The 142160-nt window shown below is 44.3% G+C and overlaps 8 protein-coding genes, 1 long non-coding RNA gene and 1 other non-coding gene across 37 annotated transcripts; 5 read left to right on the plus strand and 5 right to left on the minus strand.

The window, feature by feature from the left end:
- Positions 1-11278: 11278 nt before the first annotated feature.
- LOC112901461 lies at positions 11279-14033 on the plus strand. Of its 2 annotated transcripts, XR_003230304.1 has the most exons (5): positions 11279-11439; positions 12296-12367; positions 12771-12833; positions 13041-13082; positions 13898-14033. It is a non-coding gene; the product is annotated as an uncharacterized LOC112901461 (long non-coding RNA). The 2 variants fall into 2 exon arrangements; XR_003230305.1 differs by lacking the exon at positions 13898-14033 and having other exon boundaries at positions 13041-13128.
- A 19143-nt stretch (positions 14034-33176) lies between these two features.
- Positions 33177-34153, plus strand: LOC112901458. The gene has a single exon (XM_025970384.1). It carries the CDS (start codon positions 33344-33346, stop codon positions 33920-33922), a length of 579 nt encoding a protein of 192 aa, XP_025826169.1. The 5' UTR covers positions 33177-33343; the 3' UTR covers positions 33923-34153.
- Positions 34154-36922: 2769 nt separating this feature from the next.
- Positions 36923-37084, minus strand: LOC112901780. Its single transcript, XR_003230362.1, has one exon. It is a non-coding gene; the product is annotated as a U1 spliceosomal RNA (small nuclear RNA).
- Positions 37085-43834: 6750 nt separating this feature from the next.
- LOC112899428 lies at positions 43835-71656 on the plus strand. Of its 13 annotated transcripts, none has more exons than XM_025967894.1 (19): positions 43835-44015; positions 44534-45134; positions 47464-47618; positions 47730-47988; positions 48147-48206; positions 48303-48372; positions 48473-48596; positions 49696-49896; positions 62092-62163; positions 62298-62423; positions 64402-64893; positions 65017-65081; positions 65186-65240; positions 66111-66169; positions 66382-66742; positions 66903-67043; positions 67162-67316; positions 70262-70333; positions 71340-71656. In XM_025967894.1, the coding sequence occupies exons 2-19, from the start codon at positions 44609-44611 to the stop codon at positions 71614-71616; spliced, it is 3270 nt and encodes a 1089-aa protein (XP_025823679.1). In that variant the 5' UTR covers positions 43835-44015; positions 44534-44608; the 3' UTR covers positions 71617-71656. The 13 variants fall into 13 exon arrangements, with proteins under 13 accessions (XP_025823679.1, XP_025823683.1, XP_025823681.1 ...); XM_025967898.1 differs by having other exon boundaries at positions 43837-44015; positions 44515-44675; positions 44924-45134; positions 48147-48372; positions 71340-71655; XM_025967896.1 differs by having other exon boundaries at positions 43837-44015; positions 44534-44675; positions 44924-45134; positions 48147-48372; positions 71340-71655.
- A 4619-nt stretch (positions 71657-76275) lies between these two features.
- Positions 76276-79693, minus strand: LOC112900422 (70 kDa peptidyl-prolyl isomerase-like). Its single transcript, XM_025969273.1, has 12 exons — positions 79326-79693; positions 78982-79068; positions 78626-78886; positions 78457-78531; positions 78290-78370; positions 77978-78172; positions 77624-77889; positions 77412-77537; positions 77171-77317; positions 76958-77085; positions 76740-76860; positions 76276-76643 (listed from the first exon to the last, which is right to left on the minus strand). Exons 1-12 carry the CDS (start codon positions 79567-79569, stop codon positions 76590-76592), a joined length of 1785 nt encoding a protein of 594 aa, XP_025825058.1. The 5' UTR covers positions 79570-79693; the 3' UTR covers positions 76276-76589.
- Positions 79694-79719: 26 nt separating this feature from the next.
- On the minus strand, positions 79720-84086 carry LOC112900419 (pentatricopeptide repeat-containing protein At2g13600-like). 12 transcript variants are annotated; one of them, XM_025969272.1, is made up of 4 exons: positions 82052-84086; positions 81661-81789; positions 81249-81314; positions 79720-79854 (listed from the first exon to the last, which is right to left on the minus strand). In XM_025969272.1, the coding sequence occupies exons 1-2, from the start codon at positions 84041-84043 to the stop codon at positions 81769-81771; spliced, it is 2013 nt and encodes a 670-aa protein (XP_025825057.1). In that variant the 5' UTR covers positions 84044-84086; the 3' UTR covers positions 79720-79854; positions 81249-81314; positions 81661-81768. The 12 variants fall into 12 exon arrangements, with proteins under 12 accessions (XP_025825057.1, XP_025825056.1, XP_025825055.1 ...); XM_025969271.1 differs by having other exon boundaries at positions 81249-81318; XM_025969270.1 differs by lacking the exon at positions 79720-79854 and adding an exon at positions 80278-80822.
- Positions 84087-108495: 24409 nt separating this feature from the next.
- On the minus strand, positions 108496-110727 carry LOC112900934 (chloroplast envelope quinone oxidoreductase homolog). 3 transcript variants are annotated; one of them, XM_025969704.1, is made up of 4 exons: positions 110485-110727; positions 109824-109962; positions 109467-109558; positions 108496-109358 (listed from the first exon to the last, which is right to left on the minus strand). In XM_025969704.1, exons 1-4 carry the CDS (start codon positions 110590-110592, stop codon positions 108675-108677), a joined length of 1023 nt encoding a protein of 340 aa, XP_025825489.1. In that variant the 5' UTR covers positions 110593-110727; the 3' UTR covers positions 108496-108674. The 3 variants fall into 3 exon arrangements, with proteins under 3 accessions (XP_025825489.1, XP_025825490.1, XP_025825491.1); XM_025969705.1 differs by having other exon boundaries at positions 110515-110724; XM_025969706.1 differs by having other exon boundaries at positions 109824-109955; positions 110515-110666.
- A 1882-nt stretch (positions 110728-112609) lies between these two features.
- On the plus strand, positions 112610-116727 carry LOC112899695 (anti-sigma-I factor RsgI6-like). 2 transcript variants are annotated; one of them, XM_025968266.1, is made up of 6 exons: positions 112610-112819; positions 112904-112947; positions 113052-113202; positions 115048-115223; positions 115344-115445; positions 115556-116727. In XM_025968266.1, the coding sequence occupies exons 1-6, from the start codon at positions 112711-112713 to the stop codon at positions 116693-116695; spliced, it is 1722 nt and encodes a 573-aa protein (XP_025824051.1). In that variant the 5' UTR covers positions 112610-112710; the 3' UTR covers positions 116696-116727. The 2 variants fall into 2 exon arrangements, with proteins under 2 accessions (XP_025824051.1, XP_025824052.1); XM_025968267.1 differs by having other exon boundaries at positions 112913-112947.
- On the minus strand, positions 116704-129488 carry LOC112899694 (phospholipid-transporting ATPase 2-like). The gene is made up of 25 exons (XM_025968265.1): positions 129255-129488; positions 128418-128632; positions 127670-127883; positions 126820-126936; positions 126423-126515; positions 126176-126350; positions 125885-126051; positions 125583-125687; positions 124456-124553; positions 124219-124361; positions 123548-123644; positions 123357-123466; positions 123113-123277; positions 122001-122155; positions 121803-121883; positions 121572-121692; positions 120886-120989; positions 120405-120536; positions 119904-120057; positions 119385-119502; positions 119089-119262; positions 118124-118175; positions 117537-117664; positions 117304-117454; positions 116704-117175 (listed from the first exon to the last, which is right to left on the minus strand). The coding sequence occupies exons 2-25, from the start codon at positions 128537-128539 to the stop codon at positions 116933-116935; spliced, it is 3219 nt and encodes a 1072-aa protein (XP_025824050.1). The 5' UTR covers positions 128540-128632; positions 129255-129488; the 3' UTR covers positions 116704-116932.
- Positions 129489-134196: 4708 nt separating this feature from the next.
- Positions 134197-134517, plus strand: LOC112900623. Its single transcript, XM_025969465.1, has one exon. The coding sequence runs from the start codon at positions 134197-134199 to the stop codon at positions 134515-134517; it is 321 nt and encodes a 106-aa protein (XP_025825250.1).
- The last annotated feature ends 7643 nt before the right edge of the window (positions 134518-142160 follow it).

Genomic DNA, 142160 nt, shown 5'->3' on the forward strand with positions numbered 1-142160 from the left:
TGCGAGTGGATGATGTGGTATGATCGAGATCTGTCAAGAATGTTTTTCCTAGGCGGATAACCCTCCCTTTTATCGTCCGAAGGGTGGTCTCCATTATAGGGGAACTAAAGGTAGAAAGAGTGAGGTAGAAAGAGAGAGTGTTCTTTGCTTCACCGGTCGGAGTCACCAGCTTTGTCATTCGGGGCCTTTTAATGACCATCGTCCAAGTCTTGCATCATGGGGTGGCCGTCTTATCTTATCCCTATGCGTCATGCCCCGTCGGTCGGGGGCGAGTGTACGATGATAAGTATGGTACGATAGTCACGCTCCATCCCTGGCACTACGCCCCGTCACTCCATTGTGATGGAGGCGTGTCCGCCGCTTCGTGATGACGTTGCGTCCTATCCCTTCGCGAGGACGGGCACGTGGAATAGTGTCCCCCCACTGCGGCAACTGAGGGGACTGTAACCCCCGTGGAGGAGTGGTTGGCCTGTACGGTAGTTGACTCTGGTGCGTCCGTGTGCGAGGTCCGGGCGGCCCCCGACCTCATCAGTCAGGGAAAGTGACACGTGCGTCGCGGAGTTTGGTTGGCGTCTTTGGTCAGGACCATAGTATGGACCTAGGCCTTGATTGTCCCCTCAGTCGGGGACGCGGCCCGAGGCTCCAGCCGACCGGTCCCGACCGGTTCGGACTGTGGGCCCGGATGGCCTGGAGAATGTCACGGCCCACGAGGGCGCCCGTTTGATGCACGCGTGGTCTCAGGCCATCTAGAGTTCCAGTAGGAAGTGGGCCCGCTGGGGACCCCGGGTCTCTGGACCCATCAAGTACCTTGGTCTTCGGGTTTACATAGGGAACTCCAGCACTCCAGCTTTCTCGTACTTGAAGGATAAGGTGTGAAAGAGGATTCAGGGGTGGAAGGAGAAGCTGTTGTCCAAGGCCGGGAAGGAGGTTCTCATCAAAGCAGTTGCCCAAGCTATACCATCATATGCTATGTCATGTTTCGATATTACAAAGACTCTGTGTGATCAGATTGGTTCGATGGTCTGCCGTTACTGGTGGTCGCATCAGGACAAGGAAAACAAAATGCACTGGTTGTCATGGGAACGTTTGTGCAAGCGTAAGAGGAAGGGAGGAGTTGGGTACAGAGATTTGCATCTATTCAACCTGGCCATGCTGGCCAGGCAGGGGTGGCATCTCATAATTGATCCAACCTCGCTATGTGCCCAGGTTTTAAGGGCAAAATACTATCAGAATGGTGATCCTTTGACAGCTGTAGAAAAACCCGGCATTTCTTACATGGAGGAGTATTGTATGTGGATTGCAAGCACTGAAAAAGGACTGATTTGTAGAGTTGGAGATGGCTCAAAGATAAATATTTGGGGTGATGCTTGGATACCAAATGGCGTCTTGTGTCGACCAGTTACGCCCAGGGGAAGGACAGTATACAATAAGGTGTCTGATCTCATTGATCCATATTTGGGCTCGTGGGACAAGGAAATTATCAGGGAGATCTTTTGGAAGAGGATGTTAAACATATTCTGGCCATCCCCATCAAGCATGGAAGGGAGGATACACTGGCTTCGCACTTTGATGACAAAGGTCTCCTCTGTAAAATCGGCCTATCACGTTGTAGAGGATACAAAAGAAAGAGAACGGACGAGGCATGTGGGCAACTCGAGCTCCATGCTTGAGGGAGATTGTGGTGTACGCTGGCAAAAGTTGTGGAAGTTAACTTGCCCGCCAAAGGTGAAGCTGTTTTGGTGGAGATTGGGGCATGATAGTTTACCACTGCGCATGAACATTATGAGAAGAGGTATGGAAATAGATACCAAATGTCCAGTCTGCTGGCGTTTGGATGAGGATGGTGGTCACTGCTTTTTGAAGTGCAAGGTGGTTAAGAAGTTTTGGAGTCATATGAATTTAGAGGACACACGCATTCAGCTACTGTCCCTGAATAACGCAGAGGAAGTGGTCAATCACATTCTTTCTATGAATGAGTCAGATAAGCTCTCTGTCATTGGCCTATTGTGGGCCTGGTGGAATGCATGGAATTAGTGCAACGCAGGAGAACAAATCAAAACAATGGAAGCTATCAGTTTTTGCGCCCATGAGGTGGTTTCTGAATGTGGTGGAGCACGCCCCAAACCAATTCAGTCGCCTGTTTCTGGGAGGAAATCCTGGCAGCCTCCACCAGTTGATGTACTCAAGCTTAATTTTGATGGCACGTTTAGAGCTACTGAGAAGGATGGAGCATGGGGTTTCATCATCAGAGACAGTGATGGACAGGCGGTCTTGGCAGGATCGGGTCGTCCGCCTTCAGTTTCTGATGCTTTGTCGGCGGAAGGGGAAGCATGTTTGGCCATCCTAGAGGCATTTGGATGATGTGTGGCCGCTGGGCTTGGAGGGAGGGGGCGCCGCCGATCAAGGACAGTGTAGGACAACTAGTGACCAGTGCTGTAGGTAAGAGTGGCCAGTGCTGGAGGTAAGGGCGGGAGGGTTTGGAAGGACAGGGTGGAAGCATGTAAAAAACATGGTCCCATTAAGCTATTATTTTGATTTTGGTGATTGTGTGACAACATAGTCAGTGGGACTAACGAGTTTGTGAGCTCAAATTTGTAGGATTTCTAGGTCTTATAGATGGAGTCCAATCCATATACAAGATGGTCCAAATCGCTAACAAGATACCCAAATTACAGTGAAAATGCATATCCGAATGAGAAGAACAAGAAGAGCTTCACTATCAAGAGTTCTCTCATCTACACCAAACCCAAAAAGAGCAAGAGCACCACCTATGTCATCAAGAAGAAGAGCAATGACAAGGTGGTTGCCCACAAGGTTGGGAAGAAGGATTGGAGTTGGAACCGCTCCATTTGGATGCCCAAGGAAGTTATCACCAACATTAAGGGGCGTCAAATGGTGTGGGTTCCAAAGGATACTTGAAGCCCGAAGATCGGCTTCTAGGGATTTAGAGGCTTGGCTTACAAGATGATGAGAAGAATCAAGCAAAGAAGTCAAGCTCACAAGATTGTACATTCGTTGCCCAAGTTCCTCATAAGGTAATGGTAGCTAGTTTCAATTCAAGCATCATGTAGCTCCATTGCCTTTGCTAGATTGTATGCATGCGTTGCATTTTCTAGTGTTATCTAGATATGGTAGGTTGCTTGTGTCTTGCTTTAACCCATGAGCAACCTACATGGTTTGATAAGTATGTAAAAAAACTACACGGTGTTCACCTTCATGGTACATGGACTTCATAAGGTATGTGTTTCAATTTTGTACCATGAACACAAGCTATAGGGTAAGCTTCCTATTGTTATAAAAAACAATGTGCATACATTTAATTGGTGATTCAAACACTAAATGCACACATTTAGGGGGAGCTCATCATATGGTTTGTGATTTTGGAGACTAACAAGTTCCAAGCTTATCCTTTGTAGTCTCTCGACGGCGTGTTTCCGATGCAATCATACTATGAGAATGTTGTTCACTCTCAATGTGAATTAACAGCTCTATAGGCATGATAAGAGTAATATTTGTGCTTTCATGCATATGGAGTAATGCCCTATCGAATTTAAATCTTCATATCTAAGTTTATAGGCTATGTGCTCATACATTTGCTCACCTTGGTGTACCAAGTGCCTCTCAAGCAACTTCTTTCAAGTGGTACAATCAAGATAACAAATCCCCTAGAGGTATGCAAGGTTCAAACTCTTTCCATTGGTATCATTTTCAATTCTTTGATCTTTTAGAGCTACCTCCATGCATGATATGATCTAAGCTTTCTTGTTTCAAATATCTAGTTGTGCACTTGATTTTTCACATTATCATTTCATGCACACATTTGTGGAAAGCTTAGCTCATGTTATGCTAGTTTCATGATTTTGTGATCCATTCTAGTGAGCATCAAAATGGTATCTTCATTGATATCATCTTATATGGATCATGTTTCATGAAGCTAACTCCCTAGGCTACTATATTTTCCCTTTGAGCTATATTATTTTACTAGATCTTTTTAGGTGATTTGATTCCAAAGGAGTTGAAGTGTGGAATCAAAGCAATGATGGGCGAATATGGGGGAGAAATAGTGGTCAAGCAAGGTTTGGGGTACAAGAAATCTAACAAATAAACCCAATACCCAATTCAATAATTTGGGAGAAACTAAGGGGGAAACCATGAACTTAGGGGGAGGCCAAGTTCAAGATTGGATGGCGTTAAGCATCCAAACAAGTGTAAGTGGTTTAATTTTTCAATTCTTGCATATTTGAGGTGTTCAAGTGACCGTAGCGATGATTTGGATAAGGTGCAACACGAAATAGGCGACCGGTTAAACCGATGTCCTAGAAAATGAACCAACCGGTGCATTGGGGTGGTGCTACCGTAATCAAGTCATTAGCACCGGTTGAACCAACACTGTAAGAAGGGAGGCGTCGGTGCAATGAGGAGAAGGCATGGCGATCAAGTGGAAAAGTGCTAGAGGCACTGGTTGAACTGACGCTCTTGAATCAAGTGTCGGTGCATTGGTAGTTTATTGATGCAGAAGCATTTGGAGTTGCATAAGCCTGAAGGTTTTCAGCACCAGTTGAACCGATGGTGCATCGGTGCAATGATGCAAGCAAAAGCAGGCGTGGCAGACAGGAGTGCAACATCCAGTATGCAAGTTCAGAGTGACCGGTTCAACCGACGGCTGTGACCGGTTTAACAAACGCTTTATGCTTTTCTGGCAGACAGGAAAGCAAGCAACGGCTATGAGCTGCCCTCTAGCCTATATAAGGCCTCACCCTAGCTTATTTGAGGTTGCTTGAGTTCATGAGAAGCTACCCACACTATGAAGAAGTTCTCCAAGCCACCCAAAAGCTCATTGATCATATCCTTAGGTTTAGCACAAGCTTTAAGAGTGTTAGTGCTAGGATTAGCTCTAGAGAGAATTAAAGAGCAAGGCGTTGCTATCTTATGTGCTGGTTCTTGAGTGAACCACAAGTTGTATCTCGGAGTGCCAGCCCTTTGGAGTCTTGGTGACTCACCGGCAAGTCATCGACCTTCTATCTTGGTTTGGAGCGGCGATGACGGCTTTGTGCGGGGGACGTGGAGACCCCCTTCCTTCATGGAGAGCTCCTTAGTGGAGACAGCATCGAGGTGACCGGGGACTTGACCAGAGCCTTGGTGGCGAGTCTAAGAAAAGTCTCGGAAGAGACTCGGTGACCGAAAAGCAATACTCTTAGTAAGTGCTTCAACAACGTGGACTAGAGGTGGCCTTGTGCCTACCGATACCATGGGATAAATCTTCATATCAAGAGTTTGCTTCCTCTCATCCCTTACTTTTAACCTTCCGCATTTCTTATGACAATCTTTTAGGTCTTTACTTTTTTAGTGTAGTATCTTGCTAGGATTGGCTATAGGTTGCAAAACTTTCTGGGATAAGGTTTTCACACTAGTTGAACCCTAGTTACACATCTAGATAATATATTTTAGCTTATATTTTATGCTAACTAGTTTGAGCCATAGGTTAAGGTTTTAAATTAGTTTAATTCACCCCCTCCCTCTGTTAGGTTACGAGTACCGATTCCTTTCAAAGTGCTACGGGCGGTTGGTAGATGACGTGATGGCGGCCATCAAAGCTGGAGAAAGGGTGGGGTTTGAACGAGCAGGAAGAAGAATAGGGGAGAAGAAAGAGATAAGAAAGGGATGGGAATGTAGATCCCGTTTGTTTGATAGCGTAGAGTACTCTATATGACTTATGGCAATATGCAATGACATCAGTAATTTAACAGTGCTATTGCAAGAATTTGGGATGTACAAAATTTTTAGTCAAATACTGTATACTATTTGACTTGTAGGACACGTGATACGTTGAGCTCTTTTATTTATTCATTCATTCACCCCTCAAAAAGAAAATTGTTCATTCATTCTTTGAAAAAGCAAGGTGAAGTTTCTGGCTGCATGCTTCAAACAAAAGAATCAAATTGAAACCGAGTAGCAGCTCGATTGGTTAGGTTCTTTACAAATGAAATATATTAATCTGTTTCTACAAATTATAAAAAAATAGATAGAGTATTCTACATGATTTGTAGCACATGAAACAACATTAGTAATTCAATATTGCTACTCCAGAGATTTTGGGGTGAAACGTGTTATTCAAATAGTACTTTATACAGTTTGACTTGTATTCTTGTAGCATTACGTGATAAATCATTCTCTTTTTTTTTCTTATTCGTTCGCTGAAAAAGGTTACGTGGTAGACTAGCTGATCGCTGTGCCACATCACACAATGCAAGAACCGGACTTTGTGAAGTTTCCCGCCGCATGCATGATGCGTGCTTCAAATGTCGGAACAAGCTAGGTGTCTGTCCGTTAAAAGACTTTGAATTTTTTTTCTTTTGCGCTTTCGGTCAAACAAGAGAATACACGAGTAGTATCTTTTATTTCCAACAACTTGATTGATGCACGTGGAGTGACAAGATGTTTCGACAATGCATGCTTGCCTTGTTGGGCACGGGCAGATTTTCTTCCTCTGACCTGCGCTTGCATGTACACGGTGGCCGGCCGGCGGCGGCGACTTGTGAAGCTGAAACACGAATCTCTGTGAGTCGGCCGGCCGGAAACTGAAACTCTTGGTCGCCATGGCGCCAGGCGGAGGGAGGGAGCAGGAAGCCAGGAACCCCGGCAGGGAGACCACAAGTGCGGCCGGTCACAGCGACCGGTGGTGGTCATGCTCGGTGGCAAACGGGGTTTCACACCAGCTCTCTCGCCGTCAAATTTGATCAAAAGAAAAAGCAGATGACAACAATTAAGGATGGAAAGAGTAATGAACTAGACATAGATCAGCTGATAATTAAGGATGCAAAGAGTAATGAACTAGACATAGATCAGCTGATAAGGTTTCTTACGTCGAAATCTGCTTATCCGAGTTTAAGTTCTCGACTCAGCAGAGACGCTATTCTTTCAGTGGTAGATGTAGAGCCTGTCGATAGAGAAGTGTCTGTGATGATTTCATCAATCTCGAAGATCTTCTGACTCGTTATCTCGAAAATAGTTATAAAGGTGAAGTTAAGTGCGTGCATTTATAGAGATGAGTAGTGTTTCAAAAAAATTTTGCAAAGAGCAACGAGGAGGATGGCGTACTGACAGGACTACGAGTAGGACACATGTGGCTAAGGACTAAAACGACTTTTCCCAATTGCACTTAACAGCCCCGTCAGTAGAATCAACTTTTGCTCCCGTCTTTCGGCAGGCTGCCGAAAGGAGAGATGGACCAACGAAACTGTATTAGAATTTTGAAACCGATTCTGTTTCCAAACAATTGAACGAAATAATTGCACATTTCCCGGACAAACATGAACTACATGCTATGGTAATTACAATAACTTCATTTCGTTTCCAGCCCTTAAACTACTTAAATCTAACTTGCACTAGATTGAAATGAAAGTGCAAGCTTCAATTAAATTAAAGGCTTCTAAGCTCAACGACTACTTGCAGCAGTGGGAGGGCGGGCCGGGCCCAGATTTGGCGGCACGGAATATCTCCAACACCGCACCGAGCCCGTCGTCCAGCCAGCCGGCGGACCCGTCGTCCCCCGCCAGCGGCCTCGCCGCCGCGGCAAGCACGCTCAGGATTTGCAGAAGGAACAGGACCAGCAGCGCCGACATCGCCATCCTCGCCGACGTCGCCGTGAGAGCTATAGCCGCTGCCAGAATTTCAGGCGACGCAAACTCGCAAAGGGAGAAACAAGAGTGCTATCCTGCTTTCGAGCCTGAGGTCCAGTTCGAACTTGTGTTTTTTTGCATGGTGGTCGTGCTTATATAGAGGCATTGGGTGGTCGCCGGTCAGCCGGACGTTCAGATGTACGTCTCTGATGCAGTCCAATGCTTCATCAAATTAAAGTCTTGCGTTTTTCCTGCTGCTTGTTCTACACTGAGATTTCCTGTGCGTTGTGAAGAATTCAAACGTACGTGAGGACTTGAGAAAAGCAAGGAAATCGTGCGAGACTCGCTCATGTTCTTGACATTCCGGTTTACGCCGCTGCGAACAAGCTCAGATCGATAGACTTTGCTTCGGTTTTGCGTGTACGTGTTGCAGCTGGACTCGCAGGCTCGCAGCGGCAGGCAGCTCGACCGTCAGTCGCCGGAGGAAGAGTCCCAGAAACTTGCACGAGCCACCAAGTGCGCAGTCAACACTATATATATATACTATGTGTCTGCGTGTTCAGCGTGCTTTGGCTTTGGAAAGTTTTTTTTTCCTTTTTCCTGGTCAAACAAGAGAACAACAATGCCCGATCAAAGCTTCTCTTCAACAATGCCCGATCTGTGTGGCAGCTCCGAACCAGTACCATGTTTGTTTCTGCTAGAGATTAATGCACAAATCAGCACATGATCAGCACCAGGGAAAACTTTTTCGCCGAAATTTTGGCAAAATTTCCAATATATTGTGTTTATCGTTGTGGAGCGATAAATCTTTTTTTACCGAAATTTTGTATAATGAATCAACTAATATGTTAAACTTGTGATACATTGACATACTTCTTTATTGTTATACACAAAATTGGGATGTATGGTGTTTTACAGATTGTTTCTAGCAAAATTATAAAAAATATTTTTTAGAATTTTTTATCCGATGTTCCTGATATTTCGCATTTATCAATATGGTCCGATAAATTTTATTTACAGAAATTGTAAACCCTGATTAGCACATGTTTTGTTGTTGAGCGATTCTTCTGCCACTGCCCGGCAAATAATGGAACAGGATGAACAAACAAGAGACCAACCAACGCACTTGGGAAGCTTTCGACAGGCTACTTCAACTGTAAGAGCAAAGATTCTATTACAGCACATGTCGATCGGTCATTGTTTGATTTCTAGTGCGCTTTAGGTCAAATAAAATACATGATATTTTCTCACGATAAAGGGAATAATGTGACTCTCTTTTTTCGACAAGATGAAGTGGGGAGATCTTATTTCTTTTTAAGAAAAAGTGGGGAGAGCTTGGTTTCTCCAACAGGATTCGTCAATGAACTTCAAGCCAGTGTACTAATGCTTCCTGTTATTTACCAAAACATCACCAATCCAACCTCAGCTTCAGCTCCACGAATACCTAGCTTCACAATTTATTTTTTTGAAAAACAGTACAAATATAGACGCTCATGGGTCGTTTTTCTAGCTGTGTTAGTTAATTCTAGAATAAATTAAGAAAAATACGAGTACTTGTGCCAAGTTATATGTGCAAGTTCCAACACAAGAAATCTTACTGCATAAGCTAGGTACGTTCTTGAAACTGTGGTTTTTCTAGGGGTGAATTTAAGCTGTCATTTTTGTTAGGGAGAAGCTTTGATCGGGTATTGTTGTCATGCATGAATGACGTTGCATTCCACAAAGATCAGCATTAAGCTTTCCATTCATCAACCGCCTACTTCAAACTGCAAGAACAAAGATTCCATTGAAGATCGTCCCCAACAATCATTGTTTAACAAGCACTGACGCTATGATCTTCCCTCAGCTTGTTCACTCGCTAATCTTGAGTCTTCGTGTGATTGTGGTTTAAAATTGTAAATATGCATGGGATGTGTATGTATGAGGTCCCATTAATTACTAGCATTGGCTAAATTTTTCAGGTGCCTCCGCCTACCTGTAATTTGAGCTGAAGCTGCCACTATATATATATATATATATATATATATATATATATATATATATATATATATATTCCACAGGGTCCTAAATGAAAAAAAAAACATGGGGAGACCAAAAGTTTAGTCTACGCGAAACATAGCTGCACCTGCACGGATTTTGGAATAGGCGAAACAGAACCACTAATAACATTTTAAATTCCCCTTTTAATGGTTGTTTACTTGTTTTACAGTGTATGTTTATATCATTTTAAATGGAAATCAGCCATTGAAAAAATTCATGTAATATATAGCCAAAACACTGCACATGTTTTTTTTAAAAAAAGAAATATCTCCTGTCTCAACAACTGCAGACAGCCAACTAAACACGTTTCATCTCTACTAAAAAAACTAATTAGGGGATAATTTTTTTTTTTTTGCGACCCTCGCACCTGCCCGTCGTCGTTCTGCCACGGATCAGCGTGAGCCGTTCGATACTGCCGCCACACCCCTTTCCTTCTTCGTTTCCTCGTCAGCGCCCCCGCATTCTCCTCCACGCAGGCACGCACACAGCCCCACCGCTCGGCAGCCGCCTCCACGACGCCGTCCTCGCCGCGCCCAGATCGCCATCTCGCCGCCTCGGGTCGAAGCCGCTGTCCCCGCCATGTCCAGATCGCCGCTGCGCCGCCGTCCCCGCTGCGTCCAGATCAGCGCGCGAGCCACGCCGCCTCCACGCCCGCTGCCGTCCCAGCAGCGTCCGGATCGCCAGTGGCCCGCCTCGGGTTGAGGCCGCCACCCTACCCGCGTCCGGAGCGACGCGCGGCCCTCCTCGGGTCGACGTCGCATGCCGCGCCGTGCCGCTCGCCGTGCAAGATGTCCAATCTCTCTCCGCTCCCGGCCGGCTGCCCAACGACGCCGCCCCTCGAACCCGGAATCGCCAACCTCAAGTTGCACGGATCGAAGGGCCGCCACTCGCCACGGTTCTCTGCGCAATCGCTGCCCACGGCCGTCACCGTTCCGTGCCCCGGTGACATCGTTTTCAACTTCCCGCAGGGCCACATCGAGCAGGTACTACTAAAAATTGGACTACCATCGCACGACTACCATTGTTAGTACGAGATGGTAATTTTTGTGCCATCGATGCTGCCCTCCCCTCTCACGGACTCGCCTCCGTCCGCGCCCATCACCCGCCGCCGCTTCCTCCGCCATCATTGCGCTTTGTTGGCGGCCCATCATCCTCCGGCCACCTCCGCCCCCGCGCTCCAAGCGGCGCCAGCACGCTGCATCGCCCGCGACTCAGCTCCTTCCACTCCGCCGACGGGCTCCCTCTCGCTTCCCAAACATGGCTCTCGGCAGCAGGGTGTGCCGCGGGGACGGAGCGTGGCCCTGGATGGTGAGCCCAGCAGCGGGCTGCGGCTCCCGCGGGGTGAGTCCGATGGCGCGGTGCAACTCACTTGCTGGTGAGTATGTCATCCGTTACTGCCGCTGCGATATCTCGGGGCACGCACGAACGGTTGCATCCCGGCACATTGCAGATCATGCCCGTCTCCTATGACCACAGGTCTTCAAGGTCAGTGTGTTACCGAGCTTCTTGATTATTGTTGTGGCCTGTGCGCAGCACCTATTTGATGGAATGCATGGTTGGTATGATTGTCATGTTATTTACTCATTTTTCTTCTTCTTGTGTGCATGCCGTGGGTACTCCAATTAATAAAATGGGGGCATGCACAAAGCCATTCAGGACAAGATGGGAGTAGAGCTACATGGGGGCAACAGCAATGCCAGCAATTAGAGGGAAAGGGGTGGATTGAGCCATTGAGGGTTCAGCTATTACATCTTGCCATCGATTTGGCTACCTTTCTAAGGTAGAGTACTTCTTTTTCTGAATAGCTAACCCCTTTCTTTTTGGTGGAGATGAACTGTGTCATGCAGAGTGTGTTCATGAGACAAGTGTGATACAAACTTGGCCATCTGGTGTCAATGTAATATCAAATATGAGGGCTGCATAGAAATATCATGATCCATGCATGGATATGCTCTGACCCATTGATACAATGTGAAGTAGTGTTACAAAATTACTAAATCAAGTATGACCAATGCTTGAGTAAAAGAGCCTCATTCTGAGTAATGAATATTAACCACTGCAAGGCAACATTTCAGATTGTACATGGACAATCTTATTCAGGTCCTGATGTACTGAAACAAGAAATTTTCGAGTAAGCTTTCATGCATTCAATTGATAGCTTTCATAATCTGTCAGGAATAATGCTTCCTGACAATTTTAAAGCTCTTTGTTTGGTACAGAAACCTAAAATTCCGAGAAAATGAAGGTGCTATTTGCTTACATCAACCCCAAACTCTAATTCTTCTTAGCATAGGTAACACCATTTTTCTAGCAGTATGTTTGTGGTCGTGCATAATTGAGTTAGATATGAAGTGATAACCTACATATTTTCTTTTCAAAGGTAGCTGAAGTTTTTCTTTCTTTTAGTGCTATGTGATGCCAAATTTTTGGTGTTACAAGGGAAAATATTATTTTAAAATGTGAAACCACAGGGAATTATCTAATTCTCAGCTCTGTTGTGTAGGTGTGGAGGGTGTTGTTTTTGTACTCGGGTTGGGTCTTCCTAGACTCGTGTACACTTTTTACCTACCTTAAATGAAATGACACGCAGCTCTTCCACGTAGTTCGAGAAAAAATTCTAAGCTTATTATTTGCAGGCCCTATATGTTTTGAATCTTCTAAAGTGTATCAGATTTCACCGAGATTCGCTGCCATCCTGCCATGTATAGGTATCACCTAATATTGTTCTATTTCATATTTGTCAAATGGCTATAGCCTATAAGTTGTAGGAATATTAATTTTCATCATAGTCATAGTTTGAGATCCTTTCCTATTTCTGAAGAATGCAATTATAGGTTCATCTCCTCTTAATTTACTAAATCTGGCAGTAATATTATTATAATTGAAGTTGGGACCCTCAAAATATTTTCATCATTTTTTCTTGAAGAGCTTTACATTATACATGTGTTGTGCTCATGTTGCTAGCTTAAAAGTTAGAGCCAACCAGCATCTTTTCTCAAGAAAATTTAGATTTTGTCAATTCAACATGAATTGTGGTATAGATGCTTTTGATGCTGTAGTTTTTAGCTAAGAAAAATGAGTGGATTCAGTTATTTTTGTGGTGGTGTACAGACTTTGTGGAGCTCTAGCCGTGGAGGCAGTCAATGGTAACGAGGATGTACCGTAGGACTTAGGGTATGTGTTTCTAGAAGATTTTACACCTGAATAGAATATTTTAAATCCTGCATCGGTGTATCCATCAAAGTAATCAGTGTCCATCTGACCTATTAGAGAATGCTTGTAGACAAACTGTTTTTTTCTACTTGATTCATCTGCAATTTATTAATTTCTTTCATTTGCCAACTCTTGCTCACTTGAATAACATGGATCAACTTAATGCAGATCTATCCAGAGGCATTTGGAGATGTCTCATGTAGAATTGAGGTAGTGAGACGTTGCTTGGATAAATGGTGTCTACATTTTGTTTGCTTTCAGGTTCAGAGTTCTGATTCTTGTACCCCTCTGGTAGACCAGTGAATATGTTCTTCTATGGTTGCCAATATATATTTAGCATTGTTCTCAAAATATATATTCAATGTTTTAAAAATACTGCCGATTCAGCAATGCTTTGGGGTAGTAGTATAATGATGAATCATAAATGATGTTCTTGTGACTTGCAGATTATGCCTCATCATTGGCAAGGATATAAAATAAAATTATCGTACATTTGTTTGTATATTTAGCTGTACTTGGTGACGATGGTTTATCTACAGGTTATCTTAACAATAGTTATCTTGACTTCCTTTAAATAAGTGTATATGAAAAATAATTAATTTAGACATGCGCCATCCATTGCTGTCCCTGTTGCCCTGACATCAAAGTAAAACCAACTGTGGATTTCACACCCATGGAGTTAGCTCGCAATTAGAGAATTTAACTTTTAGGCACTTATAGCATAAAAATGAATTCATAGTTGCCAAGTTTGAACTCCCATATTGAAAATTTAAACCCACAATTTTAACTTGGAACTCAAACTCTTCTCCAGAGACACTTAACACTATGTCATTTGAACATAGTGAACTTTTCACCTTGAACCAATATGTACAGAAGGTTGGGTTTATGACCTTTACAATCGTGAAAAATAATCCAGTGTATGTATGGGCAAAACAGAAAAAGAAAACCCAAAGGTGCATATAATATATATATATATGTATATTCAGGCTTTCTATATATGCTTAACGTACGGTTTGTTGCAGCAGTGCGAGGGCGGGTTGGGCCCTGATTTGGCTGCGCCGAGTATCTGCGTCACCATCCCGATCCCGTCCTCCAGCAAGCCGTGCATCATCCCTTCCCCCGCCAGCGGCCTCGCCGCGGCGGCGAGGGCACTCATCAAGACCTGCACCACGAGGAGGAGCAGCAGCGCCGCCCTCACCATCCTCGCCGTCGTCATCGCCTCGCCTGCTTGCCGATGTACTACTGTACTTGAGACAAAAATTTTAAGAGAGGGTGAAGCAGCTAGCTTCGGGTTTCAGTCGGCTTGTCTCTCTTCATTATATTCGTGTATCTTGTGCATGGTGAGCTCGCGCGTTGCGTTTATATAGCAGTCCAGTTGTTTGTTCGCACTGCACTGCACGTACGATTTTCTGTCAGTTGATATGGCTAGCTTGAAAGTCCTGCGTTTTTCCTTGTGCGAGTTTTACACTACTAGTTCAGGTGTGTTGTGAAGGCCGGGTTATTCAAACGCCGATCGAGTACGCCACAGCTAGACGAGACCCGTTCAATAATTTCTTGACACCTCGGTTTAGACCACCGTGATTTGAGTCTTGATCGATCCACAGGGCTTAAATTTGTTGGATCGATGGACTATGCGGTTGCAGCACAGGCAGCCAGCTTCATTCTGAGTCGCCGGAGGAGGAAGAATCCAAGAACTTGCAGAACCTAGCATCATAGCCAACTGCAGCTAGCGGCCAGCTTCTGAATCCGCTGCGGATGTGGAATTCGTAAACATTTTTTAGGTCAAAATTAAACGGATGTTCTCTTGTGCGACATTGTTTTTCAAGAGATAGCCAGCCAGCCTCTGAACCAGCACCAATTAAGTATGCCGCGCGAATTCAAGCATATTAATTCTACAAGGAGATCTTCTACCAGTTTTCGTTTCCAACAAGAAAGTAGTGACGAACGAGATCTTAATAAGCATTAGTTTTCAGTTCCTAGCTAGTCATTCACCAGCAGTACCAGGGGCATACTATAATCATAGGCACAAGAAGAACGATGGTTCTGGCTCGCTGCTCGATCCATCGTTTGTATCGACAGCTACCAATGGCGGCGCCGGCGGTTGGTGGACGAATGCACGGCCGGTCCGGTCGCACGGCGTGAAAGTCCCGAGCTCTTCTTGCCTGCTTGCTCTGACAGCGGCTTCTCCTTCCTGTTCTCTCAAGGATTCGAAAACGTGGCAGCGAGGGAGGCAGACTCGTTCAGTTTCTTGACATGCATGCAGTTTGAGGGTCCAAGCTTTGTGCGAATTTTGGTCAGCCCACGCGGGGTTTAAAACACGGGATCCCCGTCGGATTATATTCTTGAGGATCGGCCGGGGGAAGGAATAATTTTGCTGTGTGACTCGTGGCAGCGAGGAAAACTATTAAAAGAACAAAGAACCCTCCCCTCGCACGGTCGAAAAACATGAAATTTGACTAGAAACTCCAAATTTCTTCAAATTTGAACAAAGTCTCCCCACACCTAATGTTCGTGTACCTGATATGTCTATATTTTTAACAGGGTTAGAGGTGTGGGGAGCAAAAAGACCAAAATTCAATAAATTATGGCTGAAATTTTTTAACCATTTTTTTATTCACCCTAACACTTGAATTATTATTTAAGCCATGTATCCAAAAAAAATATTTTGGTTCAAATATAACCTAACCCATAGTTAAACTTAATGCAATTGATCTAAAATTAGCATGGATTCTTAGAAGCACAAAATTAATGTGGGTTTTCCTCACAAGTGGCGTACGCGATTCTACAGCTTACTGGTCTTATTAGCATGAAATTTGGATGAGGAGACACCGGAAAATACCGTTTCCATGGCAGGTCTGCTACGTACAATTACAAATGCAACCTGAATTGAATAAGATAGACAGCTCCTGTGCAGAAGGCATTTCAAAGCATGCAATTATTAGCCTAAATATTCATTTGGTTTTAGTGTACAGATTGGTGGTGGAGGATGGACATTTTCACATGGTCAAACCTATTGACTGCACATAGACGTAGTCATGTTACGCTTCGTTTTTTTTCCTTTTACTTTTCTTTTTGAAAAAAAAAGTCCATTGAAAAATTAGCAGTGGAAAATCTTGCACCGTGGTTACACGTTCAGTTTATTTTCTTAGTATTTGACCATTCCAGTCTTCTTCCATGACACTACTACTTTTCCTTCTGGTCATAACTATTACAAAAAAACAATTATGCAATGACGTCTCGTCTATTGAAACATTATTCAAAAGTCTATAGAAACAAACATCAAAATGTGAAAAAGAAAATACCAAAAATATAAGTCGTCATGTGGTTCACGGCAAACCATTCCTGAACTTTTGAGGATGTGCATTTAGATTCACAACTCCAAAAGTGTATCCGTAGGTTCTTAAATTTTCTAAGTCGTTCACCGTAGATCCATACCAGTCTAGTGTACGCCACTTGCGCTCGCATGGCATGCTGACTGTTCCTGGTACATGAGCAGAGCGAACCCACGGAGTCGTACACTGAAATTTCGTGAGAACCCCCTCGTGGGAGACCAGAAGCGCAGTCAACGCGAACACGGATACATCGTCGAGTCGCTCCGTGTCTCGTCGCTATGGAACGGATCTGTGTGACGTGGACAGCACTACTCTGTACTACCATCACTATTGTACACTACGATCCATCGTTTGTGTCGACAGCCACCGTACCCTTATGGCGGCGCCGGCGCCATTGCTTGTCAGCTCGACTCGTTCAACTTCTTGACACTGCCAATGTAGTCCGCCCATGCGGGGTTCAGACTGCCCGATCTGCGAACACTTCGGCGTGGTTTCGGTTCGTAAAACTAGCAGCGAACACAGGCATAGCTCCTGATGAGTCGCCGGAGGAGGAGGAGGAGGAAGAGCCGTACGCCGTCGAGGAACCTGCCACAAGCGTAGCCCAATGGTAGGTTATACGCGGCTGCAGAGTTCTGGCTTTGGGAGTTTCACGAGCCAGCCTTCAGGTCAAATCAGAGGTTCTCCGGCGGGGTAGTTTTCTCTCTCTCGAGTTTTTTTGAGCAGACCGCAATATTTCTCTGTTCGGTTGCTGGAGAAATGAATTCGATTGGTTCAGAGCCTCCTCTGCTCTGCCTCTGCCTCTGCCTCTTCTCGCGCAGTGCCCATCTCCATCCCATGGCCCTTTATTTAACATGGCGCCAGACCCCGCTGAATATCCATTAGTTTTTTTTGCGAAAGGCTGAATATCCGTTAGGGCTGTCTATAGCGCATCCCAAGTTTTCTTTTAAAGGATGCTAGCATTTGGATTGAATGAACTATAAAATGATTCATAGTGCTCGTCCGTAGCAGTCGAGCAATTCAGGAAGGGTTGTTTAGTTTCTGATTTAGAAAAAAAACAGACCCCTAGCCTGATTGAAATGATCAAAGTTCAGCGAATATTTCCAAAAATTGTAATGTAATTTGATTAAAAGTTTACAAATTTCTTCAAATTTGATCAAAGTTTGTGAAATCTAATCCAGTGTACCTGATACTTCTGTGAATTCTGGTCAAAACTTTGAATCCTGAATTCGTTTCTTTTTAAGTGACTGTAACACCTGAATTTGTAAAAGAAACAAATTCTTCCATAGAAAAAGTGTTTGTACTTTAAATATAACCTAAACTCCAATATAAACTTAATATAGTTGATCTAAAATTTGCATGGACTATCTTTTTTTCAGAGGATAGTTTGCATGGATAGTCTTATATAATTGATTCAACATATGTTTTTTAGAGCATAATTTGTAGGTAATAAACAATTGAGGCGGTAATTTCTGGAGGCTCAACAGCTTACACAGGTCTTAGTTAGCATAAAATGGGTAAATCGAAATTAAGGCAAGGAAGGACTGAACATTTCCTAGTGGGGTATAGCCATATAGAAATACTATGTCCATTAATGGTTTGCTTTGTGCAAATGTGTTTATAGGTTCTGTGCATCCTAACTAAGCAGAGGCCGGAGATGATCTTAGTACGAATGTAATGCATTGATGTATCTTCGTAAGATTAATAGAATTCCCCTTATCAAAAAAAGACAAATAGCTCCTCTACCAGCAGAAGGCAATAAAGCAGCCAATTGCCCTATACACAAATAGCTCCCTTTGCACCAGGTCAAACCTACTGACTGCACATAAACATATGTTCCAATATTTGTATTGACTAGGTTGCTACAGGTTCACATCATTAAATAGGCACCGTACTATCATGGAGTACATTATATTGATGAATCCTAAAACTAAGCTAAAAAAGAAGATAGTATGGCATAATCAACAAAATGAAAAAGAAATGGCATTTTTATCGAACTCTGCAATGTCTACATTCAGGAGTCAAGTTTCAAGCATGCAACTGCAGCACAAGGTAAAGAACAGAGTTCCTAAAAGCGACAGAGAGACACTGTTAGGAACGATTAGCATATCCAATGATTGTGGAATTTATACCAGAAATAGTGCAAGAATAGTTAGCACATGAACAAAAATGATCAGAAGGAACGAGTAAAAGATGCTCAACCTGAATGGCTATTCACATAAACTGAATGGATGATGTTGACGCGAAATCCGGTCAACACACCGAATGTGCTAGAACGTACAGGTCGTGAATGGACCGAATCACCGTGGGGCTGCACCGACCGGTCAGAACAGTTCAGCAACCCGGTCAGACTGGATTCCTAGGGTTTGGCATAGATCGATCGTTCGAGGTGGATAACTACCACACTTACATGATGGATGATAGCTAGGTTTACGAGCAAACCAGCAAAGGGATAACCAACGCACTTACTTGACGAAGAACGACTAGTTTACGAGCAAACTAGCAAAGGTTGTCGATGCTCACGCCCGGGAGGGACCCTATCAGGGTGTGGGCGTCGCCGAACGTGCCCTTGGTCGACCAGCAAGCCTAGGACGCCATCAATGATCGTGGAGAACACAAATGAACAGCAAGGGGAGGTTGGAAGAGAGATTTAGGGTTTAGAAGATAAAAATTAAAGATATTATTGTTTGATTTGATTGGATTGATCGGCCATGGCCCTTCATAAATATAGGGTGGGGAGGTCTTGCCCCAGTAGGAGCCGAAGCTTATACAAATCCTGTGTCAAAATACAACTCCTAACTCGGATTTGGTCGACAAAACCGGTCTGACCGCCCCTCTAAACCGGTCTGACCCAGGTGCAGGTCTTCCTGGAGCTATAACTTCTTCATCCAAACACCAAATTGGACGTTATATATATGCATTTTTATAATCTCGACGAGATCTACGCAATGGTGCAGTCCAATTGACAATTTGACAATGTTATTCAGACCGGTCTGACCAAACGGTCTAACCAGTTTGCCCAGACTGTCCAGCAAACCTGAATTGTGCCAATTTTGGTTGTCAACGGATATAGAAATAAAACTATCTCATGTACATGGAAGATGGAACGCCACAGAGTTCTTAATACATTCCTCATCCACGGATTCATAAGCCTAACTATATTCCCTGCATCTTTCTTTATTCTGGGACCAGTTTTCTATCAAACCTTCTTGATAACAAATGTAAGACAACCCTAGAGTATATTAATATTTAATCATAACAATTAATAGTAGATATTCAGATTTACAAAAATATAGTAATAGTGCAATCCAACATATCAAATAACAAAGCTTCCTTGAACTCTTTTTTCCATTTTGTTAGTATAGTATGTACTTGTCCACATCATACTTGTCAAACATCATAAAAGTAATTCTGGATGGATGCAAACAATTACAAAAGCCTCAGATTGAAGGCAAGCTGAATGTTCATAGCAGGATAATGTAATGCATGTTCCCTGCTAAAAGGCTGACATGTGGAGCCACAGACTAAAAGAGGACACATCATTTACCTTTAGATGGTCGGTATTTTTTTTTATATGGGAGCGTGATGACGCACCATGTTCTGCAGAAATTGCAGCAACATCCTCTATATTTCAGGCCACTGAAAGTTGGTTTGAAAGTCTGAACTCTGAAACAACTGCACTTTATAGTTAATATGAAATGGGTTCCCTCCTGATTGGTAAACTCACTGCTTGTGGCCATAATTAGCATGGTGAAAAATTTGTTCCTCTTTCAGACACAATTTTATTTGTATCAGGGTTGGGATTACTGATACATAAAATTGAGAAATTGTGCATTGTATAGTGCAATCTGTGCATGGTTTACCAATTCTTTAAAGCTTAAGTCGAGAAGCTAAGGGCGCACCTAATGGTTGAATGTTGATGCTAGCATTTTGATGGCTCGCTCACAGAGATGGACTTGAGCACCCAACCGTTTTCCAGTGCCATAAGAAAAATTCAAAGATCTTGCGAAACATAACCTGGGCATAAACCATTTGCAGCCATTTATACATGAACTTTCTTTTGTCTGTTAAGCTTCCTGCTTCTTTTGCCTCCTGTCAGTTGATGAACATGAGATTAGTATCCTAATTCCCCCAAAAGATTCTTGAGCTTTCATAGAAAATGATAGAAATTAGCAGTCAGCTTTAAATTTAGTGATTCTTCTCTGAAATCAAAATGAAACTCTCTCTGTGTGGAACCTTGAATTTAACTGTTACCAGTTAAGTATCATATTCAAGATGATCACAAGAATCAAGATACAAATCAAAATGGATTGCTATTTATTTCTATGAAGAAGTTTTATACAAAATAATATGCTGGCATTTAACACTAAAATAGTGAGCCATTAACATTGCAGGAAACATGCATAAGAACTCAAGAAGGGTAAAAATACACAAATGCCACAGCTGCATTTAGTAACAATATAATATTACCAATACATTTTCTCTGACTCACCATCTGTTGCATCATGGTGCTCTTGTTCAGATTTCTTGCAGAGAAATCATTATCATTGAATATCAAGGGCGGGATGTGATTATTTGTCATTTTTCTTTGCTGTCCATTTGCATAAGCAGAGCCACCATACCATGGAAAGTGCGCTCCTGTGCGGTCATACCCATATGTTGTGTCTAGGTAAACCAGAAGGAACTCCACCTAGCAAAAGTGCTAACTAACCACAAATATCAGAATTCTTGAGTAAAGATGTAAGGCAAATCTGGCGTCATTGAATAACTTCTTTATCCCCAAAACAGACAATTATTTCAAGAACTAAGCTAATATGCAGAAGTACGTACTGTATGACACAATCATAATGTTTGGCCTGCAAAATAATGGCTTATAAGATCTAGACTCCATAGAAAGTATTATATGCCACAGATCTAGAATGCAAAATATATCAACAGAACATTGACTCCAACCATGATAATATGTAGCATACAATGTTGCAATCATAACTATTGAATCATAACTATTGGTGTTTTGATCACCGGCTAGTAATCTGCGCTGCGCTTCTCGATGGCTTGATGGCTAACAATCGAAGACAAGGATTTAGACTGGTTCAGGCAAAAGCTCTACGTCCAGTATGGGATGGCTCACTTTGTGTTCCTCACGTTCGAATGCTGGGTGCTTACAACAGGGCGCTTGCAAGCAGTGTGTATGTGCTGTATGATCATGTAATCCTTCCTAGAGAAGGTTTAGCTCCGTCTTATATATGTGGCAGGCTGGGCTACATTGCGTGCGAGAGGGGGTGCTCTTTCCCCCGAGGTCGGCTGCCCTACACATGTCCTACCAAGGCCTGCGTCTGTTCGTGCTCCGCCTCCTGCCGAAGTCAAGTCCCGTTCGTCTGGTCCGCGGCGCTGCCTGACACGTCCTTGGTCACGTTCTCCATCCCCCTATCAGGGGATGGCGTCGTTCTCCTCATGCCCCATCCGTAGGCGGCGCCCCTACCCTGACTGTCGGGCAGGACCATCCTAGCAAAATTGGGGACCCTGTGCCAATCTCTAAAATGAGGCCATGTGCTATTGTTTAACGTGAGTAGCACTAAGTAGCACTTCAATAGCTTCAACTACAAAAGCTCATCTATGCAACATTTATAAGAATTGTTGATAAAACTCTATATGTGTAATAGTTGCATTGGGAAAGCAATCGTATCGCTTTAAAAATTTACAAGGCCCATATTTTCTTTTCCAATGAAATCTCTCAAAGAATTCTCATCTCCATATCTAGTTTTTTAGCATCAATGTTAGATCTTCGATCTCTTTTAAGGGCAGCCTCGAGATTATCACAAAACTATGAAGAGAACAAAGTTAAGAGAAACAAATCCCTAAGTTGTCTAATTCATCTTAATTTTTAAGGAGTTGGAAGTCAAATTGAAGAAAATTGAAGGAAAGATCAAAAGGATTAAAGTAAACTACCTGTATAGATGTAGTGATGTACCTTGCATTGGGCGTGCAGCGTGTCGACTGCGTGTGCACAGCGGCTGGCGACCGGCGCCCCAGCAGACACCAATAAGCATGCACGTCGCGCAGTCTTGGTGCCGGCAATCAGTGATTAACGCACGGCTTGAAGGCAACCTCAGTGAGATGCCGATCGTGAGACAAATAAGCACCATGAAAATATAAGGAAAAAAACATCGATAGAAATTGTGTCGTCTTGGATTCTCTCCTTGTTGTACTAGTGAATGTAGATCATGAGATAGCGATTCAATTGGTTGAAGTGCCCGAAGTTGGGGGCCCTGTGCGGTCGCACGGCCCACACTCCCCTAGGGACAGGCCTGCTGTCGGTGGAGGGATATGCGCATGTCTTACCATATCTTGGGGAGTTAATGCCTCGTCGCGCCTTCCCCAGGAAGCCATGCGCTCGGGCTCCCTGCCGAGGCCGGTCTGTCCTCCCAGGCCCCGCTTCGGCGCGAGGGGTCGGGAGGGCTCCACGTGGGCCGTGCTCAACTGCTCCCGAGCTTGGGTGCCGCTTTGCGCTGCTGGACCTGCTCCAGATGCATTCAATGCTTTACCGGGCTAGACCACCTGACGTCGTCTGGCTAACCCTTGCTTAGGCCCTTGAGGGACTTTGGAGCACCTGTTACTTGTGACCCCATCAATAACTATCTTATCCATCACCAAAACCAATTCGTAACAATATGCAAAAGACCATTCTCTAATGTTTCTGGTAGTTGATAAAAAAATGGCATATTTAGAGTTTTCATTACTGGACACCACAAAACAATGACCAGGAATTTTCTTTCAGTGTCCTTGAGAAACTCTTGTACATAAGCTTACCTCAAATATATTGATTCACGCATGTCACTTTCATTTTTATCACAGCCTCCAGCAAAGTTTGGATCTTATACTATTCTTTAAAAATAGCAGAAAATGCAATATGTCAAAACTGAATATCGTGGAATGCACTGATCTCTCACATCCGCAAACAGTTTCGATTGTGATAGAAATAAAGCAGAAGATTCAGCGTAGACATACAACCTGCCTGAAGAAAACAGCATGCCAAAAATTAATCTCAAATCATAAAATTGACAGTAGCTACCTGCCTACCTCACGCTAGGAATAAAATTCGAGATGAGCGGGTTGCGAGGACGGAATCTTGTTTGTACATTGAGCAGGTGTCGGGGATGGACAGGTTCTGCTGGAGATGGAGGATGCTGCAGGCACCAGAGCTCCGTGTACAGCGGATCCACTGCAAGAACACAGCCACCCACCAGCACGAGAGCATGTGAAGCCGAGCCTGAGATGACCCACGGGAGAGAGAGAACCCCAGCGGCCCGCGTACCTGAGTTAGACGGGGCCTGGAGCGGCGGCGGCGGCATCGATGGGAGGCCGGCTGAGGTAGAGTGGCTGCCTCCAACGCGACCTGAGCCCGACAACTACGGCGGCCAGGCAATGCAGCGGCAGCTCGTCCACGCCGCCGCGCAGGGCGGTGGGTGAGCCGCCAGTGGCCGACCGACGCTGGGATCAGTGCACTGGCTGTCGTCGCTCCGCGTGCTATCGATGGGAGGGCGGCCGGTGTCGATCCCGTCCACCGCGAAGAGAGGAGATGCGCGGTTGAGGAGAATGGGGGAGGGGGGGCGTGGAGAACTGGAGATCGTGGGGAGCGGAACCGGGCGGCGTGGAGTTGCGGAGGGCGCGGGATCTCATTCGTTGGATTGCTATCGGGCGGCACCTGGTGTCGCACGGCAAAATGACGATGGTTGACGGGTTTGGTGACGCAATAAAAATTTATATCCTAATTGTTTTAGCAGTAGAGATACTGTAAGAGCTATTTACATTGTAGTGCGTGACTTCTTATTTTACATGTTGTTACAAAACAGCATGAAAAGAATTAACAGTGGGAAATCTAGCGCCCTATTTGATCCACATTATTTTTCCCCTGTATAACTACTGCTCCACCTATGACTAGTGCTCTTAAAGTTAATTGATTTTTTTAAAAAAAATAGGGTTATAAACCTCAACCATATGAGATGGCTTAAATCTGTGCATATAGGGATTCAAACTGTGGCTACTAGCTCCACTCTGTAATGAGTTAGCCAACGAGACTAGAGTCCGCTTGCCTTAATTGATTTTTTTATCTAATAACATCTCATCTTTCGAAACATGATTCAGAAAAAGGACTAGGTAAACAAACATCGGAAACGTGAAAAGGGCCGTCGTCGTCATCCACTGCAAACCATCTTGGAATCAAGTGTGCTAAATTCAACCATGTTTACGTGTTGGAAATTACGGAAATCTCCCCAGACGGTGTTCTCGTTGTTAGAAGAAATTAATGAAATGTTACATTCCACATCGGAGCAGGATCATGTACACGATATGATAGTTACAACCTGATGTTCCCAGGAACAAGAAGACCAAAACGGCTGATCCCCCCTAGTGCAGAGGAGGAAGTAAAGGGCAAAAATGAGGGGAAAAAGAGAGAGAGAGAGAGAGAGCTCCTGTGAGTGAGCGCCGATGCATGGCTACACGACGGCTATCCGTTGATGGTCCGTGCCCATGCATGCAAGTTTGCTTGCTTCAATCAAAGGAAGAACCGATTGGTCAGGAGTGCAGAGGCTGGCTTTGCTTCGATCAGAACGGATCAGCAGCAGTGCGTGCGTGGGTTGGGCCCCGACTTGGCGGCGCGCAGCAGCTCCGTGACCATCCCGATGCCGCTCTCCAGCCAGACGCCGGCCGCCGTCGTCCCGGCGGCGGCCCGCCCCTCCAGCGGCCGCGCCGCCGCCGCCGCTAGGACGTGCACCAGGAGCACAAGCAGCAGCACCGTCCTCGCCGCCATCATCGCCATCGCGTCCTCTTGTGGTTGACAAAATGAAGCAGGCTCGATGCCGGAGTCGGAGGTCGGGCAAGGCAGGCAGGCAGGCAATGCAGAGCTCAGAGTGCAGAGGTAGCTTTGCTTCGTCTGAGCTTCGTGTTTGATGATGATGCGTAGCTCGAGAGAGCGATGAGCTCGGTTATATAGATAGCGCGCGGCAATGGCGGCGTCGGATTCAGACAGGCGTAGTACGGCTTGGTGGTGAGTCAGCACAGTACGGTCTGAAAGTCTCGCGCGTGTTCTTCCTTGCAAATTGCAATGGCTGTGTTACTAGTAATATACGCTTGCGGCTGGTTTCTGAATTCTGATCCGGTCTGCACTCCCGGCCGCGGGGGATTCAAATTCAAAGGCGACCGAGCGAGGACGGAGAAGGAAAGCCCGTGCGCGCTCGTCGCCCGCCCTCGGTCGCTCAGTCTCCCACGCGGCCGGGGTGGTTCCGGTCTGAACCGCCCGATCGGCGGCCGCATGGCGTTGGTTGCTGCCGAGTCCTCCGACCTTGAACCATTCGCAAACGCAGCCGGAGGGGTCCGGGAACGTGCTTTGGCGCGACGAAAAGCGGGCGCCTTTTGAATATTTGAATGCTTATTACGGCCTCCTCGGCCGGTCAATTCAAACGAAAGGAATTGGAACGTGCAGCGTGCCAATGCGAGTGTTCGTTCATACTGTGTGTGCGCCCCTGTCCATGGTTGGTGACGCAAACAGGGACGAGACCGCACGTCGTCGACCACTGCTGCTGCTGCTGCTGCTAGTACCCGGTCAAGAAACACTTCTTGTGCTAGTACTATAGCTAGTATGATTTGACCAGGCGATTATTCTCATCTAAGTTCAGACCAATACTGGCTGCCCTGGATCCCAAACCCTCAGTTTGGACCAGACTTTTCACATTCAAATATTTGTTATCTCAAGTTTTGATTTTCGTACCGTAGTCCTCCCTAATGCTTTGCCATGAAGCAGCACGCATGCGCATGCGAAAGATTTGACTTGTGCGAGTTGTTGGACGGAGGGAGAGAGAGAGAGAGAGAGAGAGAGAGAGAGCCATGATGATCGTGGCTGTCGGTTTTCAAAAAAAAAAAAGAAAAAAAAGGGGGGTCGGAAGGTCAAAGGTGCTGACCATTCAGACATGCAGTTTTAAGAGTAGGCTGCTGGTGCAGCAAGGTCACAGGGTCAAGGGGTTGGAACCTGTCCGGCGAAAAGTACGAGGTGGGGGACTCGGAGAACAGCGACCGGTTCTGCACGCCAGCCGGGGAGCGCTACACGTATGTGCATATGCAGCATCCGTCGAAACCCCCCCTCCCCCTCCGGCACCTACCCCTCACCTATATAAGCACTGCCCCGGCATGCAGCAACTCATTCCCTTCCAACATTAACAACAAGGAGAACAAGAACAAGGAGAGCTCGGGAACAAGCCTCAAGAACGAACTCTTGCCTCCGTCGAGCTCGGACCTCAAGTCTGATCTTCTCCATTCGTTGGGCAACAAAGAGACCTCTCCTGTGTCTCCCCCTTGTGCGCAACAACAACGACGGTGATGAGGACGGCGAGGCTGGCGCTGCTCCTGGTGCTGCTGATCCAGATCGTGAACATGGTGGCCGTGTCGGCGAGGCCGTTCAGGGGGGAAGGGTGGCTGGACGGCGGCATCCAGATGGTGGTCGACATGCTCGGGGACAACAAATCGAGGTCCAATCCCCCCTCCCACTGCTGCAACTAGAATTAGTGGCAGCAGTGCATGACAAGGACACGGGGCACCTATTTCGTTCTGCAGCCGAGACTAATTCAGCATAGGTTGCGGATCATCAAGGTGTATGTAGAATAGTTCTTTTCATCCTGTATGTAGATTGTAGTTTCTCCTCCCTATCTTAGAAGCATAGATAGATGGAGAGGGCCATTCTTTTGTTCAATGTCAAGAAGCCAGGCAGAAGAAGAAGAAGATGTGCAATTGTGATGCCGGGGCATGCAAAAAGGTCATGCCCTGTGGTTCAATTCATTCAATTTTTTGAAACAACAGTACGAGCTGCCTCTGTCGTTTACGGGTTTTTGTACAAACTCGTGCAGTCCCTTTTTTCACTTTGTCGTTTGAACATGGTTGTGTCATTCAGAACTCGGTGTTATTCCCAGTTTGTGTGAAAATGTCCGGGTGCAGTCCTCACTGCTCACAGAAACAGAGCAGCCGCGGATCCTTTCCATTGCTCTGAAAAAGACAGAGTAGGTTCCCATGAGCTCTCTGCCCCAGGAACAGAGGAAGATGTTCTCAGTCCCATCAGAAAAAAAAAACAGAGCACAACAACCTTTTCAGAGACAGAGCACACACACTGCTCTCCGTAAAGCGCGAAAAAGAACACGCTAACAAAGAACAAGATGACAATGGGACTCTTTACAGGGAACAAAATCTTTGACCCTGCGGTCTGGTGGCCTCGCCAAACACTCAAACCTGCTGACCAAGTGGACCCCTTGAAGCCGTCGTGTCTGAAAAAACGGTGGCCGGTAGGTGTAGCAGGCTGTAAAGAGGAGGCCGCCGACCCTGAAATCCCTCGACGCTTCTACACGGCCGGTCGGACCAGCCGGCCCAGCGGCGGCTGCGTTTGGTGGCGAGGCGACGCACGCGACAGGGCGAACCGACGTGCGGGGCGGCACACGACGCGCTTGTTGGATTGCCCGGCCGATCCTTCACACGAGTCAGGCCACTGCTTTGCTTGGATAGTTGGATTCTTGGAAAAAAGGGCTGGACCGGCAGGAAAAAAGAGGGATAGGTGTGGGGATCGGACGAGCGTGACGGGGACATTGAATTTTGTACCGTCATTATGTAATGTAAGGTTATGTTCTATACTCGTACACCGGCAAAAAGAAAAAAAAATATTCCAGCGTTATCTGCAAACTGGCTTATGTAACGCTGCAATGCGAGTAATTTAGATATTCTGATGTATCTACGTACAGTGTACATCTAGGTGCATAATAAAATATATATATATAGAAAAGTTAAAATAAATTGTAACTTGAGGTGAAAATAATAGTTATTATCCTAAACAATTAGGATAATACCTAATAACTGATTTTAGGAGATTCTTTTTTGAAATCTAGTTACTCACACACGCGTGCACGCAGCTAACCTCTATGAGCACTTCCAACCAACTACACACGCCTCGTTACTGATAAGCACTTTGCACCGTTCAAAATATGATGCCGTTCAAAATAAAATTTGAGAAACATACCAACAGGGCTAGCCTGACACGTATGTTTTAAGTAGTTTGTTTACTAGAATATAAGATGTTTATCTATTTGTAAGTGAAATTTCCCTCCTTTTTGGAACCCTGACTTAGCCCACCGTTGTCTTGGTCAAAGTATTACAACTGGTCAACTACCGGAGGCGGGCACGACTACTGCTGCTTCTTTTTCAACGTTTTGACCTTGACATGAAGGCCTAGCTAGTACAGGCCCATTAAGCTCATTAGTTATGCATTAATTAACTTGAACACTGTGGCCCAATACATATGTGGGCCTAATGAGTATAGCACTCAAGAAGGGTCTCTAGCATTTTCACGTAACATACAACCTTTCTTACAAGAAAAAAGGAAGAAGCAAACATACAACTAAAGTTAACTGTTTGTCCGTTTCATTTTTCCTCTTGAAAGTAAGAATTTTGGTGTTAGCCAAAGAGGAGGAGTAATCAACCAAGTGTTTTAGCGGGTGCGCTTAAAATACGCTAGCAATGAACGGTTGTGAATTTGTTTCGTTTTATCATAGTTTGGAATAAAATGTGGGAGACCCTTTTCTTTAAGAAAATCAACCAAGTGTTTGGGTTGATGAACCTCCAAGTTATATTTTATCATTCATAGTGGATAATAAGCTTGCCATGATGGCTTGTAAAAATGAGAGCACTCAAGAAAGGTTTATGTAATCATTCAGTTTGTTTGGTCGAGAAATGACACCAGTATTTGTTGGGGCTGTTGGAATATTTGGGTCAGGCCATTTATTTGAATTAGTTAAGAATTAAAAGACCCACAAGTTAATGCTGGAGAGTTATGAGGTGATTGAGGAGAGTAATGGCTGGTTTGTACTTGGTGATTAAAAATAGAGAATTGATGACCGGTTAATAGTGCGAATTGGTATCCATTGTGATGACCAGGTTTATTTCTCCTCTCTCACCAATCACGTATATAAGGAGACAACCTCCTCTCATTCTAAGACTATAGAAACATCCGACGGTACTCCTGTTCAGGAGACCTCTCTCTTTCTTCCTCTGTTTTCTATTGCTAGCATCCCCATCGCCAGCGCTGCGTGCACAATTTTGACGTGAGCAGGCCTCCAAAAATCTGCACGCTGAAAGGTTCTGCACAGAATAGCGGGCAATTAGATTTTTCAGATTTTTGGGAAGCGTCTTCACACGACCGCTAACCTGCTTCTTGAACAACTACTTCCTGGTGGCTGTCGACTTCTTCGTTCTCAAGCTGTACGACTACTTCGTCAACGTCCCCGACTACTTCGTCTACATCTAGTGGCATGAACGACTAGTTCCTGGTGGCCCTAGCTATATTCCGCAAGTAAATATTAAAATCGTCTCGACTGCTTCCTGACGGCCATCAGCACTGCAACGACTTAGTTCGGCTATATCAAACAACCTGCACCGATACAATATCCCATCCTAGAAACGGTGCAACCAGTCCCGTCTTTAGGTACATTCTAAACCATTTCTAGTTTATTCCTTTATTTGTGTTAGTTAGTGGAATTAACATGAACATGTGACGCCCTGAAAATTCGCCAAATTAAATCGCGTGCTAGGATGTTTTGGTTTAAAACCGCTCGCCGTTGAAACCCTAGCTTGACCCCTGTCCCGCACCGCTCGGCGGTCCGACGACCGCGCGTGACCGCTTTCCGCATTCAGCGCCGACGCAACCCCTTTCTCCTCGCGCAGCGCGAATAACGCGCGCGCGTGGCCGACCGGCCGCGGTCGCCGCCGCGACCGGCGCCGACACGCCCCCCCCTCCTCTCTCTCTCTCTCTTTCTCCTTTCTTTTTTTTCTCTCTCCCATTTCTTTTCTTTTCTTTCCCTTCTTTCTTCTCCCTTCTTCCCTTTTTCCTCCTTTCTTCTTTCTTCCCCCTCCTTCCTTCTCTCTTTTCTCCCTTTTCCCTGCCGCGCGCCCGAGCGCTGGCCGGCCGCGCGCCTGCTCTGCCTGGCCGCGCCGCGACGCACACGCACGCGCAACGCGTGGCCGTGCGCCGCGCCATGCCGGCCGTCGCCCGTGCCTCCGCTCTGGCCCGCGCCACGCCGCGCCGTACGCGCACGCGCGAGCCCGGACGCCGCGCCGCCCGCCGCTGCCGCGTTCCACCTCGCCGCTCGCGCGTCGCCCTGTGTCCGCACAGCGTCCCCCACGTGCTCGCCGAGCCGTCGCTTCGCCCCGGCTTCGTCGCCCGCGCCGCGACACAGGAGCCATTAAGGCGCTCCGCGCCGCTCGCCGGCCTCCTCACCGGCCACCACCGCCCACCGCCTTTAGCCGCCTATAAATAGGCCCCGCGCAGCCCGCTGCCCCCCCCCCCACAACTCCCACCGCCGCCCCTGCCCTCTCTTCTAGCTTGCAGCGCCGCCGCCGCCCGTGACACCACCGCCGCCCGCCGCCCGCCGTGGGCACGCCTCCCCGCTCCACCTCAGCCCAAGGTGAGGCCGGGGATCGAGTCCCCTCCTCTCCCTCTCCCTTTTCCCCCCAAACCCTGAGCCGCCGCCGAGCCTGGCCGTCGGAATCGGCCAGCGCAGAGGCTCCTTCCCCCTCCCTCTGTTTCCCGTGAAGGGGGAGGAAGAAAGGGCTTTTTGCCCAGAGCCCCCTCCCCTTCCCTGTATTAACCAAAACCCCCCCTTTCCATGAACACCCCTCTATTCACTCCCTTTTTACAAAAAAGGCCTCGCTCTTTCTATTAATTTAAATTGAACCCTCTAATACATAAATCTAGATACACTCGACACCCTTTAGCATGCCCTGAGTATTCCTAGAAATTGCAAATAGGTCCTTGCTCTTTCTAGATAGTTACGAATAAGCCCTGGACCCCTGTTTAGTCCCTGAAACCCCCTTCGCCTCGTCATTTTATGCGCCAAACGACCTCTGATCGACCTAAAACTTTACCACGCTCTTTCTAGTATAGTTCTAGCCATGCCATTAAGAAACCACCCAGAAATATTAACCCTATCTCCGTAACTAAATTAATTCCGATACAAGCTCAACGATAAAAGATTTTCGTTCTTTCGATTGATTGCGTGCTTGTTTGTTTGCGCCATAGGACCCGGAGTGAACAAGGAAGGTCCCGATTGTGACCAAGCGAACGAGCACCAGTTCTGCAACCCCGAACCCGAGGGACAGTGCTTCGATCAGGACCTCCCGCAGGGATTTGATGATGGCAAGTTCAATTCCACCCTTTGATGCATGTTTCCATCCTAGTTTTTATAAACACAACCCAGTGGCCTGTTTATAAAATTGCATGGTTTTGCATGCTGAAAAATATGGTAGGATAGCCACCCATATTTGAGATAACCATACCTTGACCACCTGATTTTATAAAGAAAACGCGTGTGTGTGGGAAGGGATAAAATGTGGTTTCAAAAGATGAGTCAGACGGGATGGATGGCATTTCTGTGTGAATTGCCGTTGGTGTGCTCGTACTTGTGTGGTAGGGCAAGGAAGGGAGATGTCCATCTTGTCACCCCTAAGGACCGAGTTAATGTGTCATCTCACCTAGCTTCTGACGTGCAAACCACTTGACCGTTGTATGGGCAACGGCTTAGCATAAATCCCACTAGCTAGACTGATAACCATCAGGAGAGCTGAGAGCAACGGGTTATCAAGGAGAAGGGATAAACTCTGTGTGACTTATGCCCCGGTTAAACCTCGGAGATAGGTCGAATGACCCCTTGATGGATTCCGTGGTGGTTAGTCAGGTCTAGCTAAGGTGGGTAATGGCTTTGTTGGGATCTGCACCGACACTAAGGTGATCGTGCTGTGGTACCCCACCTGTGGGTAAAGTTGCACACCTCTGCAGAGTTAAAATCTATTCGAATAGCCGTGCCCACGGTATTGGGCAAGTTATGGTGTGGTCACATAACTAGTGTTTTCTCTCTGGGAATGGTTGGGCTAGTGTGAGTTGTTTGGAAAAGTGTTCGGCAGTTGTGCCGTGTGCTACGGCGGACGGGGAGTCCGGTAGCAGTTTAAAACTTGGATCCGTGTGGATCAATACCGTGTGTTCCTTGGTATTAGAAAATTCATTTTGAAAATGCTTTTAAAATAAACCCCCGCATATAACCGAGTTTTCCGCAAATGAACCATAACCTTATCCTTGGCTTGTCCTGTGCATTAAATCCTGATATACCCCTTCCGTGGGTGTGATTGGACTTGCTGAGTACGTTTGTACTCACCCCATTCTTACTTTTACAGTGGAAGACCCAGACTACGTCCCCGAAGACATCGAGTAGGGTTTCGTCCTGCACCCAGTCTTGCCTGTGGTTAAGGCCACCGTTGGAGCTCCGCATGGCGCCAGACTCTGATGATTCCCTTTTCGTAGCTAGTGTAGTGGTGTGGGTTTTAGTTGTAATCCTCGCGATAGTGGCGCTTCACTGCCCATTACCGCGCAGAGTTGTACGGTGATATACCATCTGATGTAATAAAAGTGTTATCAGCCTCCTGTGACTGATAAAGCAACACTTTTAAGTCTTTCCTGATGGGGGGACGCTTCAGAACACAAACATATGCTATGTTTCACTCACTAAGGTTATGAAAATATTGTTGAATCTTATTCTTTTAGTTTTCGAATTAAAATGTGCCCGAAATTGGCTAATTATCTAAAAGGGGCTTCTTGTGTGCAAGCCGCAAGGCGATCCAGTGGCGCACATGCGACGTCCACGCCGCGCCGCAGAGTCTCCCGACGTACGGCTCGCCGGCCGGGTCCGTTCCCCGGGCGAGGGCGCGCACGTGCAGGGCTCGTTCGCGTGCACGCCTCGCGGTCTCCCACGTCCGCCGCGCATGTGGCCCGTGCCCGTGCCTCCCTCCCCGGCCATCTGCGCGCACCTGCGCCTCAGATAAAACAAAGCCCTCGAGATCCCCACCACGCTCTCCTCATATACCCCTCACCTAGCTCACTGGCTCACTCCGGCGACTCGAGCTCACTGATCACTGCCTTTGCTTAGCAAGTGAGCACACAGCTTTGCATGTGCGGTGGCACGCAGTAGCACGCGCTACCTCAGCTCCCCGAGAGAGGAACAGTGAGAGAGATCAGGAGCAGAGAGGTCGCCGCTGCCGCCGTCGTTGATCGAGGAGAGAGACTCGGCAATGGCATCATTCGACGCCATGGAGGGGGAGAGCTCGCCGTCGCGGTCCAGCTCCAGCAGCGGGTGCCAGTCCGGCTGGACGCTATACCTCGAGCATTCTAACGGGGCGCGCTGCGACCCCGCCGCCCAGCAGAGGTGGATGGTGCTGCAGGCGGAGCACGCCGACGAGGAGGAGGACTCCATGGCCTCCGACGCGTCCTCCGGCCCGCGGCCGCGTCCGCGCGAGCCGGAAGCGGACGCGGCGCGGCAGGATTTCGAGCTTCGACACGGGTTCGTCGTCGTCGACCAGCGCAGCTACTACCACTACCCCACCACCAGTTGCGCTGGCCACCGCGGCAGCGGGAGCGGCTCCGGTCGTAGTTTGGGCTCCTCCACGTGTTCCCGGAGCTCGCAGGGTGGGGCCAAGGGCGGCGTCGCGAGGAGGGCTGCCGCCGTCGTCTTCCAAGGCGGCGACGCCACGGCCACGCGCCAGTACCGCGAGGTCATCGTCATCGACGACGACGACGACGACGAGCTCGACGACACCGCGAGCTCGTCGGCCGTCTTCAGCTGCCCCATGGCCATGGTGCATGCACGTTGATTTCGATCTCCACAACGGAGTAGAACGAGAGTTCTGACAGTGCTAGTAGGCCAGGCCATGTACAACAACGCAGTAGAAACGCCAGTTGTGTTTCTGTAGCAAGCTAGTTTTTGTTCCTTTCAGGCGTGTTCAGTGTGTGCGTACAAGAACTCTTTGGTACTCTGAAGTCTGAACTCCGAACATGTAGGGCACAAATCAGTTTCACCAGGAAACGACATTTTTTTTTCTCTGCTGACCATCAGGATTTCGCATAGTGTTTTCGATGCAAAAGTTGTGACTTCATATTTCTGAATCCGGTTTCACTTGTGCAGCTAAAATAGCAGATTTCACGACAGAAATCCGCACTCGCTCGTGCATCGATGTATCGCGACAGATTCCATGCCATGCATATATGCCACTGTGGCGCCCTTGTTCTGTAGTCAGGTGGGGTTGTCTTTTCTTTTTCTCTAGTTCCCCTTGTAAGTTCAGTACTCAGACAGTCAGACTAAACTGATAAACAAATGTATCTGATGTATAAAAAAACACAGACAAATAAAGAAACTATACTATGTTGCAACAAATTAAAGTTTGATCGATGATACTTTTTTGTCAGGAATTTCGAAGCAAATTGGCATCTTCTCATCAGATTTTGATCTGGATTGGAATGGGTGGTGTGCCGCTTTCTACTAAAAGAGTCGAAAACAAATCAATGAAAAAAAATACAGCATTGGAATTTAAGTTCCACGCTCCTACAGTAGAAATAACATAACTCACTGCATTCTTAAAGGATTCTGAAAATGCATAGAAATGGGTGTACAGATGGAGAGGAAGCTAGTACACGTGCAGTGAGATCTTTTTTTTTTGGATAACCTATGATTTTTGGGTATGATTACACCTAATCTTCATAAAGTGTAGCATATGGAAGTTTCGTCAGAAAATGTCAATGCCTTAACTCTTAGTCCAATAAATTCTTTGTGCAGATTAATTTTCCTTCAATGTGGAATTCTATAAAACTAAATAATTTTCATATTTTTCTCAAAGACACATACACACACATTTTTATAAAGGGCCTAAATAATGAGGTAGCGTATAATGATATTAACAAAAGGCCTACTTACTTCTGGTGTGAGCCCTCACGTACGTACGTTAGTGTATGCGGAGCGAGATTGTTGGTATCAATCCATGTTAGAATATCTTATAAATCATTTTTATGAAGAATATATTATGAATTCTGTAAGCTGTTATTTTAGATAAAATTTATTATATTAGTCTAAATCATTACCATAACATATTTGCACTGGTTGTTTAATTGAAATAACTTTATGTTTTACAGAAGGGAAAAGCCCAATTTACAACCTTAAATTATCACAAAAGTCCGATTTTCAATCTTCAACTATAAAATCAAATAACAGAGGCCATCCAACTATTGAAACCGAGAAAATTTAGCCCTTTCGGTGGTTTGAAAGTTAGTTTTTTATATTTTATGAAAATTAAAAATATTCAATTTAAACTAAATAATTTATTTTAAAACAAAAATATGAAATATTTATCAAAATTTTTCTAAAATGTAACCTATCTATTGGCATTTTACCTATCATTTATTTGGGTTCAATTTTTTTTATATTCATAGTATTTGGTTGCTTGTAGTTATACCTATTATTTTGAATAAATAAGATTCAAATAGAGAAATAATAGATAGATTATATTTTTATAAAAATTTTAGTACTAGTTTCATATTTTTCTAATTTAAAATGAGTTAGTTTTGATTTTTTAATATAATTAGAATTTTTTAACTTTTTTTAAAATACAAACCACCTTCAAAACCACCTAAAACGTTAAATTTATCCAGTTTTGATAGTTGGATTTTCTCATTATCCAATTATTAAATAAGCGAGTTTCAGGAAAGCGAAGCAAACAGGTGGTATAGCCATGGGATGATTACAGAGGCGGACGTGTAGAGAATATAATGGCAAGAATACTAGTATACCAGCAGAATCCTTATACCGGCATAGGGATTCGCGCTACGCACTAGCTAGGGGGCATTAGGCTTAGGCATGCTCTGGTCACGCCTAACCACGCTGACAAAGGACGTACGACGCGCCACGCGAGCACACACACAGCTAGCGAAACGATGCTTCCTCGCTCGCTCTCCCGGCCTTCCTCGTGCAGAGCAGCTAAGTTTGACCCGGTCGCGCGCGCGCCCTCGCTGGCGCCATGTGCGCGCCCACGCCGCGGACATCGGCAATGGCGACGGCGAGGCACGCCGCCACGGCCGCGCACGCACGCACGGGCACGCCTGGCGCGCACATGGCGCGACACGCGACGCCCGCCCGCCGGCCGGGGGGCTCACGTGGTGCGGCAGCACGCACGATCGGGGCCGCGGCGCGGGTCACATGCCGTGCCCGCGGCACGACCGACGAGCGCCCCGCCCGACGCGCGAGCACGCTGCGGCGGATCGAGGAGCACGTCGGCGCGGGCGCGCGAGCTGGCCGGCCTGCGCCTCATTCCCCGGGCCGGGCTCCTGCCGGCCGGTCGCCGGTGCACGTGCGCGCACGCGTGCGTCGCCGCCATCGACGCCTTTATCCGGCTGCGCTGCGCCTGCCAGTGCCAGGTAACGCGGCGTGCGCCTGAGTTCAGATAGGCACGAATCCAAGGGCGGGCACAGCAGTGCAGCACAAGGAGAACGCAATGCAAGCGGCCGCGGGGGTCTCGTGCGGCGCGGCGGAGGCACGCAGCTCGCGGCTGTCCATCGCTGTTTGCCCTATTGGGGGGACTTGTCGGACAGGAACAGCAAGTGGGCCGACTGATTTGTGAGCAGCAACGCTGAGTGCCAGATTGGGCCACCAAAACACAAACAATGTGAGTCGGCCCAGTTTAGTTGGTACTAATGATAATATAAAACATAATCAAACTCAGGGAAAAGAAGATATAGATTTCAATTATTAATCACCTATAACCCCTAAAATTATTAAATCCAACCCCAAACATATAATATATATAAGAACTTTAATTAAATTTTTGGTAGAGGCTGTGCAAACGCGTACCCCTCTTCTATAAATTATGACATCCACTCTCCTGCTTGAAAAGAATGTAAGCCAGTGCTCCTCCCAAGTGCAATAATGGAGGCCACTGACCTAGGCCATGGCTCTTCTTGATCAGCCATAGATCCGTCCAGGTAAGTATGTTAGCAAGGTGCCCCTCCCTCTTGCTTTATTCTTCCGGCACCTCTTACCCCCTACTTCGGCTGCTGGTGCGGTACTATTATTGTCCTGGCTAAACATCTGGTTATCACGCCATCACAATCGCTTGCTGGATTCGTATTGGACTCTTTTTCTCTAAATGGCCCGCCTACACAGCCCACCTTTGTACTTCGTCCAGGACCAACGGAGAAGTGTCACGGACAACCAGATTACTAGAGCAGGGCTACGCATGGTGGTGTCAGTGAGCAGGGCACTGGCTCAAGGTAGGAGGGTTATGCTGGCTGGGCTTTCAGAAGATGTATAGCTACATATAGGGCTGCGCCAAATGCTCGAAGCTCGTTAGCTCACTCGGCTCAAAGGCGGCTCGGCTCGGCTCGTTGCAGTTTACTAACAAGCCGAGCTGAAGAATTTGCTCGTTAGTATAACGGCCAGCTCGAGCTGGCTCGCGAGCTCAGCAAGCTGCCCAAACTAGGAGGCCACCGGTCCAATAGGCCCATCAGACTGTTGGAGCTCCTGAACCCTAGAGGCCCCCTCCCACCGATTCCTGTCGCCCTCCCTCGAGGCCTCGAGTCGTGTTGCCTCGCTGCCTCTAGTTTGCATCGCGCCATCGCCCCTCCCTCTCTTGATTCCCGTCACCCCTCCCCCTCCTTCGGCTGGGCACCTGTGGTGCCAATGCCAGGGGCGGTCGCCGCCCCCCTGCAGTAGCAGCGCCTCTCCCTTCGAGCAAGAATGGTGCATGGCCACGGCGGGAGCCACCGCTAGGAGTCGCCATGGAGGACGAGGTGCGCGAGGAAGCTTCGCCGAGTATTGAATCAAGAAGCAGGCGCACTCGCAAGGCAGTGGCAAAGAGGACCATGCTATCCTCATCGGCGGAGCCGAGCAGTGCTCGAGCATCACGTGATTCATCCCCTTGTGTGGCTTCCATGTCTATGCACAAGGACAAGGTATGTATTCAAAAATCTTTTTTCTTTCCTTGATCTGTAGGCTATGTTAGAATTTTCTTGGTTAGAATTTTGCTCAAGTTCATCTGTAGTTACTCACGTAGGCATTATAAGTTTCATTTTTTGAACGTTGTAGGCATTGGAGGAAGTGGCCAAGGAGGAGGATGAAGAAGACAACAACTTTGACCATGATGACGAATTATCAGTAAGCCTACCTACGAGTGTTGAGGTTGATGATGATGAAGTAGTTGAGGTGTCAGCTGATGGGATTTCTAAGCCTCGGAAGGGAAAGAGAGGACACAAAAAGGCTTAAGGCTGGTGCTGGTGTTTCATTGTCGCCTTCCAAATGCAAGGTAGCAGGAGGAAAGAGAGCAGGATGTTGGAAGCACTTCAAGGTGATCAATGTTCCATCTGATAAGGAGCGAGGGGTCATAGTGACTAAGGCTAAGTGCAGATTTTGTACCATGAGCTACACATATCATCTAGGGGGATCAACTACACAGATGAATCGTCACTTGAAGAAGTGCACCAAATATCTGAACAAATTGGCAAGGGTAAAAAGACAAGGTACAGCATAAATGGTCACACTCGGCTTTTAATTGCTAGGATGATAATTGTCCCTGAGTATTCATTTAGGATGGTAGAGCATAAATGGTTTAATGTGTTGATGAGGTGGATGAATATCAATTATGAATGGATTGGTAGGAAGACTATAAAAAATGAATGCATGAAAATTTTTGAATCCGAGAAAGACCAACTCAAGAAGAGTCTTAAAGAGGCTGATTCGATAGGTCTAACTATTGATTTGCCGCACATTACATTGATGCTAATTGGGATTTACAATGCCGTGTCCTAACTTTTGTTGAGTTGGATCCTCCCCACTCGGGTCTTGTGATAGTAAATGCTGTTTTTGATTGCTCGGTTGAATGGAATATTGAAGATAAGATTATTTCAATAACTCTTGATAATGCTTCGAACAATGATGGTGCTATTACAAATCCAAAAACCAAACTTCTTGCTAGACAAAACACAAAGTTTGATCCAAGATATTTTCATGTTCGCTGTGCTGTCCACATAGTCAATCTGGTCGTTAATGATGGTCTGCAGCCAATAGACACATTGATAGGTAGTGTTAGAAATACAGTGAAGTATTTCAAGAAATCCCCAACTCGTATGTACAAGTTTGTTGAAGTTTGCAACAATTATTCTATAAAAATTGGAAAAGGGCTATCTCTTGATGTTAAAACAAGGTGGAGCTCAACATATAGAATGCTAGAATCTTGCACGGAGTATAAAGAAGCATTTGGTTACCATGCTGAATTAGACCAAAAGTATCAGTGGAAACCTACAAAATGAGAATAGGAGTTGTTTGAAAAACTTAGACCAATATTAGGACAAATGGCTGGAGCAACCACTGCATTTTCTAGGACGGCATACCCCACTGTTAATGTTTTCTATCCTTATATAGTCAATATTAAGATTGTTTTGAGAGAGGCACAAAAGTCTAAAGATCTCTATTTGATGAGTATGGCTGATGCAATGTTGGACAAATTTGACAAATATTGGGAGGTGAAGAACAATTTAATGGTCATTGCAACAATACTTGATCCTAGATTCAAGATGAGATACATTACATGGTGTTTTGGAGAGATTTATCCGTCCTATGCGTGGAATCAGGTTCTCACTGGTGAAAATTAAACAAGTCAGTTGGTGGGGTAGGTGTATAAAAGAGCTTGATGACATCAATGCAGAATTAGAAGAACTGTACGAAGTATAGCAAGCTGGTTGACAATAGCAAGGGCAGTGCTCAATCTTCCTCTAGTTCAAGGGATACATGTACCTTATTGGCTTCAGTTGTTCCAAGTAGATTTCAGTCCTTTTTGCAGTCTAACTCTACAGAAGTATCGAAGTCTGAGTTACTCATCTATCTAGAAGAAGCTAATGTGAGTATAGATGATAAGATTTTTAACTTGCTAAATTATTCGAAGGTGAATTCTAATGCTCATAGATTCCTTGTATTGGCTGCTATGGCAAAGAGTTTCCTTGCTGTCCCAGCTAGTAGTGTTTCTTCAGAGTCAACTTTTAGTTCTGGAGGTCATATTCTTAATGACTATAGGAGCTCCTTGCTGTCCACAGTTCAAGCTTTAGTTTGTGCATCTAGCTGGATAAGAGCCTCTCAAAATGACAATAATACTCCTATTCTTGTGGTATGTAATGGTTCTCCAATTTGTACCCTTTTTCAGTGCATCTTTTTTTATTAAGTTAGTGTGTATGATCTAATTTATTTGGACTGTTTCTTTTTTCTGGAGCAAGATGACGATGATGACGTTGAATCTGTGGACTTTCCAAATTGGGTCTTTCCAAACTGTATTGTGACAAGCAACTAGTAAGTATCATATTCAAATTGCATTGTTGCTGCATTTCACTAAATTGCATTGCTGCTACTTTTTTTGACGACGTTGAATCTGTGGACTTTCCAAATTGTCTTTCCAAACTGTGTTGTGGCAAGCAACTAGTAAGTATCATATTCAAATTGCATTGCTGCTGCATTTCACTAAATTGCATTGCTGCTACTAACCATTTTGTGTTGCTGAATTTTATTTGCCACCAACAAGGTCCCTGTGAAGACAAGGTGGCCAGTGAGGACAAATCCAGTACAATGGAGGCAAGAAGTATAAGTCATGTTTCTTTTATTTGTTAGCATGTAATATGATTTTTCCTTTGCTTGTCCATTATATGGAATTTGATATTTTGTGGTGTGCGAGAGAGAGACTCAATATTTTGAATGGAACATGGACATCGATGATGGATTATCATATATTCATGTACGGAACCTTAAGTATTATGTGGTTGTTCAGATGTTGCATGTGTTTTTTTTATTTAAGCAGACCTGATATGTATATTTTCATTTGATTACCTTCGATATATTGCAATTTGATCATATTTCATGTTCTAGCTCGCGAGCTGACCGAGCTCTAGCTCACGAGTTGGAACAAGCCGAGTGAGCCAGGTGAAAGGATCGATGGACCAAGAGGGGGAGTGAATTGGGCCTTTTTCAATTTCTAAAACAAGGTAAAGCAACCTTAACCTATGCAAAGTTAGAAAGGCACCAATTCACCAATCGGGTGACTAAACTACCTACACAAACTAGGATAGATAAAAAGAGGTAAAGCCAAGCAAGGTAGAGCTAACTAGTGATCCCTAAATCAAGCACATGAATAAATTGCATGAAAGATAATGCTTGAATAAGTAAAAAGGGACAAGGGACAACCGGATTTTTTCCCGTGGTATCGATGTGTTGGCACACACCCCTAATCCACGTTGTGACACTCACAAAGAGTATTGTCACCTCCCAAGTCACCAAGACGAGGGCGCTCACTAAGAGTCTCCGTTCACCGTCCCGGTGTGGTGGAGATCAAGCCACGTACAATTTTCTTCTCCGAGCTCCCACAATTCTTGGCAAGCACCGCGAGAATCACCTCGATCACCAAGATCGCCTAGGTGATGCCAATCACCAAGAGTAACAAGCTAAGGCCTTTCACTTGAGCAAGAACCGATCACCAAGAACGGATGCACACAAGCTTCTCTCTACTCAAGTCCTTAATCTTGCTTCTTGAATGATTGAATGAACAAGTGTGTGAAATGATGAAGCTCAAGGTGGCTCTTGGCTATGGTATGAGTGTTTGGAAGTTTTCTGGTGTCAAGAGTAGTAGAATGACCCATTGGAGGGGTATATATAGGCAGTTCACACGAATAGAGCCGTTGGAGAAAAAGCTGCCAGAAAACTGCGTAGCGCCGGTTAATCCGACGTCCCTCCAATAGTCATCGTCGGTTTAACCGGTGAATGTAAACTACCCCTTCTGAAAACTAGCCGTTACATCTTGGGCAGATTAACCGTCGTAGCATCGGTTTAACCGGTGAGTGTAGTTGTCCACTGATCAACTGAAAAACCAAGTCTCTGGACAACTGCACCGACGTTAAATTCAAATATCGTCGGTTGAACCGGTGTATAGACTTGTCCAGACACTGCTGACCTCGTTTAACCGACGTATAGAAAAGTTGAGGTGTCGGTTAAACCGGTGTTAAGGATTTTCCTGATTTTGCCTTTTCTGACTTGAGTCTTAAATGAAATCCAATTATTCTTGAGATATGAGTTGAGAATCACTTATTTGAGCTTCTAAAAACCTGAGTGACCATTGTGTGCATCCATTTTCAAATGACCAAGTCCATGCTCAAGTTACTAAGCCTAAACCCCTCTTAATAGTGCGATCACTACAAAACTATAAAACCTATACTAACCTAAGTGTCCTTCTCAACCTTATGACACTTAGGGCTAGAAAGATCCTTAGTTTTGACATATTATTGAGATGAATGCCGAGATCGCCTTTTTGAATAATGAAAATTAGGGGACTCTTTCGACATATAACCAAATGAGCGATAATGATCTATAAAGCTGCACAAACTCATTAGTCACAATAATGGTTGTCATTAATCACCGAAACATACTTTGAGGGCCTAGATGCTTACACCAGGTTTTTTCTAGCTAGGATAACGAGTCGAACCGTGCTGGCTCGTTGGGATAACGAGTCCGACCGAGCCGAGCCGGCTCGTTATCCGGCCCTAGCTACATATATAGCTTGTATTTTAAAATTAAAATTTGTACGCATCAATGCATCACTATAGCCCGCGGGCATCTAGCGCTTCAGCACCTTGAGGAAACGAAGACAGGTGGCAGCACCTAATTTGCAGCAGGTGCTTCCCTGCACAACTTAACAGGAAGAAAGTGGACGTGCTGACGGATGGCTGACTACGGTGGATTTGAAACTTTGATTTCAATTTTCTTTCAAACTATAAATGGTTTTTAGATTTCGTTTCCACCATGGTGTTATATAGAATTTATGCAACAAATCAAGATTCAATATGAATATATTTCAACTCTTAAATATTTTCTGAAAAATCAACATTCGAAATATATTATTTCAACAATTCAAATATGTATGGTCAAACAAAAATCGTATCTCCTTTCGCCTGGCTCCATCGCTGCCTAGACCCTCTGCTTCCCATGCGGCGTTTGCCTGCTTGGGCCCCTAGGACTAGTTGGACTACTTGTTACTCCCTCTGTCATGATATCAAGCTGTTTTAAGTTTAACTAAATGTCAGCCAGCCTTTTAATAACTACACTATATATTTTAAATATTTGAACCATGCTTGCAATCACGCAATGCAAGCCAGACAACCGAGTGCAATAATACAGAATAATAGTAAATCAAACCCGTGGCAGGCTCAATCGCGCCCTGCCAGCGGCGCGGCGGCCGATCCCCTGCCTGCTCCGCGCACGCATGACCTCGTCTTCACATTTTTGTTTCAAAAGATCGTCGTCTTGACGTACTCCCTCTCTGTCAAAATATTTATCGCCGTTGACTCTTTCTTACAATTTTAACCATTCATCTTATTCAAAATTTTATTACAAACGTACAACAAGTTAAGTCATACTCAAAATACCTATAATAGTAAAGCGTATCACAGACAAAGAAGATGATATTACATAATTTTTTAAATAAAACAAATGGTTAAAATTATATAAAAAATTAATGGCGATAAATATTTTAATACAGAGGGAATATTTTATTTACTGACCGGTGACGGCGGACCGCGGCAACGTCCCACGGTACCCCACCATGGGTTTTGGCGATGGTGACTCGCGTGTAGTTAATTGTGGTACGTTTCACAACGTCATCGTCTGGACTTTGAACAACCAAGTGGACTCGGTACACCATCTCCAGCTAGAGCAAACTGTTACCGATCCATCTGCTTATTAGTCGATCGATCGAGCTCTATCCAGTACGTACTAATCCGATCCCCCCCTTTGTCAACGACCAAGCTGCAAGGCGAGCAGGCGGCAGGAGAATAACAGCCAGCCTACGAGCGAGCAGGCCGGCCGGCGGGCCGGGCCAGGTCTCCACCTTATTCCAGGTTAGCGATCGATTGATATCCTCAATTACTGCTCTCCAGTTAGTCCCAGGTGAGTACACATGTACTTCTTTTAGCTAGGAAGCTGCTGGCCTGGTGGATCGGTGCTTAAAGCATCGGGTGGATGCTTATTAAGCACACGCATCAGTGTTAATTACTCATCAAATCTCCTCCTCCTCCTCCTCCTCCTCCTCTTCTTCTTCTTCTTCTTCTTCTTCTTCTTCTTCTTCTTCTTCTTCTTCTTCGTTATTTAGTAGGAGTAGAATAATCATGCAAATATGTCATTAGGAATAGGGAATGGGTTAATGATGGTAAACAAATATTGCCAACAAACTCCTATATATGCTTGGTTCTTGGTTGGTTAATCCGGCCCTGTCAATCCCCGGCAACACAAAAGAAGATACAAGGTTTCGGAGATTATTGCAAATAGTTATTTTCTGCTTTTTTTCACTGTAAATATACAATAATAGGTCATTAACAACGTCATTCCTGCTGACTGAAGTTGTTGGCTGATGGCTCAGGCGACTGCTCCTCTCCTCCCCTTCCCTCTCCATGCTTCTCCTGCTGGCCACGATCTCCTGTAGACTTCTTCGGCCATGGATTTGCAAGGACTGGACCACAGCCCTGGTCTCTCCTTTCAAGCAAAGATCTGGGAACGCTTCGGTAAGCCGGTGGTTTTTCTAGAGGGGCACGGCCTTAGGGAATCTTTTCTGGTTATCTCTGTTGCCCGATGCAAATTCCGGCTAACAGAGATCTCAGTAGCTTCCATGCTGCAAGCTATACTGGGTGGGAGCGCCCATTCTTTTAATGTCAAGAAATTGGGTGATCGGTTGTTCAAATTCTCGGTTTCTTCGGAGGAGGTGGGTTCTTATATCTGCCAGTCAAAATCATTTGAATGTGAACATTTCAAGGTTTTTTTCCATCCTTGGGGAAATGGCGGCCCGCAATCCATGGCGGAATTGCAAGCCTGGGAGCAAGGACAGGCCTCGGGATGTGCACGTGATAGTAGAAACATGAAACAGAAGAAATCTTATGCTGATGTTGTTCGCGCAAATATTGGTCATCATGTCCCAACTGGCGACAATGCAATTCCTGTCTCTGCAGGTGACACCTTATTCACAGGTCTATATATCTACATCTCTAGCTAGCAAATTCTTTTGTTATTCTTGCTTCTAAGTTCCAGCTGATTGGATCAACCAATTAGTAGCAGGATTTCAAGAAAAGGCCCATTTTTATCGCATTGAATTTCTGAGAAAATTAGTCTAACTTTGATCACCTATATTTTTGGCATTCTAGCTCCAATGGGTCCTCAGCTCAAATTTCGAATGTTCTGCTCTTCTGGGCCAGAGGACTTATTAGGCCCGTTAGAAAGTGAGTTTCTGTGGACTGCCCATCTACCAGAGATTTTTTTGCCACTTCTGCTGGCCCACCTGCGACCCCGAGCAGCTCGCTCCCGCCGCCCTCTTCCTCCATCTCCGGCGGTGGCGGTCGCTGGATCCGCTACCACCGGTCGCGGCCACGCTAATCCGTCATCTTCCCGCACTCCGTCTAGGTCCTGGCCCACCTGTTGTCTTCGCAACCACCATTGGCCGGCAGGTCCTGCCACGCCGCCCACTCAACCAGCTAACACAGCGATGTCGGGGCGGCTTCGGTGCCGTCTCGCCTCGCAGTAGCACGCGTGACTCTTAGTATTCGCGCTTCGGCTTGATCCTCGACACACTACGAGCAAATACCTCACTTCATGGGGCTTACCAAGATGTGGGCATGAGGCGGGATTCCTGTATACCTTCCACAAGATTTGCACTTGCACAATTTTCATTGCTCAATATTAGTGATATAGGAGATAGATGGCTAAGATTGGACAGAGGAAGGAAACCAAGGAGCCATATGCTTGACGTGGCACCAATTGTTAGAGAGGACGGATGGGTTTACTTTGAACCTCAAACATGAAATACACTTTTCTCTCAAACAATGACTCTAATTTTGTTTATTTCATTTAAACCACCATGTTGTCTAGAATCAGTGTAAAAAATGAGATCCAATATGTTTATACTTTACTTTTTTTAAAAAAATAACATTCGGAATGCACTATTTTAACATTCTAAATATACTACCACGACACTTCCAGGCAAAATGCTGATCAAGTATTTTCCTAAGATAAATTATGTTATCCAAAGCTGAATATATATACATACATATGTACGTATACATATGTACGTACGATGCATACATACATACATACATCCATCCAACCATACATAAATGCATGCTACATATATATGTACGTATACATAAAAAATGAAAACAAAGATAAGTAATGCATCATAAATAAAGATTAGCTAGGAAACGAAAGGAAAAGGAAAAATGTAGCGCCAAAGCATGCAGTGCAACCCTTAAAGAAGTCGTGCCATGAGATTTGGCATAACCAAAAGGGCTAGTTTTTGAAAATTTAGATCCACACGAGTTATTATTATAATATTAGATTCAAAAAGATTAAAATAAACAAGATTCATGAACAGCATTGTTCTTTTTAAATGTTGATCTCAGGCGGCCGTAACTTTTCTCACCCTTTGAACCATGGCTTCAATCCTCCGGGTCAAGTACTATGCTACTACATCTAATAGCTCGTGAAAGAGCTACATAATGACATCAAGCATCACAAGTTGAGCGTATAGTGCACTGTATCACGGTGACTTGATTATGTTTGGTATAGCACCCTACACACATTGCAGTTGTCCCAACCAGTTAGCGGGCGTGGTCGAGGGTAGATTCCAACTGTGGATTTGAGGGTGACGCCCTTGGAATTTTTTGGGGGTGCATATACTTTCTTTATGGAAAGCTATGGAAATCTTATCTGTTTTTATCAAATTATAAGCTGAACCAGAGCTGTTCGAAATGTCGTCTCTATTTCCAACTACGGGTCCCCTTGAGATGACAATGACATATAACCTCCATGTGTCAACACAAACTAAATGACAATGCAGAATCTAATAGAAAGTGCACATTGTTAGCACAAATGGTAATTCTAGCTGATAGACACTAGTTGTTGCACGATCTTCGTTCAGTGTGGTAGCAGAAACTACTCTCTTTGTTTTTGTCATGCAACAGTATCAGCAACACATACCTGTTTCAACCTGTTTGACTAACTTTTCATGATCTAACAAACTTTTGGAACAATCAATCCATCATATGAATGATCATAAAGATAGTAATAGATCCAATCTACTACTATGCACATGTTCTAGATCGATAACTATACAGCAAGCATGTGCGGTTCTAATACTATTGTCGGGCTAGGGAACTAGCATCCTGGTGTAGTCGAAGTAATACACGGCAACCACCATACCACCATCATAGTAATAACAAAGACAATAGCATCCACCACAATTTATTGATCATATTTGCTTCTATGTGAATAGAAAATTTATACTTGGTAATTTATGTTTTGCAGAAATGGATTATCAAGAGAACGAACAAGAAGCTCTGGAGAGAATATTAAGTGATGCAGGTGTGGAACCAATCATGCTATCTTTTGCATTTTTAAGAAAGATTACAAATGATTTCTCACAAGAGATTGGTCGTGGTGGGTTTGGAGTTGTTTATATGGTATGCATTCTTTCTGGGTATTCTTGCAGAAGTTAAAATTGCAAGTATTTGACCTTATGGAATTAAATACTAATATCATTGATAATGAGATATTATATATATGTTAAACAGGGATTCATAGGCCGAAGTGGTAAAGTTGCTGTGAAGAAGCTATCCAAAACAGATGAAGTTTCTGAAGGGCAATTTAAAGATGAGCTTAAATGTTTGATAAGGGTTAAGCACAAGAATATAGTAAGACTTTTAGGCTATTGTTGGGAAACACAAGAAAAAGTGGTAAAGTTCAATGGGATTTATGTTTTAGCAGATGTCCGAAGAAGGTTCCTCTGCTTTGAGTATGTACCAAACGGAAGCCTTCACGATTACATAAAAGGTTCGAATGCTGCAACAACTATACGTGTTGGGTTTTCTTCCATGTATATTGCATCCAATTGCTACACATGTCAAGTCTCCTTTCTGGTCGTCAGAAAGGAAGTCAATAATCTTCCACGTCATCTTATTTTATAATTGCTTTCATATTTACTTTGACAGATAAATTCCACGGACGTGAATGGGATACATGTTATCAAATTATTGAAGGAATTTGCCACGGTTTATACTATCTTCACAATAAAGAATGTATTTCTCATTTGGATCTCAAGCTAGAAAATATTTTGCTGGATGCTGACAAGGTTCCAAAAATAACAGACTTTGGCTTATCAAGACACTTTGGTATTGGACAATCCAGAATAATCACTGAAACAATACGTGGAACACTGTAAGCAAAGCCTCTTTATAACCCAGGCCATTATCACTAATATTAAATCCGTCGATTAGCTTTATGCCAGTATTCTTAAAATTATCATATTGTAACACAGGGGATACGCTGCACCAGAGTATTTAGACAAAGGGGAACTATCTTTCAAGTCAGATATATTTAGTTTGGGCATAATAATCCTGAAATTATTAAAGGGAAGTACTGATCCACCTGATCTCCAAAGTGTAAGGAATATTTAGTTCACCATTATGACACATTAGTTTCATTGAATCATTTATAGATTTTACCTCGTCCGCAAGTCCTATGACAATGATTGAGGAAACTAGAATTAAACCTCTGTAATGCAACGGGACCCAAAGCATGATGTTATCATGTCAATGTAGGATGTACCGAGTGGAGCAAGGGAAGGAGAGTGGTGGTGGTGTGTGTGTGTGTGTGGGTGGGTGGGTGGGTGGTGTGTGTGTGGGGAGGGGAGGTGGCGATGACAATCGAGGTAGGCTTGTCTAAGGCTGCACCGGAATGTGGCAACACGAGGACTGGACCTACACATGCAACACCCTAGATTGTTTCTCCCCAAATCTTGCGCTTCTGCAGTATGGATAGGATAAATTTCAAGCTTCCCAAATAAACAATATGGGAAAATTTGTCTACAAACCTATCCAGAGACCATGCCATATGTATAGAATTAAAAAAATCATTGCTAGCTAGGAATTAAGGTAAGTAAAATAAGCTAGGATAGTGGGAAACCCTTGCATAGTGTTTGGAGTTAAGAAAAACTTACAGTGCTATAGATAGCAACTCCAACGGTAGCCCCTATTTTGAGGCCCTAAACCCCATTTGGGGCTAGTCACCATCCTAACCCCCGAATCATTTCTCCAGCCCTAGTAGCAGCCCCATTTTCTTAGCCTCTATTTCCTTTCTCTTCCATATATTTCCACACAGTCTACATGTTTACTCTATGTATTATACCACAATAGTTTAAACCGCAATATTTGAAATGCATAGAATTCAGCCCTATTCAAACCCACAATTAAAAATTTTAAATAGTAGCATATGTACATCGGTACCCCTAGGCACCTACCTTAATGAGCACCTCAGGCCACTATGTTCCTTTTTGCTGACCCACGTCGCTAGCTTACCGCTTAAAGAATTATTAGCCAAAATTAACAATTAAAACCTAACCACTAAGCATGCTTACTTCACCTAACATGTTATTGATTTAGACCTCTTTTTGTCTATATGCATTATGGTTGAATAAAAATATTTTGAAAACATTGGAGTTTATATAAACATATTTTCTGATTTTGAGTTTGAATCTTACAGTGGCATCAATCACTAGATCTGGACTGCCCTCAAGTGAAGACATGCATTAAAATTGCACTATTGTGTGTAGACAACGATCAACGTAAAAGGCCTACTATCCGTAACATCATTGAGATGTTGAATGGTAAGGAAACCATGATTGAGATGGTATCCACGGTTAATGGCAATTCAAGAAATAACTCAGGGTCTTCAATAAAAAAGGTACTCAGTCCATCAAAAAAACTCATTGTCTTCACTAGGTTGTGCATTGTCCTAAGTCAAATATTTTTATATTTGATCAATACATTTTTATATAATTTATTTAAAATAAAAAAATATATGTTATGATAGTTGACTTCATGATAAATTAATTAACATAATTTTTACATTATTAATCTTTATGATTTGTTTTGCTATTCATAGTTAAAGTTGAATATATTTGAGTTAGGAAAAACCTAAAAAACTCAATGTATTATGTGATTGGAGTGCAGCTAGGTCCAACCAGTAAATTGGTTGTTTCTTAGGGCTCTAAGCCAAATAATTTCTATATGCTCTACTAGAAAAGTTATAATAGGTGAAATTTTATTTATGTCATAGAAACTATTTTTTATCATGAGTTGCAATTTTTGACGCTAGCATGATGAAATTTCATTCGCCACCTATTACACGTAGCTAAAGATGTTATGTGTCGAAGATGTTATTTTATCATAGATTTTGTGAAGATTCTTCTATCATCACTACTTTATGACACTCGTGGTTTGTCATCGTGAAGCTCAGTAAACGTCACAAAACCTTACGCATGGATGACTATACAAATGACATGTAGGATAAAATGTCATATATTTTTGTCCGCGTATGATACGGTGATGACTAGGATCCAACGTGGCAGGTCTATTGTAACAATTTATTTCATCATAAAATACTTGGTGGCCTAACTACCATGCAGTGAGCAATCTAATATGGTTAAACCCACTTGTATGGGTGAGACTATATTGCTTCAAGTGACAATACCGCGAACTGTCGCCTGAAGAGCTCTTTCCACGTAAAACTAAATGGGCTCTCAACCCAACATGCTAGGTGCAGGTTCATTAACTAATTAACCATGCAGACATAACTGGTTAGAGGAGATTACGAATAGTACTCTCGCCAGAGGAAAGAGAATAAGAGTTGCATGCATACATATGGAGATAAATTGATGACATCACCCCCATGTAACATGTTTCAAAACCAAAAAAATCTATAAATCTTAAACTGGACATTCAAATTAAATTCCAATTGCATCATTGCATTTCTTGTGACAAGGTCTTCAAAACAAGACCATACTTGACCATATTTTTAGATAATATTTAAAAATATATATTAAAAAGAGCTAAAATATTTCAAATACTGCAAAAAAAATTACAGAATAGGAACAAATAATTATTTCACCGAACAAAAAATTAAACATGATAAACAAATAATAATACACAACAAAAAAAAGAAAGGTAGGCAGCTAACTTGTCTGCAATATTTGTTGGCAATTTTGGATGAATTGAATCATTTTATTATTCATCTTAGGCCTTTTGTTTGTAATATTTAGAGGGGTAGGGATGAATGCATGCAACAAAAGATAAAATGACATCATCAACGAACCGAACATCTAAATTAATTTCAGATTAAACCAGTGTATTGTTTATGTTGAGATATTAAAAACAAGATCAACAAGAAGTATATTTTTTAAGTTGAAGATGATTTATAAGATATATATACACAAGAAATAAGTTATATGAATTCATGGAACAAAAATTCTAGACTGTGAACAAATTATACGAACTTATGAAATAAATATACACATCGAAAAAAAATTTGTAATCATACGACAACAACATATACATTCGGAATATAATTACATGAACTCAAAGAACATATATGTACACATAAAATAAATAATGTAATTTTAATAAAAATCTATATACCTAAGGTTAAAAAAATACACATAAAACAGTTATATGAACTCATGGAATAAAGATTGCACACCTAGAGTAAATGTATATGATAAGAAATAAAGAAAAATGAGAAATAAATAGAGAATGAAAAAAAATTAAAATGGAAGATAGAAAAGAGAATAGAAAAAAGAAATATCAAGTATTTTTTATTTATTTATATCACTCAAACATATAAACCATTGGAAAGGAAATAAAAACAATAAGGAGAGAAATAGGAATTGTAAAAGATTCAAACAAATGATACAAATATTATATACTTCAAGTAGAAAAACTATGAAATAAATAATAAGAAAAATAAGATGAAAAAGGGAATACACTTTCAAGTGGAAAATAAATTATCTATAAAAGAATTAGAAAGAGAAAAAGAAAAATAAAAGTAGGATAGAAAACAAGAAATATAAGAGAAGAAAGGAAAAATAAGAAAAAGAAGAAAGAGGAAATGAGCGGCTTTATGTGCCATTATTGCAGCAGAGCAGCACTGTATAAGCACATATGCGAAAAAAAGAAAAAGAAGTATGCTGCAAACATGTATGCTATCAGATCGGATAGCTATAGCAAGAACCGCATGCATGTGCGCCAAGCACATTGGCCAACGCGTCAACAGTCCGGCAAGGAATATGCACGGGCTAACTAAAAAGATTTATTAGGCTCATTAACTCTCCGATCCAATCTTACATGCTTCAGTGATAAAATTATCATTTGCAGCGCGTGCGACATGTAGTGACGGTGCACTTGTATGGCCATTTGAGCCATTTATTTTTTTTGGAGGCCATTATTTTTTTATTATGGCCAGATTCTTTTGTGGGCCTTAAGCACTCAAGCCCAGTTTTCATATGGGCCTAAAGCACTGAGGATCAGTTTAATGGATGGGCCTGAAGCATTCAGGCCTAGTTTTCATACGGGCCTAAAGCATCAGTTGGGATTAGTTTTCATATGGGCTGAGAAAATTTACACACATTACAGTCTATTCAACCCATTACGTCCATCTCAGCCCAACACAGCTAAACATACCCCATCTCAGCCAACACAAATAAATATATCCCATCTTACCACATCGCAATATATCAATGGACCCAAAATATCATGTAAAACAATTTCACCATAATGCTATTGTGCTGTTTCTAAAGTTTGTGTTTTTTTACAAAAGCTATACGTCAATGATGATACTATAATTTCCCCCCTCTCCTATTTAATTTACCTGTAAACAGGGTATTCCCACATGTATACATGCCTTCTAATGAGATAATAATAACAGGCTTATTTCTTGGGTCTTATGTTAATTTTAAGCACATGTGAATACGTGGAGAACAAAAAAAAAATACAAGATGAACGCGAGAGGATTTGTCAGTGCCGTAGCACAACTAGCACGTTTTCCTATTTCGTTTTCCTTTCTCACCTTGCATCATCGAAAGAAAGTTACATTGACTCTTTTATTTATAGAGAGGATCGGACAATGGGCTGAGCTCACTTTCAGACCTCGTTCTACTACAAATGCCAAATTAACTCATCAGTTCTTGACTAACGCAAAGGGCTATCCTTAAACCCTAGGTTTTTTCTAACATGCATGCATGCATGTATGCAAAGAATTTTCACACCATACCGAATCAGCTAAACTGTAAGATTAATGTTGATGATGAAAATTGAAACGGGAAATAGGTCTGAGACGTTTAAAAAACCGGCCTGGCCAGTTTGTGTACCGCCCCAGGGAGATAAAACGTACTAGGGCATACCACAGTATGCTACCACACTTAATCAAACAACAAGCACTAGTATAGAAATAGTCTTCGATCTTTGACATTTGTCCCGGTCACAGTTAGGTTCGGGACTAGTCCAGGTATTAGTCCCGGGTCCAACGGCTAGGGAGCGTGCGGGAGAGCTCTTGAGTTCCTTTAGTCCCGTTTGGTGTTACCAACCCACATCAAAGGGTCCTTCATAGGTTAGTTCAAAAGGATAACACCCTAACTAGAGTCGCATGTGTTGAGTAGGTGCGGTGGCAAGGAAGTTATACGCGAGGCAAGAGATCTCATGTTCGAATCCTACGTGCGGAGTATCGGAACTAATAATTCGGGTCTTCTGTCCCGGATTTGTAGTCCCGGTTATGTAACCAGGACTAAAAAGGGTTAGGAATCAGAACTACCGGCCGATTCTTCACTACTGAGGTCTAATTAGAAGCTTAAGCAAAACAGCACATGATTAACAAATAAAACCGCAACTCAGCAACTCCGAGTGATTATTACACTGAAGCAAAGACTCCAGCAACCAAAAGATTCATTGTTACAACATATGTGAAACGAACCGGGTTCCCAAATCGAGAAATCCGACTCCCTGTATCATTGTGATAGTCCCTGGATCAAGTGCTATCAAATACAGAACTCATTCCAGGTATAATATCATACTCATACTATGCTTAAGGTCAAACATGGGTTTAATTATTACATAAATCCATAGAATTTGTACTACAGAATTTATTACAAACTTCTCGGCTAGAGCGGTTTAGGCAGAAAACGTAAAGCGGTAGGTAGTCCTTGGGCCGTCCTTCATCTCCTGGATCCTCCTCCACAGGCAACTCGAGTGTAGCACGGACTTCAGTCGTACCAACCGTCATCGTTGGGGTCGAACTTCGGATCGGATCCTGCATCGTACCAGGCTATCCCCAAGGTATGGGATAGGTTCACGTCACCATCCGAATGCAAGCTTTATTGTGGACTATATTAAGGGTAAAGTAAGGTTCAAGGGGTAAAGCTGGGGTTCCCTATGCATGCAACATCATATAAATATATACATAAATATACACGTCTTCTTCCATCCTCGACTCGGGCCTTTCTGACATTCTGGACTCCCGGTCAACGCACACCTTCCAAACCACCAAGTCGATGTAAGAACTCCCTCTCCTCGCATCTCAACTGCCCCCTGGCAGAAAGTTATTCTAGAGGGAGGTAGAAGTCATGAGTATCACTAACTAATAAGAGCAACAGAGGAGTAGGGATGTCCATGACCGAGAACGCGGCTATACACATAGATTACACCTTGCAGGGGTTGTACACCTGGACCCACTTGAATCGACACTAGCCGGAGATCAACCGACAAATAGACGAAACACCGGTCTACAGAAATAGAACTAGGAGCCACGGCACCATCCGGCTTTCCCGGGTCTTGGGCATCCTCCCACAGAAGGTCGCCCCGGGACTGTGAAGCCTCCCATGCGTCTCGAGGAACGTGAGGTCAGCACCTCCTTCCCCTGCACCGATACTCAAATATTCCCACAAGTCATAGTTACTCTCACTCGGTCCTTAACTGCCGAAGCGGGCATCTTCATCATGTGTGTCTCCACCACAGTGGTCCGTGATTTTACCCTTGACAGGTGCCTCCAACACCTCAACCTTATAACCAAAACGCTGTACCCACCACAGGTATTCCGTAGGGTGTGCCAAGATACACACCCTAAGCCATCGATCCATGATCGAGTTAGTTTTGCCCACTCCCGGCTAAAGCCCTAAACACCGACTCCTGAATAGTATACCTTCACACATGCCAAGACTATCCATCCATTCTCACACATACACATTCAAGGATTGATAAGGTATTTCATATAGTAGACAAGTGTGATAGGATTGCAAGGAGTACGGGTAAATAAGATAGGCCATGCAGGTTCATCTTGATAAAAATTATGCAAATTGCGATAGCATATTCAACAAGCAATGCCTAATAGTTATTCAGATCATAGATGGGCATGAACCTGGCGTCTCTTTGAAGTCCTCCTGGGCTTCCAGGTAGTCCTGGGCGTCGGTCAACTCCTCGTGGTCTGATCTTTTTCACAAATACGAGTAAGGCAAGGACCAAAGTGCAAAAATGCACAAAACTCTCCAAATAAGATCCAAATTACCACAAAATCTACTCTGATGGGTGGTTTATGATTTTAGAGGAATTATGGATCTGGTTTCATAATTTTCGGAGGTCCGGTTGATTTATTATGAATTTTCTAAGAAAAAACCTATTTCTAAAATTAATAAAAGAATTTCGGAAAAGAAAACATTCAGCAGTGAGACGTGGCAGCACTAGAGCATGCCACGTGGCATGCTGACGTCAGCATGACATCATCATGACATCACTGGGGTCAGTTCCTGCTAACGTCAGCAGTGGGCCCTGCTGACGTTAGCGTTGACCGATCAATGTTGACCGGTCAACGGTTAATGGTCAAGGGGGTCAGTGGGTCCCACTGGTCAGTCTCTCCCCGAGGCTGATAGGTGGGGCTCTCGATCAGGCCGGGTAAAAAGAAAAAGAAAAAGAAAAAGGTCCAGCTCGGTTCTGGGCCAAAAGGGGTTGGGCTGGCTCAAGGCCCAACCAGGCTCAGCTTGGCTTCACGGGTCAGCTCGGCCTGCGGCTCGGGTCCTCGGGCCGGCTAGGCGTGTAGGCCGGCTCGGTTTAACAGGCCGGCCCGCGTTCCATTCCTCTCCTCCCTCTCTCTCTCACAAAACGGGCCCAGGGGGCAGCGCCCCACACCTTCCCCGACAGGTGGGGCCCGCTTGTCGGTCTTTCTACGAATCTGGTGTGGTGGCCAGATCCGGTCTGGCTTAGGCCCGTGCGGTCCTGTGTGCGTGACCAGGTGTGTGTGTGTGGCGTGCGCCCAGGACATGTTCGATGAAAGGCCTAACTGGCCTGGCCGCGACGAGGACGCGATGTTGCGGCATCGGTGCGTGGTCACCGCGCACGGCAAGGCCGTGGCGGGGTTATGGCGCGGCGGTCTGGCACGGGGCGCATGCGAGGGTGCACATGCAAGGGCGGCAGCACGGTGCGTGTGTGCGGATGCGCGCATGGCGCGGCGCGGTGGAGGTGTGGCCAGCGACGGCGCGGCGAGGAAGGGTATGGCTCGGCTCGCGGCGTGGGTGCGCATGCTCGCTTGCGGGTCCTGGCTTCCCAGGACCGCAACATGGCCGTGCCATGCGCGGGGCATCGGCATCCTGGGCCCGCGGCACGACGCGGCGGCGGAGGGGCGATGGCGGCTGCAGGGAGGACGAGCGGCGCGACGGGCTCCTGCACAAGAGTGGCACCAAGGTCGGAAGGGGAAAGGGAATATCCTAGAGCTGGCTACGGGGGGTCATCGGCATTGTCGGCAGCACAAGGGAGAAGGGAGGCGGCGGCGGTGCTCACCGGTGAGGCTTGACGGCGGAATCCTTGGCGCGGTGGTGGACTGGTGCAGGCAGGTCGGGGCCGTGCAGGGTGTGCGGCTGCGTCAGGGTCGTCGTTCGGGCGCAGGCGTGGCGAAGCTCCGGTGCGGCGATGGCCTTCTCCTCCTCGTGCAGCTCGAAGTCCTCCACCCCCTTGCGCTGCTCCTTCCCCTCCTCTTCTTCTCCTCCTCCTCTGCTGGTGCGGCGACGGCAGCAAGGGAAAAGCAGGGGGTGGGTAGGGTTCTTGACAGTGGCCTCGGGGGTTCTTAAGGGGCTGTGCTAGGGTTTGCGGCGCAGGCCCGGACGTAGAGGACGGCGATGGACAGCCGTGGCGCGGGGACGTGTGGCGCCATCGCACGGCGGAGCGGCGCGGCTCGGTGGCCAACACGGGAGGCGCGGCGGTTTTGCTCCCGTGTCGCGGAGCAGGGACATGCGGGGAGCGGTGCAGGCGGGTGACGCAAGTGAGCGGGGGCCACGGCGGAAGGGAAAGGGAAAAGGGGCGCGGCGGTTAGGCCCCTCTGTCGCGGAGCGGAGCGAGCGGCGGGCGGAGTGAGCAGAGCCGGGGAGCGCTGCGGGTGAGCGGAGGAACGGGAAAGCTGACAAGCGGGCCCTGCTTGTCAGCTGCCCCGGGCGGAGGTGAAGGGGCGCTGTTGGGAGGCCGGCCGGCTGGGCTGGGCCGCGGCCTGTGGGTTGCGTGGCGCGGAGAAAGAAAGGAAAAAGGAGAAGGGGTGCTGTGCTGGGCCGTGCTCGCATGGGTTGGCCTTGGGCTGCACGAGCTGGGCCAGTTTCTGGCTATGGATCCAAAGAGGTTTAGGAGAATAGTGTTTAGATTTGAATTTGAATGGCCCATTTAATTTCAAATCCCACTCAATTGAATCAAACAATTTGAAAGCCAATCGAATAAAATCCAACAACAATTTCAAAACAAGATAGGTCGCAATTAAATCCAAAAAGACTCAAATTATTCATACTAGCATATGATTGGTCCTTAGTTAAAAATGACAGGTTAATTTACTAAGAGTTCGAGATAGAGAGAATTTAGGCTTATATTTGGATCTAGCTAAGCGCATACACGAAAACTTTTTGAAAACCCAAAATTTTGTACATTTATAAAATTTTGTACATTCCGGCAAATCCCGAGATGTTACAATATGTGTAAGGAATGAGAGTATATCAAGATGTAGGTAATGACTCCTGTACAACCGGCCGAAATTTTATCCAGATGTACGCATCTTTTCCATTGGTCCGGCTGCGTACCATATGCTTATCTAGTCCATCAACTATACTAGACTAGACCATGTGATCCTTTAATTTTTGTTGCATTCGATGACAGCCGGTCAACTGGTGTGGTACATGCAACCAGTTTCAAAACTTAAAAAAGTTATAATTCCTAAACCATCCATCAAATTCAAATTCCGATTGCACAACTGTATCTCTTTCAAAGAGACATTCAAAACAAGACCCCACTTGTATATGTTTCGATAATATTTTTCAAAGACACATAAATTACTTTTTGTATAATAATGGAGAAATACCAAAATAAATTAGTTAAAATACTCAAGTTGCCTATTATTGATCATGCAATAGACATTCATCAACCCAATAAAGTTGTTTACCCTTATCCACTGATCACACCAATCAATCTATCTTCACAATATCAACACCAATATCCACTTTACTGAACTCAGGCTTGAGAAGCAACATTTTGTAAAGCCATAAGCAACTTTTGCAAAATCATAAGCAAATTATAATACACTAAAAAGTATTTTCTCTCACCAAAAAATATATTATTGAAATATAGTGATGTGAGATCTTGTTTTGAAACTCTTACTAAAATAAACACGTTGGAGTAACCGGATTTTGATTTCGATACTCGATTTTGAAACTACGATCTTTTTATTTTGAAATTATGTGCATACACATGATCATCCATTCTTTTACTCCCCTCATATATGCAAGCATGCGCTTGTCGTCATTCTTCTTGTTTTCTTCTCTCCTTGATTATCCCCTCGTATGCATGCACATACTCTGGTGTACTGTGTTGCATATGCATAATACAGCCGGCCGTAAATTAGTTTATAATACGGCTGGCCGTAAATTAGCCGCATCTATGCACACATGCTGCTACTCTCATCCCAAAGCGCATCCTACAAGCTTAAGTACATGAGACGGTTGAAGCCAGAGTACGAGGTTTATGGATAATTAAAACAAGCAAATGCTTTAACACGGCTATTCAGATCCGAATTAAGCATCAATTTAATCACATGATAGAATGGTAAAGAAAAGCATAAGGCTTGTTGTTGCCGCTCAATTATGACATCTTTTTTTTTAACATTTTAGTGGTGTTTTATATTGATTCTTATTTTAACCTATCAGTTGGTGTCTGAAATAACCTCATATCCTCATATCCACATATGTACGATATAAATAGGGTTTTTGTAAAATCTTGATGGACAAACTGGACTAAGAACATCAAAGAAGGCCTGCACCAGAAAATTGAGCAAAGCCAGAAAAGGCTCAAGCCAATCAGCCTAGGAGCACCTAAAGAGAAGTATAAAGACCCCTAAATGATCGCATGAAAGAGAAGTTATGATTTCACTGCTAATACATCAAGTTTTAGGCATTCCACCCTGCCACGAGATTAGGAACGTGGGAGATCATGAAACAACCAAGAAACACCCTAGGTGTTCAGACCGATCGGCCTGGCCCTGTTCTTTGTCATCTTGTCACCATCTTCGATCTAGTGAAGTTTCAAAGGCTTCCTACCCCTGTTGTGCGTCAAGATATGTAAGATCATGAGATAAAGTCTCTTTTGCCCCTGGGATCTTACACATATTGACGCATCTAGATATTGTGCTACACTTATGTTTAAAATCAAGTTATCATAGAGCTATGTTGATGAGTGCTTTGATGTGCTTGGCCAGCAAGATCCATAGGGTTGCAGCAATCTTGATTGTTGTTTTTTCCTTCAGAAAATATCCGTGCAAGCGGCGACACATGCACCCCCACCCAACCGTGCAACATGTGTACTTTAAAATTCGTGTAACACGCAAGGCTTACAGACAATGCTTTTGTATCAGCTGTAACGCTAAGTAATGATCCCAAAAAAAATAGGATGGCAGGTGCCCTCTGCACTGACCGTTGACGTCTGATGACTAATGCATCGCACTCGTGCCCAAAAGCGCAGTTGTCGCGACGTTGCATGCCAAGATGTGTCGTGGGGAGGAAGAAGACGGGTATGCGACTCAGAAGCCTGACATCATTGACATTTTGGTTATGGGTTTGTCATTAAATAGCATGGAAGATGTGCTGAGTGAGGGGTGAGATAGAGTTAAATGATGCATGCTTAGATAGGGATTGCAATATATTGATTGATTGGGGCTTAAATGATGCATGCAGGGAGCAGTTTGTTGCATCATGCCACATTAGCATTCCGCTGTTGCACATCATCTCAAATGCATGCTATCCTTTTGTCCTGCTGTAAGCCTATAACTGATACTCCTGTGTATTTGGACTGCATCTGAACTTACTTATAGAAAAAAAGCCTAATTCAAAATTAAATAAGGATTATTTTTTACCCTAGCAATGGATTTCAGAACATCATGATAATAGGCTATGTTATACTATATGCACTTCTAGATCTTATGACTGATATAATGACAAAGAAGACATGAATAGCTTTTTTATGCTAACCTTTTATCTTGCAAGCATTCTCTGATCTCGTTTATGAGTCTGATGTGTTAGTCTTACTCTCAAGTTCTGTAAGCAGATCACACAATATCTTAGGTACATGCTCTATGGCGCGTCAGTCCAAGTGACATAGCTGGTCCTGCATTTCGCGCTCCATAACTTTCAAATAGGGGGGAAATATTAGCATGATTCGGCTGGCTAGCTCACTATTAGTACTGTTGTCATTACGTGCAGACAAAATCATTTCGAGTGTCTCGTATCTCAAAAAGTAGAGATTCGACAGTTGGCAGCTGGGGGCGCATGTGTCGCCAGTTGCAAAAAATCCGCTCTATTTTTCCTCTGTACATCATTATAATACGGTTGTGGAGAGACGGTTGATTACCCTTGTGCAGTGACTTTATGCGGGAGGGAAAAAGTCGAGAATCTGAGCAATCTTTTGGTAACGCTAGATCAGTACCATTCGTGTGGTGAAAGCATATGCAAGTGATCCTAGATCGTTAGAATGAACGTTCCATTTATATCTGTTGATAACTGATATACTTTGACCTATTAACTTTAGTCCTTTACTTAGATTTCATACACAATACCTACTTTATTCAGATAGTAGAATTAATACAATAGCTGAATCAAAAACCACTTGTTCCGTGGATTGACCTTGAGGGAATACCCTAAGCAAAAAAACTAAACTGATCCATGTGCTGGCGGTTCATAAATTTGTGTCCTTAGTTGAAAACAATACATGTATTGAAGAATAAACTTAGATTCACGGTAATAACTTTTTCATGGTGGAAATCATAGCAAAGAAGCCTCGCAGGAAAGAATAAAATAAACTAACAATTATATAACAATGTCAGGTGCACATGATGCAATGCAATGCATGGATACCATAATCCACCCTCTCATACCAAGAAAAGGTAGAAGGGATGTAACCACATTGCTATTTCTCAACACGTGTTATTGTACTGGTATTGTGTTATGTCTCTGGGCATAGACACAAATCTATATAATTGAGAGTGCAAATGCAAGGTTGCAACACAAGGATGAATGGTACATGAATGCATAATTACGATCAACAAAGGTAATACAAAAATGCCTTGCGATAGAATATTCCAAGATATACGAATAACCTCAAATTCAGCCAATAAAGTTTAATGAATGGTACAAAAATTAGGTGGAGATGATATAATAAATAATTCCAACTCAGCCCTCGTGTATTTAGCATTTACTACATTTTACTAAATATCTTCCTTGTTTTTTAATCTCCACCCCGAATTACGTAGCAAGACTGTCATTTTCGTGATATTCTCAACACCAAACCACCTTTTTTATCATTGAAATATGATAAATAAGTGAATTGGAATGAAGTTCATGAGAGTTGTTCTCCCTGCAGAAGACGTAGTGCCTCCTTTTCGTATCACCAATTTCTTCCTATTCTTTCGTCTACAGGTGCCAGTCTTAAAACATGGAGAGCCTGGGCTGACTGGAACTTCTAGATACTGTTCCCGCCTGTTGTTTTCCTCCACAGGTGTTTTGAGATCTTATCTTATTTCTTCATGTGTGCTTCATTTCTTTTGCAGGCAAAGTCAGTTAATGAAGCCCATTCGATGGATATTTATGTAGCACCTTTGCCCCAGCGAATAACCACTGAGGTGAGTTTTAATTTAACTCGAACTCAACGTGTACATGGCACTAAATTGAGTAATTGATTGCTCTTCAAGCGTAGATTTAATTGATTTAATTTATATGAGATGCTACGCCTCCATGACCTTCAGTTGCTTTGCAGGCAAAAAGTTCTGCATCCGACTTGTTGGTAGATGATCAGGTGCAGTCGATGTCTTTGTTAGCAGCACCATCTCCGCTCCAGCGAGTAACTGTTGTACCTAAGGGATCCGGAGAGACAGGCACTCAGGTGCGTAAGCGTAATTAGTAACTGCATCAAAGATTCGTTAATTCCAATGAAGGAAAGCTTGCACGGGCAGTTGACTAAATGGGGATAGGTAGTGTAGCTATCTCTCACCGACCGCGCAGGCATTTACTTCGAGCCAAAGGGCCCGCACGTCAGATGCCCCACCCCCATCTTATATAGTCTCATGAGTCATGGATACTTATCCTTAAATGATTCATCAGACAATATCTTGTCTTTTTGTTTATCTCATAGTAATATCATATTCCTTAATTTATGAATAGAATAAAAGAAATATTGTGAGTTGCATCATAGTGACAAGTCATAAAATAGTGGAAAAGTGATTATATATTCCTAAATTTACCTTTTGATGCGATTGTTTCCAAAAACAACGACCACTTTTTTCTCTCACTACGTCTTTCACTCCATGTTACAAAAATTCTACATGGCATTGTACGGGATGACCTTTGAGATGGTTTACGTGTACTACTTTGAGATAGCTAACATGTGCCAATGTACCTACCCTTACATTCCTCACAGCTGCATGAGAAGCCCTTTTTCTCCTTCAATATTTTTTCTCCATGCTTACCATTAACGATCGAGAGTGCAGAGCATACCGTGTTGGTGCTGCATTGTTGTGTAGTTGCAGTAGTAAGCTCGCTACGCATGAGGCAAGTGGAATTTTTGAACATCTTGCCCTTAACCGGTATTAAAAGTTAAAGCTACCGGATGCGCACATGGTACTGAAATTGAGCCTTTTTAGTCTCGGTTTCTTGGTATAGGATTGGAAGTCCGGTACTAAGAGGAGTACCCAATATTTTTTTTCCTAGTAGTGGTGGTGGCTTTCTGGTGTCCTGGCTGTCTAGTGACTCAAAAACTTAAACCTGAGCTTACCACAAATAAATGGATATGAAACTCCATGGTGTGAGTATCCTCCTCCATACGGCCAGTTTGTCCGACTGTGGATAGCTTTACTGCTACTTCTATTGAGTTCAGAGTCATCTTGGTATCAACTCACCGAACCGCTTACTCAAGCGGTTCATACTGTCTTTAGATGGATCCTAAAGATTTGATTGTGTCTCTATTGGCTATTTCGCAACACACTGCCATTGTGGGTGGTGTGTCTAAATAATATTTGTATGTTGTCCAAGACTCCAAGGTACATTGGCATCCAGAAGGAGGTGGCAACAATGGGGGAGTTCGATTTGGTGGTGCTTCCTGGGTACTGGGTAGTGGGTACTGGTTCTCTTCCAGGAAAAAATCTCTGAGTGCGGCCTTAACTAGTTGTAAAAGAAATTGTCTGTTCGAAGAATTTGCTCTTTAAGTGAGTACCTATGGTTTGAACTTTATCACTTGGATCATGGCAACGGTAGCATGTGCGAGTCTTGTTTCCTTCTTGATTTGGAGGGCTTGTCTCTGTATCTAAGTCTTTTTCTTGTTGGCCCATTAACTGAAGATTACGTTATGTATTGTAGTTCGCTGCTTCTCATCTATGATGTAATCTCCTTTGTTTCAATAGGTATAGGTTGTGTGTTTCATAGCCTTGCAGAGGTTGGGAGTGATTGTCGTCCTAGACTGATTGTACCAAGTTGATCTAATGGTATAAGATTAATAAAACTTCCTTATCGGGAAAAAAAAGTTACTACATCGAGTTGATAGAATCCAATACAATGATGTCTCCAACGTTTCTAACTCAGCTAGCTGCTACAAGCTAGGATGTTTGCAATAGGATTCTGCTTAGCATAAAAGAAATAATGAAGATAGATGAAAACAGCTGACTCACGTCCTAAACACACGTGCTATATATTAATAAAGCTCTATGACATATGGACCTATATTAACTCTGATAGTATGGCTGATCAATTAGACATTCTATATCTATTATAATATGTTTAGCTGATATCTATATATATTTCTTATAGATGGTTGGTCGTCTCCGATACTGGAGACACTCTTTAACTGGTCATCGCTTGCTTGCACGCAGATACGGTCCCTCGGATCCACTGAGATTAGCAAGCTGCTGGACGTTCACCCGCTGGAGCTCCGCTTCCCCTTCGAGCCATACAAGCTCATCGAACGTCCAATGACCCTGACGAACAGGACAGACCATCCCGTTGGCTTCTGGATTATACCGACCAACCCGGATACAAGCTCCCACATTCATTTTCAATCCTATTTCCTCTGGATGGGCCCATCCTGCTGTTTTCAAATAATGGAGCCAAACTCAACTTGGGGTGCAGTTATGACAATGAAGCAATGCGAGCCACCACCATGGGACACATGCAAGTTTGAGGTGCTGATGATCGTCATGTTGTCGGAGGAACCCCTCAAACATTTGGAAGAATACCTTACTCGTGGGAAGCTGAGCATGGACAGCAGCTTAGTGAAGAGAGTCGAGGAGTTGGGGGGCGAGGTGCACCGGGCGATGGTCAAGGCTGTCATCTGTGACCCGGAGGCAGTGCTCCACAACCAAAAGGTAAGTTTGCTAGTATTATTCGAGCTACACGTGCCATATCATACATGTCAGCGCGATGCATGGAGAGTAGTATGGTTAGTTAATTAATTTCCTGAAGGCTTATATATATGGTTGTATCACCAGTTCAAACCACCCATGTTGGATTTTAGGCACATCAGATACGTAGACGTGCATCCCACGGAGCCATGGTGAGTACATGATCCTAGTGGCACTCTAATGTTTGGCCTCTAATTTTGATGTAATAGATCAAGTTATATGATATACTTCCTTTAATTTCACCACATGATCGCAGGATCTTGATGGCTCAAGATGGAGGTCATGTTTCCATTTGGAACTACCAGACACAGGTACCAATACTACTATGAATCTCTATATATATCTAGCATGAATATTTTTTCAAGGTAATGTAAGAGGTATCAAACTTATAACATGTACTCTAGTACGTAGTAGATACCAAGAAGAAAGTACCTCAAGTCCGTCCGATCCGAATTATAATTCATTCTAGTTTTGTTCTAAGATAACTTTTCTAACTTTGATCAAATTTATAGAAAATGTATTAACATCTACAATACGGAATAAGTGCAATATACAAATTTCATGGTGGAATCAATTAATTTAATTTGATAATGTAGATACTGGTGCTATTTTTATATAAGTTTGATGAAAGTTAGAGATGTTTGCCTTAGGACAAAGCTAAACTGTCGTACAATTTAGAACTTAGGGAATACCTCCTAATAATAAGTTATAATTGGTGGTACTTATATATACCTTTTTCAAGGATCATAAGAAGGCTAATCTTATCTTAGGGCAAATACATTGGTGCATTCTAATAGGTGGTTTCGTGCATTGCGATGTAATCCTGAGATGATTTAACAAATGACTCAATGGATTGTCTCGTAATAATTTCTCAATTCCGTAATTCATGCATAGAAAAAGAAATATTGTGAGTTGAGTAGCAACCACAACTAGTACGATGGTAGAAAAGTGGCGCCATAGTCCTTAATTCTAGCTTATGAAACGGTTGTTTCGTGAAATAACCACCTCGTTCCCCCTTTCGTCTCTCTCCTCGACATCATTAAAAATCAGATGTGGAACTGCATGAGACAACCTATGAGACAACTAACGTATACCAATACTTACCTTACAACTGTCAGCATGCCTAATCTTTTTTAAAAAAAATGATGCGTAGTCTTACTTAAGTGCTCATTTCTTGGCAGGAAAGAGTGATGAAGTTGGAGGTCACCAGAGTACATACACCTGCTACCTTGTCTAGATGGTGAAACTTTGACTTGAAATTTATATATGAATACACACACACACATTCCAAATAAAGATGATTAGATACTATGAAAGTGTATTTTTATGATAAATACAGTAACATATAACTTATTATGTTTCAAATCTACTACACTATTTATTCTTTATATTTTGCTAGTCTATGTTTAAAAAGTTTGACAAGTTGAAATATCGAGGTACATTTTGGGACAGGGCGAGGGGGAGTACCAGTGACCACTGGTGGTTCGTGTTCTGCCCCAAATTTATCGCTCGAGAGCAATGGTTCGCAGCCGGGGATACTGACGGATGGGTCCGTGTCTACTCTTACACAACAATGGACAAGGTCATGGAATTTAAAGCTCACGACGAACCTGTCTGCTTGTTGTGCGTTCACCCAACACGCCCGTTTTTGCTGACGGCAACTTATAATGACGAATGGATCAAGCTTTGGGACTGGAGTAAGAACTGGAAGTTCGAAAACAAATTCAACACGCAGCGCCATGGTTCGGAACAACTCATGTGGCACCCAAGGGACACCAACATTTTTGCTAGTGTTTCAACTTCGAATGTGAAGGTTTGTTTGCCCGGCCGCCCCTTCGTTTCCTAAATTGTGTGTTGACTGTGGTAGCTTGCTAGGAGCAGTGAGTGAAGAAAGAACCGACCAACTACATATAGTTTTGGCGATCAATTATATATGTGGTTACAAGGTCTTCTTCTCCTCGTGAAATTTGAAGGTTTGGGAGACTCGTTCTTCGCATCCTACCGCAACGCTGAAGGGTGCGAAGAAGGGTTGTTATCTTTACACCGAGAGCAATCGGCACCTCATGGTTACTCTTACTTCCGACTGGAGGACGAGCGAAAAGGATACATCGCAGGTACATGGCATGCCGGCCTCTCCTATCCGTGTGGATGAACAATAAGCATTGATAATCGGCACCTCATGGTTACTCTTACTTCCAACTGATACATCTATCCTTTCCCTTGTTGGATCAGATATGGGATTTGCAGACTGAGGAGTGTGTTCACAAACTTGGCTTGAGCGGCTCGGGCATTATTGATGACATTGCTTGCCACCCAACACTTCCACTATTGGCTACACGCGGTACAGCCAGGACAGTTTGTTTGTGGGATGCCAGGCCGGCCTACAGGTAATTAACTAAATGCTCCAGCTTGATCCAACCACACCTGGCTAGCTAGCATGCAACAAATTATAGATTCCCCACTGAGAATGGTGGCTTCATATATATGCCTCCTTGTGGATTTTTAATGTATTATTAGTCTTATTCCGTGTTGACGTGTATATATTATCATCTTCTGATCTAGTCTCACTTATGTCGTTTATAGGCGTATAAGCGCATGAGGCGGTGCATGTATGTGTGATTATCTGCATTTATACTGTTTTTCTAAGGAAAATAATGATATATTAAAGTCCATTAAATGAATGGTCAAATAATTTGCTTTTTGCACGAATTTTAAGAGTTTTACTTTTTTTTATCAAACATGTGGTTCTTGAGTATATATATAAGATGCTTGAAAATTAGTCTCGAACTAAGTATAACAAAGGCAATGTTGTGAACTGAGAATATTTCAGTTGGCCAGATTTCTCATGGTAGAATATATCCAACCGAGTTTGAATTCTCGACTTATACTTGATTTTTCAAGATTTTCTTTAGGAACTAACGATGCTATTCTCACTACGCTGGAAATCATTTGTGGATATCTTTTATTATTTTAAGGATCGATCCCACCTATAGAATCGGTCTTAAAAGTCGCCTCCATTTTATGATCGGTCCGCTTGATTGACCGACCATAGAAATGGCTGCCCTACAAATAGGCCGCATTTCTACAGCCGCTCATAATGGCAATCAGGACCTGAAATAATGAGTCGTACCGACACAAAAAAAAATAAGCACACGCTGCCATCCAAAATTTTCAGCCACCATTGTACGCGCCACGTGCAAAATCCTCAGCTCCCCTATCTCTCGTCCACTTCCACTCCCTTCAAACCTTATATACCCTTAGACTATTATCACTCGAATATTTCATTATGCTGTTTTCAAAAGTACCACATTTAACCCTGAAAAGTTAGTTTAATGAACAAAACAATCTCACAATGCATAGTTTTATTTTATGATTTCATATGCTATAGTCATAGTATTTTGTCGTTGCATAGTGTTGAAATTAAATGTGCCATATAAATTGTGTAACTACTAGCAATTGCAATTAACTAAATTAATTAGTAGCACACCAACTATGGCTGTACGGGATCGAGAAAAAGTATGATGATGAAACAAATCACTCTCGGTGGGGGTTCATTCCAGTTTCAATATTTTGGAAATTATGTACACTAAGTTTTATTCCTAGGTCAATCTCAATGCAAGTTTCATAAGACTTTTATCCTCATTAAATGATATGCCATGTAAGCAAAATCGATGACATGGCATGGAACTTATGGAGAGAGTAGTTGAGTTTTATGGAGATGAAACTTGGTACGCACAGTTATCAAGACTGCGAAACTGGAATGAAACCCCCAACTGAGAGCAATTAGTTTCATCATCACAACTTTTCTCGATCCCATGTGGCCATAGCTAATGTGCTAGTAATTAATCTAGTTACAATTGCTAGTGGTCACACAATTTATGTGGCATATTTGATCTCAACACCATACAACAAATTTAAATGCTATGTCTAACATATGAAATGGTGAAGTGAAATTATAAATTGTGAGAGGTTGTTCCATTCTTCAATTTAAACCATTAAAAATGATGTGGCACTCTAGAAAATCACACAATGAAAACAATTCATTGAGAATGGTCTAAAACTCAAGATTTCTCTTTTTGTAAGTTTCATACCATATCATTGTTTTCTCCTCGTGCTCGGTTAGCAACAGTGAACCGGTCAGCCTCACGTGGTGGGGGGGGGGGGGGGGCGGGGCGGGCTGGAACGCCGTGGGCGATATGTGCTCAGGAGGTGCGGTTCGATAGTAGAGGCTCGGATGGGAAGCGTCGGCCGCGGGGTCGGCAAGGGTGTCGGTGAGCGGTGCGTTTGCGGGGCTGGTATGGAAAGCGGTCGGCAGCAATGGGCTTATGTGCTCGGGCCAATGGTACCGGCGAGCAGCGTCGCCTTTTGTTTTTTTTTTGGAAACAATTTCTAGGACCGGATTTATATCAGCCGTGTCCAATAATCGTTTTCTAGCACAGGTCCCCCAAGTAGAGCTAGAATTATTTGATTTCTACAACTGATTACATAGGACCGATTTTAAAAACCCTCTCTAGAAGTTGTTTTGCCGGTCTAAAAAGATTCTTGGCATAGTGTGTTTGAGTGGTGTATGACATGCCCGTTGTCATTTTAAAGATCTGCCAACTTAGTCGGTGGTGCTCATAGAGGCAGTTGCATGCGTGAATTAATAGGAGTAAGTGTAAGTATGTGTATGATTCTGCAGCTCTACCATGCTTTTTGAAAAAAAAATAGTAAGATAGTATTAGTTAGAGAAAATAACTGTCAATGTATCAAACAAAATTGGCATTGCAGATCTCCAAATTTTTTCCATGGAATGACAATTTGTTCACTTTGATCGTATACCCGTCTTGAGAATTCTGCATGTGTCACTACACACTAGCATGGACATAGGGAAAACCCGGAAAAGGAAAGCCTTATTCCACTCCCATGTGACAACTCGACTCCTTTTGGAACTTACGGACATCAATCTTCACGAGAATCCTCTTTCGATCATCACAAAAAGAAAAAAAATACAAGAAAGGTCCCTTTTTTAATAGATAAATTTTGTCACAATGATCATATCTTTATTAATCACCAAAGCTCAAGTGGTAGAGCGCTCATCTATTGTTTCTGTATTATATTGATCACTTGAGCTTGACGCATCCGATAGCCGCATTCGATTCAAATACTTTGAGTGGTTATTATATGTTTGGTCGGTAATTAATACTAATGCTTTGAGTATGACTACGACGGCACTACTGTCCATATGTGTTGTTGTGGCTTTGACGGTTCGCTTGAATAGGCACTATCACAATAGTATTTAATGATCGACATGCATTGTTTCTACTAATGGTGGTATCCTAAATGTATATAGGCTTCAGAAAATAATTCGCTTGAAGGATACAGTTAAGGGCATGGAATTCATAGGCACGGAGAACTCAACTAGGTAAGTTGTATTTTTTGAATTTTTTCAAAGAAAATGCTATTTTAGTTAACATTGTGATTTCCCTAGTATGTAGCAATTAAACATGGCTTCGCTGCAATAAAAACATTAAGATGTGGAAATCTTCTCATATTAAAGGACATGGTCTAAATTTAAAGTACTCGAATTTTGAAACAGTTCCAAATTATACTATACGGCATATTCCAATGTTGTCGTATTATACATGTTTACACAAGCACGCTAAACGTCGAATTCTTAAATGCACAATGATAAACTATATTAATCCTGTTGTGTGCTTATTTTCCCATTTTTGCAGCTCTAACCTCAGGGCATCTCTAATTATGCAGGCTTTTTGTTTTTCTTGATAGAGAGGTAACAATAGTGAAAATTAATCTCGGAACGGTAAGGACAAATACTTGAGAAGTGGTGGGAGGGAAAGTGCTCGTTACAGATTGCATGGTCGAACTGAGCACCCACCACAGGATTTCCTAGATCTAGTGACAATAGATAATTTAATATACTTATCATTGCTAAGCATGATAGTATTTACCAAACTATTTTTCATCAAGTTATGTACATTATTAGTGACAAGATACTGTATTTGCCAAAAGATATGCCATTAGCGACGACGAAAGTTAGCGATGAAAAATATTATTTTGTATTGACACTGTTTACTTAAGTTAATTCTAAATTGTGACCAATATTTAAAAATAGCGATCTATAGCCACGGCTATAGCAGGCTATAGCCCTTGGGAAGCCTCTCCGCTAGGATAGTTAGCCCTTGGCGCTAATAGATCATTTGTGCTAATAGTGGGGATAGCCCACTAAAACAGCTAAATTCGGCCTTCATTTAGCGCCACTGCGCATAGCTCTCGGGTCAAAAATTACATGGGCTGCATGCCTCCTCAAGTGTTTCCAGCCCAGCCTAAAAAATGGTCCGAGAGCCCCTCAGCTAGCCAGGTACCCAACCCTCTAGCGATGCTCAATTCTCTCGATCTCCCCTGAGCAGTGTGGCGGTGGCGGCGGCGACGCCCACAGTCTGCAGCGGCGGTTGCTGCGACGCTGAGTCCGGCGGCAGCGGCGACACCCACAACCGGTGCCGATGGCTGCTGCGGCTCCTACTAGGGAAGACGTGGACAACAACTTCCGGCGCCATGTCCCATCCAGAGCAACATGGAGGCATGTTTAGTTTTCTTCCCAGTTCTCACCTACACAATGTCTGTAGCTCTGTTTCATTGTTCTTGCGTAATTATAGTGGTGTTTGTTTAGCAGGGATGTTACTTTGAATGAATGGTTAGCTACTAGCACGCTGCATTGCTGCCGTTGCATACTTGTATTGGTGCTTGTTGGTTTGTACTGCTCGTGCCAACCAAATTAATAATGTGCTTCAGTTTGTCATTCTGTGTAAATAAAATTGCTAGTTTCCCTTGTGAAGTAGAGTTTGCGGCAGCAAAGTTTTTCTTAATTACCCAATTTGCTAAATCGCTAAATAAGGTTAGCGGATGCTATAGCTATAGCCTTTTCTTAGCCTATAGAAACCTGCCTGATCGAGCTTTTCAATTAACTTTTATTTTCTTTTAAGCTAAAAGCCAACAATGATTCTCAACCAAAGTCACAGGCAAAAGCAGTTTTTAGATAGTACAAATATCACAGCATATTACCCCTTACTTTAACTGCTGTGCTTCAAACTTTTCATAAAAATTCCACCAGTCCGTGCTGCTCGCCTCGCGGGGGCTCTCCGTCCACGTCGCCGCGCTGGAGCCGCACCTCCAGGAGGCCCGCGGGCGCTTGCACGGCTGGGCACAAGTCCCCTGCCTCTGACCTGCGTCCCGCCGCGCCGAAGCCGCACCTCCGGGAGGCCTGCGCGCGCCTGCACGGCTGGGCAGCGGCGGCGCCGACTCCCTCCTCCTCTCCATGGTCCGCGCGCGTCTGCACGGCTGGGGCGGCGGCGGCGCTCAAGGTTCCCCCGCACGAGTCCCCTACCCCCGACCCCGTGTCCTCGTTCTCGGCGAGGCCTCGCCGTCCCTCCCCAAACTCAGCCGGCTTCCCTACAGATTTGATCCGAAAATCCCTATCAAATAGATTTGCCATGGCATGGGAATTCGATTCCCCTCTTCCCAGCAGCTATTTCCTCTTTGCCCCATGCCAATTTGAGCTTCAAAGGTCGCCCATGGTGGCTGGAAGGGAGGGGAACGACATTGCAAGAAGTTTTTGCAAAAAGGCCCTCACAAAAACTTGTAATTATGCATAGTATTTTTGTGTCTTGACAATTTATAGAAAACCCAGAAGTTAAGAGAATCTCAAAAATCTTTTTAAAACTTAAATAATATGCTAATGGTGGATGCAAAATTTAAATAAAACAATTTTTCTTTTGTAAAATAGTTATTTATATGTAAATATGTGAACAAGATATTATTTTACGATTGATTTGCATATAAATTATCTCATGAGAGCATTACAAATATTTATTATCAAATCTACAGTTTTACAAATATTTTTAATCAAACGGCTTTCAACTTTTTCACAGCTGACAGCTCACAGCAGCTTTTTCTCAGCTTACAGCTCACAGTAGCTTTTTTTACAGCTACAGCTCAATCAAGCACACCGTTAATCCACTATTTTGAACATTGACTGTGACTAAATATCTTTTTCTCACTACTGTACCATTTTCAAAATAGAAGGAGCACGGATTGGGTGCCGGTGAAGTGGATGCTTCTAGGAAAAATCACAAAAACAAAAGGGTAGAGAAACACTCTCTAAAGTTGCTAGCACATAGCTGAAAAAAGGGATTGTACTTGATTCATCAAAAAGTCTTCTAATAGTTTGGTTACAAAGTTTATTAATACTAGGAACAACTTTTCTAGTCGGTTGTGTATGGATCTTGAAGTTTCTAGAGCTATGCTAACTCAAAGGTCACCACAAAATGAAATCCCGAGAGGTCTCGCATGGTTGCTGGGCTTCTGTGCAGTCTCCACTAAATTTCTGATAACTTCTTATTGGGAAATCCAAATGATATGTGGTTTGTTGCATTTGAAAGTAGACTTTGTTATTTTTCCAACAGGTACTTATGGGTCTCCATAGCTATTGGAAAGCTAGAGTTATGATGGGTTCTTCCTGACAGTCTGAACAGCCTAAAACGGGATGATAGAGTTTATTTCCGATCTTTGAAGCTAGTTTGTTGATTGGAACAGTCCAAATGTTCAAGATCTTCTCCATCTAGAACGGTGTTATCCTCTTTATATGTAAACCTAAGCACATAGAACATTTGGTTAGTATAAAATTCTCATATATGTTGAAGTTTGTTTTAGTTAGGAGTGAAGTCACCTGCTGTTGTAGCTTCTAAGATCGACTACATATAATTAGTCCAGTGTTCATTTGTTCTTTTGCTTAGGTGATATCTTCTCTTGCTTACATGGGATGGTGAATGATTTGTTGGGATGGCCTCATAAAGAGGTCAAGGGTCTCCCCGGTGTGCAAGTGCGTCTTGCACGGTCAGTTAGTGACTAGGGGGTTCGGATGGTGGTTGATATCGGTGAGGTTGTCGGGACGGGCAAAGGAGCTCTGGTGGCTAGAAAAATGAACGATTCCAATTGGGGAAAGTGTGGCCAAGCCTGAGGCTCACTTGTGGGGGTGGAGAGGATAAGGTGTTTGTAGGTGCAGGGAATCGAGGGGCAACGGTGGCTAGATGGCGGTGGGTGCGGAGCTCTGGTAGGGAGCTTCGCTCTTAGTGAAAATAGAGGGGAGGGACAGAATGGGAGGAGAGAGATGCTGGGAAGGAGATAGGGGGTGGGGGGCAGTCGGGCACGGCCAGTGTTAGGCCAGCTTGTGCTAGGAGTTGATGAGCGCGGCGATGGCCGGCTCGGCCGCCGGCTATCGGGCAGTGAGCACATGGCATGCAGAGAGAGGAAGGGTCGGGGTCAATGGAGTTTGACTAGCTATTTAAACTAAAATTTGCATTAAAATTCAAAAATCTGTCAAAGAGGGTCAAAGTGCGGTCAAAATTGAAACTCAGCCTTAAGTGTTTAAAACAGGGGTTTGATGACTTGATTTTTGAACTATCAAACCAAATTTGCACCAAAAAGGAACCTAATCATTTTGAAGTGAGTACACGTTTTACATTGGTCAAAAGTTGAGTGTTTAGTCAAATTAAATTTTAAAATTGCTTCAAACATGGCTAAATTTCATCCTTTCAAACTTAGTCAAAATTGACAGTTTTTATTTTGAGAACGTGCCTTGGCACGTGTTTCATTAAGAGGGAACAAAATTGACAGGTTTAAACCTTCAAGTGACGAACTTGAGGTTTAGGAATTGCTTTAACTTATTGAGCTGGTTGACAATTTTTTGTATATTCCAACTTTTTAACTTAACTTCATTGTTTTGGTAATATTCTTGCATTCATTTCCGGAAAATAGATTAAACCATGTAACTTCGGGTGGACGTACTGAGCACTGAGCACTAGTAGCGTGGACGTCACCCGGATCCAGCCGTCAGTGGATGTCGAATGATGTTGGCTCAAGCAGCTGGGAAATACTACAAAAGTAAGATGAAGAGAAACAGATTACATCCACGGTCCAGGAGAGGAGAAAGGAGGATAAAATATTGTTTCTTTAGGAATATAATAAAGATGACAGAAATTATCTAACAGAGGCAAACGCCGGCGCTGCTGTGGCCAAAATCAAAATTTAGTAACTTCTAGTTTACAATATCTTTTACAGTATGTCGCTAATATGATTAAAAGTGTCTATGAACATTCAGTTACTGCTTGGTTAACGACCGCTCTTTGACTCTCTCGGAAGATGGTATGCAAATGCTCTAGTGCAAGTATAAAACGGAGGCCACTGGCCTGAGCCATGGCCCTTCCAGGTTCAACCATTCCACCAATTCCTGCTGTAGTGCTGTATGGCAGCCGATACAGGACTGTTGCAGTTTGTATCCATAATAAGCCAATTTTCTTATTGCCGAAAAAATTTGTAATCCCTTGTATATGCTATCGTTGTGTCTATGATAAGTGGTTCTTCTACAGTCACTGGCAGTGGTATATAAGGAATTTAGGACTTAACCAACGGAACGGTAGAGGAGAGGAATTTTTAGTAAGGACTATCGCACGTTGTCCGGTCAAATCAGGGGCCAGCAGCCTGCAGCAGTAGTCTCACGTTTGTGTTAGCTGGACTCACAGCCCCTAAGTAACGGTGCAGCCCATGTTAGGCTGAGTCCAGTGCCGCCACGTCAGCTCTCACCCCACTCTCATCCCACCTCTTCAATGTACAGACTATAGTACCAGCTTTCACTTTTCTTTCCTTCACGTTAGCTTTTCTTTTCCAAATTTAATTATTTCAATCTCCGCGTGTACCGATAGAAACGCGCCACGTCACTCCCGCCCCACCTCTCTCGCCCAACGCCAGCGCGCCCCCACCCGCCTCCCACCTGCCAACACGGACCAGAGCATGACGATAGCGTCCGCTCCCGCCAGGCAGGATGGATCCCGCCCTCTCTCTCCCTCCCGCCGCCTCCCAACAGGGGGACAGTAGAAACGCGCCACGTCACTCCCGCCCCACCTCTCTCGCCCAACGCCAGCGCGCCCCCACCCGCCTCCCACCTGCCAACACGGACCAGAGCATGACGATAGCGTCCGCTCCCGCCAGGCAGGATGGATCCCGCCCTCTCTCTCCCTCCCGCCGCCTCCCAACAGGGGGACAGTACCGCTCCCGTTGGCACCAGCCTTAGCGCTTCCTGGCGGAGAGACTGCCAGCTCAAGCAACATGATAGTTTACCTGTATAAAGGAAAACTTGAAAATGAAGTCAACTGTCATATTATTCTCAGCGGCCAAGTGTTTACCGAAATGGTTTCGCGCATTTAAATTTGACTGGTCGCCTCTCATGGTTTTGATCCGAATGAGAGGCTCTCAGAAATGTTGAGCACAACTGATGATGATGCAAGAGGCTGCTGATTCAAGGAAGAAATGTATGGTGAGCAAGAGCAAATGCTGATAGAGCTAGAGAACAGGTCCCATCGCTATTTTCTTTTCTTATGCCATAGTATAGAAGAAATGCATGTCCCGTACACCGCAAAAGCCTGCTAGTGATACTTGATTTACCACAGCTGAGACACCACGGTAACATGAATATCCAGCAGCAAACGATCAAACTGCTTCAAGCACGCAGCTGAGTACACATGGGCGCACGGTAGCAGGAAAACAAGACATTTTTGACGGACGACACCGGTGACCATAGACGCATGGCACACGGACTCGGAGCTCTCTCACGCAGCGCTGTCGATGGCCATCGGCTGGGGCTCCTGCTTCCCGGGCACCTTCTGCGGTTCATCACAGAAGCAAAGGCGTAAGAGTCAATGGCAGTTGAAGCAAAGGAGACAGCAAAAGGCTGAATCGAGAGGGGAACGGGAGCTCACCTTGGTGTCCATGTGCTCCAGCTTCCTCCACTTCGCGAACATGTTGCCGTAGAACTTGGCGTCCCGTCTGTTGTACTCCCTCATCTTCTCCTTTAGGGTCTTGTACACCAGCTTCACGTCCCTGATCAGCACAAAACACAGGCAAGAGGACTTACTCCACCATGTTTTCATAAGCGACGAGCACTACAAGGCTTCAAGCTTCAGACTTGGTGCTTTACCTGTTGTCAGGATCAATTTCAAGGGCCTTCTTGATATCCAGCTCTGCCAGATCCAGGTCGACAAGTTCGATGTATGCCTGCGCCCTTCTGTATAGGGCTTTAACATTCGTGCTCTCAAGTTCCAGAACCTGAATGATAGAGCTCATTGTCAGTTCCAGTGCTTCCAACCCAAATAACGATGCAAAGGACAACCCATGAATTTGTATACCATACCTTAGTGCAGAGTTTCTCTGCTTCTCTGTATTCCTTCAGCTTCAGCTTGCACGCGGCGTTGTTGAGCTTGCAACTTATCTTCAGAGCTTTAGATTGCTTCTTCTCCTCCTCGCTGAAGGAGCTGTCGTACTCGATGTACTTTGCAGCCTGTTCAATAAGAAAATGGAGTTAGCAATGATCTCTCTCATGTTATCAGACGCCAGCAACAGAGAACCTGTGTGAAGAGCATGTTGTCATTTACCTTCTCATATCTCTTGGAAGCCTTGGCGTACTTGCCCATCTTAAACCAGGCATTGCCTTCATCCTTCTTCTTGGCAGCTGCTTCAATCTTCTCAGTGTTGCTCTTTAGATCCCATGATTCTTTGTCCTGCACAAAAGGTACAAATGTAGACATGTTCTGACCAAGAATAGCAGCTATGCTAAACATGCACGGTCAAGGGATTTTAAGCACACCTTCTCGAAGGAAACAAGCTCCACTTCATAGAAGACAGTGGAGTTAGGAGGAACCACAGCAAGATCTTGCTTCGTTTCAGCAGACCCAAATGCATGTTCAGGTGGTACCCTCGCCAACGCAACCTCTCCGTTCTTCATGTTAACCACCGTTATGTCAAGCCCTTCAATAACCTGTTCCTCATCCGTCCTGAACTCAAATGGCTCTTCACCATCATGCCCTTTCTTTACAAAGACAGTGCCATCCTCCAACTTGCCAATAAGCCTCACTGCACAATCATAACAAAAATTAGAGTTAATGCAACATTGCAATGGCTAGAAGGAAAGATGAGAAGGATCCCATGAAGTATCACACACCTCTCACTACTGCTCCATCATTAGGACGCTCATATCCTTCGCCTTCCTTGAGGACCTTCTTCAAAATCCTCTTGCGATCTCCAATAAGTGTCACCGTCTTCCATGACACCAGCTCAAGATCTATATGCAGGGTAGCATTGGGGGGCACAGCGCCCTCATCTCCAGAAGCCGGTCTTCCTTGTTCCCCAAAGCCATCTGACCGTCGTAATAGGTACACAAGAATATTATTAATATATCTAATTACAAGGCTTGGTGTCAATTCCGAAAATGTACAAAAAAAAGGGGCTAAAATACAATTACTTGGAGACTTACATTGTGGCTTGACAGTGAGGAGGACCTTCTCACCCTTCTTCATGGTTTTCACAGCCTTGGCAAGCGCAGGGCAGAAGTAACCTGACAGCACAAGTTTTGTAAGTTCAGAACTAACAGTTCAGAGCTGAATCCCACATTGTGGAGGGTCCAAGTTTCAAGATACAAACCATCTTTGACAGCAAATTCAACACCATCAGATTTGGACACAACAGTTCCATCCTCAAGTCTCGCCTCGTACTTAACTGTATGAATCAGTTGAGCAAAACATGTCAAGAACAATATGTAAAACACAGAATACCGGCACCAATTTAAATGTACCATCATACAACATCTTACCAAAAACTTCATCAAGGTCCTTGGGATTCTCCCATTTTTCCCCTTCAGTAACTATCTTCTTGAAGACGCCACCATCCTTGCAGATATCCTTGACGCTGGCCCATGAAAGGAGCTCAACGTCGAACTGAAGCGTTGCGTTCGGTGGGATCGTCGGTGGCGAGCCAGTCTCACCATAGGCGAGCTCTGGAGGGATAGTGAAGACCGCGTTCTCACCCTTCTTCATGGTCTTGATTCCCAGGTCCCATCCCTTTATCACTTGCCCTGCAGATTGAAAAGGATCTACATTATGATACAAGAACACTCAAAATGTGGATGAACAACCAGACCTTATGCTTGCTGCAGCTGCTTTTACGCACCTTGTCCGAGCTTGAATTTGAAGGGGGTTCCACGGTCACGGCTGGAATCGAATTTCGTTCCGTCGAGAAGGGTGCCAGTGTAATGCACTGCAGCGAATAGTTCGATTCAGAAATAGCTCTCAGATAAACTGAATCAGTTGTGCCCATCAACTGCAACAACCAATCTCCAGAACTTGTGTGCTTTCAATCAAGCGAACAGCCTATTCAGAACGAATCGCAGATACTGGCACTGACACCATTTTCTCTACACTGTTCGTGCGCCGGCCATGTCGTACGTCCCGGCGGCAAGCAAACCCGTACCTCCGGCGAATGAACAACCAGCAGAAGCACAGGCAGGCACGTACCTTCGACCTCGTCGCCGGTCTCGGGGCGGTCCCAGCCCTCGCCCTCCTTGACGAGCTTCTTCTTGAGCCCCTGCTTCCCGATCTCCTTCTCCTCCCCGACCTTCATGGTCGCCGGGAAGTAGTCCTCGTCCTCCCCCTCCCCGGCGTCGAGGTCCTTCATGGCCTCGTCCTCATCCAGGTCTCCCATCACCTCCTCCTCCTCCTCCTCGCCGGCGCCGGGGAGGTTGAACGCGTCGTCCGCCATCGCTTCTCAGAGATCAATCGATCGACCAAAGAAACGCCCCTGTGCGACAGATCAGCGCGCCTTCGCGGGTGTGATTGAGCGTGCTTGTCCTGCGAATTCCTCGCAACTCGAGCCAAGTGCATCGAGACCAGCATTTTATAGGGGGCGCGAGCGGTTCTGGAGTGTTCTTCGGACACTGGACTGGGCAACCAGGGCAGGTGGTTGGTGGATGCTTCCGGAGACGGGGGTTGCGAGGGCGGGAGAGTTTTGGAAGGCTGTGGAGGCTTCCAGACTGCCTCTCACAACCTGCGTGCATCCAACAAGTCAGTTCACATCTGATTATTTTTTTTAAAAAAACAAGATCTTTAGCTAACTCCTAAACTGACACCTCTTCTAAAAACGAGATAGACTCGTTCTCCAGGAAATGCCAAGAATCGGAGATGATGGCTAGGAATTTCATGAAAGAAAGATTACTCTGTTTTCTTGCTGAAATGGTCCGAACATTTCTTCAAAAAAAAAAGGGGTGAACTATAACAAGAATTTTGGGAAAGAAACACAAGCAAATGAAGATTTCGACTAGAAATTCACCAAATCAGTTGGTGATTTCTTCAAACTGCAGTTTCCAATAGCTATAGGTGAATCTCTAAAGCTTTGCCACATGGGCATATTTGCTTTCATATTAACAAAGAAAGCATTTTTTAAGAAAAACAATTTCTTCAGCATCTCGCTATTCGTTCATACCCTGCAGATCGAAATAAAGAGGACCACGCATACTGTACATATCATCACAGCAAAATTCCGTACCATATTCAGCATCATAACAAAACTTAAATTAAAGCCATATGACAACGCATCAGCAGTAATTGTCGAGGATTAGGTTCAGTTGTAGAATTGACTTGCATCTCAAGTGGTTGTACAGGTGCCACAGTGTTCCCAAATTTCACAGGCTGAAGAGAAGATATCCAATAAAAACAAATTTATCTGAGGCTGTAATCCTGAAAGGCTTCTTAAACACATGCTGAGTGCTGATAGGTGACTTGCTCATGTTCAGAGAACTTCCGGAACAGCAGAGCTTTGCTACACGCCATACCATCGCTTATTTTTTTGATTGATAACCGCACTTGCTAACAATTATAGGTACCCCAAAGATCTTTACACCGTCCATTGCAGCCATTCGGCAAACACTCAAAATGAACTCTTCGCAGTGAACTGGGATCTGACCATACAATTATTACTCAAGTTGCTCCTCCTTGGCAATCAAATGCGGAATGCACCTAGCATGCAAATATGCAACTGAATACGGCCTAACCTCCTCGCAAAAAAAACAAAAACAAAAAAACAGCCTAACCACCATGCAATGGATGATAAAAAAGGAAAACGGTAGAAGTCATGACATAGCTGAGATTATAATGGAAACAAACTTGTTCATTTTTACTTCAGAAGTTGCAGTGCTGTTTATAGGCAAGGAGAAAAAAATGGTTTAACAATCTTGTGACTATTTTGGAGAAGCATTCACCTAATGCAAAGCCATGGAAAACACAAACACACATACTTTCCTCCAACGAACTGTTCAAGGAAAAATAATATACACACAAAATATATGAGCTAGTGTGTTGAACCAGCATCACGCAACAGGTAATCTAGATTAAACTTCTAGAAGAGCAAAAAAATTACCCAAAGTTTTACGAAGTTAGATATACCCTTTCTTTGATGTTCAAGTAGTATCAAAACAACCCTTTGTGGTCCTTCAGCTTCATAAGAGTTTCCTGACTCCAGGTTCAGACATGATATGTATTAGAAACATAAAATATCAAATTTAAGAAATGAAACAGAACATTTCCACCAGCTATTCATTGAACTACTACAAAAAATGGCTACTTCAAAAGGTGTATTGATTATGAAAGTTTAACAAGTCACTTGCAAGGTTCAATTACTTTGAGTTTGGAACTAGGCACAACTCATTCTCATAATAAATAATTTAATTCACTAATAATGAGCTAGTTTATGCCTTCTACTTGTTATACTATTATTCTGTCCCTTTGAGTAGCTTAGCCTTAGACCAATACTTTTTACATTCTTTATCTAAACTACTTTGGCAGGTAAAGAACTTACATCAGGAATATCAACAGCAGACTGTGTGATCAACTGCATGCATTCAAGGTAATTCCTGACTTTCAGCCTCTCGCACAGAGATGCTTATCTATCCATAACAATTAGTGATCACAAAGGCACAAAAACAACCTTCAGAAAAAAGAAAAAACCCTGCTTTCAGCCTTTCTTTCAATCAATCAGTAAATCAATAATTCAGGCTATGGATAACCAAATCATCAGGTTCAGAATATGATAATATATGAGATACTAAATCTTCTAGCATTAAACAGATTTTATCTCTCTCAGGATGATTCTGGTCATCCACAAGGAATACATGAACTATATCCTTGATCTCAATCCAGCTGCAGCCAGGTTCTTTTTTTGCATTTAGACTCCTCAATCTTGTTCTTACCTTCACAACATCTTCCCATTTCTCCAATTTAGCATATATATTGGACATCGTGACATAAGCAGACCTATGTTTTGTGCCCATGCAAAACAACCTCCGAGCAACTTTCTCACCCATCTCCAGGTCCATCGAATACCAGCAAGCAGTAAGTAGGGCTCCCCAGACTACACCATCTGCTGCCACAGGAATCTCACAGATGAACTTCTCTGCTTCTCTAGTACGTCCAGTTCGACCAAGAAGATCGACAGCACAAGTATAATGCTCCATGGTTGGAACTAGTCCATAGTTTTCCATGGAGTGAAAGATTTTCATCCCCTTGTTAACCAAACCAGCACGAGCACTAGCAATAAGGAGCCCTAGAAAAGTGATTTCATTGGGATTGACATGATGCCTTAGCATCCTCCCAAATTGTACAAGAGCCTCCAACCAGTGACCATTTTGTGCAAGACCATTGATAAGAGATGTCCATGAAGCAACATTGGCTGATGTGATGTAACCAAATGCAGACTGTGCATCACTCACACAACCACATTTAAAGTACATATCTGTAAGAGCTGTCCCAACATGACCATTGGAATCGAACGAAGTCTTGCAGAGGTAAGCATGTACCATTTTGCCTTGCTCAAGCATTCCAATTGCTGCACATGCATGCAACAGAGCAGAGAATGTAGAAGGGCTCCTTCCAATAGACAACCGGCACATGACCACAAATAGCTTCAACGCTTCTGAAGGTTGATCATTCTGAATGTAACCCGAAATCATAGAATTCCATGTTATTGTGTCTCTCTCATCCTTTATCTGTTCAAATAACTTTAACCCCTCCTCCAGCCTCCCATTCTGGAGCAACACTGACATCATGGAGTTCAAGGACACCATGTTTCTCCGAGGCATCTTCTCAAACAACCTCCTGCAGTCTTCAAGCCTTCCATCAATAGCATATACCTTGATCATCAGATTGTAGGAACCCGAGTCATGCTCTGGCATCTGTGAGAAAACCATCTTAGCATCCTCTGTCCTTCCCATCGATATAAGCCCTGCAATCAGTGTATTGGATGTAATCAAGGAAGGCATTTCCAAATCATTGTAAACCAGCAGTGCATCATCCAAAGCATCAGAACTGCAGTAAAGATCGACAAGAGCACTGGTGATTAACTGCTCAGACTGAAACCCACTTCGAATCAGACATCCATGAACTGATCGCCCAAAATCCAATTCTTGCAGCTTCACACATGCCCTCAGAGCACTGTCATAAGTGTACTCATTTGGAATGACACCATCATCAGCCAGAAACCTCACAAACAGATCCAGTGCCCTGATGCAACACTTGGTTGTGCCCTTTGCGAAGCCTGAAATGACAGCTGTCCACGCGAACACATCACGAGGCGCTGGCATACGCTCCAGCAAGTCCAGGGCCTCGCCCAGCAGGCCAAACCTCACGAACGCAACTACCATCGGGCTCCACAGCAGCTCGTTCTTCTGGTGCAGGGACTCAAAGAGTGCGCGAGTCGCGCGCAGGTCGGAGCACGAGGAGTAGAAGTCAAGGAGGGACGCCCCTACGATGGGGAAATTCTGGAACCCGGACTTGATCACCTGACCGTGAACCTGTGCCCCCGCGCTGAGCCGCCGCCCGCGGGCGCAGGCGCCCAGCACCGACGCGAACGTGGCTTCCGTGAGCGACAACCCGGCGCAGTGCATCCGAGCGGCAGCGTCCAGAGCGTCGAGGACGCTCCCGCGCCTGGCGTGGCCCGCAATAACGGCGTTCCATGAGACCGCGGACTGGCCGGGCGTTCCGTCGAACAGCCTGCGGGCGGCGGCTGCTGCGCTGTGGGCGAGCAGCGTGACCTGGTTCTGCTCTGTGGCGCGCGCGCCGGCGCCTCGGTCGGGTGCGGCCGATGTGGCGCGGGAAGGCGGCCATGGCTGGAGCCCGCGTGCTTGGGTGGGCGGCAGCCGCCGTCTCGAGAAGGCGAGCGATGGCGGCGCGGCTCTGCGGAGCATGCATGCGAGCAGGCGAGGCAGAGTGGCGCAGCCCGGCCCGGTGGACGGGTGCTCTCACAATTTTGTTTTTTAAAATATTTAAATGATTTAGAGACATAGACCCAACTAATATACGGCCGCTGTATTTTAATCTCTCTTTATGGCGCATCCAAATTTAGAAAATGTTGTTGTATCTTTTCTACTTTTCTATACTATAAAAGTTGAAAAAATTGAAATCCTTTCTCATCAAAATTAGGTCCACCGTACTACCCACGGAAGTCCCACTTGGCAGAGCCAAAAGATTTGACGAAAAGAGGTGGATTCCTATTTTTGAATGAAGGAAAATATTTCCAACTAAAAGCTAAAATTTTTTTAACCAAATACTTCTACATACCTATCCAATGTACCCGCCGCATGGAGTATCCTCACACGCACAATTAAAACAGAAAACTGATCCTCGGTTATTTCTTTCCTTATATACAAATAGAAAATAGTAAATAGAGTAGTATAAATGGAGGAGCATAAATTAAGTATTATAAATTACTTTCATACTAAATAAATCAAGATATCCCTCGATCAAGAGGCTAATTGCAAGACGCACACAATTAAGGAAGAAAATTGATCCCCGCATATTTTTTCCTTATGCACAAACTCGATTTATAAATATTTATTTTCTTACTTATGAATCACTCATATGGACAAATAGAAAATAGAGTAGTATAAATAGAGGAACATAAATTAAGTAATATAAATTTTTTTATACTAAATGAAGATATCCCTATCAATTAATCAAGGGGCTAATTGCAGGTGATCTTACCGCAGGAAGCCTTTCCAAAAGTATAATGTCTTCTTGCCTTCCATCACCGCACCCATAAAGCCATACACCTTTAGGGTTAATCATTCAACCCATTGTTGCCACTGCCGCGCTAAGAAGCTGGTGCCATTTCTTCATCCAAGATAGGATCCCTCCACCGATAGGACCTCTCCATCGATCAGAAGCTACCCAACAGGACGTCGCATCCAACGCCAAGGTCTGCCTCCTGCCCATGTTGCAATGTTTATGGTGATAGCAGTTTTATGTCGTTGGTTAGGCAGGAGGTTTTGTTCATCATGGCGTTGAAATCATATCTTAGATCACCAGCCTAACACATCGACCGCGTTTCCCTAGTCCTCCGGCGTTCCCCATTCTCCCTGCCCCTCCTAACATCGCACATTACATGGTCGTCAGCACCCGCACCCGTTGTCGTGGAGGTCACCAGCGCCCCTGTCCCGCTAGAAGCTGTCCCTAGAGGTGCGAATAAAGTTGCGCTGGTCGTTTCGTTGCTAGATGCAATGGTGCACAGAAGTTTGTAGAGGTAATGTTTTGTTATCCATTCAAATATTTTTCATTGATTTTTTTCTTGCCTGCATTCATGCATTCGAATGTTTACTTGTCACCCTATGGTGACCCTCATGATAGGCGCACCTAGCATGCTGGTCGCCACCGTTAAACCGGAACGCCAATTAGTCTGCCCTGTATTTCATGATGACACTGAAAGATCGAGCTCTTTGCTAAAACTGGTAGAGGTAAGATGTGGTTCTCATTTAATTTTTGATATTTTTTTTAATATGTTGCTTATAGGAAACCATGTATTTTAGCTTTCTGTGTTTATAAAGATCCATGATCCATGTAGTTTATTTATTATGGTTCTATGCAAACGGTATATTTTGATCAATTGAATATTTTCTAGCAATGTATGGTCGTCGACCATTTGGAGATATCACAGACACCTTGAATCGTTGTAAGCGACAATTACATGAGGAGCCTGTATCCATGATGTTGGTGATGGTATTTTTTTTCTCATGTCTTCTTTTAGTAAATTGTTATTATAAGCTTTGTGCTTCATGGTTGTGATTAATAAACAAATGATCTATTCATGATTCTTTTACAATTGTAGGTGATTCCACTTATCAACGGGAAACTAAGCGGCAAAGGGTAAGGGAGAAGTACACAAGCCTGTTGATAAAAAAGAAGTAGAGTTTAATACAAATAGATGGAAAAATTATATCGGAAAAAGACTGAGAGAGAAGCTGCTCCAAATAAACTCATGCAAGCTCCTATCGGTAACAAACCAGACTAGGCATTCCTTCCTATTAGCACTGGCTCACCACGTCCCTCGCCAATTTGTTGACTAACTAATTCTATAAATATCCACGTGAAAATAATATGCTTCCATATTTAATCAATGGTTGTCTTATATAGATACTAAATGTTGTTTCCCTTTAAGACTTTTAGATAGCAAAAATAATTAGTTATTGCATCACGCAATAAATGAGATTTTTTAATAGTAATTCGATGCAATCCAATTATTTTTAAATAATTTGACTTTAAACACGTGCCACTCTTCACTAGTAGCCACAAGAAGTTGCACGTATCTATAGGACAAGTGTGAACGCATGAAAGAGAAGATTGAATCATCTTTAAATGCTTATATTTCTTAAAACATATATAGGATTTAGAATCCCTTTGCATCATTGTAATTCTTAAATTTTTATCAACAAAACAAGACCAGTCAATACATATTTTGAAGCTATATTTTAATTGGACAAAAAATTGCCTATACCAAACAACAAAAAGATATTAATAAACCAAATAAAATGCCAAGGTGTATTCACCGAAATTGCCTACATCTTAACACAAAAGATATTCAGTTATAATTATCCAGTTATCTTATCATGCCTTAGCACCATCAGTGCTCTCTTCCCATCATGGATATCAGTATCTATTAACGAACTCAGTTCCTCAACGAGGCAACAAACTTATAATAAGCAACCTTTTAAACACACATAACCATGTTTTTAATAAATCATAAGCAGATTAGAACAAAGACAAAAACATTTTGTACCATGAAGAAATTAGCATCTAAACATATGCAAGTGAGATCTAATTTTGAATGTATCTTTTAGAGGAACATAGTGGTGTACGGATGCTTGCTTTTGAATTTATGATATTTTTTAGTTTGAAACCATCGCATGTGATGTTTCACCTAGTTAGACTTATCTAGTGTGTTAGTATGGAAATTTCAAAATGGTACCCAATGGTCGTAAGCATGTGGCCACTAGCAAGCCACGTGATGGTAGCTCTTTCGTGTGGTCATCAGTAATGAAGTCTTTACCAAGAATTGATGACTTTTTGGATGTTTTGTAGGGTGTTTTAAATCAGATTGTTGTATTTCTTTTTGTTGATAAGAATCTGATTGTTTTATTGGGTTATAAGAGATCGACGTACTTGACGATCGATAATAAAGACAAAAAACATGTAAGCTCGGAAAAATATCCCAGTTTCTTTAGAGGATGACAGAGCTATCAATCTATGTGTATGTTTGGTTGGACTATTCTTTCGATTGTACTGATTAGACAAGAAAAATACATTTTACAATAGTAAAACCCCTAGCTCGTATAAGAAGATCAAGCTCCAACTTCAAAAGTATTTGGAACTCAATAAACAGCAACAATCTCTAACTTGTAGCACCAATTTAGTAGCCCAAACATTTCTCACAAGAGTTTTACATATCCGTGGTCTCGTGGACCAACCTGTCGGTGTTTTACTGGCAAGTCTACCTAGGCATACCCTAAGGTAGTAGACTTGCAGGCAGGGTGTTGCCGAGATCAGGAACTCGAAGTGCAATCAACACAAGGTTTAGACAGGTTCGGACCGTGATGTACGTAATACCCTACATCCTGTATGGTGATTTATATTGCCTTACATTGGTTATCGTTTGGAGGGGGTCCTGCCCACCCTTATATAATCTTGGGGGACAAGGTTACAAATATCCTAGTCGAATACAAGTCTAGGAGTTCTATCCGAGTACTGCTCGGATAGTTTCCTTCTATTCCGACTAGTTCTACTCGCATACGAGTATATTACAACAGATATGAGGTATTGGACATACCCCATCCGTTATTCTACAATGTTCTATGCCATGTGTGCAGTTTCGTGGTCCTGGGTCTGACAAGCCCCTCAACTCTTCGTAGCCGAGTACTGCAGGCGTCCTTCGAGTACTTCCTTGGCTGCCTCAAGGTTGTGAGGTGTTCATTCCCTGAGTAGTTTTAAGTCTTGTTTTATATCGGGTGCAATGAAAATCGCACTCCATATGGAGTATCCCCTGAACCTTAGGTTGAATCAAAGATTCAGGCTGAGGGTCAAATTAGTCTTAAAACATCTTTTTTATCTTCCAAATATTTTTAAAAAATAAGACACTGATGACATATACCCCGCAGCTCTCGAACCTTGAATCCAAATCCCAAAGATTTAGAAAAAGAATCCAAATGAATGTAGCATGCCTTGTAGCATATTTTTATAAACTTGAATTGATGGTTAAGATAGGAAAAATTAGTTTGAAATTCGAAACCCCCTTTTAAGGATAATATCCCTAAAAATGGTTAATCAAATAACTTCCTCAAAATTATCCTAAATTACCACTCAAAATACATCATATTATGAGAAAAACTCCTCAACTTCCGCACAGTAAAACTGGTCCGCCGCTGGTTATTTAATCGCGTGGTGACTTAGGGTTAACTTACCCTTTCACTCGCCTCCCCACTGTGTGAGCCCTTCGTCTTCCTCCATCTCCTAGCCGCCGCTATTTCCTAGATCTAGATCTAGGACTACGCCGTTTCAGTCTTCTCCCTCCCGCCGTGTAGCCGCTTCTACATCTGCACTCTCCTTGCGCGCATCCCGTACCCTCTACTTGAGCCCCCGAGCACATGCAGGTGAAGAAACTCGTGACTTCAAGGATGGGAAACAAGAAGGCTGCCAGCAAGGGAGACAAAGAGAAGATGGAAAAAGAAGCCAAGTCAGCAAGCAGCGACTGGAATTACGGTAAGTGTTCCAGGAACGTTCTCTTGAATATTGTTACCGAGGGTCTTCTTGAAGGCCAAGATGTTGTTCAATGACGCCCTTCTTTTCATCAACCTTATCCTTAAAAAAATACGGATGAAATCGTACTTTTTCTGCATTTTGTCGAAAGGGGATTGGCCCTCCCCGCCTCCAATTTTCTTCGTGGCTAGCTCCATCATCTCAACCCAAATTCTATAGCTCGTGTAGCTATCTTTGTGCATCTGTGTGAGGCTTTTCTGGGGATCGAACCCCATTTTGCTCTCTTTTGATACCTTTTTCGAGTGAAACCCCAACCTATTCTTCAGCACCAAAACATAGTTGGAGGGGCCGGATTCCAGGTGAAACAGAAGATGGATGAGAAATATATCAAGTATAAGTTCCCCACTAGTCCCTCAGGTTGGAAAGACGTGGCTTTATATTCGGAATCACAAGCCATTGCTGCCAGATAGGACCGGAGGAGTGCCAATACCGCAACCAGAATGGAGCCAGAATCCTTCTGCATCTGAGATGGAACAAGTCGATGAGTTGCTCGAGTTGATCGAGGCGCTAAAGTTGATGGGAATCTGTTGTCGGTCAAAACCCACCGACGAGCAGCGACAGGCAACACGAGGAGCCGGGAGGCTTCCGGAACTGCTGGTGGGTCCCGGTCCCTCGGTCAACGGCCCAGAAGTCCAGCACACGCCCTGGCTTGGTGAAGTGCTAGGCGTGCCACCTGACCTATACCTGATCAGGAAGGTGTAGAAGTCGTTATCAGTTAATTCCCTGCATGCACAGCCACGTCAAACATTAGTCCGAGCCACGAGCGGCTCTTAACATGACTCCCAAGATCGGCTAGAAGAGCCGATGGAGCCTCTGCACTAGGTCAGACCTGTCTTCGTACCAAGTTGGACCTTCGGGTACCTCTCAGAACCGGCTAAAAGAAGTCGATTGCCCCGTTTAACAGATCGGATCTATTAATATTTAAGCGTCTTGTACAAATCCGATAGAAAAGATAAAAGCATGCTCTGTAATCACCAAGCTAATCCAATCTACGACAGTAAAGGTTTTCACCGTATAACCGAAGCATCCTACGCGTGGTTAAGCCTAACGAACATGAAAGATAACAATACGCTAACCCAAAAATAGGCCTAAAAACCAACTAACAAGTTGATTCCCGGAACAATCCCTCGTTAGGTTATCATAAGGCACCAATCATGCAGCCGGAATATTTAACCCGTTTAAAGGGCCTAATCATACGGATATTAAACTGATTCCTTATAGAACAAAGAACTACCATAACAGATTAGATTTACTAAGCAAGAACAGAGCAAGGTGCTGCCCTTGCACCTGGGATTGCATACAAGGGCAGCTAAACGATTACGAATAGCAAGCAGAGCATGGATATACTATTCAAAACCAATGCAGTATCATAATCGTTCAAGATAACTAGTGTTACTCATCATCAACAACGCTTCAGTACGAGAAATACAAAGATAAACAGATAAACGCAATGCTGCCCCGACCATGCGGAGCATGATCAGAGCAGCATGTCAGATACCTGGAGAAACCCTTGGGAAAGGGGAGGCGATGCGCCAAGAGTTTGTTGTGAATGTTTGATTGATTGTTTTATTGAATCTCACGATACATATTTATAGTCCGGAGACTTAATTTTTTCTAACTAACCCTAGATGATTACGATACAATCTCTAACTTACTATATTTAAACTATTCTTACTAGATACATGGCCATCCTGGCCCTTGACATGTTCGCACAGAAGCCGATTCGCAGACTATTATGATGATTTTCTTCAGCCCATATTGCTCTCGGCCCATCTCTTGGCCCAATCAAATTATGGCGATAACACATGCCCCCCTGGTTTTGGCAATGATAATTCTGAAACCATCACCTCTTTGACTTCTAAGATTTGTACACGCACATGCCGCTCCCAATGCCATCGGATGTGACCCCTCGACTTCCAGGGCCTGCACGCACGCGCTGCCTTCCAATGCTATCAGACGCGACCCTTCGACTTCTTCCTCGGGGATTGCGATCGCGCTGCCTCGCCTTCCATCTCTACCTTTATAAACTGGCATCAGCGGATTTACTTCTATTCATCTTCTTCCTCCGCGCATTAACCGCACCAGCATTATTCTGCATCCCCCAACAATGGCTTCCTTTTCCTCCGCCTCCTCCAATTCCTCTTCTTCTTCTTCCATAATCTCCATCACCCCTCCTGACTCCGAAACCTCCAGGGAGGCAACACCGGAGTTCGATCTAGTAGCTTCGTACGAGGCTCTCACTCCTCTGCATTGGGACGCAGAGCACTTGGTCAGAGGATGATGAATCCCTGACCGACGATGAGGACCTCCAGATTCTCCTTCATGGGGATCTGGACGAAGGTGACGAAGATTCCTAGGATGATGACTTCTTCTCTTCTTCAGAAGAAGATGCCAGGGACACTTCCACCGACGATGACTCTGCAGCAGGAGGGTTCCTGCGCGGTGGATCGTCGACTTCAGAAGACGACGGGGATGCCAGCGACGACGCCGGTCCTAACAGCAGTGATGGTGGCGACAGCAGCAGCAACGGCGGCGGCGATAGCGGCGATGATGACACCAGTGTGTTCCCCCCATGCAAGCGCCGCAAGTCCTTAGGGACCTATTGGTGGTAGTTCATAGGGTCGTCCGCCGTTGTGCACAGAGCCGGTAGATCGGCTTCTTTTGTAATAATCTCTTGTAAATGAATCCTTTTATCTCAGCAAGCCCATGTCTGAAAATCTAATCTTAAAGTCTGATGGCATCGCATCGGCCCTTCTCCTTGAATTGTCCAATCCAACCCCCTGTTTTTCCTTTATTCTGGATCGGAAATCTCAGGGACCTCCAAGGACTCGAGTACCCTTCAAATGGTCTCGCTAATAACAAGAGTACTCTGTCAAGATCTACCCCTCTTTTTCTTTTGCCATCTGGCTATGTACCAAAGCAAGTCGAACCTGCTCATGTTGTTATTGCTTTCCCCCGATTCCCAATCAAGTTGAAAAATATGATTATTAGGAAAAAACCCGCAAAGAAGTCGAACCTGTTCTTTCAAGATCAAGAGACACCTGCAATCAACTTCTCTACTTTTATCGACACTCGGGACTTGCAGGTTCTAATTATTGCTTCTGAAGTCGATGGCTCAACATCGGCTACACAATCTTTAGCTCCGTGCACGGACCTGCACTGCTCCTTCTTTAGATATCTGACTTGTTTATCTCATTCTAATTTTACAGCCTGATGCACTGCACCGGCTTTTAAAGTACCCGATGGATATCGGCCTACAGCCTAACACACCACGAAGTACCCAATCATGTTGACTTGCAGCCCGATGTATCAGATCGGCTTCCCTCACAGATACCCTGATTGTGTTGGTCCATAGCCTGATGCATTATATCGGCTTCATCACTCGTCTTCCCACATGCTCAGGAAATATTTCTTGAGGTGTTGGCCATTGATGGCTACCGGAAATTTAACTCCATCCAATTCTTCAAGCATGTACATATTCCCTGGTAGAGCTTGATCAACTCTATAAGGCCCATGCCAATTCGGAGACCATTTACCATATGCTGCATCCTTAGTCCCCAATGGTAGCACCGCTTCCCATACTAAATCTCCAACTTGGAATTCCTTCGGTTTAACCTTCTTATTGTACGCGCGGGCTACCTTGGCCTTATTTTCCTTGATCTTTTGCAGCGACCAAAGCCTGAGTTTTATAATGTGTTCCACATTGTCGCTCATTAGTGCGGCATATTATTCAGCAGTCAAAATCATTATGAAACTCTATCCATCTTGAACCGGCCGTAATTTCCCATGGTAATACGGCCTCCTGCCCATACACCAAATGATATGGTGAAGTTTTTGTTGCCCCGTGGCATGACACACGATAAGCCCATAATGCTTCTGATAATACTTCATGCCACCGCCGTGGGTGTTCATCAATCTTCCTTTTGATCAGCTTGATCAAGCTCTGGTTAGACGCTTCGGCTTGTCCATTTGCTTGAGCGTAGTATGGAGATGACCTGATCAATTTAATCCCCATGTCGGCAGCGAACTTTTTGAATTCATCAGATATAAACACCGACCCTCCATCTGTTGTAATGGTCTGAGGAATCCCAAACCTCTGAATAATGTGTTCTTTGACGAAATTGATGACGTCCCTCAATGTTACTGACTTCATAGGAACAGCCTCTACCCACTTGGTGAAATAATCTGTGATGGCCAAAATAAACTGATAGCCTTTACTCGATGGAGGATTAATCTTACCGATCATGTTCATGCCCCAACACCTGAATGGCCAAGGTTTAATGATAGGATTCATTGCTGATGCTGGTACTATTTATATTTTTCCAAACCTCTGACAGGCCTGGCATCCTTTATAATACTTGAAGCAATCTTCCCGAGCGTCTGATCAACCACTTCATCTTGTGGGCTGATTGATGAGTACCACACGCACCTTCATGGACTTCATGTAGAACCCGATTGCATTCAATCGGCCCCAAGCACTTGAGCAGTAACCCTTCTAGAGTCTTGTAGAACATATCGTCCCCTATCAAGACGTACTTCATAGCTTTGTAACGTATCTTCTTAGGTGCCCCCCAGCCGGATCCTTCAAGTAATTGAAAATATCGGCTCTCCAATCCCCCTGATCCAACAGGTTTATTGGAAAATCGGCTCCATCCGCCGTATCCTTGTAACCTGAAGCCATCTGGGCAAGATCATTGGCCTCAGAATTTTGTACTCTTGGTATCCAGTATAAATTTATATATCCGAACCTGGCCATTAGCTCCTGGTATTGTCTCCACAAAGGAAACAACAACGCACTCTCACATCGATACGTCTTTGTAAGCTGAGAGATGACCAGTTTTGAATCCCCAAAAACTTCTACTGCTTCTGCTCCGGCCTCAAGAAGCAATTCCATACCTTTGTGCACCGCTTCATACTCGGCTAGATTATTGGTGCAAGCGTTGGCAATCTGATTGAAAAGGAATATATCGCCCCCCGAGGCGAAACCAGCAGAATGCCTATGCCAGAACCATCTCCACAGACCAACCCGTCAAAATACATAGCCCATGCATGGATGGAAAGTGCTGCTATGTCTGAGCTAGTCCTTTCTACAACGAGGTCGGCCAGCGCCTGCTCTTTGACTGCCTTCGCAGGCTGGTACCAGATATCAAAGTCTGACAAAGCAAACATCCACTTACCGAGTCGGCCTTTCAACACCGGGGCCGACAACATGTGTTTGATAACATTTGATTTGCAGATGATAATCGTCTTGGCAGAAAGCAGGATGTGGCGGAGCTTTGTACAGGTAAAGAATAGACAAAGGCATAATTTCTCAATTTCGGGGTACCTTATCTCTGCATCTAGCATGCTTCTGCTAAGATAAAAGCCAACTCTCTCCTTGCCATCCTGCACTTGTATGATGACCGAAGTAATAGAAGTGTTACCTACTGACAGATAAACATAGAATGGCTTACCCTGCTGGGGTGGGACTAACACAGGCGGTTTGGATAAATATTCTTTGATATCTTCAAATGCCTGTTGTTGCTCTGCCCCCCAGCAAAGCTCGTCATTGGCTTTAACTTTCACCAACTCCATGAATGGCTCAATTCTTCTTGACAGATTGGAAATAAATCTCCTGATAAAATTGATCTTGCTAATGAGTTGTTGGAGTTCCTTCTTTGTAGTAGGTGGCACCATTGTTCTTACAGCTTCTTGACTTTTTAGGCTGATCTCAATTCCTCGTTCATGAACCAGAAAACCCAGGAACTGGCCGGCCGATACACCAAAGGCGCACTTCTTTGGATTCATTCTAAGCCCGAACTTCCTAGTTCATTCCAAAACCCGCTGTAGGTCTCCTAAATGCCCCTCAGCCGATGCAGATTTCACCACCACGTCATCAATGTAGATTTCACCAGCTTACCGATCAAGTCATGAAACATATAATTCATGGCCCGTTGGTATGTAGCACCAGCAATTTTCAGCCCAAAAGTCATGACCATATACTCGAATAACCCCACTGCACCTGGTACTCTGAATGCGGTCTTATGGATATCCTCTGGAGCCATGAAAATTTAGTTATAACCAGCGTTGCCATCCATGAAACTCAACATCTTATGACTGGCAGCTGCATTAATCAACGTCTCTGCTACCGGCATTGGGTACTCATCTTTTGGTGTAGCTCTGTTAAGATCTCTGAAGTCTACACAGACTCTCCACCGGCCATCCTTCTTCTGTACAGGCACAACGCTGGAAATCCATTCAGCATACCTGCATGTCCTGATGAAGCCTACTTCTATCATCTTTTCGACTTCTTTCTTGACTTCCTCTAGTACTTCGGCCTTCATTTGCCGCGCTCGTTGCTGAAATGGCCGAAATCCTGGCTTGAGAGGGAGCCGATGCTCCATAATACTTCTGTCCAACCCGGGCATCTCTGTGTAATCCCAGACAAAACAATCCGCATATTCTTTCAGCAACATTATCGTCGGCTCTTGCAACTCTGGATTTAACTTCTTGCTGATAAATGTTGGCCATGGCTTATCCCTAGGACCAATGTCGACTTCTTCCAGCTCGTCAGCAAATGTAAACCTGTATCCCAGCTTCCCTTCATCCATCAGGTCAATACTGCAAATAAACAATGAATATGAAGTAAAAGGATTTGGCCGATCGCAGGGATCGGCCGACTTGTTCTTTTCATTAATTTGTACCTCTTTACAATCAACACCTGGCCGGCTGCTCGAGCGGGCCTCTTTATAATGTAATATGGATGAAAAAAACAATTCAATTCGTATTTTTTGGGGCCGATCGCAGGGATCGGCCTCTCCTGTTTCCTTGGTACAGACTAACTGTGGCACCCCTTCTACTCCGTAAGGCCAGTGGATAAGACCAGCCTCACCCCGTTTTTTGTAGCTTCCACGCGGTCGCATCCTTCTAGGCTAATCCCTGAGATAGGCTCCTGGTCTTCTGCGTCCCAGACACTCATGGCAGCATGTGAAACTTCAACAGAATCATCCGCATGGACTACTTCTACTTCATCTCCATCCCATTGAATCAGGCATTGGTGCATAGTAGAAGGGATACAGCAATTGGCATGGATCCAATCTCTCCCAAGCAGGACGGTGTACGAGCCCTTGCTGTTGACAAAAAAAATGAAGTAGGGACGGTCTTGCCTCCTATCGTCAAATCCACGCTGAGGACTCCTTGTGCCTCCGAAGTTTGTCCGTTGAAGTCGCTTAACGTGATGTTGGTTTTAATCAGATCTCCAACAGAATGCCCCAACCGGCGCAGCATTGCATACGATATTATGTTAACCGCCGCTCCTGTGTCGACTAGCATCCTGCTGATAGGCTGACCATTTATGTACCCCTTGAGATATAAAGCCTTCAGGTGCCTGTAATTCTTCTCTCAGGGCTTCTCAAATATGACTGGCCGTGGCCCCAAGTGGCACTTCCTCATGGCTTGGTGCATGAAACTCTACAGGGAGAACAAACACCATGTGTGCATCAGCTGATGTCTTCACATCGGCTTTCAACTTCTTGGGTCGCCATTCTTTCCTAAAGGATCTCATCTCTGCTTTTTGGGGACGGTGAACTTTCTCGGCCAAATCTGGTCGCGCCTTCCTTAGTGTTTCCAAATATTGGGCCTGGGCTTCTTCCAGGCTGCGCAACCGCTGCACCTTCCGCTTTTGGGACCGGTTAAGCCCGTCAGGGCACCAGCGTGGTCGGTGATATTTATCATCCTCATCTTCTGAGTCCCTTCCTGTGCGCGATGACTCGACTTGTCCATGGCGTTGCTGCTCTGGTCCCAAACGTTGAAAAACTGAGGCGTTTCTTACATCTCGCTTCTAGGACTTGCACTCTGGGCAATCTTCAAGGGTGAGTAGTCGTTTCATACCAGAATCCCAACAGTATCTGAAGAATGGGCAATGCCAATGATCTCGCGTATCCTCCCGCTTCTTGTGGCGTTTCCCAGTGCGCTGCTCATATTCTTCTTCTTCAGTCTCGCGTTGGAGACGCTGTTGATACTGATACTGGTATTTTCTCAGAAGATGAGAGGAAACTGGTCGTTGATTCCTAACGTGCCTGACCTGTTCTTCGGTGATGTAGTCCCTTTCTTCTTTTTGGGGCCGATCGCGGGAATCGGCCTCTTGCTTCCTTGCCTGCTGTCGTGATGTATGTCCTGCCATGTTAATACCGAGCGTAAAATCCAGCTGACGACGCGTTGATCGGTCGTACCCTTCCACCATATTTACTTTCGGGAATGGTTGAGTATCAACCTTCATGGCGTATTGCCCCAAGATTAATCGGCCTTGCTCAATAGCCGATTGTATCTATCGCCGGAGTTCCTTGCAGTCCCCGGTACCGTGAGTGAAAGAATTATGCCACTTGCAGTATGATCTCCCCTGGAGCTCTTAAGCTGTTGGGATCTTGAAACCTTCAGGGAACTTCAACTGCTTCTCGTTCAAGAGTAAGTCGAATATCTGTTCGACTTTGCTCACATCAAAATCAAATCCCTTCGAAGGCCCTTGTTGTTTCACCCATTTGCAGGGCACGGGCTTTGCCCCCCGTGCCCACTCCACAACTGCTATTTCTTGATCATCCCCAGAATCTTCGGAGTCTTCAGCGTCAACCATTACTACTTGACGTTTGAACTTGTCTTGGTACAATTCTGGGTGGCGTTGCTCGTATATTATCATTTTCTGTACCAGATGAGCTAAAGAGTTGAACTCCAGCTAGAAAACCAGATCTCTGACCGGTTTTACCAGTCCCAAAGACGCCAATTCAACTGCTTCTTTCTCTAAAATCCGAATCGAGTAGCACCGATTCTTAACTTCTCTGAAACGCTGGATGTACTCCGCCATCGTTTCTCCTCGCTTCTGGCGGACCTGTGCCAAATCAGCAATCCCAGCTTCTGCAGCTTCTGAATGATATTGTATATGGAACTGTTCCTCTAACTGCTTCTAGGTGCGGATAGAATCAGGACCCAATGATGTGTACCATCCAAAAGCCGGGCCTGTGAGAGACTGCGAGAAAAACCTCACCTGCAATGGATCCGACACCGAAATCATCCCCAGCTGCGCCAGATATCGGCTCACATGATCTATGGAGCTGGATCCTTCTGCTCTGCTGAACTTGGTGAACTCAGGTAGCTGATACTTAGGCGGCAGAGGAATCAAGTTGTACTCACTTGGATACGGCTTTGTGTAGCCGATCGCTCGCCTTCTTGGGAGAATGCCAAATTGATCTCTCAAAATGGCACTAATCTGATCCACCGTATGAACTCCTGGGGCCGAGTGCGTACTTTCATGACTCGGCCCTGTCGCATAAGTAGCCAGCCATGCTTGTTTGTTGGCATCGACTACAGATGTTCCTCCAGTTGTTTTCTGCGTAGGTTGCGCCGGGCTACCGCCATCTGGTATGTACGCACAAACATACCCATGTGGTACCTCCTTTGGGATCACTGAAGAATTGGTGATCAGCAGGGTCACCTCCCATCTTATACATGACATATGCTGGAGAACCATGTTGCTCTGGAGCTGCAAACATGTAAGGCATTGGTGGCCTGGCTTGAGAAGGCAACTCCCCTCTGTGACTTCCTAAAGCAGGTCCTGTTGGAGAGTACCTGTGTTTCATAATCTCCTGCACCACACGTAACGTGACGCGCTCAAGGGTGTTCACCAAACTCTCAGAATGTCGATGTAACGAATGAGCCACCATGTAGTTGACTTCCTAGCGGAGAGCTCGCGTGCGCTCTTCCGTAGGAGTAGATAGATCCACTTGGTCAAGTGCACCTTCAGATAAAAATCCCTTTCACCTGATGTCGTGGTGACGGGTTCTTTCAAATGAGCTGATGAGATCGGATTCAAGCAGCCTTTATTTCATCATACTTCTGCTTGTGTTCATCAGACAACTCTTCGTAAGTAATCGGGTTCTCGTTCGACATCTTGACAACGGAAGTCGATGTAGCCGAAGAAAATGATGTAGTCGGTAGCAGTCGATGCAGTCGAAGTAGTCAATGAAGTAGTCGATGAAGTAGTCGATGAGGTCGATGAAGTAGTCGATGAGGTCCCACTGGCCGTGCCAGAATGTGTTGTCGGTCAAAACCCACCAGCGAGCAGCGACAGGCAACACGAGGAGCCGGGAGGCTTCCGGAACTGCTGGTGGGTCCCGGTCTCTCGGTCAACGGCCCAGAAGTCCAGCACACGCCCTGGCTTGGTGAAGTGCTAGGCGTGCCACCTGACCTATACCTGATCAGGAAGGTGTAGAAGTCGTTATCAGTTAATTCCCTGCATGCACAGCCACATCAAACATTAGTCCAAGCCGCGAGCGGCTCTTAACATGACTCCCAAGATCGGCTAGAAGAGCTGATGGAGCCTCTGCACTAGGTCAGACCTGTCTTCGTACCAAGTTGGACCTTCGGGTACCTCTCAGAACCGGCTAAAAGAAGCCGATTGCCCCGTTTAACAGATCAGATCTATTAATATTTAAGCGTCTTGTACGAATCCGATAGAAAAGATAAAAGCATGCTCTGTAATCACCAAGCTAATCCAATCTACGACAGTAAAGATTTTCACCATATAACCGGAGCATCCTACGCGTGGTTAAGCCTAACAAACATGGAAGAGAACAATACAATAACCCAAAAAGAGGCCTAAAAACCAACTAACAAGTCGATTCCCGGAATAATCCCTCGTTAGGTTACCATAAGGCACCAATCATGCAGTCAGAACATTTAACCCGTTTGAAGAGCCTAATCATATGGATATTAAACTGATTCCTTGTAGAACAAAGAACTACCATAACAGATTAGATCTACTAAGCAAGAACAGAGCAAGGTGCTGCCCTTGCACCTGGGATTGCGTACAAGAGCAGCTAAACGATTACGAATAGCAAGCAGAGCATGGAGCATGATTGGAGCAACATGTTAGTTACCTGGAGAAACCCTTGGGAAAGGAGAGGCGATGCGCCGAGAATTTGTTGTGAATATTTGATTGATTGTTTTATTGAATCTCACAATACATATTTATAGTCCGGAGACTTGATCTTTTCTAACTAACCCTAACTGATTACGATATAATCTCTAACTTACTATATTTAAACTATCCTTACTAGATACATGGCCATCCCGGCCCTTGACATGTTCGCACAGAAGCCGATTCGCAGACTATTACGATGATTTCCTTCAGCCCATGTTGCTCTCGGCCCATCTCTTGGCCCAATCAAAGTATGGCGATAACAGAATCACTAGTGCATCTATGATGTACTCATTCTTCGAGCGTCGGATTCAGCCCCTGCAAAAGAGGTGCCCCTTTGGTTTCGACTACCTTGAATCTGAACACATGTCTGGAGAAGAATTACTGCCGGGAGAGGCACTTAAGCGAGTAGGACATGTACTGATGGATGTACATGCTGTACCATACGCCTCATCGTTGTTCTATGCCAAGAACCATACGCCTCGTCGTTGTTCTATGCCAAGAACCAGCCGAAACCGGCAAGCTACCCATTCATCCTAGTACTTTTGTTACCCACGTATATTGCATCTGATGTGCATTGTTAACTTTGCAGGGACACATGGACTTGTATAGGAGTTCACCTCCACTTCCCGAGATAGAACGCCCCAGTCACTTGAAACTGAGTGTGTATTAGCCATCCAGGATTAACCATCCTTCCATTGATCCCGTGACTGATGATGATCTTACTCTGGCAGACCTCATGAAGAAGTTTAGCACGAGTACTACCTAGAAAGACACAAGCTTGCCTTGTGGTGAACTCTTGCCTAGTCACCCCAAGAAGCCAAGGGTCACCGCCCGGAAGCACAAGGCAACTATCTTCGCAGTTGACAATGATGAACAGTCAAGGTAAGAATTTTCTTGGCCACCGCGAGTACCTTTCTTGGGTTCTCCTTGTGCCAATTTTTGAATACTCTCCCCTTCTTATTTCTCTATTGCTGCCGCTTCTAACCCCAAGCACTCAAAGCAAAGGGTAGAAGACAAAGCAGCCGGGGATGATACTGCAGCAAGACAGGGCGTAACTTTTGTGGTAGTGGATCCATCGTTGGATGTTGCTGGAGATGCATCAGGTGTCCCGCCTGGGCAAACTTCGGCCTCGGCTGGCAAACTGATGGTTGCGAGTACTTTGGGTGCTGCTCTAGCACCTAAAGTGCTCAAAGCAAAAAAATTGAATGTAAAGAAATCTTCATTGTAAGTACTCGAGTACTTTTTACTTGTGTATTTTGTAAGTCCGTAGTTTATAACAGGTTTGACCGCTGCTCCGATGTGTGTAGGAAACCCTCTACTCTGGACTTGGATGAGCCTGGCCTTGCCTTAGCTAGTCTAGCCCCCATGCCGGAAAAAAAGTCAGATGCTGCAGCGTTTGTAACATCCCGCATTTTCGTGGAATGTTATATGTCGAAAAGTGCAATTTTTAGAAACTTTTTCATGATTATGCTACTAGCTAGGGATAACCCTAGGAGTGACTTCTCTTCCCCTACAAATTCCTAGTAAATTTAAAACCTATCCAACCTAAGAGTATATTTGATAGTGTGAAACAGTTCGGTTCTTATTTGAATTTGATTGATTTGGATTTTTATTGATTGTTACAAATTGTGTGGAATTTAAATTCAAATCGGCCATTTGAATTTAAATTCAAACCTAACTAAATCTAACTCTAAGCCAACCCCTAAACCTGGCCTACTAACAAACCGGCCCATAGTCCTTCCTAACCCACCGAAACCCCGCAGCCTGGCCCGCACCGCACGACCCGACTCTGGCCCAACTCAACGCACCCGCCGCTGTCTCTCTCACCGCCCGTACCCCTACCCTTTCTCCTACCCAAGTCGCTGATAGGTTTGGACCATCTGTCAGCTTTAGCCCTCACCTCTTGACGCACCCTGCGCCTCATTGCTCTACTCCCTCTCGCGCCTCGCCTGCCATGCCGCCCCCACTTCGAGACAGCGGAGCGTAACGGCTGCACCCGCGCCCGCCTACCTCACACCGCACCATGCCGCGGCTGTGCCCTCAATACCCTATCGCGGCACCGCGCCAAGCCCCTGGATGCCGCCATGTATCCCCACTCCACAGTGCATCCCATCACCGCCCTCGGCGTCCAGGACCACACCAACCCTAGCCGGCCACCCAATAAGAGCCCCCGCGGCCACCGCCCTCAAAACCCCAGCTCCCTTAGGGTTTTCCCCTTCCACCGCCGCCACGACCGAGGAGAAGAATGAGATGAGAGAAGGGATGAGAGGAGGAAGATGACGCCATCTGAGCCTTCACCCCGATCGTCTATGTTGCCGTTGCAGCACTGCATGGCACTGCATCGCCTCACCACGGCCTTGTCTCTCCGCCGCCCCGAGCTCTATCCTCCCCAGACCCGATGGGAGAGTGCTGCCACCACTCGACGTCACCCTTCTATTGCTGGCCGCCATGCCGATGAGCCTTCCTTAGTGAAGCTTTAAGACCACCTCATCCCTTCCTCTGGTTGCAAGGCGACGCGCCGCAGCTGGACTGCAACCCCGGCGTCGCCACCTCACCATCGTATTGTGCCGTGGACCCGAGATGTCAGTGCTCCGTGAGCATGGCGCGGCCATGCCGTGGCCCTAGGTTGCCAGGATACTGCGCGTGAATGTGTTCCTAAACCTAAGCCAGCCGCAAGGCAAAAGCTTTAGCCTTGCAGCGTCGCGCCACCATCCTTGCCCCGCCTCACAGCCGTTGGTGCACCACGGCGGGACAAGAGGCCCACAACCCTGCGAGCATGCATGCCACCTCGTCTAGCCAACCGCCTTGCCTTAGCCCCGCCATCGCTATGCCAGGCCTCACAATGGGTTGGTGACCGCGCACCCAACAGCACCATGCCACGACGTCGCGGCACGGCGCACGGGCGTGCCTCTATGTTATTTCGCCAAGCACTCCGTGTGCTCCTGCCACACACACACGTCAGCTAGCACATGCATGCTCGCACATAGGCACCGTCGCACTGGATCCAGCTCGAGCCACACCAGATCCACCCAGAGGCCAACACCCAGACCCCGCCTGGTACAGGAAGGAGGAGGACGCGGACGCGTGGGCCAGCCGTGTCAGCAACAAAAGAAGGAAGAAGGGGTCCGCGCTAGCCCAGCCCATGGCGCTATTGGGCCAGAAGATGAAGCGCCGCCCCACCAAATTGGCCCTTAGTTTTTTGAGCCAAGTCGTAGCCAAGCCAGCCTATGAGCCAAGCCGAGGATGGTTGGGCCGGACCGAGCCAACCTTGGTCTTTCGGCGCGTTACCCCGGGCCATCTTGATCTTTTCCATGATTTTTAACTTGAGCCGACATGCGGGCCTTGCATGTCAGTGACGTCGTGTGTCTGACCCATGGGACCATCTGACCCCACTAACCCTTCACTGGTTAGCATTGACCAATCAACGCTGATGTCAGCAGAGCCCACTGCTGATGTCAGTAAGGACTGACCCCCAGTGACATCATGCTGATGTCAGCACACCACGTGGCACGCTCTGGTGCTGCCACATGTCACTGCTGTTTGTTTTGTTTTCTGATAATCATTTATCAATTTCAGAAATAGGATTTTCCTTAGAAAATTCGTAATAAATCAATCGGACCTCCAAAAATTATGAAACCAGTTTCATAATTCTTCTAAAATCATGATCTACCTGATTGAATAGGTTTTCTAGTGATTTGGATCTTGCTTGGCTACTTTTTTGCACTTTTGCACTTTGGCCCCCGACCTTATACATATCTACGAATAGGACCCGTCGCCGAGGAGTTGATCGACACCCAGGACTACCAGGGGGCCCAGGAGTTCTATGAAGAGAATCTAGGTTCACGCCCATTTATGATCTGAGTACCTATTAGGCATTGCCTGCTTGATATGCTAATGCTTCATGTTGTGCTACTGTGAGATGAACCTGCATAGCCTATTTATTTACCTGAACTCCTTGCTATCCTACACACTTGATAAAATATGAATCGCCTTGCTATACTTTGCATGTGTATGTGTGGAAATGGATGGATAGTCTTGCATGAGTGGAGATACACTTTTGAGGAGTTGGTGATTAGGGCTTTTAGCAGGGAGCGAGCGAATATAACTCAATCTTCGGATCGAGGGCTTGGAGTGTGTATCTTGTCACACTCTATGGAGGAGTTGGTGGTACCTGTAATGGGTGCATCTACGGACCACTGCGGTGGATATGCATGTGACAAAGATGCTCGCTTCAACAATTGAGGACCAGTTGAGGGTAACTATGTTAAGCATGCACATGACTTACCCATTATGCGGGTGGGTCCAGTTTGGAGCTAGCAAGTGCGGTATCAAGCTGGTAGGAGAATTGAGTATTGGTGCAGGGGGAGGAGATGCTTACCTCACATCCCCCGAGATGCAAGACAGGCTTCACAGTCCGGGGGCGACCTCTTGCGGTAGGATGGGCCCAAGATCCGGGAAAGCTGAATGGTGCCGTGGCTCCTAGTTTCTATTCTTAGTAGACCAGTGTCTCGTCGCACAGTTGGCTAATCCCTGGCTGGCTTCGATTCGAGTGGGTCCAGGTGTACAACCCCTGTAGGGTGAAAAGTATACGTATAGCCACGTCCTCTGTCATGGACAATCCTACTCTTCTATTACTCTTATTAGTTAGTGTTACTCATGCCTTCTACCTCCCTCCAGTGATGACTTCCTGCCTAGGGCAGCTAAGGTGCGAGAAGTGGGAGTTCTCGCACCGACTTGGTGGCTTTGGAAGGTGTGTGTTGGACCGGGAGTCTGAGATGCCAGAATGGCTCGAGTTTGGAGTTTGGATGATGATATATCTTGATGTTGCTTATGCATAGGAAACTTCAGCTTATCTCCTTGAATTTTGTTACACCTTTAGTATAGTCCACCTTAAGGCTCGCACGCGAATGGTACGTGAACCTATCCCATTCCTTGGGGATAGTTTGGATAGATGCAGGATCTGACCTGGAGTTCAACCCCAACGATGATGGCTGGTACGATTGAAGCCCGTGCTACGTTCGAGTTTGCTTGTGGTGGAGATATAGGGACTATCGCAATGATACAGGGAGTCGGATACTCAATTAGGGAATCCGGTTCGCTTCAATTGGTATCAGAGCCATGACCGTAGCACGAGCCATAGACATGGTTGCTAGATTTAGGAGACTCAATATTCTATCTATCTACTATATTACCTTAATCTCTAAAGTATCACTACCTTGACTCAGTTTCTCCCTCTACTCTCCAGTTACTCTCTTACCTGTGCTAACACTACTCTTACGCTCCTACGCAGTATGGACGCCGCCATGGTGACCGCGATGGAGAGCATGACACACGATCCCGAGGTTTACGCGTAGTACCACCAAAGGGGTATCCTCATGTGGCTCGAGCGTGTAGTGGAGCACATTGGCATCGACCAGGCCTGCATCAAGCTCTCCCTGAGGACGATCACAGCCCATCCATACTACTGCAAGACAGCTGTGCTCGTTGTTATGCTAGACCCTACTGTGCCAGACTTTGAGGGTGGGATGGTCTACAGCTTCGGCATGCTCACCAAGATAGCCGTCCAGTCGGTTGCCCGGAAGATGATGATGAAGTTGCACGCCAGGTACTGGCTGACGAAGTTCGTGGGTTCTTCCTTCCGCCTGATGACTCGGGCAGTCCTACCAGACGAAGATCCAGAGGCCGTGTACCTTGAGATGTTTGCAGCCCTAGTTCAGGAGATCGGAGGAGACCAGCCCTTGGTACACACCACCGAGTCTTACCTCTACGACCCCTGGACCGCCTGATGGTGAACCTTTCATAGGAGAGCAAGCTACTCCACGAGGGGTTCCACGCGAGCGTGAGGCTCATCAACCTACTCGAGCGCGAGATTTGGGGATGGAACCGGATCTACACCGTGGTTCATCAGGATGCCCGTCGCCACTGGCAGTACCATGTAACAATAGGGAGGATGCTTGAGATCGAGACCAAACGGAGGATGACCGCTGAGGAGAAGCTGCTCCAGGTCGAGACCGAGCTCCAGAAACTTCAGGCTGAGAAGGCCGAGTGGGAGCGCAAGGAGAAGGGCTACCTCACAGCTATCAGCAAGCTAGAGGACAAGGTGACTGACAGGAAGGCCGAGTGCCAACAGCTACAGAACTAGGTGGATAACCAGCAAGACTTCATGACCCTCCGTGGCTACTTTGAGTCTATTGTCGAGGACCAGGTGAAGGAGCTAGAGACCATACTGGAGAGGAACAAGTGAAACATCGCCAAACTAACCCGCACTGTCGTCTTCCTACGTGACAAGGCTGCTCATGCCATGTAGACATGGGAGCTGTCGGACTCGATCCACATCGAAGAGATCCACGAGTTGAGGAACCAGCTACCCGAGGAGAGCCAGCCTGCGGTAAGGAAGGAGGATTTCAAGCTGATTCCCACCGAGCTTCGCCTACACGAGTGCCCGCATGAGGAGTTGCCACCTAGCATCGAGACTGAGGAGGTGGTGGAGGCCGTTGCAGCCATCGACACCATCTTCCTAGAGGACTACCCGGAGGACTTCAAGCATGTGCTTACCTACAAGAAGCCACGAGTCACCTTCTACTAGGGAGTGAGTCGGAGTTGAGGAATAATAGTAGGATGTAAGATAGGTAGTCCACCGATGACCCATTCTGGCGTGAGTCTTCATAAGTCTTGTAGTGAGCCGATGTCATGTTACCGGCTAGGTTGTTATGTGTTGTCATGAGTATTTCTTGTAGTCGTGTTAAGAGTCACCCCTTTCTGTAAGCGTTCACGATGTATTCCTAGTGCATGAGTTCGGTGTGAGACCTCCAAAGCATAGGAGTTGGCCTCGAGATAACACTGGTGTCTCTCTGTACTACATGCATGATGGATGAGTGAATGGTTTTTATCTTGTTCTTATATTGTGTTTCATGGATTTTCGCTTTGATTGTAGCTATGTTAATTTTGTGTCTCCTAGGTGAGGCCGCTGGCTACCGCCTTTGGCCAGGGCACTGACATGTGGGTCTTATCCTTATCCTTTGGGTGTTTACTACCTTTGTACGTCGGTTTGCCCTATCAAGTGGGCCCTCGTGTGATGCAGGGTGGGATCTTCTGTGTACTTCTTCAGTGTAGGTTGTGTGTTTTCTTCTTATTTTGGACTTGAATCCTGAAATGGCTAAATATACAAATACATCTGTGGAACTAGGTTAGTGATACAAATGTGTAAGTAAGTTGTATAGTTTTCCTTTATTCTTGATTATAGTTGGCGATAGGATTTTGCAAGGTTCTTTGGAGTAACCATACAGAGCAAGAAGCTACCTGGAGAAAGAATCCAACTTGAAGGAGATGTATCCTCGCCTTTTTGAAAACCAGGTAAACCTGTAATCTTAGGGATGAGATTCTTGTGAGGGGGGAGCCCGTAACATCCCGCATTTTCGTGAAATTTTATATGTTGAAAAGTGCAATTTTCAAATTCCTAGTAAATTTAAAACCTATCCAACCTAAGAGTATTTTTGATAGTGTGAAACAGTTTGGTTCTTATTCAGATTTGATTTATTTGGATTTTAATTGATTGTTAGAAATTGTACGGAATTTAAATTCAAATGGGCTATTTGAATTTAAATTTAAACCTAACTAAATCTAACTCTAACCCAACCCCTAAACCCAGCCTGCTAACAAACCAGCCCATACACCTTCCTAACCCACTAAAACCCTGCAGCCTGGCCCGCACCGCAAGGCCCCGCTCTGGCCCAACCCAACGCACCCGCCGCCGTCTCTCTCACCACCCGCACCCGTACCCTTTCTCCTACCCGAGCTGCTGAAAGGTGGGGACCACTTGTCAGCTTTACCCCTCACCTCTCAACGCACTCCGCGCCTCCCTCGCTCCGCTCCCTCTCGCGCCTCGCCTGCCTTGCCACCTCCGCTCCGCGACAGCGGAGCATAACGGCCGCACCCGCGCCCGCCTACATCACACCGAACCACGCGGTGGTCACGCCGTACCCCCAAAACCCTAGTGTCGCACCACATCAGGTCCCTGGATGCCGCCATGAGTCCCACTCCACGGCGCATCCCATTGCCTCCCTCGGCGTCCGGGCCCGTGCCAACCCTAGCCGGCCACCCTATAAGAGCACACATGCACAAATACAAATAGGAATTACGGTGGTCAAAATAGTCACTAGTATCTAGTGCAGGCACGTTATATCATTCTTGCAGCATGCGTAAGGAAGAGACCAAAAGAAATCATCACAATAATGTGGATAGTTAGCATGAGCTAATTATCTATAATCTATTTATTTTATCTCAGGGTATTACAAAGATGACGCTACTTTCTCGAGCGTGGTCTTCTCTGACGAGGTATGGGTGGCGCAGATGAGCTCCGCCCTAGGCGAGATGCGCCGCCGCCAGCATACCCAGATGGAGAGGAGAAGAAGATGGTCTAATTCTCAATGCCAAGGTATGGACATCCAAATATGAATTGCAATCTATTAGCTCATTGGATTCCATCTAATAATTTTATCTATATTCAAATAATAGATTTTGGTATTGTAATCCATTACTAATACTACTTTGATTTGGTATTGAACCTAACTTAATGTTAAGGCTTTCAATATCTACATTCAAACGGAGTCTAATAGATCACACCAGATCGTCTTTCCTTCATTTTAATCAATGGAATTGGCATTAGACAGTGGCGGAGGAAAGGCTATGGCCACTAGCGCACACCGTCTTGTATCATTGCTTTTACTTCCTTCATCCAACACAAGCAGTCAACCACCTATGAGATACAAGCGACTCATCAGTCATCACATCTCAACGATGATCTTCCCCGTGGCATGTCCTGCCATGCTCCTCTCCCACGCCTCCGCCGCCTTCTCGAACGGGTGCCGCGAGTCGACCACCGTCCTGAGCTTCCCTTCCGCCACCAGCTCCAGCAGGAACCTCATGTGCTCCTTCCCCAGCGATACCTGGGCCAGCATCGATATCTTCTTCCTCGCGAACATGGTCAGGACGGACGCGATGTAGTTCCCGGGGTTAGGGGTCACGTCGACGACACTGCCGCGGCCGCTCAGGCTCGGCCGGAGCGCCGACCACCTGCTGGCGTCCGTCGTGTTGATGACGTAGTCGTACTTCCGGCCCGACGGGCTCGTCAAGGCCTGCCCCTCTGGTGTCTTGTAGTCCAGGACCTCGTCGGCGCCGAGGGCCCTGACGACCTCCATGTTGCGAGCGCCGCAGGTGGCCGTGACGTGGTGGTTCCCCAGCTTGGCGAGCTGGACGGCGTACATGCCCACGCCGCCGGACGCCGCGGTGACCAGGATGTCGGCGCCGCGGCCCGTGCCGTCGAACTTGGTGCCGATGGACATCAGGGCCTGGAGAGCCGTGAGCCCCGAGATAGGCAGGCCGGCGGCATCGGCGGCGGATACTCCGGCAGGCCGGGCGGCGATCTTGCTTTCGTATGCCACGACGTACTCGGCGAGGCCGCCGCCCTTCTGCAAATGCAAATCAGCTCTCACGAGTCACGGCTACATAATAGGATCAGCTGTTCATCACAAAAATCAGATAAGATGGTTTGCAGAGATCGGGATGCTTCAGGTTACCCCAAACTTTAGTCTGCAAAGAACTTTATCGGCAACTTTGAACTCGCGTACTGAAGAACCAACCTCAGCGACCTCTCCAGCAACGTCTGTCACTGTTTCGCAAGTTTACATAAACGTGTTTAAATAGATTGGAGTTCAAATTTATTTGGTAATAATTCCAGTCATTTCTAGTAATAATGAACAAAATTTCCACAAGACCTCAAGTAGGATTCCCTTGCAACTAATATTTTTATCAATATCTCAAGAGATGGTAAAATTTGCAGTACGGCTATGTCATGTAATGATGTAAAGACAGTCTTTGCGTTGTAGAGCTAGCTCTTGTTTTCAGAAAAAAGAATTCTTATGACAAGCTGTTACCTGGAATACAAGGGAATTTAGGGAGGAATGGGCGTAGCATCCCTTTCTGAATCTTCCAGTCAGCTGGATTTATGCTTGCCGCTTCCACTTTCACAAGGACCTCATTTTTCCCTAGCAAAGGAACTGGGATTTCTACATACTGAAACAAAAGAAGATAAATTTAATTCCCTTTGAAGAAAACATATGTGCTTTAAGATAACTTGGATAATTAATAATACTTAAAATTTGCACTTGACATAGACTAGGAAAATGGAGCCTATAGCGTCCTGTAGAAAAAAAAAGAGAAAAAAAATCTCGAGCGGTAGTGGCAGAAAAACAACTCGGAGGATCCTGCATTTTTTCATTACTGAAAATGGCGCCTAGATTGCCCTTTGCACCTGAACTTTCTAAGTCAACTCCTTTAGCTCTCATATGGGTGTAAAGTCTAAATGGTTGTCCCTTTTCGCAATAATGCTATTTATTTCCAGGAAGCAACCGTGTTGAACAACATTACTAATGTACGGTAGTAGTACGTCTGCAATGCACAAAGTTATCCCCAGTGACTAACGAACATGCAGAAAAAATCTCAAGGCCTATTGAGACTCTACATACAGTTCTGCAAGAAATTGTAGAACTTCACAGAAAAAAATCATCCAAAATAATCAGCAACTCGGAAAAGAACCTGAACATGGAAGGAAGTCACAGAGTTGACCTTGAGGGAAGCAGCTCCACCGCCATAGCCGGTGTACTGGATGGCACGCATGGTTGTTGGCCTCCCGCCCGTAGCCATGAACTCGAGCTAGATGTGGGCGTTGTTCTTCTCCGACGACGAAGGTAGAAGAGACAGACAGGGGTTCAGATGCGTATGGGAAGCTGTGGTAGCGTGTATTTGTACAGCCATGTGCCTTGCGCACGAAGAATTTGACTTGCTTGGATATAATTTAAAAAGCTTCCGCACATTCGTTTGGCCATTACCTTGAGATTGTTTTATTTTTTTAAAAATTATACTAGTATAGGATTACAGAGTCTAAGTGTCACATAAAGTCTCTGCTTGTCTTAGAGATGTAAGCAAAAGTCTATATGTAGCTTATGAAACAACGGAGAGACTAATAACAAAAGTGCAGCTTGGTATCCGATAAGCACCACTAAGTAAACTCTTCTAAGTACATGATATATAAGCACCATGCATAAAGGATCCATTTGGGAGGACATATACCGATTTCGGTTTCAACGGTGAAGCCGTTTTCGGAAAAGTACTTCCAAACAGCCTCCTAAGTAAGTCGTCAACTTGAGTCTTCTTCTTGTATTCTTGAACATAAGCAACTTGTTGAATGCATGTTGACCGAGTAAAAATAATTAAAGCAAGAACATACGAAATGTTTTGTATGTGGAGCATACATTTTATATTGTTTTTGGGACGAATGGAAGTATGCTTTTTCGGCGCATGACTAGAATAGAGTTCAATTCGCTAGCCTGCGGAGCTTTTTTTTTATATAAACTTGGCCAAATTTAGAATGATTTGATTTAGGATAACATAAAAGAGAACCCTTTTTAGGACTTAGAGAGTAAACTTTTTCTGGTGCATGAGTAGAACATAACTCAATTCCCTAGCCTTTGGAGCTTTGTTTCCATGATCACATTTGCTAACAATTGGCATTCACAAAAAAAATACTTTGGACAATCCGCATTTGATTGAAAATTCAACCGATAACTAAACTAAAAATGGCCAATTGTTAGTTAGTCACTAAAAAAGTCAATCCCACATTCATGTTCTTTCGGTTATTATAAAAGTACAATGTACGAAGACACTATTATTTAACTTTTCAATTTGTCAATAAGTAGTTTCAGTTATGTTAAAAATCTGACTACGCATCCAACTCCGAGATCATGGGTAGCGTGCTGGGATCAGACAGTAATCGATCTTGCAGATCACAGTATAGTGCTGTCGAGGTGTCAGTGCATGGTTGCATGCACTCGATCTCCCTTACTCTACAAAAGCCTAACTGCTGACCACACCACCTACGCCTCTTATCTTTCAACTGTAGTGCGCTCGAGTGCCCGCAAATACATGACACCGAAAGTTGGGTTAGCAAGCACTAACCATCTTGCTAACTCCTCTCCATGCTGATCGACTCCATGCATGTATGGCTTCAGAGGCTCACTCACACCCACACACATCTTGCTTGTTGCTGGCTTTTGTCTTTTACTCTCAACATCATCTCTTCAACCTTTGAACTTTTCTGTGCGTATTGCGGTCTATCCAACCGGACCAAGCTAGCCTGCCTTGGAGCACGGCAACTGCCTCCACGTGTACAAACGACCAAAAATAATGCAAAGTCCAGCATGCTTGCCATGGCTGTGCCAGTAAGCTAGCTAGTTGTGGGTCTCATATGCCAGTGACTCAACGGTGACGTAGTTGCGACTTTGAACCCAATGCAAAATTGAAGAAGACACCCTCAAACCTGCATAAGGAACTGTTGCTGTGTCTTGCAACTTCTCCAAACCTTCTTGACCCGCCTCCGAACATTATTGACCTACCAAAGATTTCCAGTGCTAATGAGCATTCCGACTTTGTAACGGTTGTTTAGTCTTGCTATCGATAAAATTGTTGCAGTAATTTACGATATGCCATTTACTTTTCATCCCCAAGGTTTTTTTTTTAAGAAAAAGGCTGATTGAGTCACCTTTTTCTCTCTCAAGTAATACCTCATCCTAGCTGAAAGCTTCATCAGGTAAAAAGCAGCGAGCTCCCTGGCTATATATCTGCTGTGCACACACATACAGAGTTGGCCAAGGACCGAGGAAAATCACGCGCGTGAGAAGCACACATCTTGAGCTCAGCTCGTTTCCGACTCCGACTCCTAGCTTTTGCATTGTGTGTAGCATCCCAAGTCCTGGAAACTAGCTCATGGAGGCTTCAGCTGCGTCACTTCTCCCTCCTGCTCGGAAGCTGCTGCTTGCTCTGGTCCTGCTGCTCCTCCTCGCAGCCGGATCGCTGCCTCGCCAAGCTTCAGCTGGTGAGTCGATGAGCTTCTACTACTGGTAGATTGCTTCACTGAGATTTGGGTTCTGATCGATCGGTTTCGCCGTCGCATGTATGGACTATGGAGATGGAGTGCGATACGACTACAGAGCTTACACCGAGGTACCCGTCCTGCCTGCGTGCGGGCGTTTTTCTTCTTCAGTGAGATGGATAGATCATGGGAGTGCTCTCTTGAACCTGTTCTTTTTTTATTCCTTTTGTTTCAGTGCAAACCTCACCCTGAGCCTGCTCTGTACAATGGCGGCGTCCTCCGTTGGGCGAGCAAGATAACGGATTTCAGAACGGAGGACGAGGGGAACTACTCTCCGGCATTCGTGCTCTACAACATGTCGGCGGCGATCGCATACATCTTCTCCTGTAAGCACTGTACTATCGCAGTTGATTCCACTTGTTTGGCGATCATGGTAGCAAAACTTTAGTGGCAAGCGTTAATTCCCTGGTAAGAGCCAAGAACAAAGCCACAAAGATGAATTCTTAGGAGGTATTCATAACTTTCGGACGATGAGCCGGAGTTAAAAAGAGGCACAGTAGCTGACATTATATATTTCCAATTGAATCCATAAAATTGGAAACACATTGATGGTGAAAGCTCCCTCAAGAACATAATATGAGTTGTGGAAAGCAGGCATTAATTGGAGAAGTTCCAGGCTCTAAACAAAGGGGGGGCTTGCAAAATCGATCTACACCCAACACAAGCAGGGTAAAAAGAAAAGTTTTACCCTTCATTGATTTTTTTCTCTGCCTCCCCTAAACAACAGTACATCTCGCAAAAAAAAACAACAACAGCAACAAAGTTTTGCGTCGGCCTGCTTCTTATCTAGGCAAGAAATAGGAGACGTCCTAGTCAGGGGAAGAAGCATAGCATCGGCCGGAACCAGCGAAGCGACAAGCCTCACCCGGCCAGCGTCTGGCGTCCCGTCACGGGTGGGCGTGCGTGCGTCCAAGGCGCAAGCGGCCTGGGCGCGTGAGGGAGATCCACCAGCCGCCGTCACACAAGGCTGGGATCGCCCGGCGCCACGGGGGGTGGGGCCGGGCACCGGATGTGGGGTCAAGAGTGTAGCGTGTACCCCGGGCAGGGTACCACAGTTTTGTAGCCGTCTGGGCTAGAGGTCGGTTAACTTGATGATGTGCGTGAATGGACGGTTAGACTATGCCTACAATTTAGAGATTGTAGCACACGGTTCGCCGCGTGTTTTGTTCGGTTAATCTCCTTCTCAACAGAATTTGAGGAGAGTTTCGACTTGTAATCTAATCCCTCCCAACCTCCTTCAATACTTTTTAATCATCTTCAAACCACACAAATTCTATGGTCCGCCCAATCAGAGGGGACCGGTTCCTCAGCCACCTTCTCATTCTCTGTTTTTTCTACTTTGCTTTTATCCCACAGTGACATTTTGGTCCATTACGTGCATACCAGCCAGGGAAGCCAGTGTGTGACAAGTGGGCACGGATGCTCATAATTAGGTGATGCAACTTGGTTAGGCCAAAATGGGTTGGAATCAAATCTTAAATTCAAATTTTCTTCCAAACTGTTTTCCGTTTTCGAAACCATTTGCACCATGATGTTGTTCGCAATTAACACAACAAAAGAAGATAACACATGAATGTACTTTGAATCTTTTTAGAAGTTAGCATTTTTATAATTAGAGATAGAGTATTTTGAGCATTTACTTATTCTTTGAGAATATTTCTATTTGTAGTTTCGATTGTTCCTATAGTTTTTTTTGATATGTTCGTTCCGTGATGTATTTTGGATTGTTACCGGATCAGATTATTCCCAAAGCATTCACTAGATGTTACTCCGTATATGTATAGTTTGGATTGCTTTTTGTTTGGAAAGTTTAATGATTTGTTCTTGATTTATAATTTCTTTTCCACTTCAACACTTATCTTGTTCCTTCTTCTCAAACATGCTAGATGTACAATTTCTTCTTTTATTCCGCAATTTTGTATGATTTGTTCCAGGTTTATATCTTTTTGTTCCGCTAGAACACTTGTTTAGTTCCACTCGACAATTTTTTTTCTAGTTGAACCTGTAGCATTTTAAAATTTTAGTTTTTTGCGGGAACATTTTGTTTCTAAACTTGGAATAATTTTCAGTAATTTATTAGATCCATATAGACATAAACCTGATAGCAACGATTCAGGTTCATTGCTTTATTTTTAGTTACATTATGGTGAGTGGTTCACTGCTATCTCCAGGTTGGGTGAAAATTGATGGACCAGCAAGTGCACATGTGAAGGCAAAGATACTGACCCTAGAGAGCGCAGCGTCGCAATGCATCGGCACAGCTCTCGTGCGAAACGACTGCTGGTCTTTCCTCAAAGGTGGTTTTGCTCTCAACTCCTCGTCTCAAACTTCAGTTCTCTATTTCCAGGTGAGTTGAGATGTGGAATTTTGTTTATGAGGACACCGGCACATGTTCATGGAAAAAAGAGAGAAAGAAATCGATTCAGCATGCTCTCTCATGCGTACGTGTTTCCGTTCTCTGCTGCAGACCGCAAGCCCAAACGCCTCCACAATCTCAATCAGAAGCGCCTCCTTGCAACCCTTCTCACCCGAGCAATGGAATCAGCACAGGGAGGACCGTATTCAGCTGGTACGTTGCTACCAAATAATGTTCATGTCAGATGCAGTTTCAGCTTGTCTGGGCTGGGAACCATAGAGCTAGCTGACGCCTGACGCGATGGCATTTGCCTTCCATGCCAGATCCGGAAGCGTTTCGTCAACGTCCATGTCTCCGACGGCAACGGCAGCCGCGTGGTTGGGGCGAAGGTCGCCGTGCGCCAGATCACCCGGGATTTCCCCTTTGGCTCCGCCATCAGCAGGAGCATCATCGGTAACAAGCCGTACCAGGAGTGGTTCACCAAGCGGTTCAACGCGGCGGTGTTCGAGAACGAGCTCAAGTGGTACGCGACGGAGCCGTCGCCGGGGAAGGAGGACTACGCGGCGGCGGACGAGCTGCTGCGGTTCGTGCAGTCCAACGACGTGATGGCGCGCGGGCACAACATCTTCTGGGAGGACCCCAGGTACACGCCGGCGTGGGTGAAGAACCTGACCGGCTCGCAGCTCCGCGCCGCGGTGGCCGGCCGGATCAGCAGCCTGCTGTCGCGGTACAAGGGCGACTTCGTGCACTGGGACGTCAGCAACGAGATGCTGCACTTCGACTTCTACGAGAACCGGCTGGGCGGCAACGCCACCGCCGAGTTCTTCGACACGGCCAGGCGCGCCGACCCGCTGGCCACGCTCTTCCTCAACGACTTCAACGTCGTCGAGGCCTGCGACGACCTCAGCTCCAGCGCCGACTCCTACACCGCCCGGCTCCGGCAGCTCGCCGACGGCGGGGTCACCTTCGAGGGCATCGGGCTGGAGGGCCACTTCGGCAAGCCCAATATTCCCTACGTGCGCGCCGTGCTGGACAAGCTGGGGACGCTGCGCCTCCCCATCTGGCTCACCGAGGTCGACATCAGCAGCTCCTTCGACCACAAGACTCAGGCCGCCTACCTGGAGGAGGTGCTCCGGGAAGGATTCGCCCACCCGGCGGTGGACGGCATAATGCTGTGGACGGCCATGGGCGCCAACGCCAGCTGCTACCAGATGTGCCTCACGGACGCCAACTTCACCAACCTCCCCGCCGGAGACGTCGTCGATAGGCTCCTCGAGGAGTGGCAGACCAGGGAGGTGCTGGGCGCCACCAACGACCGCGGCTCCTTCAACTTCAGCGCCTTCCTGGGCGAGTACAAGCTCAGCGTCAACTACCAGAACCTCACCGCCGAGGGCACCTTCTCGCTGGCTCGCAGCGACGACACCAAGCACATCAACGTCCGTCTTCTGTCAGGACCGGCCTGATATGGAAAGGAGGCGAAACCGCAGCTCCGCGCTGCCGTGGCCATTGTTATTACTGTCATATGATGAACTGATAATTGTGTTTGAGTGGTGATTCTTGGACTGAATGGTGCGTGCTTGAGTGGTTATTCTTAGACTGAATGGTGCGACTATTGTGTTTTTTCTCGTTCAAAAAAAAAAAATCTTGTGCTCGAACAGAAAGCCCAGTCAGCTCTAGCCGCCTGCCAACATACCTGCGGATCATCTTGCAGGCTCTGAAAGCAGAGGCTGATAATAAGAACCTCTCTTTCTACGCGAACCAGACAGTAGATTAGTGAGATTGCTTCTGGCCGACTTAAGCGCTGCTGACTCCACGTTTCTGGAAGGTTGGATAGATCCATTGCTCTGCTCGATCTGCTGGAGTATGTTGATGGCGCTAGGCCGATACAGGTTCCTGAAGTATCTGAAAGCCATCACCGGGCCCATCCCTACTGCAACAGTCAGCTGGGTGGTGAACATGTTTGCACCACGTAGCGGGAATAATTATGTCAGATCGCACTTATGATTACGACAGTTATGTAGTGAAACTGACCAAAAAAAGAAGTTCCATAGTGAAACAATAGTAGACTTACTGCCATGGTGATCCAGTATGATGGTTGACCGCACAGGCGAAACATGATTGTGTAAATCTGAAGGCTTGGGATGGCACTGAGTATTAAGTTGATCATGTAGAAAGCCACAAAATTTCCCCAGATGAGAATGATTTGTGGGTAAGTGAATGAGCTGAAGACGCATAAGATGATGTCAGTGACTGTTCTACAATAAATGACTCCGATGTATCTGTTGTCACCTGATAAGAACTTACTTTGTGTCCATCGTCACAACAAAAGCCTGCAACCAAATGCATCCGGATAGTGCAACCATTGAGAGTTCCTGCATCTCGCTTTTCTCATCCGCATATGCACATACCGTAATAAAGAAAACGACGAGCGCCTGAAATTGAAAAATATTAGTGCTTCATGAAAGAAAATAAAGTTCAAATGCATCTAGAGGCCTATGCAGTTCACATGCATTTATCCCATACAGCGAAATCGATAGATTAATAAAGCAGAATTTGCGCTACATGCAGTGATGGAGCACCTGCATAGGTTTTATTTGTAATTCAGTTGCCAATATAATGCACACAACATATGCTTAAAATACTAGCGATCAGTGCATGTCAAAGGATGTAAAGTAAGAAGCTAATCATTATGAATGTGCATGTCCATGTCCATGAACAGAATCAATTACCAGAACAAGAGAGACATATGAGCTGATGCCGGATACTCCCCAATCACCTTCAATAACCTAACAATTGCAACCCCCACCCCCCACTTTGGTAGTCTACTTAAGATGTGCTATGAGCTGATGCCAGACAAAACATAACAAGAACCAGAGAAAAGATTATCTTACATGATACAGTGAACGACCAAACCATCCACAAAATGTAGTTGGATTTAGAAGCCTGGTAAGATGATGGAACTACATATCAGTAAAACTTATGCACAAAGATATCAAAAGCACTAACACCCTGTTTGGATGTAGATATTGAAGCCTGGAATTTGGAATTGGCATTAGATACACTCAATATCAGCTGTTTGGATGGTTTTGGAATTGGTATTGGAAACTGACTCCAATACCAAGCGGTATTCACCGTCCTGCTTTACCCCTTCCCACAATACCGATCCCTTCCCCTCCCTCGGTATCGGACTGCAATCGTCCTCCCCCTCAATTTCTCGGCGTCTCTTGCGCCCACGCCTCCTCCGCTCCTCCCTCCCCTCCGGTGCCGCCGAGCTGGCCCGCGCCTCCCTCCCCTCCGGTGCCATCGAGCTGTACAGCGCGTCCTCCGCTCCTCCCTTCCCTCCAGTGGCGTCGAGCCGGCCCGCGCCTCCTCCGCTCCTTCCTCCCCTGCGCCCCTCCGCCACGAGCTCCGTCGCTCCTCCGCCCCTGCGCCGCGAGGTCCGCCCCTCCGCCGCGAGTTCCATCACCCCTCTGCCCCTGCGCGGCGACGGCGGCAGCCTAGAGGCCCGGACCAGCGGGGCCTTCTTCCGCGAGGCGAGGGCAGCGGTGGTGAGCTCCTCCCCGGTCAGCGCGGCGGGGCTTCCTCCAGCGAGACGACGACGCGACCTTCTCTGACATGGCCAGGGTGAAGAGGATGAGAAGGTCAATTCCCAATTTCTTGACATGCGCATCCAAACATGAATTGGCATTTGCTACTTTATTGGATTCCAACCGCCAATTCCATCTACATCCAAATAGCAGATTTGATATTGTAACCCATTTCCAATACTAGTCTGCTTTGGTATTGGTACCCAATTCAATTCCAGCTGCTCAATATCTACATCCAAACGGAGCTTAAAAGGTAAAGTTTTATTTACCTCCCAGCTTGAGAATGATGTAAAATCTGGGGGTACTGTAGAACTGTTGTTTCAGAGATATCCTTGTCAAAAATTATAGTCATCACAGGTAGACTTGTATAGAAAACATTATAAGCCATCAGGCTAATGGAGTTAAATAAGCTAGTTCCCGAGAGCCCTGACAAAAAGGCAAACCTGACAGAGGACCAGGTGAGCAGTGCAGCCACAAAGTCCATGACAAATTGCAAATCAGTAGCAGAAGCCAATAATTAAAAATGCAGCAAACGGCACAAGCATCAAAGGGAACAGAGACTCACAGAATCTGTATAAAGCATATAAGAAGTGACTTGTAGAAGGAGTACTGTGAAATAAATGCTGTTCGATTGTATGAATAGCGACCATGAATAAGTATCAACCTCTTAAGAAACTTGAACTCTGCAAAAGAAATATCCGAAATGTGATTTTTTACAAAGAAAAATATATTGAATTTGGAGGTAAAGTGCAAAAGGGTAATAAGTGGCACGACAATTGCAACCATTTATACAACAAAATGATACCCTTTTTGGATGGATAAGCAAAGATAGAAACTGTTATCACATGAAGAATGGATAGAAACAATGTCTGCACAAGTTAGAATCTGGTTTATATGCTATTTCAGTACCAGATTGCAAAAAACCATTAAATCAAATTTCCAGATTTCTGGAAGTAAACAGAATCCATCTGTATCAACTAGAAGTACAAGAATTACAATATATGTTCAGTTACGACTAAGGCAGCAAAGCAGCTAAACACAATAACTAATATAATGGATTTGGCAAAATTAGAGAGATGCTTACTCCCAATGCTATAATCAGCAGCTCTTGCAGCTTGCAGTCCTTCCCTACCACTAATCCCTACTCCAATGTTAGCCTCTTGGATCATTCTAACATCATTACCACCGTCACCAATTGCTAGAGTTAAGTACCCAACGGACTTTAGAATAGCAACAAGCTGCAGAAATGCAAACAACATAATTTTAACCAATCGACATCTATATAAAAGGTCATGTCAAGATAAATCAAATGAAACAGAAAAGTGTCCAGATAAATGTCCATTACAAAACTATCTGCATGCTTATTTTGTTGAGCTCTACTTCTAAACAGAAGATATAGAGCTGCAAACTACTGAACCTAGTGGTATAGTGGTATCACCGATATTACTTTCGCTTACAATAGGCCATCCAATATCTTGTTATGAAAGCATGATCTATACTGATTTACAGCCACACACTTGGTAAAGGATTCATGAACATGTAAAATGGTTAATAAAAAAATGATCATAAACAACAAAATGTAAACCTGTGCTTTCTGCAAAGGTGTCATTCGACAGCATATTGCTGTTCTTGACAGCATCGCCAACCTAGTGAAAGATTCCTTGGAATGCTTTAGAATTATTTCGAGTGCCCAACCATCCAAAACAAATGCAAGATCCTGCATGAACAGATTTGAGAGGAAGCACTCCAACACAGGTTTAACAAGCATTGAATCCATCATTTAGAATGAAACATAGTATCAGTTTGTTCATTTGCTCAAGAGGACATTCCAAAAATACGATGCAAATATAATTCCGAAAGTTCAAGTTGAATACAGGACAGGGAAAAAGATCCTCTAGAGCCTACAAATATGAAAGGAGAATATGTTCTATACAAGATATTATTTCAGCATCTGACTAACTGGTGTTAAAGGTTTAAAACTGAATATCATTCCTACAGAACATGGGGGAAAGAGCTAATAAATACTTGTGCAGTAATTAACAATAATTGGAATGCAAGATACACACCTTTGTTTCGCACGTATTCTTCGTAATTAGTAATGCTGTATCGAGGCTTCTTAATATGTCCTCTTCAGTTTTCCCACTGATAGACAACAACTGGCTATTGGGCTCTGTAGGAGTGAGACGTTAAGTGATGATCTTGCTAACAGGAGGATAGGTATGAAATAAGAATTTATGAAATGTTCAACATGGTGAAGTAGTAAAACCATGTGGCAAACAGAAACAGCTCATGCAGAGAACATAACATTGTGACTATAAAGAATGCTAGATGCATTAGTGCTTATATCGCAAATAGGTCGAGAGTGGTCCCACACCAAAAAAAATGAAAAAAATACACGGTTGTTACATAAGTTATGAGCTCCTTCAGAACTACCATGTAGTGGCATCCAAGAAATATTACTCTCCATCTATGCAATGCATAATTTGACTTTTAGTAATATTTTTTTTTGATATATCACCAATTTTCACAGAGAGCTTCCAAAAATATCTAATATTTGTACCTTAGGGCCCAGCATTTGCGCACAACAGCATAAGGATCAAAGAGATGCTGATCATAATTCATCATGTGCTACGACAATAACTTGCAATGGACCAGTGTGGAAAACATTTGCAAGAGGCAACTCAGATTGTTGGTTGCACATGGCCACTAGCTAAATTTAATGGATATCAAATGTCTCATGATAGTACAGTACCAGAGGTTACGAGGTTACAAAGAAGTCCAATCTGAATTGCTGTATTTTGCTTATCACCAGTTAGCATCCACACATTAATTCCAGCATTCCTTAACAACTTAATGGTTTCAGGCACACCATCCTGCCAGCCAGAAGAATCTATAAGTGAGGCAAGGCAGCAAGTGTAAAATTGTGATAGTTTTATCTACTGGTTTTTAGTCTCAGTGACAGAAATTAATAATCAAGGTATACCTGAAGACGATCTTCTATGGCAGTAACACCAAGAATATAAAGGTCTCGCTCTAAGCTGTGACAGGCTTCGGCAATTTTAGACTGTATATAATTTAGTATAGTAACATTATCCAAGTAAGTGAGAAGAGTTAGTGAGACAGATGAGAGAACTTAATAAAGTTAACAGAAACTTGTTAAACCAGAATAATTACTAAGTACCTCCCTATTGTCCAATGAGCAGCTAGCCTCTTGAAAGTTTTTGGACCACTCCTTGTATTCATCTTCTTCCAGATCACGCCATCCCAAACATAATGTTCGCAGTCCCAACTGAGAATACATTTCTACTGCCTCAAGATATCTCTGTATTTGTTGTCCTGTGATACACGCATGCAAGACATGAATTAGCATAGATGATTGTTTTCTGAAATAACACTGAAGCTGCACAAAATGACAAAGGTATATTTGTAAAATAAAATGAAAGACAGCAAGCCATTTATTTTTTTGGCACAAGCCCTTAAATATTCTAGTTCATCATATGCTAAAATGGAGCCACCACACTGGCGCTAAGAGCAATAGGAAGCCCCCATGTTTAAAATAGGTGTAACCAATTCCTCTCTCTTAATACAAAGATACGGAGCTCTCCTGCGTGTTCGAGAAAAAAAATTCCCAAAAAGGTACCTATAGCATATGATGTTATGAGTCATCTAAAAAACCAAAATGCTTTTTCTTTAATATCCCAAGAAAGTTGTGTAGGCTACATATGAAACCCAACACGAGTGTTTATTGAGGCCAAATAAATTTTCTGACTATTTTGCGTGACATTTATCTCTCTCATGGTAATGAATCAATTCTACTTAAAAAGATTCTAGGCTCTTTTATGTAGCAAAAGATAGGTTTGATACAAGTGTCTATAATAGTTGCTAGCCTGTTATGGTAGTAGGACCAGGATTAGAAGGCACAGGACAGAGGTTTCTGTTCACGCGGTACTGTAGCGCGTGAACAGTGCATGGATTAGTTGGTTTGTTAGGATAGAGATAAGTTAGATTTATACAGTTAGTCGTCTCTATAAAAGAGACCCTTGTATCAATTGAGGGCAAGCAAGAAGAACCCTAAAAGTAGTCAGAGCCTCCATAGGGAGGGCGATGAACAGGTTCTTCGTGCTATCCCTAGTCTTACCATATCATAGCCCATGATGAATAGATTCAGCAGCGGACAAAGAATGTTGTAATATGCAAACTGATCTGATAATGCATACAAAATCCAAGCATCTAGGCTAAATTCAATATTGCATGAATCATGACATAATGCACTTTTCATGGTTGTACCATTACCTGGATAAGCACGAGGGAGAATAGCTTCATCGGCACCTTTAGATAAAAGATGGATCTTCCCAGTCTGCCCGTCCTTTACCACTACGGACATTCTTTTGCGATCAGAAGTGAATTCCAAAATGTCCAACAACTCATACCGAAACTTACACCCATTGAAACAAATCTCTGTAGAAACAACAGAGAAATCAATCAAGCAGCTTAGTGAAAGTATAATCTTGTCACAATCCAAGAAACATTTACTGACCAGCAGTACTGCTGTCTTTACTGATAAGCATCACATTCAGGTTTGATGCAGCATTGACTAATGCTTCCTCATCTTGCGATTGTGCTTTGTATGACACAGTATCATCATTGCTGAAAGTATGAAAGCTTTATAAGGAACAACATAATATCACAAATATGCAGAGTAGAGTACTGAAAGAAATTGTGCCTTGCCTTTTGACAGGAACCACTGTATTGCAAAGAGCCATCACCATCAGAAATTTGATGACATCAGGATCATTACTTGAGACCGCATTTAGAAGTCTCGCATCTAGGTAGAGAGAATTGTCAGTGACCAAAAAATAGGTATGCTTCTGTAACTTTGGAGGAGGTACATTTAGAGCACAAGTTATTCAGAATAACAGTAATAAAAATTTTTCACTAGAAATCCATTAATATGAACAATTACTCACGGCACAGTTCCAAGAACATCATGATTTTGTGAAGTGCACTAGAAGTTTAGCAACACCACTAGAAAAACAGATATCATGAAGATTAAAGTTGCAGCCTAAAGTTCCAAGCTCACCAATCTTCTGTATATGAACACCTCAAATATTTGCTTATATAAAGCTTTGCACATTATGAATTTCACCTGCCATGTTCCATCCATTCCAAAATATAGGATTACATGAAAACTGTTAGGTTAACTACAGACTAAAGATAGTGATATTCAAATTGCAATGAAGTGTGCACTTCCGTTCTCTTAGAATTTCCAGCATCCAAGATACCACATTTCCACAGAAAAGAAGCATCTTTCATACTAAGACCTACTAAAATAGAAAGAAGAAAAGGATAAACAATGTCTCTTATTAGGTCCAAAGGAACATAATGAGTAAGAGGATAACCTTTTAAAGCATCTCCATTGTCATTTCCATACGTAGTATTACTTATGCAGCATTGTTTGAAAATCATTCTATTCTCTGTAAGTGTCCCAGTTTTGTCACTCAAAATATATTCAACCTGCCCAAGGTCCTCGCTAATAGCTGTGCTGAAGGATACATTTATCTAAGCTTTATGAAATAAAGAATGTAGGTGCGATAAGCATTGAAGTTTACAAGAAACAGATATATCGCAGTACGTACTTAGCTGAATGAGCAGGTGTATTTGTTTCCCAATCAAACATTTGCTCATCCCAGTCAATAAATTTTGCATACACACCTTTAGCCAAATCAAGAGTAACCTACAACCAAGAATAAAAGTACTTTAAAATCATAGAGATCATGAAAGTATAGAAAATTTTTAATAATGGTATCTAGAGTTCTTGAAGTGCCTAAACAATTTCTTTACACTCTCTGCTCTTTTTCGCGGCACCCAAATTTCATTAGATGGATCTGTTAGCCATTAAGATGTTAGCACACATCATCACTTAAGGCATAGTGACAGGAGAGCAAAAATGTTGGTAACTAGTCAAAGTTTGTTCAGCTTGGTCAAAGCTCTTTAGCAGCATCTAAGTAATATGATGTCTCGATATTTTTCTAGTTTCTACAGTTAATGCATTTAACCATTACATCCACTTAAGTTCCCAATCAACAAAACATGAAGCAAATATTGACACACTGAAGAACGTGTATGACTTCTAAAAAAGAAAGTAGTTAGTAGTGTACAAAATTGATGGTACATTAAAAGAGGTTTGGTTCCAGAAACAAATTAATGCACTACTACTGAATTTAGTGGCAGATTTGCAGATTTATTAGGGGAAATAAAATATGTGCAATTAGTCCAAAAAAAATTCTAGATTAGCGTGCAACACAGTCATGCAGCATCAACCCTTTGCTTTTCTGTCAAGGCTTTGAGGGAAGAGTTTGCGTGTTGGCCTCTAAAGCAAGCTAGTGATGCCCACCAGTTGACTGGCCTGAACATTTTGGCAGGTCCCAAAGAAGGCAGTCTAGCATAATAGTACCAATAATATGTTTCTAGCCCAGTAGCCAGGAGTTCAACAAGACACTAAACCCAGGCTAGTGCAGCTGCCCATTTCAGGTAGGATGTTAGGCTAAGGTCATCAAGTCTATTGGGTCAATCATGTAAGGCCGTATCAGTCGATATAATAAAACTGCACAAGGAGTATCACTACCGCAAAACTCATGTTAATATCCTACAAGAAATTAAGATTGACAACTATTACAGTAAATAAAATATAAACCTTCAAGATGGTGTACTTTGGAACAAGTAACACCGGAAGAGGAAACAAGAAGTCAATCTAAAAGCATACCTTTATGGAGATCGGAATCATTATGGAGCACAACAGCTCAAAGCGCAATGGAATAACCAGGAAATCATACCATGGTCCCTTCACAGGATACATAAGATACCATTGCTGCATAAAGGAAGTGAATTATCAAATCATAGAATACAAATAACATAAGTACTTATCAATTCCTTATAATATAATCATCTGTGTCACAAGGTATAATAGTAAGTGCCCATGAGAAGGCACAACACAGGTGGCAACATGCATGAAAATTAAAATGAATTTGTTGCGCCAGGATACTGCTTATAAAAAAGAATTAGCACCTTGAGACCCTGAGTGTCCTTCCAAATATTCCCAAAATAACCCAGCACAAGTACAGCAACAATTTGTAACAGGAATATCGCAATAGTGAGCTTGTCTATCATCGCATCAGCAGCAGTGAGCTTCGGCTCTGCAGTTCCCCTGCTCATTCCTGATTTAGTTTCATTGCCTACAATGGATGATTGGAGGGTTAACCATGTTGCTACAATGTCTTTTTGGTAAGCAACTTGCACAATAAATGCCTCAGGCAGAATATGTATGGTATTCATGAAATCATCAAATTTTGTGTTTACCTGTGTAAACTGCAACGCCACAAGCCCATTCAGTGTACCGTAAGTAACATGATTGAAGAAGTGTGTTGTTGACAGTCAAAGGACATTTTTCATTGTCAATGGTAGGGAGGAACAAGCGCATGTTAGCATCAAATCTTCGTATGTCATTATCTGGGTTGGGGCACTCGACTACACCCTGTTTAATTTAAAGAGAGGTAATCAGAAAAATAAATAACAAATATCAAAGGAGAAGTGCAGAAAGGCTCACCTTAACTTTTTCCAGCAGCTCTACTGACAAGTTAGCAGAAATTGAAGGAACTATTCTAGTTTTCAAGTCAGTTTCACCATCCAAAGCAGAAGTCTGAAGTAAACATAAGAGGCACAGTTAGGCATAAACTACAATATAATAAAATACCTAGATCACCAAGCAATGGGATCAGAATATGTACACATGCAAAATCTGTAGTGCACCATAATATGATGAAGTCTAAGGCTAGGACAATCTAGAAGGTAAATTCATCACTACCATCAGGTTCAGTTTGTTTAACAAAAATTCATTACTTAGTCAAGGCAATGGCTACGGCCATCCCAGTAATTCGTATGAACTCCTATAACAATATGTACAAAATACATACACAGTGCTATTAGTGAGCAATTTCATTTACCTCAACATAACAGGTTCCTTGAGGATCAGAAGTTCCAATGAGAACAAGATCACATGGTATCTCATCATTCTCATGGAGCCACACTATATCTCCAACATGTATCTCCTGTGCCTTGATCTACAAAACAAAAGCACATTCAAATATTTCAATAACAAAAATGTAATCCCATATGCATCATTAGAGGATAGAGATTTAATTTGTATATTTTTTGGATAACCAAGAAAATTACATGAACGGTACAACTCCCAGCTCGATCTACATTCATCAATACCCTGATCCTTCCATATGCCAGTACTACTAAGACTACTTGGTTTTTAGAATATACCACAGTATACTAATTCCAACTCAGAGAAGAAAGAAAAGTATCACTTGACTATCCATTCACATAAAATTACTCTGTTTGTCTTTTAATCTACATTACTAAGACAGAAGATGATGGTACCCTGAGATAAATAAAAGATGTATCCAATATAAAAACATGTTATCTCTCCCCATTAAGAAACTTCCATGTATTTCTGATGGAAAATTTAAAGCAAGATTTCAACTGAACAGTGCCACGTTAGTTTTATGATAACAGTGGCAAGCTGGGTGAACCAGCAGCTGAATAACTGGATAAGGAAAGACAGCCTAGAGAACATATGAAAGTAAGAATTTCTAGATGTTCTCTTTTTCTAAGATAGAAAACAAAATTGAATGCCTTTAGGCAAAATGAATTTGTGGTGTAGACTGGAGACCTGGACACGATAAGATACTAGAAACAATTTCCGTGAATGGCTCACAAGTTACAATAGATCAAGAGGATTTTCAATGAAGTTAAAGCAAATTAAATATTGATGGAGAAAGGAAAAACCTGTCTACGAATGCCATCCTTTACCAACCATACTTTCCTTTCATTTGCTTTCTTGTCTGAAAGATACCTATTGTAATCATCCCAAGCCTCTTTTGAAGCAGAAACAATGAAGATGATGATAAGTGGACCCCATGTAGTTGCAGGACTAACTGGAGTAATACGGGACCACAACTGAAGGCAGGCTATTAGCAGAAAATACTGATTCATGAAACGCCTGAAATACTTAAGAGAAGTGGACATGATTTAAAATCCTGATGGAACTGAAATTCATTAGATAAACAGAAAAATTGAGTTCCTGCAGGTCCTTTAACAAAATGATCTAGAAGTCTTTTTTTTCTCATGTTCAGGGGGTCAGCTTTAAGTCCTAGAGCTAGTTAATTACAAAAAACTCAGTTATTTTTTGGTTAGTAAGAATCTTCATCTAGTGCTCTTATATTAATTTAGTCCTCAGGGTAAGATGACATTGGAAATTTTCATATGCAGAGAAAAGAAACATAAGCAAGGCTGATGCATTGCATTATATAACAGAATTAAATTAAGCAACATGGCAAAAAAATTTCAGCATGCATCAAATGGTAGAAACGGTGTTTTATGTTGAGCCCACCTAGATAATAGAAACCTCAGGTATTTAAGTTAAAGGAAGTACACTAAACGATAAACAGCAAATACCTTAGCTGCTGAAGCAATGGAATGGTTAAGATGGAGATGGAACCATTTTACTGCAAAGAAGTAAAGAATAGATACAAACCTGAATTGCTCCCATAAGTTTTTCGGGAAAAAGTTCCACAGAGTATATTTGGTATTGGATATCCGATTGTCACAGTAGGAATGCCGGCACGAATCATCATTGATATTGACAAATCGTTTCATTGTTGTCCAATATGTCACTTCCGTGCCATTGCACGCTTTGATCACTCTGATGGAGAAAAGGCTTCAACAATGTGAAGATCGATGAACATCATTCTGACAAAAGAAAAGCAAGTACCAGATTAAGAGGTGAAATAAACATAAGAGAGAACTGCTACTCCATAATGACTCTTGGTGGATTCCCTATATGCTGCCAGGACTGCGTGAGCCAGGAGGGCAAAACAAGTGGCTACGTGCCACACCACTCCAATGGCAAAACGTGGCAACACACAACTGAGATAAGGAAACAAAATAGAAAACATCCCTAGACTGTCGCATTGTGCACGGACTGGGATCTTTTTCCCCCAAAGAAAAGAGCACAGCAAGCAAGCAATCAGGGAGCCAAGGAAACAAAAGCCTATCAGGCTGCTACTAAATCGAGCAATGCCCCCAGAAATTCGAGGTAACAGAAAGGAATCTCAAGAAACGCATGCCCCCACACTCCCCCAGCCATCAATAACGGGGATTCAGCTCCAATCGGCAAGGGAAGGACTCGAAGCATGGTAGGTGGAGTTGACCCCAAACCATAAGGGAAACGAAGCGCCGCACCATGGGGTCCAACCAGAGCCATGGACGGATGGTTCAATTAAGTACTGCCCCATCATCCAGCAACCCAATCGGCCACAGATTGAAGGGATGGGAGGACCAAAAAACTCGGAATCGATGCCAGGCTCCTTACCCGTGGAGTATTACGGGGGGGACCAATCGCGATAATCTCGGGCTCTCAGCTCCGTAGGTGCGGGAAGGAGGCGGCGGAGGAGGGCTGGACGGCGATGGCGTGCTCGGTTGGGAGGAGCTCGAGAGGCGCGCGGATCGGGCGCGGGCGCCGGCGATGAGAACGGTGGTGTGGCGTGTGTGCGCGAGATGCTTCGAGGAGAGAGAGAGCCGTTGAAACCCAAGGTGGGCTGGGCCGGGTCCAATCTTGCAGTTCTGTAACACGTGATCTGAAACTTTTAATTTTTTCCCATGGTCGTCGAACCTGACTGAAAAAAATTGGAGCGTGTCAGTCGGCCCGTTGTCGACGGAGCGGGCTGCATGGGTTGCAGCGTAGTATGCGGCAGCAGCAGCCCACTAGCCCGGGCATAATAGCCACGTCAGCACTGTTCTGTGCACAAAGTCAACCGTCCAAGCACTGATCCTATTCTTTAACGACTTCTTAGCTGGAATCTGCAGCAGCGGAGATCGACGAAGCTAGGGAAAGGGGCAAGTTAATTCCATGTCCAGACAGTAATAAAAACTCAAATACAGGAGAAAAATACAATTACTGAATTACCACAATAACACCTAGGATCCACCTCACAAAAATTGGCTACACACCAACCACCACAGCAACCAAACCACCAAAACTACCAATGGAAACTGTCAGCAAGACCATCATAATACTGACAACCAAGAGCCACCCCGCACATTACATCAGCACTCGTGAAAGCATGGAGGAGACCACCACGGTACCGCCAACAATACAAGATTTAGAGTCTATTTGGAGGAGCTAAAGTTAAAGTTGAGTACTAAAATTTAGCATATGTCAGTATTCATACACATGCTAAATTTTTTTAGTCTTAACTAAAGTTTAGCACACCCTATTAGCACTTCCATTTAGATGAACTAGTGCTAAAGTTTAGCACTTTCATCCATTAATATTTGGATCCAAACAGAACCTCACCCTCTAAACTACACAACTAACATCATCAACATCTTAGAATGCCCTTGAGTCCCATGCTCCCATGACAAGGTCGCCCCTCCCGGCACCCACCTCTTCCTATTCCCGCCACAACCGCAAAATCCGTAATCCCACAATTCGCCACCACTATATTTGTCTAGCTGCATGATTTCCTAATTTCCAGACTAACTTGTTGTCTTACTGCCGCATCGCGTGGTGCCATTCTGCAACCCACCTCCCTAGTTATTCGGCAACATCTAGTTATTCAGCAACCTCTAGACATCTTTTTAAACTTGACGGCATCCTCCTCCCAACAGCCCTATTTCCGAACCCTGATATCGCTGTTGTGAGCACCAAGCGGACTCGGCCACTTGCAGCAAGAGAACGATGCCTTCTGCGATGCCCAGCTCCCAATCGCGTGCATGGCTAGGAACATTCCCCTGGAGAAGGGTTACATATGAAAATCTCTCTATAGCACTGAATAAAAATCCGGTTCCTCATATGGCACTGCAAAATTTTATCTCCCTAATTTAACACCGAGATTTAACTTTTATTCCTTTCTTAACACTTCAGTTATATCCAATATTATCCTAAATGATAAATAGTAAACAGTCGGTTACCCTTTATTTAGCGTTTATGTTTAAACGGAGTTAAACATGCTGAACGGTTTTGTATTACATCATCAAAATATGCATGTTCGTGGCTTCAAAAATAAGTATTCTAACAAATATATGTATTTATGCAAGTAAAAGATCAAGTACAAATATATTTATGCATGTAACAAATCATGTATATATATTTGTTTATGTAAAAATTTATATATAAGTATGTATGCATGTAAGAATGCAAATCGATTTGCCTTTGTTTGCCTAAACAGTGTGTTAAACTGCTGTTTAGCATGTCTAATAATATTTAATTCCTTTCTGTTTACCTCGTTTAGACCGTTTAATCCCTTTTTTGACCGCCTAAAAACCGTTTAAACACCATTTATAGCCTAAACAACACAGTTTACCTCTATTTACCGTTTAGATACTGTTTAGACAGCCGTTTAGACCATTTAGGCCAACACTGGTCATATTCATCATAAACTTCCGCCAAATTCACTCTCAATATGTCAGATAATTGGTATGTGAACCAATATGTCAGATAATTGGTATGTGAACCAAAATATGTCAGAAAATTTATTTTCTATTTTTTCATTGAATAATTATCTAACTAAAGCTGTTGAAGTGGCAAACATAATGTATAGCTTTATATTGTCCTTTGGATAATTCATGGAAAATTATTCAAGTTCATTGTTGCATGTTCGATATATTTCACCATTTATAACAAGAACTTGTGTACTAGATAAGATGAAGGGTAAAAATGTCTTTTCAGTGAGATATACTGGCCAAACTAACCGAAGTGTCAACAAAGGCAAAAAATACCCCAATATCAAGTAAGGAACTAAGTATCAAGAAAGGAATGAAAAAGAGTAAAATACACCAGAGGTCCATCAACTTGTAAGGGGGTGTCACTTATCTCCATAAACTCTGAGAGTGCATTTCTAGGTGCATAAACGTGTAATTTGTGTCACTTAGGTTCATAAACTCTAAAACTACATTTCTAGATCCATAAATCTGTATTTTGTGTCATCTACGTCCATACCCTTCACCTAGCCTTCATGCACTGATGCGGCACCAACAAGAATCAGCATAGGGAAATAGAGGAGGGGATGGAGGACTTATTTTGGAGGTTATGGACATGGATTAGGGTTAAGGGGGTTCCAAAGATTGCCATTAGAAAGTTCTGAAGCTGAGGTCTAAGATATGACCAAAACCCTTAATATTTTTTTAGAACCACTGGTAATATATGTGGAGGGGAGGTGTGATGACATCGGATCAGCATTTGTGGGTGTATCTATGACCACAAGATTGCTCCTGGATGAAGCAATGAAGGAACACATGGAGTTGCTCGACCACAATGAGAGCCTACTCGAGGGTGCAGTATGGTTGGGAAGACAGGCCTTCGAGATCACCACCGAGGAGAGCCATGACAGCGGTGACGACACGCTTCGTTAGGATATAGCATCAACAGCAGCTCCTCTGGTAGCAATCCTTGCAAACAACAATGGCGACGTGCTCCTACCTCACCCACAAGTTCTTGATAAAATGCAAGACTGAGGGGCGGAGAGAGATGAAAAGGATGTACCCAGTTAACATGTCATGTGAGCGGTATGCCTACGTACAGGTGGTAGGGTATGAACCTAGGTGATATAAACTATAAATTTATAGATCTAAAAATATACTTTCAAAGTTTGTGGACTTAAGTGATATAATTTACAAATTTATGGACTTAAAAATACGCTTTTGGAGTCTGTGGATCTAAGTGACACAACTTACAAGTTGATGGATATCTGGTGCATTTTACTCAAAAATAAATCTCGGTGTCAAATAAAGGAGGTAAAAAATTTTAGTATCATGTAGGGAACCAGATTTTTATCTAATGCTATATACTATATAGGGAATTTTTCTCTTACACATATTGATATCGTGTGAAAGCAAAACACTGCCATTGCCTCGCCGTCGCCGATAATCAAGCAATGTCGCGAGTTCAGCGAGTGCGATGAGCACTGGACGGAGCCGTTGGCAGGCTGGACGATGGCAGCCGGCAGGTGAAGTCTGTTGCTCGTGGCCGGCACGTCGGCGGTTAGCCGCTGGTGCTTGGCCAGCTTGCTTGAAGTTGGAGGTGTCAGAAAGGGCACCTGTGTCACAGATAGTGCGGCGCCGTTAATTGAGGATGTACCCCGTGCACCTGTGAGGCTGTGATAGGAAGCAATCTGCAAATACGCTGTGCTGCCTGTAAGGAACAAAGCCTTGCAAGAAGTTTCTTGGGCACAATATGTTACCGGTGCAACAATTCAACTGCTAACTAGCACGTACAATGTCTTTTGTTTTCTTGTCCCAACCAACATTAATTAATTTACTACTCCCTCCGTAGCCGTTCCAAACCATTAGCCGGTAGAAAAACGATGCTTGAACATGAAAGAGAAAAACTGGGCATCGATTTTTGCCACCGTGAGTACCGATGCCTGAACAAAAGATCCTGTCGTCAATGCATCTACTAGCTTCAGCAGATGATAGATCGCTCGGAGAGAGAAGATCAGATTGTATTGGTAGTGAAAGATGCTACAGGATTTTAGTTGCTTAATGTGTTTGAGGTCCCACCAAACCAATGCTTAGACACAAAAACACGCTGTGGATGCTCTTAGGCCACCGTTTGGACTATCAACTTCATTTCTAATCTAGTAGATCATTTGAACCGATAAATGATAGTAGCACAATCTTATATGGCAAAACTTTGTGAATTTTCATTTCTTAATGGGCCAAAATAAAATGTTTGACTTAAATATGTTTTAAAACTAATTATATATATGGTACATGAAGGCGAAACTTTGACTACAATTTGAAAAAAATATTATTCAAGTATAATAGGCAATGCTATATAATATGAAATCAGTTTTCACGATCAATAGTTCTGTAGTCTTGCAAAACTCTTTGGAATTTTTAGCTATGGATGAGAAAAAGAAAGGTGTGTGTGAGGATAAAAACATGAATATGAAATTATTTTTATTATCCAAACAACTTCTATTTGGTATGGTTTTATTTCGTGCTGTTCCGGTGATCATTTCCCCTTATTAAGATGTAATAATGTAACTTCGCTGCAGTGAGTGGTTCGGTTTTTTTAAAAAACAATTAAAAAGAATGAACATGATCAAAAGTGAGTCGTCTCCATGAATTGGCGGTGAAAATTGGTTGGCAGATGTTGTAGTTACACGGCAAAAAAATTGCATCCCCAACCAACACCAAACGTCTGCATTTTGTACTAGCTGGCCTCGCACAGCAAGAGAGAACTTCAATCCCTTTATATAATAAGTTGTCCTCGGCTGCTGCTCATATGTAGCACCACACCTATAGGCACCATGGACAGCAAAGTGTGCGTCTTTCTGCTCGTCGCGCTGCTCGGCGTTGCTCTAGCACTCGCCGGCTCCATCGCCGGCGGCAGCATGGAGGCCGTGCTGGCCGGCAAGAGGCAGTATGGCGCGGCGCAGCTGATGATGACCCCCGTGACGGCGACGCCGACGTCGGTGCTGGGTGTGGAGGTGCGCCGCCGCGTCCTCGGCAGCATCAGCCCGTCCTCGCTCGATCCCAACAGGGCGGCCTGCATCGGGTCGTGCCCGGCCGCCGGCGGGGCGTACACCGGCCGCGGCTGCCAGAGGGTGTACCAGTGTTCTACAGGCTGAGCATGCACCGTCTCCTGCTTCTTAGTTCTTACTAGCTACTACAGCAATCTTACTCCACCTTATTTTGTCGTCTATCCTTTTAACTTGTAAGAGTCAAGTTATGCGTGCCATTGCAGTGAAAACGAAAATCATTGTACCATTTTTCGCCCATGAAATTACCTGTAAGGTAAAATTTGCATAAAATTCCCTATGTCACTTGAAGTTTGACATTATTCCTCCAGTAAATTGAATTGTTGCAAATGTCCACCCACCTACTTAGTTCAGTTGTGGAAAACACACCAGTGCTTATATAAGTGGAGTCGAATCCTTGCTGCGACCTTCTCTCTTGGAGGAGAGAGAGCGCGGACGAGAGAGAGAGTGCGCGCGCTACGAGGAGTTGAATGAAAACATAGGGAAGGATATTAGGCTGGAGTATTACGGGCATATATTTAGAAAAACTTGAAATATTTTATTTTATTTTATTTAATCTATTCATTACCTAAAATAGGAATTTTAGGATTTGACACCATATGAACACTTGGCTGGCTGGCCGCCCCCTCAGCTTCATCCCCGACCCCGCACGTGGTACATCGAGACCCGGCGGTGCTTGAGTGAGTGCTTATTGCCTTGTTCCTGTTTTTTTTTCTAACACAATGTTAGGTCTAATTGGTTATGTGTGTATATATATGTTCAGCTTTCCAATAGATACTCCTTGTAGTAATTATTGGAAAAAGTAAGATCTATGTCTTGGACTCATTGAGGAGGATATAGGAAAATTTCAAAATCTTATAAACTTGTTTAATAGGTAATGTCGGTCATTCCACTATACCTCTATAAACGTTGCTTTGATTGAATTAAGCACCAAACAACGCTCACTTTCATGCGCACGGCATGGGCACAGTTCCATGCAAACTTCAAGGGAAAACTTTCTGTTATGTATGGAGTTTACACATCTCATTTGTTCTACGCCACTAATATTTCATAACTTCTTTTTCCCCTGAAGTGTTTGAGATAGCAAGTGGGAAATAATTTATGTAGATACTACACAAGTACAAAAAGGTTCTATAGTCCTGGTTGGTTGGGAAATCTCTATAGTCCTAGTACTAAAGGGGCTCCCTGTCCCGAATGTTCTATATTCTGAAGAGCATAAGTCAACTCATCTTTTTCTCTATTAGGTTGGAATATTCCCTAGGCAATTGCTTCAATGGCTTCTTGTAGTCTAATGGTTGCTTGCTGAATTCTTTCGCGAAAGATGCACTTGCCATTCTCTCGGTTTAAGCTTCCGTCATGAGCATAATACCCGTTCCTTGAACGTTTAGGCCAGTTGATGGTCGCAGGTGTGATACCTCTAGTAAGAAAATCTTCCTCCATCTTCTCCTATTTCGGGATTGCGACCTTGTAGCCACCTTGCCCTAGAGTATGATGATATCTTTTCTTCGATGCATTTTCTTTATTCCTTTGCACTCACTGGATACCAAGCTTCGAACACTTATATGCCACAAATGCATCCCAGGTCCTTCAACTTTTCAAGTTCTCTAATAAATTTTGGCATTTTCCCTTGCTTGATATAATCGTTGGTCAAATTCTTCTTGAAGGTCTGAAATTGTGTGGCCATCTTCTTCAGAGTCCATTCCTTAACTAATTCTTCAGACTCTGCTGGAAGTGTGAAATTCTGCTTTAATTCACGCCAAAGCTGTTCCTTTTCTCTTTGAGGCACCACTACACTTTGCTCATTTTGATTTTTGATTTCCATGACCTAAAGTTGATCAGGATATGGTCCCTCAAAAGACGTCCGCATTGTCTTACATATTTCCCTGTAGTATTGGCGAGAGTTATTGGTTTGCCACGTTTCCCTCTTTTAGGCATCTCCAATACCGAGGGCTACAAATAAAAGACATATTATTCATGCTCAATAGTAGTCATTGTCTATATTATTTGATATATATACATATAGAAGAATGAAATGTTAGTTATATACATTCTTCGTTTTTTGATAAGCACCATCCTCGGATTTCTCAGTTCCGTCACTGGACATATTGAGGTATATATCGATATTGCTGGCATCATCACCGGCTTCTTCTTCTTCGACATGATGAGCATCATCACCGGCAATCATGTCCATTAGGAACTAATTAGTATCTTCATAACCTCTCGGGTCCATCTTAACTAGTAATAGAATACAAATAAAAAAATCAAGAATTGAAATAAATTTATGTAACACTAAGTATTTATGTAAAATAACGCTAAGTAGCAGTAGCCCTATACAATTTCTATGGACTTATACGTAATTAACTATAGACTTAAGGGTTAGTTATCTAACATAACGCTAAGTATTAGCCCTATACAATTTTTAAGGACTTATATGTACTTAACAATAGACTTCAGGGTTAGTTATATAAAATAACGCTAAGTAATAGCCACAATACAAAGTTTCTAAAACATTTTCTAGTCATTAAAGTAGTAGCCCTATACATCTTCTAAGGACTTAGATATAATTTACTATAGACTTTAGGGTTAATTATGTAAAATAACGCTAAGTATGAGCCCTACACAAATTCTAAGGACTTAAATGGACTTAACAATAAACTTCATGTCGGTGCTTTTACCGTCGGCCTATCTAGGCATACCCTAAGGTTGGTGATTATTTGGTGAGGGATCGTCGGATCTGGAACTTGAAGGTGAACGCAAGGACACAAGACATAAATTTAGACAGGTTCGGGCCCCTAGAGTAGCGTAATACCCTACGTCCTGTTTTGGGGTGTTGTATATTGCTCCTTACGCTTGGGTGTTGAGTTGCCTGTTGGCTACTCTCTGTTGGTTCTCTGCCTATCTAGGTATCCCTGCCCTCCTTTATCTATCCTAAGGGAAGGGGTTCCTGGTAGGATTATAAGGTATGAGTCCTAATAGGATTACAATGGAATCCTAGTAGGAATCAGACTTCTTTTTCCTCACGGGTAGCTTCCTTGCGGTACCCAGAGGATCTATCCCTGACAAGCCCCCGAGCTCTTCATACCCGAGTACTGCAGGCATTTCGAGTACTTCTGAAGTAGTCTTCGGCTTCTTCTGAAACTCCATCTTGAAGGTCTTCTTTGAGTACTTCTTTGGTTGCATCGAGGCTATGAGGTGCTCATGCCCCGAATAGCTTCAAGTCTTCTTTTGTATGGGGTGCGATGGAAAATTGCACTCCATATGGAGTATCCCCAGAGCCTTAGGTTGAATCGAAGAATAAATCTAAGGGTCAAATTAGTCTTGAATCTTCTTTTCTTATCCGTCGAGTACATTCGAAAAATAAATAGTCGATGACATGTATCCTGCAGCCCCCGAGCCTTGAGTCCAAAACCCTTAGGTTCGGAAAAAGGATCCAAGAATCGTGGCATTGGTGTTACTCTGAAATTCTGAGAAAAAACTCTTCGCCTTCTGCGTAGTGAAATTGAGCCTCCCGCTGGTTTATTTAACCGCGCGGTGACTTAGGGTTTCTTCTGCACTCTCAGTCTTCATATGAGTCATCTTTGAGTAGTTTTGCGGCGTCCAGCCCCCGAGCTTACGAGCCAGGAGAGCCAAAGGAGCCATGTCGAGTAGTGTGCATCGCCCAGCCCCCGAGCCTGGGAACTAGCGGAACTGTGATGGCACGCCGTGTTGCCTGGAGAGTTGTTGCCGAAGCTTGATCTGAAAAAAGACAATGTATACATTATATAGCATAATGCAAAGATACCGAGTAGTACTCAGTAATAATGTGAAGACACCAAAATTTATTCGATGTAAAAATTGCTATGTCGAGCTCTTTTTTAGTCCATTTAAATCTCCCAAGTAGTCCATCCTTTACGTTCATCCGGTCCTAGTTTAGCCTTCGCCCATAGCATGTACAAGTCGCTTAGGTCTATAGCCTTCGCTCATATCGTGTACGAGTTGCTTAGGTCTCTAGCCTTCGCTCATACAGGACGGGTCGCTTAGGTCATGACTGGAGACTCGTGGTTTCACAGATTAAGGCATTTGCTACTCGAGTAGATTAGCAACCATTAAGAGGAGACAACGAGCAGAAAGTAGTCGTCATGTGACAAAGAGGATGCACAGTGCGCAAAAGTAGTCGACATTGCGACAGAATGAATGCACGTTGCACAAAAAGTAGTCGACGAAGTGTAGCTCTGGAGGGTTTCAATACCCATCGAGAGTCATACATGGATAAGTAGTCGGTGCAGTTTAGCTCTGGAGGGTTTCATGCCCATGGAGAGATGTACACGGATAAGTAGTCGGCAAAGTGTAGCTCTGGAGGGTTTCAATGCCCGTCGAGAGTCATACACGGATAAGTAGTCGGTGAAGTGTAGCTCTGGAGGGTTTCAATGCCCGTCGAGAGACGTACACAGATAGGTAGTCGATCATGGTGTAGCCCCCGAGAGTTTCATGCCCGTCGAGAGGCATACCCAAAAAGGTAGCCGATCTTGTGAAGAACAAGTCAGAAAAGGTATAAGTCACTTAGCTTGATTCGTGGACGAATGTTGACGAAGCCGTGGAGCTCGTTGATGGAGCTGCAATGGTTTATTGATGAAGCTCGACTAGTCGGAGTCGATTCCGACTAGTTTTCAAGTCGAGACGAGTAGTTGATGTAGTCGTTGCTATGAGGCTCGCCCTCAACTAGTTTCTAGTCGAGACGAGTAGTCGAAGTAGTCGTCGGTGGGCCGCCGAGCCTCCTCGCGAAGTCGAAGTAGTCGAACTCGTTGCTGCTGCACGCGGACATTGCGGCACAAGCTGAAGTTGAACCGGGTCGTCGAGGTCGGCGGCCGTGGTGCATCGATGTTGCAGCGCAAGGTGAAGTCGAGTCGAGTAGTTGAGGTCGATTTAGCCGTTCGCTGAAGGATCCGATCTCGAACTCGATGAATCAATCCGCTGATGCATATGTACGAAGTAGAAATCCGCCACCTTGAGTGGATTGATGTCGATGAAGAGGTCCTACAAATTCGCCCAATGATCACGATGATCGGCCCCATGGTGGGCGCCAGCTGTCGGTGTTTTTACCGTCAGCCTACCTAGGGATACCCTAAGGTAGGTGATTATTTGGTGAGGGATCGCCGGATCTGGAACTTGAAGGTGAACGCAAGGACACAAGACACAAATTTAGACAGGTTCGGGCCGCTAGAGTAGCATGATACCCTACGTCCTGTTTTGGGGTGTTGTATATTGCGCCCTGCGCTTGGGTGTTGAGTTGCCTGTTGGCTGCTCTCTGTTGGTTCTCTGCCTATCTAGGTATCCCTGCCCTCCTTTATCTATCCCAGGGGACGGGGTTCCTAGTAGGATTACAAGGTAGAAGTCCTAGTAGGATTATAAGGTATGAGTCCTAATAGGATTACAGTGGAATCCTAGTAGGAATCGGACTTTTTTCCCTCACGGGTAGCTTCCTTGCGGTACCCAGGGGATCTATCCGTGACACTTTAGGGTTAATTATATAAAATAACGCTAAGTAGTAGTAGCCCTATATAGTTTCTAAGGACTTAGATGTAATTTACTATAGACTTTAGGGTCACTTATATACAATATACAATTTTCTAGAACTTTTCAAGTCAATAAAGTAAATATACAATTTTCTAGAATTTTTTCTAGTAACTAAGGTTACTATGCAATATGCATTTAATTTTCAAGAACCGTGTCTTGTCACTAAAGTCACTAGCAAGTCTACAAAAATGACACAAATTACAAGTGTACATGTATATATAATAACTTTTTCAAAGAACTCTAAGTAATTGACTTTATCAAAAAATACTAAGTACTTGACTTCATAAAAACACAAACTAATTAACTTTAAAATACTAACAAATATATTTCTGAATGTTCTAGAACAAGCCATATATATACATTTCTGAATGTTCTTGAATCTTTTGTTAAATCTTTGTGATTTTGCTCACGAGCCATTTAGTTTTTCTAACAAATTAAACCAAATAAAACTAATTAATTAATTGTACTAACAAACTAAGCAATTAAACATCTAAACCAAATAAACATAGCTAGTTTCATGATAAATCTACCAACATACAACTAAACATATAAAATACAAAAATAATTCAAACAACTAAATCTAACACAACGCACACACGCACACAACACACACGACACGCGCAGGCACACTCACATAGTGCACGGGCGGTCGACGTTGTACAGTGGCAAGGGGGCGGCATAGGGCGATGAAGCGTCCCCCCATCAGGGAAGACTTAAAAGTGTTACTTTATCAGTCCCAGGAGGCTGATAACACTTTTATTACATCAGATGGTACATCACCGTACAACTCTACGCGGTAATGGGCAGTGAAGCGCCACTATCGCGAGAATTACAACTAAAACCCACACTACTACACTGGCTACGAAAAGGGAGTCATCAGAGTCTTGCGCCATGCGGAACTCCGGCGGTGGCCCTAACCACAGGCAAGACTGGGTGCAGGATGAAACCCTACTCGACGTCTTCGGGGAGGTAGTCTGGGTCTTCTGCTGTAAAAAGTAAGAATGGGGTGAGTACAAACGTACTCAGCAAGTCCAATCACACCCAGGGGGGGTATATCAGAAATCAATGCACAGGACAGTCCAAGGATAAGGTTAGGGTTTATTTACGGAAAAATCAGGTACATGCACAGGTTCATTTTAAACAATTTTCAAAGAAGTTTTCAAGTATCAAGGAGCACATGGTGTTGATCCACACAGGATCCAGGTTTTAAGCTGCTATCGGACTCCCCGTCTGCCGTAGCACACGGCACAACTGCCGGACACTTCCAAACAACCCACACCAGTCCAACCATTCCCAGAGAGAAACACTAGTTATGTGACCACACCATAACTTACCCAATACCATGGACACGGCTATTCGAATAGATTTTAACTCTGCAGAGGTGTGCAACTTTACCCACAGGTGGGGTACCACAGCACGATCACCTTAGTGTCAGTGCAGATCCCAACAAAGCCATTACCCACCTTAGCTAGACCTGACTAGCCACCACGGGATCCATCAAGGGGTCATTCGGCCTATCTTCGAGGTTTAACCGGGGCATAAGTCACACAGAGCTTACCCCTTCTCCTTGATCACCCGTTGCTCTCAGCCCTCCTGATGGCTATCAGACTAACTAGTGGGATTTATGCTAAGCCGTTGCCCATACAACGGTCAAGTGGTTTGCACGACAGGAAGCTAGGTGAGATGACACATCAACTCGGTCCTTAGGGGTGACAAGATGGATATCTCCCTTCCTCGCTTAACCACACAGGTACGAGCACACCAACAGCAATTCACACAGAAATGCCATCCATCCCGTCTGACTCGTCTTTCAAAACCACATTTTATCCCTCCCACACACGCACACATTTCCTTTATAAAACCCGGTGGTCAAGGAACGGTTATCACAAATCAAGGGTGGCTATCCTACCATGTTTTATGCAAGCAAAACCATGCAATTTTATAAAACAGGCCACTGGGTTGTGTTTATAAAAACTAGGACAGAAACATGCATCAAAGGGCGGGATTGAACTTGCCATCATCAAACCCTTGCGGTAGGTCTTGATCGAAGCACTGTCCCTCGGGCTCGGGGTCGCAGAACTGGTCCTCGTTCGCTTGATCACAGTCGGGACCTTCCTCGTTCACTCCGTGTTCTACGACGCAAACAAATATACACACAATCAAGCGAAAGAACTAAAAGC

The sequence above is a fragment of the Panicum hallii genome, chromosome 7, assembly GCF_002211085.1.
Source record: "Panicum hallii strain FIL2 chromosome 7, PHallii_v3.1, whole genome shotgun sequence".
Classification (NCBI taxonomy): domain Eukaryota; kingdom Viridiplantae; phylum Streptophyta; class Magnoliopsida; order Poales; family Poaceae; genus Panicum; species Panicum hallii.

Bases quoted from the DNA above. Each gene is read 5' to 3' on its own strand.
- LOC112900419 (XM_025969272.1), bottom strand. From the start codon at position 84,043: ATGCTCCGCAGAGCCGCGCCGCCATCGCTCGCCTTCTCGAGACGGCGG. The intron at 81,790-82,051 runs GTAAGAACAAGA...TTTTTTCTGAAG, and splicing joins AATGGGAAGATGTTGTGAAG to GTTGTTTTTGTGCCTTTGTG.
- LOC112901458 (XM_025970384.1), top strand. From the start codon at position 33,344: ATGGCATCATTCGACGCCATGGAGGGGGAGAGCTCGCCGTCGCGGTCC.
- LOC112899428 (XM_025967892.1), top strand. From the start codon at position 44,609: ATGGATTTGCAAGGACTGGACCACAGCCCTGGTCTCTCCTTTCAAGCA. The intron at 47,989-48,146 runs GTTCGAATGCTG...TTACTTTGACAG, and splicing joins CCTTCACGATTACATAAAAG to ATAAATTCCACGGACGTGAA. The intron at 62,424-64,401 runs GTGCGTAAGCGT...GCTTGCACGCAG, and splicing joins CCGGAGAGACAGGCACTCAG to ATACGGTCCCTCGGATCCAC.
- LOC112899694 (XM_025968265.1), bottom strand. From the start codon at position 128,539: ATGAAACGATTTGTCAATATCAATGATGATTCGTGCCGGCATTCCTAC. The intron at 118,176-119,088 runs GTAAATAAAACT...TCATCTTACCAG, and splicing joins CATCATTCTCAAGCTGGGAG to GCTTCTAAATCCAACTACAT. The intron at 117,176-117,303 runs GTAAGTCTACTA...TTCACCACCCAG, and splicing joins CATACTGGATCACCATGGCA to CTGACTGTTGCAGTAGGGAT.
- LOC112900422 (XM_025969273.1), bottom strand. From the start codon at position 79,569: ATGGCGGACGACGCGTTCAACCTCCCCGGCGCCGGCGAGGAGGAGGAG. The intron at 78,532-78,625 runs GTAAGATGTTGT...TGATTCATACAG, and splicing joins GGACCTTGATGAAGTTTTTG to TTAAGTACGAGGCGAGACTT. The intron at 76,644-76,739 runs GTGAGCTCCCGT...GATGAACCGCAG, and splicing joins TGGAGCACATGGACACCAAG to AAGGTGCCCGGGAAGCAGGA.
- LOC112900623 (XM_025969465.1), top strand. From the start codon at position 134,197: ATGGACAGCAAAGTGTGCGTCTTTCTGCTCGTCGCGCTGCTCGGCGTT.
- LOC112899695 (XM_025968266.1), top strand. From the start codon at position 112,711: ATGGAGGCTTCAGCTGCGTCACTTCTCCCTCCTGCTCGGAAGCTGCTG. The intron at 112,820-112,903 runs GTGAGTCGATGA...TCGCATGTATGG, and splicing joins GCCTCGCCAAGCTTCAGCTG to ACTATGGAGATGGAGTGCGA. The intron at 115,446-115,555 runs GTACGTTGCTAC...CTTCCATGCCAG, and splicing joins GGGAGGACCGTATTCAGCTG to ATCCGGAAGCGTTTCGTCAA.
- LOC112900934 (XM_025969704.1), bottom strand. From the start codon at position 110,592: ATGGCTACGGGCGGGAGGCCAACAACCATGCGTGCCATCCAGTACACC. The intron at 109,963-110,484 runs GTTCTTTTCCGA...CTTTTGTTTCAG, and splicing joins TGACTTCCTTCCATGTTCAG to TATGTAGAAATCCCAGTTCC. The intron at 109,559-109,823 runs GTAACAGCTTGT...CTTGCGAAACAG, and splicing joins TAAATTCCCTTGTATTCCAG to TGACAGACGTTGCTGGAGAG.